Source organism: Trichosurus vulpecula, chromosome 2 (assembly GCF_011100635.1).
Source record: "Trichosurus vulpecula isolate mTriVul1 chromosome 2, mTriVul1.pri, whole genome shotgun sequence".
NCBI classification, from domain to species: Eukaryota; Metazoa; Chordata; class Mammalia; order Diprotodontia; family Phalangeridae; genus Trichosurus; species Trichosurus vulpecula.
Genome location: NC_050574.1, coordinates 454607156 through 454751334, shown reverse-complemented (window position 1 = coordinate 454751334; position 144179 = coordinate 454607156). Strand labels below are relative to the sequence as shown.

Below are 144179 nucleotides of genomic sequence, written 5' to 3'. Positions count from 1 at the left end.
TGTTTAAGTCTCCCTCGTCATTACAAATAAATAGATAGATAGATGGATAGATAGATAGATAGATAGATAGATAGATAGATAGATAGACAAATAAATAGCAAAAAAAAAAACCCTTCACTTAACTTATTAAGCTATTGCCGTATACCTCTCTTCTTTGCAGCTAAACTTCTAGAAAAAGGAAACTATATTCTCCACTTCTGTTTTCTCAGTACTTACTTATTCCTACGACCCTTTCCAATCTGGCTTCTGCATTCAACTACAATAGCTGTATCCAAGGTCATCAATGATCTCTTAATTACTACATTCAGTGGCATTCTCTTGGTCTTCATCCCTACTGACTTTTGTAGCATGTTTGTAGCATTTGACCCTTTTGACATGCTTTCCTCCTATGGCTTACATGAGGCTGCTCTTTCTTGATTCTCTCACTCATTCTTCTCAATCTCTTGATAGTTCTTCTCCCTTTTATTTCCTACCTATCCGCCAATGTGCAGTCCTCAACCTTCTCTTTCTACACTCTCAAATGGAACAGTATATCACACATCTCTATGGCTTCAAATACCACCTCCATGCAAATGTCTCCTCAGACTAAATATTCAATTCCCTTCTCTCCCCTTAGCTTCAGTTCTAAATTTCCACCTACTTGTGGGATGTCCTGACTGACACCTTAAAGTCAATATGCTAAAAATGAAGTTCATCTTCCCAATGAAATCTGCCCCTCTTCCCAATAGATATTCCAAATGATGCATTACAAAATTCCCAAGAACCCAGGCTCAAAACCTGAGGTCCATTTTCACCTCTACTCTTTCTCTCCCCTCTCCCTCTTCCTCACATCCACAGAGGTGCCCGATGCTGTCAACGCTGTACCTATACTCTCTCTTCCATCTTTCCCTCTATCCCCCACACATAACCATCACCACTCCAGTTTAGACTCTCACACTTGGACTAATCTAATGGCCTCCTAACAGGACTCTCCACTCTTTAATCCATCTTTCAAATCATATCCTTATCAAGTTGATATTCCTAATGGAGAGTTCTATGTCATTTCCATTCTTCAGTTACTTCCCACCCGGATAAAATACACTCCACAGTCTGGCTCTGACCTACTTTTTTGTCCTTATTTTATACTATACCCCTTTATACACTGCATATTTCAGACAAACTGTACTAGTTGCACTTTTCCAAACATCCTTCACAGTCTGCCTCTGTGTTTATGCAAGACATCTCCTGTCCTGAAACACATTCCTCTTCTTCCTTCCAGGGCCAGCAAGCACGCTCTCACCTCAGTGAAGCCTTCCTTGACTTCCACAACCGCAAGTGACCTTTCTTTCCTCAGATTTCCTTAAAGCATCTTGTTTAGATCCATATTTAGCAATTACCTCTTTCTCCATGGTATCATATTCATTTGTGAATAACTTCCCTGCTTTTACACCAAAATTCCTTGAGGACAGCAACCAAGTAAATTTCCACTTAACACAGTACGTGTGCATAATAGACACTTTTTTTAAAGCTGAATCGAATCAAATGCATAGATTTCCTTTAAGTGCCTTCACTGATGTCCTGTTGCCTACTAAGTAAACTTCAGTCTCCTGTGAATGAATGAGTGAACAAATGAATGCATGAGTGAAAAAGTACTCGCTAAGCACTTACAGTGCCGAGCACTGGACCTGTCGATGATGGCTCTTCACTGTCTGCTGCTAAATTACTTGTTCAGATTCCTTCATACCCCTCCCCTTATTCTTTGCTCCAGCCAATCTAGGCTACTCTCTGATCATTGCCCATATAGACCCAGCACTTTATTGCCTCCAGACCTTGGCTCTGCTGTTCTTCATATCAGCGACAGTGACCAAGGGATTAAACTGGTTGTGTGGGAGACAGGGAGGTTAGGTGAGGAAGACAGGCCTTGAGTCCAACAATATGAAATTTGATAGTGCATTCTGTGGCTCAGTGGGAATAATAAAGATCGTTCTCCCCTCTCTAACTGTAATGTCAGAAGAATGTGGTCACTTTCTAGTGATCCATGTCTGTTATCCAGGACGACTGTGCACTCACCCTATGAAAGGAGAATTGCTATGCAGTGAAGGAGGAAGAGGCCCCAGAAAAGGTCTAAAGCAAGAAGACTCAAGGTTTGTGAGCAAAGGATAGATGATCACTTTCAGTGGGCGACATCAAGGAAGGCACCAGGGTTGGCCCTTGAAGGAAGAGGAGGATTTCAAAAGGTGAATGTGTGGAGGGAATACATTCCAGGCATAGGACTCGTCCTGAAAAATATATGGAAGCAGGATAGCATAGGCACAGGATGTTTGAAGAACAGCACTTATCAGTGGGTCTTTGATTGGCCATCCCCCAAGATTAGAATACACTCCCTCTTTACTTCCACATTATGAAACCTCTCACTTTCTTCAAGATGCAGCTCAAGCACCACCTTCTGCTGGAAGTCTTTACTCACCTTCTGAATTACTAGGGCCCTCCCTCCCCAACTACCTGATACTTAACTACCTTGTATTTTAATATGTGCATATACGTCTGTGTATAAATTTATGTGTGTACTGTTTATGCATGTGAATATGCGTGTGAATGCTCACATACATGTATACATGCATTGCAACTGTGTGTATATTATATATACATGTATTCATACGCATATGTGTACGTGTGTATAAAAGCAAAATATATTTTAACTCTACATGAAATATGTAAAACTATTTAGATATAAAATATAAAAAGTATATAGACATAATACACATATATATTCACTTGGTAAATACTTGTATATACATGTTCTCTCCCCCAATAGAATGTAAGTCCCTTGGGAATAGAATTGTGTTATGCTTTGTCATTGTATCCCTGATTCTTAGCACAGTGCCTGACCTAGGTGATACAGATCATATACATATAGATTACACATAAATATACAGATAGATGTGCAGATGAATATATACACATACACATACACACACATATACATATACATATACATATACATGGCAGGCTTGTTCATTGATTAATGTGATAAGAGGTAGTATATCAAGAGTATTAGATTTGGGATCAGATATCCTGGCTTCTTATCCTGCCTCTCTCACTTACTACCTATGTGACCTTGAGTAAATTGTTTCTCTGGATTTCAGTTTCTCTATCTCCAAAGTGACAGAATTAGTCTAGATGGCCTCTAAAGGTCTTCCAGCCCTAAGTCTATGATTTTATGATCTATGATGCTATAAGAGGAGATTTCTTTTCAAGATTAGGTTGTTCTAGATGGCCTCCATGGTGCCTCCCAACTCAGAGATTGTCCAAATTTAGTTGTAAAAAATACACAGAAAAAATCAGACTCCAAATGGAGTGGGGTTTGGGACTTTTTATAAAATACATGCAGTCCTATGGTAACCTTAAAGTTCAGTACAAATATGTGGTGGGGGGAGTGCCTCCAATTTGTGGTAAGATTCTGTGGGCAGAAATGAAGTTAGAAAGGCATTATAATAGGTGTAAGGGAATATGCTCAGTCGGTCAACTATCATTTATGAAGCACCCACTATGTGCCTGTAATAGTAATTAAGGTGGGACTTTTTGCTGTTGACCTTTAATGATTCTGGCCTTTGTTTGAATGGGGCAGATAAAGTGGGATGTTTTTGTACTTCTCAGCACTGAGACAATTGGGAGCCATTGATTTGTATCTGATGTGATATTGGGGGTGGGGAACTTTTCCTGGGTGAGCTTGGGGACCTCAGGGTGAAGAGGATATATAAGCTCAGAGGTTGGAATTCTCTCTCGGAGCTCTGCGCCACAGCAGGAGGGGCGCATGACTCTGGGTCAGCCGTTGTAATGAGCTTTCGGCTGAACACTCAGATGTCGATAACTACGAATTGTATTTGGTCTGTAATTCAGGGTGCTGGTTTTTTCCCCTGAACTAAGTAAATGATATTTGTATGCTGGACTAAAGTATGATTGTTAATGCCTTAACATTTCTCTCCTTAGTAAAGCAGATCCAAAGGACCTGGGCTTGCAGCGTTCTGTGAGCTGGTTGTTGTTGGCTTTACGCCCTTACAGCAGCTGCTAGCCGGATTGTTGAAACAGTGTCATGCACTCTGCTAAGTACAGAGTTTACAAAGAGAAGCAAAAGACAATACCTTCCCTCAAGTTGCTGACAGTCTAATGGGAGAAAGCAACAGTGTGCAATAACCATATACAAACCTAGTATAGACGGCAAAAATTGTAGATAACCAACAGAGGGAAGGATTTAGTAGTAAAGGGGATCAGGAAAGGTTTCCTATAAAAGATGAAATTGTGGCTGGGCCTTGAAGAAAGCCAGGAAAGCTAATGGGAGGAGATGAAGATATTCTGTGCTAGGAGGTATGATGGATATGAGAATTAAGAGGAGCATGAGGATATTTATGTGAATTAGTCAGAGTGAATCAGAAAAACAACACACATTTCTATGAGAATGTAAATGGACAGAATGTTTTTCAAATGAAACTGAACATCTTATAATCATAATGACTAAGTCTGGCCGCAAAGAAGAGATGAAAAAATGGATGTGAACTTTGTCTATACTATCAGACTCAGCTGATGTGTTGGTTAATTTTGCTGAATGTTTTTTTTCTTTCTTTTTTTATTCTGTATTAGCAGGAAGAAAAAGGAATGAGTATTTTTATAACGCCCACTATATTCCAGACGCTGTGCTCAGTGCTTTACAAATATTATCTCATTTGCTGCCTGGAAGATGTGAGCAACATGCTGTGTCACAGAGATGATGGCGAACTCCAGTAATAATCCTTAATTGAAGAATCAAGTGAAATATAATGGGTCACGAGAATGTAGGAGAGATGGTACAGCTTTCCCTAAGACAAGGACAATTTTGCACAATTGATCTTAAAATCTGAGCAACTAACTAAAGAGAAGAAACCCCAGAATGTAAGACAAGTCTTGGACAGTCTGTTAGAGAAAAGTCTTCTCATCTGTCCTAATTGTAGGCAAATAGCGCCTAAATAGCGCCCAGAGGAATATTACAAAAGGCATATGGTTACTTTGAGAGACCCTTCCATCCTTGCAAAAGGAGGTCTTCCTTATAACATGAGATTTTTATTAACAAATCTTGGAAGACAAACATAAATTTTAAAAAACTGACTAAGATTAGTCATGCTGGGGTCAAAAACTGGGATTTAATTTTTCTGAAAGGCATCCCTTCCCAGAGTCCTCTCTCAGACAAATGGTTTCTTTGAAGTCATATATTATGGCAGTGCTGGGGAATTCAGATGAATAGTGTCAGTGCCCACAGAGATAGCTTTCACAAACTTTATTGCTACTCATAAGGGGAGGCAGAAGAGGACAACTGTTAGCAAGGACAAATTCAATGTGTGACCTCCATTCCTGCAGTGGGCAGTGCACAGTGCAGTGAAATAGTATAGAATTCTTCAGGATTCAAACTTGGATATCATTTGACATAGAGCCAACATGATAAAAATGAGAGACTGCCCTGTTATCTATAGGACTAGTAAAGTGAAGGCATTTTCTAAATCATCTAATGAGTAGGAAATTAGGAAATTTAACCTCAACTGTGCCAATCCAGTAAGAGAATTAAAAGGGGAAAAGAATGGCTGGAACCATATAAGCCAAATCAGTTTTCACCGGCCAATAATGTTGCTGTTAAGTTGTGTCCAATGCTTTGTGACTCCATTTGGGGTTTTCTTGACAAAGATAATGGAGTGGTTTGCCATTTACTTCTCTGGATCATTTTACAGCTGAGGAAACTGAGGCAAACACGGCTAAGTGACTTGCCCAGAGTCACGCAGATAGTATGTGTCTGAGGCTGGATTTGAACTCACAGAGATGAGTTATCTTGACTCCAGGCCTGGCACTCTATCTATTGAGCCACCTAGCTGCCCCAGCTCACAAAGTCTGTGCTATATCACAGAATCTCAGTGCTGGAGAAGAGCTCAGAATTGCCATCTAGTCCAAACAAGACCTGTGTAGGATCACATATGCAATGTATTCAGCAAAATTATCCAGCCTTGGCTTAAAAATCTCTAGTCAGTGGAAAGTCACCACATATTCATCTCTGCATGTGTATACCCAATATGAAATAGTAAAACTTGGGAAAAAAACTAGAAAAAAAAAGCTTAGGTGTTACTTTAGCAGAGGCAGAATTAAAATTCACTAGGTTGGAAGGATGTTATGGAAGATGCATAGTTATTCAGGCTTGAGTTGATAAACTTATCAAATTATGAGTCAGCATAAATTTCAGTAGAAACACAGAAAGAAATGGTGACGGACTTAAAAGAGAAAAATGTCCATATGCAGATGGACTCCAAGAGAAATTGTGGATAATGCAGCAGAAAACCAAAAAAAGAATCCCACCATAATGAGCTATTATGGTGACAAGGATGCTCTCCAGGGATTACAACCCCAGAGGAAGATAATAACTCCAAAATATCTACAAGCTATGCCTCAGAGGAAAACACAGCTTAGGCACAAATTCAACTAGAATTCCTAGAAGAGATAAAGCAAAACTTTTAAAATATCTTTAAATGTTTTTATAAACAAGAATAAGAGTGCTTGTGGGAAAAGTTGGAAAAGAAATGTGAGCTATGGAAGAAAAAAAATGGAAAGGGAATTAACAGCTTGGTACAAGAGGTAAAAAATTTGCCCAAGAAACAAATTCCCTAAAAATTAGAATGGACCAATAAGGCATATTAGAGGCAGCAACCTAGAACTAAGAACTTTATCATCATTTGGGCAGTTAGAAGCAGTCTACATAGACAGAAGGCACAAGTATGAGTCAATTGAGTTGAGATGATCTCAAAAAAAATTTAGAGGTGAAAAAGAGGGATGGGGGAGAGGTAGAATGGGGGAAATTATCTCATAAAAAAGAGGTGCACAAGGAAGAGTTTTTACAATAGAGAAGAAAATAGGAAGGGAGGAATGGCAGGCAATGCTTGAACCTCTTTTTCATTGGAATTGGTTCAAAGAAGGAAGTCTATACACACACACACACACACACACACACACACGCACGCACACACGCACGCACGCACACACGCACACACGCACACTCAGTTGGGTATAGAAATCTTCTATACCCAACAGGGAAATAGGAAGGGAAGAGAATAAGAGAAAGTAGGGATCATAAAAGGGAGGGCAGGTTAAGGGAGGCAGTGGTGAGAAGCAAAACAGACTTTTGAGGACAAACAGGACAAAAAGAGAGAGGACAAACAGAAGAAAATAGGTTGCAGGGAAAAACACAGTAATCGTTAACTCTGAATGTGAATAGGATAAGCTCACCTATAAAATGGAAGTTGATAGCAAAATGGCTTAGAAAACAGAATCCAACAATGTGATGTTTACAAGGAATACTTGAAATAGAAAGACATACACAGTTTAAAAAAAAAAAGGAGATGGAGTAGAATCTATTATGCCTCAGCCAAAGTAAAAAAGGTAGGGCCAGCAATTATGATCTCAGACAAAGCAAAGGCAAAAATAGACCTAATTAAAAGAGATAATCAGAAAAAACTACATTTTGATAAAAGGTACCATAGATAATGAAGTAATATTTTTAAAAATCACATAAATTTTTCTGATAAAGGCGTCTTTTCCCAAATATGTATAGAACTGAGTTAAATTCATAAAAAATATAAGCTATTCCCCAACTGATAAATTGTCAAGAGACATGAACAGGCACTTTTCAGAAGAAGAAATCAAAGCTATCTATAGTAATATAAAAAATGCTCTAAATCCCTACTGATTAGAGAAAGGCAAATTAAAATAACTCTGAGGTACCACTTCACGCCCATGAGAAATGACAAATGCTGGAAAGGATAAGGAAAAACAGGTACACTAATGAATTATTGGTGGAGTTGTAGACTGGTCCAAACATTCTAGAAAATAACTTGGAACTATCGCCGAAAGGCTAAAAACTGTGCATGCCCTTTGATCCAAACGATACCATCACTAGATCTGTACCGCAAAGAGATCAAAGGGAAAGGACCTTCATGCGCAAAAATATTTATGGCAGCTCTTTTTTGTGGTGGCAAAGAATTGGAAATTGAGGGAATGCCCATCAACTGAGGAATGGCTGAACAAGTTGTGGCACATGATTGTGATAGAATGCTATTGTGCTGTGTGTGTTCTTGTCCTTTGTTCTCGAAGAGGACCATGACATCAGGGAAATGATGACGGGACTTGCAGTTGACTTTGATTTGAGTGAGAGAGGGCTGTGCAAGGTCACCAGCCTCACTTTCTGCTCCAGAGCCGTCTGGGTCCAGTGGCCTGATACTCACCAGGATGACTGGAGATGGCTCAGGATGTATTAGGAGACCCTGGCCCTTTCAGGCTAAGGCCTTTTCAGGTTCTCACTTTGAGTGAGGTAATGCCCATTCAATGAATAGGCCTCTTTAAGAAGTGAATTTGGGAAGAGGCAGCCAGGTGGTGCAGTGAGTAGAGCCCTGGCCCTGGAGTCAGGAGGATCTGAGTTTAAATCTGGCCTCAGACACTTGATATGTACTAGCTGTGTGACCTTGGGCGAGTCTCTTAACCCCAATTGCCCTGCCTTCCCCACTCCAAAAATAAAAAAAGAAGTGAATTTTGGGGAGGCAATCAGGGTTAAGTGACTTGCCCAGGGTCACACAGCTAGTAAGCATCAAGCATCTGAGGCTAGATTTGAACTCAGGTCCTCCTGACTCCAGGGCCAGAGATCTACCCACTGCTCACCTAGCTGCCCCTTACTGTGCTATGAGAAATGATAAAGGGGTGGTTTCGGAAAAACTTGAGAAGGACTAAAGTAAAGTGAGCAGAATTAGGAAACCATTGTACACAGTAACAGCAACATTGCCATGATGCTCCGCTGTGAAAGGCAGCTGCTCTAATCAATACGATGCTCTAAGGCAATCCCAAAGGACTCATGACGGGAAGTGCTCTCCACCTCCACAGAGACAACGGATGAACTCTGGGTGCAGACTGAGGCACAGTTTTCTCACTTTAGTTTTCTTGCTTTTTTTGCCAATATGGAAATATTTTTGCATGACTTCACGTGTATAATTGATATCATGTTGCTTGCATTCTCAGTGAGTGGGAGAAGAGAGAGGAAAGGAGCAAATCTGAAACTCAAAATGAAAAAAAAATAATGTTTAAAGTAAATAAACAAATATTTTTTTAAAAAGATCAAATGGAATACAAGACAACGACTTGCTTAACATAATCTCTCTTAGTCTACCTTCCTCTAATCCCCCCTCCCACCTTCTACTTTTTCCCTCTTCCCTGTTGAGACAATGAAGAGACAATAAAAATGATAAAATCAAGTTAAAATACTGGGGGAAATGGAAGAAAATTTAAAGGTAACTTGGAAAACAAATTGAGGAGAAAATTTAGAAATTGAGGAGAAAAAATTTAAGAATTAAGGAATTACTTGAAAGCCATGAGAATTCTCTCCTCCTCCACCACCACCACCCCCCCCGAAAAAAGCTTAGATTTATTTCAAGAAATCTTAAAAGAAAACTGCCCAGATCTCTTAGAACAAGAGTGGAAATAACAAGAATTTATTGGTCACTTCCTGAAAGGAACTCTAAAATGAAAATTCACAGGAGTATCATAGCCAAAATTCAGAATTCACAGATTAAAAAAAAGCCCAAGACAAAACAAAAGCAGCCAGAAAGAAAGAATTCAAGTAGCGAGGCGCCATGGTCGAGAAGGATCAAATGTGATTTAGCAGCGACTGCTACGAAGGAGTGGGCAATTTGGAAGATGATGTTCCAGAAAGCAAAGAATATGGTCCTGAAACTGAGCATAACGCTACAAGGGCAAAAAATGAACCTTATATGAAATAGAGGACTTCCAAGCATTCCTGATGAAAAGACCAGAGCTAAGTAGTGATTCTGAAGTTCAAACACAGGAGTGAAGAAAAACATTAATGGTTAACAAGAATGAATAATGATAATTGGCTAAATAAAGATAAGCTGCTTAAAGTCTCATATTCAGATATGATACATGTGTCCCCTCTGAGCCCTAGTATCATCAGGGATTCTAGAGGGTTGGATGTCACATTGTCATGCCTTGATGATCTTAAGAGAAGAATGGAAAGAAAGGGGAGGAGGAATACACTGAGGGGGGAAAAGAAGGGGGAAATTATCTCACATAATTAGGGTACAGAAATAGACATACAAACAAGGATGAGGAGTTAGGGGGAACAAGTGACAGTTTAATCTCACTCTCATCTGAACTGGTTAGAGGAAGGAAGAAAGAAGAGAGAGAAAGAGAGACAGATAGACAGACAGACACAGAGAGAGAGACAGACAGACAGACACAGAGAGAGAGACAGAGACAGAGAGAATTGAGTACAGAAATACTTTTCATTCAACAAGGAAGAGGGGAAAAGTAGAAGAGAGGGATTAATCCTAAGCAAAACAAATTCTAAAGACACAAAAACGTTTATAGTTTGTCGTTTTTTGAAGTGGCAAACAATTGGAATCTGAGGAGGTGTCCATAAATTGGGGAATGGGTAAACAAAATTGTGGTATGTAAATGTGATGCAATACCACTGTCACATGAAATGATAAGGAGCATAATTTCAGAGAAACCTAGGATGACTTGCATGAATTGGTACAAAATAAAGGGATTTGAACTAGGAAAACAATTTGTACAAGGACAAAGATTTGGTAAAGGCAGACTCTGAAAGAACTAAGAACTCTGATCAATGGTATCATGACCAACCACAATTCTAGAGAGCTAGTGATGATATGTGCTGTCTGCCTCCCAATGGAGAGGTGAAGGACTCAGAGTGCAGAGTGAGACAAAAAGAAAACATTTTGATGCGGTCAATATGGAAATTTGTTTTGATTGACTATACATGTTCGTAATTGGTTTTGGTTTTCTTTATTTCTCAAGGGGGAAAAGGGAAGGGGGGAAGGCAGATTTTTGCTGATTGAAAAATAAAACTTCTATTGTACATAGAATTCTTTTTTTAAGAAAAAATACTGTCACACATTTTGGGGAATACCTTAGACATGAGGCAGATTAACGTTTCCTTTGGAGATTTCCTCAGAGCTACTCTGAGATTAGGACAATGGGCCAGAAAGATATAGAGAATTCTGACCAACATCCCTTTGGGGTCGGGTCTCCTTAGGATGAAATCAGTTTCTAAAACTCTCATGTGATAGATGAAAGTTGAGCTGAACTTAGAAAGAAACTAGGAATTCCATGACATGGTGGTGTGGAGAAAGCACATTTCAGGTATGGGGTGGGACTTGGAAGAGAGGCAGGAAGGGACCAGTACTATAAAACACAGGCATAGGAGATGGAGTGTTATGTAAAATGAACTGCAAAAAGGCCAGATTTGCCTGTACCACAGAGTGCTTGAAGGGGATTCCTGTCTAATAATCCTAGAAAGGCAGACTGGAGCCAGATTAACAATGAGAGATGATGGAGACAGGTTTTTAGGGGGTTTTTAGAGTTTTGTTTTGTTTGTTGCCCTTCTTTATATCCTGCAGTGCCTGATATACAGTAAGAAGGTCTTTAATAAATTCTTGTTGACTGGACTCGACAACCCAAGTCATACATTTGTATCTTCAAGGTACAGAAAGAAGAGAAAGGCCTCCAGGACTGATGCTCTTAGATGAGTAATGGTACATCATAGTGGCAAACGTTTTTATTGGCCTTACTATATGTCAGGCACTATGTTAAGCACTGTATAATCATCCTCTCAGTTGATCCTTGTAACAACCCTAGGAGGTAGATGCTATTAGCGTCTCTATTTTACAGTTGAGGAAACTGAGACAGAGAAAGGATAAGTGACTTGGCCAAGGTCACACAGCTAGTAAGTATCTTCGGCTACATTTGAACTTGGTTCTTTCTGACTCCAGGCCCAGAGCTCTATCCACCGAGCCACCTCGCTCCAACAACATGGGCTAGAATGGCACATGATGCAAAAGGGAAGAAAGGTGTTGAACAATGATAGGACTGCCCACACTGAGGAAATCATGGCTTTTTTGCAATATCAAAGCAGAAAAAGTATCCTTTGGTCACCTTTTGTGACGAATTCATCCCTCGTAGCTCCTCTACATCCAACTGCCTCCGTTATCATCAGTCAAGAAAGCTGTGTTTCTTTAATGATCTTGGACCCTGGAATCAGGAGGACCTGGGTTCAAGTTCTGATTCTGACACATACTTATTCAGTCATTTCAGTTGTGTCCTACTCTTTGTGACGCCATTTGGGGTGTTCTTGGCAAAGATACTGGAGTGGTTTGCCATTGCCTTCTCCAGCTCATTTTACAGATGAGGGAACTGAGTGACTTTCCCAGGGCCACACAGCTAGTGAGTCTGAAACCGGATTTAAACTCAGGTCTTTCTGACACCAGGTCTAGAGCTCTATCTACTACACCACCTGGCTGCCCTATGACACATAGCATCTGTCCCTTAAACTGTCAGCATTCCAGATAACTAAGACCATTTAAGTTACACATGAGTTGCTGCTCTACATCAGTGGGGGAAGTTTCCACACTTGGAATTACCTACATACACTATGAATAATCCCACTTCCAATTTCCCTAACCTCTTTTCACTCCTTTGCTGTTAGGAACACTTGCGCCCATTTTCATAAGTCAAAAATACCACCCACTTTCAGCCAAGTTCTTTTACAACCACACAAGAAACATTAACAACAGGATGAAGCATTCTCAGTTGTTCCACAAACATAATTGTCACACAGTACAGAGTTCTGATTATTATCAATTTTCCTAAAAGACAGGAAATAAGCAAATGATGCTAGGTTACCTCATTGCAAAATGTGTTTCTTTATTTTTAACTCTAGATTTTCTTTTTACAAGTGAAAACGTTCTTATTGTGACAATCTGTCCAATGGCGAAACATGTGCTCTGTGTTCAGGAGACTCGTCTCTTCTATTGTTGCTAGGAGACCTCACTGTAAACCCCAAAGCTCTAGCTTCTTTTAATAGCCACAGAGGTATTATCTGAGTTCCAAGAATTTATATTAAGCTTTTACAAACTGTATTCTGAACATAACCCACACAAACACTGAAATATAATCCTCGAGCAGCTGTATTATTGCCCAAGTCATAATTTCAGATACCATCTGTTCTTTGAATAAAGCAATGAAATCTTCATCAATGGGGAAAAATATTGAATAAACTAATTTGAGTGGCCCCACGGTATGTTGGAAAGGTTACTGAGAGAGAACTGTGTTCAACTCCTACCTCGGAAACCTTCTAATTGTATGACCGTGGGAAAGTCACAACTGCTCTGAGCCTCAGTGTCATCACCCACAAAAAGAGGATGATGACACCTACCCCATAGGTTTGTGGTAAGGATCAAATTAGATAATGTATGCAAAGAACTTTGCAAACCTTAAAGCGCCATAAAAAGGTCAGCAACAGTGGTGATGGTGATTATGATGAGGGCAACAACTAAGCAAGTACAGGGTGGTGAAGCTGATAGGGGCAGGTGTAGTGAGAATTAATCAGAATTTGTGATTCCAGAACAATTCAAGCCACGTTCAAAAGTCGTAACCAATGACAAATCCACAGCACTTTCATGTTGGGGCCTCAGAAGACATCTAGTCCTACCTATGCCTGATACCCCTTCCTTCACAACCATAGCAATAAATGATCATTCAGTTTCCACTTAAGAAAGAGCTAATCCCTAGTTGTGGGATATTGACAGGAAACACTTCCTTCCCTCCCAAAAGGATATGATAAAAAAAAAGCATGTGATTCAATAGTTCAGTACTTCAAAGACCTATAATTTAGTTAGCATAGGCATTTCTTCCACCAATACAGGTTATCACCCCTTCATGACTTAGACCATCATGATTTTCTGGGGCTGAAGAATGCACAGTCCTGTGGCAAACTTTGTGAATAGCCTCCTTGAATATAATCAAGCTGATCCTCAGATAACTGACATATGAGCCAACAATGGGCCCAAATTTATAACCTCTCTACTTGGCAGAATCCACTGGAGCTTTTAAGCCACTGACTCTGAGAACCCAGGGTCACCTCCACCCCATGATGAGGCATGAGAGTCCTACTATAGCAAACATTCACAGTAAGCTGAGAAGACCAAGAAATGAAGCCTCATAGACAAGGAATGTCAAGTATTAGGATGGACGTGGTGAAGTTGGAATAGGGCATCTGTTCTATCAAGGTGAATGGACTGGTGGGAAAACTCCAAGATGGTTCCTGATGGCATAGGTATCCCAGAGGAGGAGAAGGTCATCATGTTTGAAGATTAGCAGACAAGGATGTCATTGCCAATCATGGCAGCTGGATGTTACAGTGGATAGAACACTGGGCTTAGAATCAGGAAGACTCATCTTCATGAGTTCAAATAGAGCCTCAGACATTTACTGGCTGTGTGAGCCTGGGCAAGTCACTTCATCCTGTTTGCCTCAGTTCTTCATCTGTAAAGTGAGCTGGAGAAGGAAATGGTCAATCTCTTTAGTATCTCTGCCAAGAAAAATCTCACAGAGAGTTGGACACAACTGAAATGACTGAATAGCAATAACCAAAGAACGGCTGAGATTAAGAAGAAGAGATGGAAAAAGTAGGTTTCCCTTGAAGACTACTACCCGACACCTGCCTACACAAAGCGTTCTCATATACTTTCTTTCATCTTACCCTGGAGAGTGAATAATGCAAGACCAATTCCCCTCCACTTTAAAGACAAGGAAACAGAAGTGCAGAAAGAGTAATTCGGCCTAGGAGCTCATCAACATTTTCCTTCTTGGGCCTTGATTTACCCCATTATACAGCAAGAGGCAGAACTCAAACCTAGGCCTTTGTCTCCGACGTTCAAAGAGCTTTTCTCTATATTGCATTGTCTCTTTGCTTTGCCAAGCTATATAAGACCAAAGAAATTCCATTCCAAAGTATTAAGAACAAGAATGCTACCCACTGTAACCGGGGAAAAATAAAAGCTAAAAAGAATGCTAGCCATCTCCTGACAGAGAACACTGAATCCTGAATCCTGAACTCAATATGTAGAGTAATGCATGACTTTCTGGATATGGACAGAATAGGAATTTGTTTGATGACTATGCGTACTTGTTACTGGGAATGTTTTCTCCATCTTTTTCTTGTAAGTGGAGAGAAGTGAGGTAATAGGGAAAGAAAAATGCTTGTTAGTTGGGGGAAAATTTTTAAAAACAAATTGATAAGAACCAGTTCAACCTCAACTTTTCAAATCAGACTTGATTGTCCAGATTCAATGTTTTCTTTCCCTTTGTCTTATTTCTCAATTATACTTTACCCTTTCCCCACCTCTAACCCTCAGAACTGATGTCTTTAGCTTTAAAAATCAGAAGCAATATGCTGAAGATGACAAAGAAGAAATAAAAGGTGAGAGAATCTTACAAGAATAAATACATTTATTGGCTATGAAGGTGATCAAAAGTCAAATAAGAAGGGTGTTTTGAGGCTAAAGGGAAGAGGGAAAAATCCAATTAGATCAGGGGCAGGGAGGGAAGGAGGAATCACAGCTTCTATAATTTCTAGAAAGATTCTAGTCAACTCCGAATATACTTTGAATTCAGACTTCAATCGAAGAGAATTCATCAGTTAGAAGTCTCACTCCATAACAAATTGTTTTCTTAATACCAGCTTTGGGATAGGTTTGTGTTAATTCAGTAAATCTGTGAGATTCTCTATGCTCATCTGTGTGGACATATATAATAACAGCCTTACTCCGGCTGAGCATCAGCTTCTTCCTACACTAGTTCCTTCTTCAGGCAACTCTTTTGAGAACATTGTCTAGCTATACATAGACGATGAAGTGTTCCTATTCTTGATACAAATGCACTTCTCCATTCTAGATAGAGAGCAGATGTTCCCAGCTTGTAAATTGTTCACTTCTGGTTTCCATAGCTGAAGTGTTTCAGAACACAGAGAACAAAACACACATTCTTTCTTATACCACGTTGGAGCGGCACAAAAGAGAGTCACAGCTGAAAAGAAGACTCTGATTAGTTAAGAAATGCAAGTAATAACCAGAATGATCATTGACTACTTTCTAAATCAGGAAATGTAGAATTAGCACTGGCATGACATTCCCATGTGGTCTCAAGCCATATTGAATGATCTTTTTTTTTAACCCCCAAGAAGGAGAACCAATGCTGAGAACTAAAAGATTTCTATATTTGAAGAGATGGTTCACCAAACCATATAAGGTTTTCCAATAAGAATTTCTGTCTGTTTCTTTAAAAATCAACCAAAGGCTTTTTTAAGCAACATATTCTAAACTAAAGGAGTTAGTTTTAGTTCTAAGGGAGGAAAGTATATGCCTGATTGGAGACTCTTAACAATGGTGCTGGAGTCTATTATGTGGAAGAAGTAATTGCTTCGTGTTAAGGAGATTTGTCTCATTCACTACTACTAGGTGACCTCATTGTAATTCACAAAGCTCTGTCTTCTTTTAATAGCCAGATGTGACATTCGGCTACACTGTGTATGCTACCCGGGAAGTTTGTCATAGCATAATAGCATCTCAGAATTAAGAGGGATCTAAGGGGCCATCTATTCCAACCCATATCTGAATAATAACTACCTCAACAGGGTGTGTGATCTTTAAAAAATATATATCTGTTGATCCCTATTTTTTCTTTTTCTTTTATAGTGCATATAAAAATATATTTCTGAGAAGGGATTCATAGTCTTCACCAGGCTGCCAAAGGAGTCCATGAAACACGGAGAGAGGGAGACAGAGAGAGAGAGAGAGAGAGAGAGAGAGAGAGAGAGAGAGAGGAGAGGAGAGAGGGAGAGGGAGAGAGAGAGAGAGAGAGAGAGAAAGAGAGAGAGAGAGGGAGGGAGAGACAGGAGAGAAGAGGGAGAGAGAGGGAGAGGGAGAGAGAGAGGAGAGAGGGAGAAAGAGAGAGAGGAGAGGAGAGAGGGAGAGGGAGAGAGAGAGAGAGAGAGAGAGAGAGAGAGAGAGAGAGAGAGAGAGAGGGAGGGAGGGAGAGACAGGAGAGAAGAGGGAGAGAGAGGGAGAGGGAGAGAGAGAGGAGAGAGGAAGAAAGATAGAGAGGAGAGAGGGAGGGAGAGAGAGAGAGAGAGAGGGAGGGAGAGACAGGAGAGAAGGGAGAGAGAGAGAGAGGGAGAGAGAGAGGGAGAGAGGAGAGAGAGAGACAGGAGAGAGGGAGAGGAGAGAGGGAGAAAAGGAGAGAGGGAGAGAGAGAGAGAGAGAACTCTTGCTCTAAAAACCATTCCACAAGTGGCTAGTCAAACTTCACTAGAAGACTTCAAGAACCTCCCTCTGCTGTCTATTAGCTATGAGACCCCGAGCAAGCTACAACTTCTCTGAAGAGTCCTCATATGTAAAAACAGAATAATAGTACCTGTATCACAGGGTTGTTATAACGACCAAGAGATAGTGAATAGGAAGCACTTTATAAACCTTAAAGAGCTACGTAAATGTCAACAATGCAATGTCGATGATCATGGCAGCAACAGCTATGAATGACCATGGTCGTGATGATCTAAGGGATAGGTGTAATCCACTACCTCCCACGGTATCACCCTCTACTTTCAGAGAGCTCTAATTGTGGGTAAGTTTTTTTCCCCGTGTTTTGTCTAAATGTGCATCTTTACAATTTTTGCCCATTGTTCCAAAATCCACCATCATGGGCCAAGCAAAACAAGTTTCATTCCCTTTCCACGTGGCAGACCTTCAAATGATTATTCCCATGTTCCCATGGTGTAATCTTTTCTCCAGATTGCTGTTGTTGTTCAGTCATTTCACTTGTGTCTGACTTTTCCTGATCCAATTTGGCGTTTTCCTGGCAAAGATACTAGAGTGGTTTGCCATTTGCTTCTCCAGTTCATTTGACAGATGAGGAAACTGAGGCAAACAGGGCTAAATGACCTGCCAAGAGTCACACATCTAGCAAGTGTCTAAGGCCAGATTTGAACTCAGGAAGGTGAGTCTTCCCGCCTCCAGGTCCAGCACTCTATCCCAGGAGTGGGGAACCTGCAGCTTTGAGGCTGCATGTGGCCCTCTAGGTCCTTAAGTGTGGCCCTTTGACTGAATCCAAACTTGTGAAGTTGGGCCACATGTGCCCTTGAGGCCACAGGTCCCCCACTCCTGCATCCACTGTGCCATCTAGCTGCTCCTTCAGATTAACCATCCCTGATTTCTTGAAACCCTTCCTCTCATGGTATGAAGTCAAGGCCCTCTACCATCCCAGTCACCCTCTTCTAGACATTTGCCAACTTTTCAGGCACAGGGAGAACACTTTGCATATAGTAGGTACTTAATAAATGCTTCTTAAATTTATTGGATTGAATTGTATTACAATTAGATACAGAACAAATATTGTACAGAATCCTTTGACATCTAACTGTGATCATTTAAATCCTATAGGCATTTGTGAATGTGATTTTATTCAAGAGTTAGTTTTACATTGTTTTTACATACTTTGTTTTGCTTGAGAAATCTGACATATAAAATCAAAGCAAGTATTCTGCCCAGTTTGCTGGCAAAACGACTGCAAAAGATATGAGAAGTTCAACAATTTGCCCCAAAGGCACTACAGGCTAGCAATTAAGTTTGGATTCCAGGGGCTTTCATCTGGTCCCTCAGTGATCAGATTTCTGAATATGTATTAACTTCTTCCCTTTGTTTTTGAGTTAACTGGGGAAAAGTCCAAGGGCCAGTGAAGCTTATCTCAATGCTTTACATAAATTGACTAATACCACCAAAGCAGACCCTGAATTCCTTGCAGGTGAGAACAGGGGGAACCGTCCTTACCAGGAGGGGAGGCAGTGTCCCTGTTTTATTAATTATTATCTTAAAAGAAAAAGATGAGTCATCTTGATTTTTTTCTTGATTGAGAACCCCATCTAAAACTTACTATCCACATCTCAAGAAAGCTATACCAATGTAGGAGCAAAGTGGCTTCCAATGTCTGTAGATAGCACTTGGAGAAATGCCTATGAGGTCAGAAACTGATGCCTGGCAGCAATCTTTCTTAGTGTGTCTCTGACTTAAAACAGGAGCAACCACAGAATGTGGGACATGCAGCATCAGCCTTCATTACTGAAGATAAGGGCATTCAGAGGGGAGGGAATCAGGAGCTAGTAAATGTCTTAAGTTCACAAAGAGATTTATTAAGTCAGGAAAGCATAGGAAGGAATGGACTTAGATAGCAGAAGAAGAAAAGAAAAACATGGTATGAGTCTAGACAGAAAATAAGGGCACTGTGACTCTGCCTCGCTCTTGCCTGGTGCTAGAAAAGGCCACTTGGATGACTTTTGCACAAAGATTTTTTAAAAAGGCAATTTATACTCCTATTATAGAATAAAGTGAACCCAACCCCAGACCCTTTCTCTGTTTCTTTCCCAAGACAGACTTCCTCTAACTGTTCCATACAAGGAGGATCCACGAGAATTAAAGATAGAGGGACGTAACTGAGAAATATTCCTAAAAATCTAACATTAATATACAGTATACTAGATCCTAGATCCCCTTTCTGATCTCCTCATGGTCCTTGTTTCATCAATTATCCCTTATTGCTTCAAGCTGTCCACTATTAAGCTTTCCCTCTCTGCCCATAGATGTGCCCAGGTCCCTCCAATCCTATAAAAGGATTTCTTGACAATTTGTTTCATGCCATAGGAGTAAGGTAAATTTTAAGGCCAGGTCCCAGCTGCTGGAGGCATAGGAGATGATATAAATAGGGGCCAGGACTTCAGATAAACCCAGTGTTTTAAATATAACTGACAAAGTACTGGACTATAAATGTAAGATTGGCTGCAACTACTATAAAAGAGCAAACCTTGGAAGACAGCATTCCAAAAAATAAAAGGCAAAGGGCTGCAACCAAGAATAACTTATACTCCAAGACTGGGCATAATCCAATGGGAGAGAAAATGCATATTTAATAGAATAGAAGACCTTCAGGTATTCATGATTAAACAACAACAACAGAAAAAAGCAGAGCTTAGCAGAAACTTGGAAACGCAAACATTGGAGTCAAGAGAAACCTGGAAAAGTAAAGATACATAAGCGATTGGAATGGGACTACAGGATGATGATTCTTTTCCAAATCCTACTGTGTCTAAGGATCACAGTGGAAATTAAGTAAAATACAAACATAGGACTGAGTAAGGAAGGATTGGCTCTTACTTTGTTTCTATTTTCTCTGCCAAGGAGAATAACCTTTGAATGAGAAAAGACAGAACAAATACAGCAAATAGGAAAGTAGCCAAGATAGGTAAAAAGTTAGTATTGGAGTACTTAGCTTCCCTTAATGTCTTAGATTTACCAAATCCAGATGAACATTCATCATTCTAGAATACCAAAAGAACTGGCAGACATGATTGCTGAGCCATCATCAATGAGCTGTCACAGATCAGGGAGAACAGGAGAGAAACTGCAGGATCAGAGGTGAGAGAGAGAGAGAGAGAGAGAGAGAGAGAGAGAGAGAGAGAGAGACAGAGACAGAGAGACAGAGAGAGGGAGAGAGAGAATTAAGTGTGCAATAACAGGCCAACGAGCTTGGCTTTGATTCTCATCCAAATGCTAAGGTTTATTATTAAAGGGGATAATAAAAAGAAGCAACGATCACAAAGAGCCAGCACCATTTCAGTAGGAACATGTCATGCCAGATTAACCTTATTTTCATTTCTAAAAGCCAAACAAGTAGATCAAGAGAATGATGTAGACATAGTTTAACCTAGATTTTAGCAAAGCATTTGGTAGTCTCTCATGCTTTTCTTTTGTTAAAAAAAACATAGATGTGACCTAAAAGATAGCACAGTTAGATTATGAAATGGTTGAAGCATTGGACCCAAAGAGTAACCAGAGATGGTTTAATGTCTCAGTCTTCACCTTGACCTTTCTGCTCCATTTCTTACCTGCTGCCTGTTGGACACCTTGAATTGTATGCCCTATAGAAACTCAATATATGCAAACCTGTACTCTATCTTTTATCCTCAAATCGTTTCCTCTTCCAAATTTCCCTACTACTTCTGGAGGCACCATCATCCTCCCAGTCACAACCCAGGCGGCATCCTTAGCTCCTCATTCTCTCTTGTTCCCACAGACAAATCCCCTCAGTTTTACCTTCTCTATACCTCTTGCATACTCCCCCTTCTCTCCTCTGACACTGCTGCCACTCTAAGTGCAGTCCCTTTTCATTTCACACCTGGATTATGGCAATAGCCCTCTGCTGACTCGAGGCTTTCTGCATTCCAGATCCATCTTCTCCTTAGCTGCCAAAGTGATCTTCCCGAAGCACAAGCCTGGTGATGTCACCGCTACTCAATAAACTCCCATGGTTCTCTATTCCCTCCAGATTGAATATAAACTTCCATTTGACTTTTAAAGCCCTTCACAACCTGATACCTACCTACATTTACCGTCTTCTTGTACTTTAGTCCTCACTTCCTACTCTATGATCCAGTGACACTGGGCTCCTTGATAGTCCTCAGACATGGAATTCCATCTCCTCACTGGCTGTCTCCCATGCCTGGAATGTTCTCCTTCCTTGTCTCTGCCTCCTGATGCCTTGGCTTTCTTCAGGTCTTAGCTAAAATCCCACCTTCTATAAGAAGCTTTTGCTTGGTCCCCTTCGATGCTAGTACCTTCCTCCTGAGATTATCTCCAGTTCATCCCATATATATTTTGTGTGTACATGGCTGTTTGCATTTTATCTCCCTCATTAGATTTTGAGCTCCTTAAAGGCAATAACTGTTCTTAGTCTTTCTTCCATCCCCATTGCTTAACACAGTGTGTAGCATTAAAGCAGGGGTGGGGAACCTGCAGCCTCAAGGCCACACGTGATCCTCTAGGTCCTCAAGTGCGGCCCTTTCACTGACTCCAAACTTCACAGAACTTCGCAGAACAAATCCCCAGAATTTATCAACCATCCCTTTCTCCTGCATGTTCTATCTTCTATGTAGTTTCATGATACTAGTCTCTCTTGGTTCTCCTCATCTGACCTCTCCTCAATTTCTTTATTGGTCTGTCATCCACTTCACATCTCCTAACTTTGACTTCAATTATTTCTATGCAGATTCTTCCCAAATCTATATATCTAGCCCTGGTTTCCCTGGAATATAAAGGCACAAAGAAAAGAGATGGCCCTCATCCCTCTCCTGAGCTCTGGTACTTCATCACAACTTAGCATTTTGAGTCGGATGTCCCATAAGCATCTTAAATTCAACATCTCCAAAACAGAACCCCCAATCTTTCACCCTAAATTTTCCCTTCTTCTAAATCTTCCTATTTCCACAGACACGTCATCATCTGTCTAGTCTCCCAGTTTTAAAACCTGAGTGTCCTCTTTGACTCCTCACTCTTTCTCAATCCAAGCACCCAATCGATCACCAGATCTTGTCATTTCTATCTCCGCACTCTCTTTCCTAAGTCTCCTCTCTACTCACAGTGTTGCCACCTTAGTTCAGACTTAATAACCTCTTTCCTAGACAAGGAAGAAGGCAAATGCCTTCTAATTGGACTTCCTGTCTCAAGTCTCTCCCCACATAGCTGCCACAGTGATTTCTCTAAAACTGACCGTGTCATGCCCCAGGCAATAACATACAAAGGCCTTTTCTTATTTCAAGGATCAAATATAAACTCCTGTTTGGCATCTAAAGCTTTGCATAAGATGATCCCTTCTCCTTCCATTCTTCTTTCACCTTGTTCTCCTCCACACACTCTACCATCCAACCATGCTGACCTGCTTCTTGTTCCTCACACACCACCCTCCATCTCCTTCCTCGATGCCTTTCTATTGGTACATTCCCATACCTAGAAAGAACTCCCTCCTCACCTCTTCCTCCTGGAATACCTGGTTTCCTTCAATATTAATTCAATACCTTACCTACCCCACTCCTAGCTGCTAGTGAAATCCCTCCCAAAATTACTTTGTATTCATTTAGTATATATTATGTTGATACTTACTTATTTCCATCCTGTTTTCTGCTAGAATGTAATCTACTTAAGGGCATAAGACATAAAAAGGAGAACATGAATGGAACAACAATGAAGGACTAAACAAGGATAAGCTGCTTATATCCTAATATTGGAAGATGATACAGGGGGCCCTATTGAACTTTTCATCATGAGGGATGATAAAGAGTATAATTAGAAAGAAGGACAGGGAGTGGTTCTGTTGTATCTTAATAATCTTAGAAGAAAGATGGAAAGGGAGAGAAAGAAACATACTCTGGGTGGGGGGAGAGAAAGGAAGATTAGGGAAATTAGCTCACATAATCTAGATGTGCAAATAGGGTTAAGCAGCCAACACTTGAATCTGACTGTCACGTGATCTGGTCAAAGAAGAGAAATACACACACACACACAACTGGGTTCAGAAATAAACTTAACTTAAGGAAATAGGAGAGAAAAAAGAAAGGAGAAAAGGAAATTAGAGAAAAGGTAGATTAAGAGAGGCATTAGTCCCAAGCAAAACAAATTCTAACTAAGGAGGTACAAAAATATTTATAGTTCTTTATGAGGTGGCAAAGATTTGGAATATAAGGAGGTATCCATCAACTGGAGAATGGCTGAACAAGTGATGGTATAAAAATGTGATAGAATGCCATTCTTCAGTAAGAAATGAAGAAGATGGTTTCAAAGAAACCCTTGGAGACTTTTATGAACTGATGCAGAGCATAGAATGAGGAGAACAATCCGTACAGTAACAATATTATATAGACAACTTTGAAAGGACTAAGAACTCTAATCAACATAACCACCAACCGTAATTCCAGAGGACTATTAATGAAACATGTAACCCACTTCTAATGGAGAGATGACAGACCTCAACTATAGAATGAGACACATATACATATGCACATATAAAGAGACATATATACATACATATTTATGTATGTGGTGTATACACATATATAATATTTTTCCTTTTAGACATAGAAAATGCAGAAATTTGTTTTGCTTGACTACATGTGCACGTTTGTAACAGGAGTTTTGTTTTTCTTTCATTATCAATTGGGATGGAGAAAGGGCAGATTGTGGCCCATTGAAAATCAATTTAATTTTTAAAATACCACCTAATAGCTAGCAATCTAAACAATCCATTTTTTGAAGTCTTTTTTTTTTAGTGAATAGTTGGTAAGGTTATATCTCAAACCAAACTACACAGGAGCAGTAGAGCAGCATGGGGCCCTAATTAACTTCATCCAAGTAACCCCAAAGACCTAGGTTGTCTGGTCCAACCTTTTCATCACTTTAATTAGGTGAAAAACCACAGTCATGTTCAACATTTATTCCAGTTGTAGGCTAGCTGTTTAAATGGATGACCGTGATTTTGTCACCGCAGACATGATACAAAAGAATGCCAAAGGGAGAATCAAAGAGCCTGGGTGTGAATGCCAGCTCTACTGCAGTCAACTGCCTGGGTCAAGTCACTCACTTAGCCCCTCCTGGCCTCAGGTTCTTCATCTCAAAGATGAGAATGGGGAGGGTTGTAGTAGATGTTCCCTAAAGTCACTTGCCGCTCTAAATCTATTATCCTTTGTGTGACACTGGCTACCCTGGCCCTCAAAACCCGAAGACCTGGTAAGTTAGATTTTTGCCCCTCCCTCAGGATACTCTGGTATTCTTAAAGTGATTTGGGGGTGTCAAGGCTCTCTGAAAATGGCTGCAGCCCCCACCAATGTTGTTCCCTCAATTGTAGGGGAACCCCAGTCCTGTTAATCACTAACAAACAGATTCTTATGTGATGAGAACAATTTGTTCCAATGGCCTTGAAGGCAGCTGAAACAGGTGTTGTAGGGTGATAAGAGCTTAGTCATACATCAAAAAGCCAAGGTCATCCACTGCACCCCGGGTCATTGCCAGTTGTCCTGACTTTTATCCTACCACTGGACTTCAATGATACAGGAAGAGAGAACAAGGCTGATGATGTTGCCCAGCTCTACCTCACTTACATCCAATTCACATGCAAGTCGAGATATAACCAATGATGTAATTGGTCCTCTTCAAAAAGAAAGGGTGAACAAGAGTGGATTAAGGTTTACACGCAGCTATTTACTTCAAAACATATAACAAATATGCAAACCTACTCTCCCAGCACCTTAATCTCCAAGGAGGGGAAGGGGATTAGGTTAATAGTTTAGTTCAGTTCCCATACAGTGCAGTCCCAGTTTCAAGTCCAAAACTCACCTCTGAATTGAGTCCTAGGCACCCTGGCTTCTCCATCCCACCTATAATCCTGGCTCTAAGGTTCATGGCTTGAACTCCTGGGTCCTGTTGGGATCACTTAGAAACTGAGGACAAAAGACACAAAACAGAAACAAAACCAACCCAAGCCCATTTCTTGGGAAGTAGAAGAAGGAAAGTCCTTCAGCTCTCAAGGGTTCAGTTCATGGTGCCCATGCTAGGGGTGAACTATGATCTTCACCCTCTGAACACAGCGGATAAGTGACCAAACAGAGCAGCATAGAGAGTATCCGGGTCAGTCTTACCAGTTTTAAAGACAAAGGCAACCAATCAAAGAAGGTTTCCCTTATGTATATGGTAGAGGATGCAGAGGCCTCCATGTTAGGTTTACTGGGTATGCTTAGACCAGCCCAGGTTACACTTGTATGCTATGATTTCATGGCACACTGCATATTTATGATTTATCTGCAAGTTGGGTCAAAATATGCATAGATAATAAATAACCGAACTATGAATAATATTACATTATATAACAAAAGATCTATGAATAATAGGCACTTGCAGTGATGGGGGACAATTCAGTTAAACTTTAATTAAAATCTTCAGCATCCTGGCATGACAATTTTAATTGTAATTGAATCTGGAGCACCTTCAAAATGTGTCAAAAAAAACACACTATTCATATTAATTCCAAGATTTTATCTTTGTAAAGAAAAAAATCCTTTCCTTATTGGTCATGTCAGAGTCAAAATAATAAGAAGAATACCAGTAATATTCATGAGTAACGTTGCTATCACACTTTAAGGCTTGTAAAGGGCTTAACATAGACTAGCTTACTCGATCCTCACGATAACTGTGATGTTATAAAGTAAAACAAACTTAATTTACCTCAGCTTTATTTTCAATGTGAAAGAACACGCTGTTTGCTTCTAGAAAAAAAAAATCTTGAATAAAATTGTCAAAGTGAGGTGAACTGAGGGATTTGAAGCCTTATTGTCTAAGCCTAAGAGTCTGTGTAGGATCCTGTGTCTTTGCTGAGAGTTTTGCTTTGTTCTTTCCGGAAAGAAAATGTACTTGAACAATTCTGAAGGACTTATAATGAAAACTGCTCTCCACCTCCAGAGAAAGAACTGATGGAGCCTGAATGAAGATCAAAGCAGACTTTTTAAAAATTTCTTTTTTCTTTTTTGGTCTGTGTTCTCTTTTGCAACATGCCTAATATGGAAATATGTTTTGCATGACTGCACATCTTTATCAAAGTGCTTGTCTTCTCAAGGAATGGGGAGGGGAGAGAAGGAGAGAGGGAATTTGGAACTCAAAAATTATTTTAAAAATGAATGTTAAAAATTGTTTTTATGTGAATTGAGAAAAAATAAAATATAAACATTCCTTTAAAAATTAAAATTTTAACATAATTGGTACATTACTTATTTTTAATAGATTGGTTGATTCTGGAAGGTATGACTCGATAACTCAGAGTAATGGGGAGTGTATATTTTAGGTCTCTAACTGCTTCATAGTGTGGGTGTGTTGTTTTGATTAAGAGGGTACAGAGGAGCTGACTGTTCTTTTTGTGCAATGATTAATAGAGGAAATTTACTCAGTTCTGTTCTCTGGCTGTTCTTTGCCAGCTTTTCCCAGGACATCCTCTCCCCTGAGCTCATTATGACTAATAACTGCTGCTGTATGTACCATCTTCAGCCATAAGGTCAATTATGTTGCTTTGCACAGTTATCTGGGATACTCCCAAGTCTGAATAACAAAAATTTTAAAACTCTATTGTTTTTAAATGGCATTATTCCATTTTGAAGATGAGGAAACAAGAACAGATAGTTGGGAAAGAAGCAGTATCGATGTAACAAGCGTATCTGGGGAACCCACCCACACAGCTTTTGCCACCAATGTCAGAAAGGAAATAAATTTGTGTGGAGACCTTCTTATAAAAAGGAAACAAAAAATAAAAGGAGGACAGAATGAACAAATTGTGCCAAATGGTACAGAAGTGATGGAGAATATAGCTGTGTGGACCTAGGGTGAAGAGGAATGGTGGGCACACCATTCTCAGTGTATGGAGCTGGCTTTGAGCTCTCTCCTCTCCACCACTCTACAGTCAGTGGAGAATAATTAGGCTCCCATACAGCCCAGATGATGAGCCAGTCTCATCAGGAAGCAAAGGGCATCGTTTGAGGTCCCTGCCACCTAGCACCAAAAGAGGAAAAGTGGCTAGAGGAGGAATTGGTGGCTGAGGTCCAGAGTTCCCTCAATTCATTGAGCACCACCGCCCCTCGGGGTCTGGGGACAGATGCCACTTTCTAGTCGGAACTGATAGGGAAATCTAAGCCTAAGCGTTTTAATGGTGTTTGTGGAACTTTAAGTTTTGGGGCATTGCTGGCAGACTGGTGAAAGGCTGCCACGGTATGAGAATAGTCCAGGCAATCGTTGTTTTAATATGTTTGGTGTTATTCTTTTTGTCTCTTTTTTATTGGTAAAGAACTGTACAGAGTTAAGCCATGCTTCTGTGGTTACCTCCACTATGCAATGTTCCATTAGTTGAAATCCATTGAAACTTAGCAAGGAAAGAGGTTGGATCCTCCCAGTGGTTGGCAGCTGAGCCAAGAACTAATTGGATAAAGCCAAACTGGCAATACTCCCACACTAATGAGAAAGTACATCCACTTGCCAAAGGGTGGAGCTAAAGATAAGATTTAGTCAGGTCTCTGAGAACCATAAAGAAAATTGTTATTTATTTCTCAGAGTAACAGGGTACCTAGGTAGCTAGATAGAATGCCAGGGCTGGAGACAGGAAGAATTGAGTTCAAATCTGGCCTCAGATTCTTACTAGCTAGGTGACCCTGGGCAAGTCACTTAGCCCTCTTTGCCTCAGTTTCTTAATCCGTAAAATGAGCTGGAGAAAGAAATGGTAAACTACTTCAGTATCTTTGCCAAGAAAACCCTAAATGGAGTCACCAAGAGTCAGATACAACTGAAAAACTGACTAAACAAAAATAAAATTTCCCAGGAAGCCATCTGGGGGAAACATGGAATTGTCATGGTCAGGTTCTTATTATTCAACAGGATAAGGCAAGTGGCCAGTAGCATCCCCTGGTGGTAAAAATGATGAGCAGATAGATGAGTAAGAAGAGTTAAACTGGAAGAAGAGAGAACAGAGGTGGTACTTAAGTCTACAACTACATGAAAAAAATGCTACATACAAAATGTTGAAGAGAGCTCCCACATTTCACCAAAGACAAAAACAAAAGAAAAGAGATATAAATTGGAGGATGAGAAATTTAGGTCGGATATTTATTTCAGTAGACCTCATTTTGAAGAAAAGATGTGACCCTGAAATGCTGCATACAAAGAGATTTTTTATTTATTTTTATAGGATCAAGCCCTTAATCATCACTATAGTCAGCTTCTTCTCTGCTCCTGCCCCCCCACAAATAAGGTAATGACATGGGATTTTTGAGATGAGCACATTTATGTAAAGGTATTATCCTGAAATAACAGGACAGACTGGACAATGTCTTATTATCTTTTATGGGAATCATCGGTACATATAAGCCTTAGAAGATGACATTCCACATCTTACGTATGTTGGACGGCCATGACAAAGGTACCAAACCTAGAATGGTCAACGGTCTGTCCACAGATTCAATTCAACCCAAATGGCCCTTCTTGATTGAGACTATCCAGAAAGGACTCGAATCAAAGCTGAGGGGATGACTGTGACTTTTCACCCCTCCTTCATGGATCTTCCAAGCTATCTATAGCCCAGTGCCACTTAAAGGTTATAAATGACTCATCTCTGGCTTTAAGCACCCCTATCTTGAATTTGACTGTCAGATCTGGTTACACAGCTGCCTTCATTGGGCACTGTTTCATGCTGTTGTCATGGAAGCATGGTATAAACCTAAGGCCTGAGTGCGGGTGGCAGCATAGATCCGTCCTCACTGACAGATTAGTCTTTCACCTCATCTGCGCTCACATGTTCTGTAGTGGACCAAGATAGTCTCAGCTGGGTCTTTTGAGTCAAGTAGCTAAGAAACAGTCATTATCTGGCACTGAAAGATACCTATTCTTTAGAATTTAGTCAGAAAGTTATACTTGCCACTCAAGAAATTTACTTTAGAATTAACATGTAAACACTTAACAAATGCTTTTTTATTCATATATTCATTTAACAACTGAGATGCTTGTTCAAACCTTTATTTTTATCTCTATATATTATAAATAAATAAGTCATGATAATTCTTTCATCCTAAATCTCTATCTGCTCATTTTTTCCCTGTAAAACAAAATATCCCCATTGCTGAAAACCACTTGGTAGTAGTGATTAGAAGTTGAGCTCTTTGAAGGCCAAGATGGTCTCCTAGCAGTGAGCTTGGCACATGATATTTATTGATCAAATGATTAACAGGGTCGGGGGGGGGGGGCTTTTTTTAATCAAAACTTACTTTTATGTGGTAGGGAGCTAAATTTCACATAAAAATCGTAATCATCTTTAGGGAATGACACCTTGGTTTACCCGAGCATTTCTTTCTGCCTACTGGGGAGAAAACACAGACCAAAGAGCCATGCATAGAATTCAAAAATGTAGTGTTCACTCTTTACATGAATAAAGACAGACTTAAACAGTTGCAAAAATAATGATTACTCATGTTTGGGCATAACAGAATGACGATACTTCTTAAATTACTTTGCTTATTCACTACCATAAAAATCAAACTATTTAAGGTTTACTTTTTAGAGCAAGGGAAAAATAGCAAAATCAGTCTGACAGATCAAAAGGTCGAGAATTTCAAGAGAAATCACGAAAAAAATGGGAAGGAAGAGGACCTAGCAATAACACATCTCAAAGTAGCACACTAAAAACAGTAATCATCAAAACTACTGGAAACATGCCCATGTCTTTCCCTTCCCCCTTGACCAGAGAAAGACTTTGTGAACTCTGGAAGGTCAAAGGATTTAGAAATCTTCTTGGGATCCTAGCAGTGACCCTGTGATGACAGCAGGTGGCTGCAATGTCCTTATCAGGAGCCGAGGACAAACTAGACATATCGAGGAAAGGGGGCATATCTATGAAGAGCTCGGTAGAAAACTACGCCATGCCTAAGGGGAATTTCATGAGGGCCTCACAAATGGAAAAAAAAAATGACTTTGAGCAAATAGACTTTCAGGAGCTGTGAGTCAGCCCCTTTACCAAATAGTCCCTAAATTGGAGCCCACTTTCCCTCAGACTCTGTAAGTAATTGTGAAAAAGTACATCATAGACTTTGGAGGAGGGGGATGGTTTATATCAACTCTTCATACTATGGTCTCTTAGTTTAAACGGGTAATTAACTCTATCCAACTAATTAATATCAGCTGATAATCATTGGGCAAGCACAGCAGATGGAGTTCATAAACTATAATATTAGGAAGCCAGAACCAGATTAAAATGTAATTAGGAAATATTTAACAAAATAAAAATACAATAGAACATAGGTGATGTTGATATGTGATTTTCTAGGTCAATAAGTGTCCCATAAGGATCCTTATGTATGGTTTAATGACCCCATTTCTATTTGAGTTTGACACCACTGACCCAGACTATTATACAAGTTCCAATTGGTCTCCCTGCCTCCAGTGTCTTCCTACTCTAATCCACCCTCTAGACAGCTGTCAAAGTAATTTTCCTAAAACTCAGGTCTGACAGACAAACAGATACACACACACACACACACACACACACACACACTCAACTCTAATGGCTCTTTCGTACCTCCAGCATCACAATAAAAATCTCCTGGCACCTGAAGTCTTTCCCAATGTGGCCTCTTTCTAGTCCTTCTCCAAGTTCATATCATGCCTTCTGCAGGAAGCCTTTACATGAAGCAATGCAGAGCCAGAAGGAGAATTCACACACTGACTACAATTATGGAGTGAAAGACTTGAACAGCAACAAGTCAGTGTTAAAAACACAAAAAATAAAAATGGATCTCAAAGACAAGTATGATGGGGTAAGCTGATATTGCTATTACATCTAAGGTCTTCAAAGGGCTTTACATACACATGCAAATAATGACTCTAGTGAAGTGGTAGCACGCATTCAAATGTGCACTGCTCAAAGCTATAGTTATATAAAACATGACCATCTGTTCATGACCAATGGAAATATGCCATGTGAGTTCAAATAATGCCACCAACCACTTTATGGGATTAATTATTCATGCCTGGCTGTGTCGCATTTACTCCTCACTATAGCCTTTCAGAGTATTCACTATAGATATTATCACTTCCATTTTTGGAAGTAAAGAAACAGAGTCTCAGAGAAATTAGGTGACTTCACAGGATCATAAAACTATAGGATCATAGATTCAGAGGTGGAGAGACCTTAGAGGCTAGGTGGTCCAACCCCCTCACTTTATAGATGAGGATGCTGAGGCCTACAGATATTTAATGACTTCTCCAAGATCACACATCTATTAAATGTCAGGGATAGGACTCAAGGTCAGGTCATCACTGACTCTAAGTTAAGTGCTCTTCCCACTGCACAAGGCCGGGTACTACCATGTTAAAGACAATGCATCCATCTTTGAGATTGCTTAACCACTGGGTACCCACAGGTTCTCCTCTACAAAGGACCTAAGAATTAAAAACCACACTGAAGAAGACATGCACGGATTGAAACAGGTATCATAGTAGAATATAACCACATTCGTAGGTTCACAGTTCTATTAAAGGGCTGATTGTGCTCATTTATTTAGAGCCTTCCGTTTGTCAGTAGAAATTTAAAATTATACGTTAAAAAATGTTTTAAACATTTTCTACAATTTCTCCATGGAACAGACAAATATTATCTGCTTTCACATCCTATTTTTATAGATAAAAGTGACATTTGGGAGATTTTATGACTTCTGCCTGTGTCTCAGGGTAAAGGAATAGCAGAGTCAAGAGATGAACTTTGAAATCATGATTCATCTAATCACTAAAATGATGCTACAAAACTCTCCTTTATTTTTATACTTTGAATAATAGCAAAGGCAGGTTGCTAGGCTGTGCAGAGGGTAGAGTGCCAGACCTGCAGTAAGGAAGACCTCATTGTGAAGCCTGCCTCAGACACTTACTACCTGTGTGACTCTAAGCAAATCACTTCATATCTGCCTCCATTTCCTCATCTGTAAAACAGCGCTAATGTCAGCACCTCCCTCCCAGGGTCATTGTGAGCGCAAGATGAGCTAATATTTATGAAGTGCTTTGCAAGCCTTAAAGTACCGTGTAAATACTAGATATCATTACTGTTATTAAATCAGTTCGGCGAAATTACTGGTTACGTTGGGACGCTGTACTATATTAATTTTCCTTTAGGGCCGCCGGTTTGCCATTTACCTTTCCACATCTTGTCTGACATATTTTGAACAGGTGAAAGAGGCGATACTTAGACAGTTGGGTAAGATTAATATAAAAAAAATCTGAATTCCTCTAACTAGTCTGATGTCAGTACCCAAGAGTGAAAGGGGATTTCCGATACTGGGTAAACTGCCTTGTACTTTCTTGGCGTAGTCTAGCCAGGTAACTTCTCCTATTCTGAGTATCTTAATGATAACAAAAAGACAAGAGAGACATGAACTAGCATATTGCCTAGCTAGAATGCATGGTCCACTAGGAGCAGGGCTTTTATATCCCAACATTGCTCGGCAAAATGCTAATTACATAATAGGTACTTGTTGGATAAATACATTCCAAAGCAGGTCCTTATTCTCTGATACTAATGCAAGGATTTTTTTTTTAACCAGACTTATGATTTGTCTTAAAAAGTTTGCCTGCAGCACTGAATGGATGGTTAAATTACCAATATCAACCAGAGTTAAGACTCCCAGGTCGGGCTCTATAGTCACTGGCCCAGGACCCCTCTATTTAATGAATGGACAGCCCTCAACCAAATTGTTAAATTGATCAAGCTTACTTTTCATGTCCCAGCCTCTATGTAGGGGCAGCTAGGTGGCACACTGCACAGAGGGCCAGGCCTGGAGTCAGGAAGAATCAGCTTCCTCAGTTCAAATCTGGCCTCAGACACTTACTGGCTGTATGACCCTGGGCAAGTCACTTAACCCTGTTTGTCTCAGTTTTCTCATCTGTCAAATGAGCTTCAGAAGGAAATTGCCAACCATTCCAGTATTTCTGCCAATAAAACCCCAAATGGGGTCATGAAGACTCAGAAACAACTCAAAATTTCTGTGTGCTATATCCTTGTATCTTCTCTCTAGTGTTAAAGGGCCAGCGCCCTTAAATTCTTTTATACTCTCCATTTCAATTAGAACTTGAAAATGGCCAAGACAGCCAGGTTCCAGAGTGTAGGACAGGACAGGATCCGATGTCTTCTCTTTCTCTCTCTCTTCCTTACTGATACCTTCCCCCTTCCCCAACTTATACACACACACACACACACACACACCAGTCAACAAGTCCTATAGATTCTTCTTTAGAATATCTCTTACATTTATTCTTTCTTTTTCATTCCAACAACCATCACTCAGATCCAGGCGTTTATCAACTCCTTGTCTCTAGTCTCTGATGTCCAATCCATCCTGTACACTCTTGCAAAATTAATCTTCCTCACAGACGTCCTCAGCTAAAAACGATCTCTTCCTAGGGTCTTAACTAGAGCAAGGTAACTGGGAGTTAAGGAGTGGGAGGACCCTCAACTCTATTTGCCCGGGGACAAAAAGTTAAGCTAAGCCTCTAGTATAGCAGCCTGCTCTTCCTGACCTATACAATTGCCCTGTGCTGGATGCAATGCAAAGATAAGCTCTATCTCATCCTTAGGGGACCAGACTTCCCATTCTCACATTCAATGCCTCATTACCCCCACCAGGGCTACTCAGGGAATGTTGTTCATTTTATTAAATGGGATGGCCCTCTGGGAAGAGGTGGAGAAAGGATACTTGGGATAACTGTGATACCATAAGAAAGTAGATATTAATAAAAATTCATTTTAAAAAAATTAAGTTATGTCGTGAGAGTCTAAGAGATTCCCCAGAAAGAAGGGACATAAAAAATAAAAATACTCAATGCACCATGCAGATTAGACATGAAACAAATAATTTATTCTTAAACCAAAAGCAAGACTAATCAAAATAGAGTCATAGCATGCATTGCAAAATAATTAGAACAGAATTCAGTAACTTACTACTGGAGTAACTAGATGGTTCAGTAGGTAGGGCGCCAGGCTTAGAGTCAAGATCTGAGTTCAGATTTTTCTTAGACACTTTCAAGGTGTGTGACTCTGGGCAAGTCACCTAATCCTGTTTGCCTTAGTTTCCTCATAGGTAAAATGAGCTGGAGAAGGAAATAGCAAACCACTGCAGCATCTTTGCCAAGAAAATCTCAAATGGTGTCAATCACAAAGTGATTGACAAATGGTCTCAAATCACAAAGTGTCCGACGTGACTGGCTAACATGTCAAAACAAGAAAATGATAAATGCTGGAGAGGGTGTGGGAAAATTGGAACACCGTTACATGGTTGGTAGAGTTGCAAACTGATCCAGCCATTCTGGAAAGCAATTTGGAACTATGCCCAAAGGGCTATAAAAATGTGATTACCCTTTGACCCAGCCATACCACTTCCAGGGTTGTATCCCAAAGAGATCATACAAGGGGGAAACGACCCGTATGCGCAAAAAATATTTATAGCAGCCCTTTTTGTGGTGGCAAAGAATTGGAAATCAAAGAGATGCCCATCAACTGGGGAATGGCCAAACAAGTTGTGGTATATGAATGTACTGGAATACTATTGCGCTATAAGAAATGAGGAGCAGATGGACTTCAAAAGAACCTGGAGAGTGTTCTATGATCTGATGATGACTGGAGGGAGCAGAACCAGGAGAACATTGTACACAACCACAGACACTTTGCTTCTTTGATGACTAACTTTGATAGACTTGGCTCTTTTCAACAATGGAAGGTTCTAAGACAACTCCAAAAGACTCATGATGGAAAAAGTTACCCACATCCAGAGAAAGAATCATGGAATCTGAATGCATATTGAAGCAAACTATCTTCTCTCTTTCTTCAAATCTTATTCTTGGTTTTGTTACATCTTTCTCACGGTTCATCTCATTGGTTATAATTCTTCACAATTTGATTATTGGGAAAGAAGTGTAATGTGAAGGTATATGTAAAACCTATATCAGATTATATGCCATCTTGGGTGGGGAGGGGGGAGGAGAGGGAGGGGTAGAAAATTTGAAACTCAAAAACTTGTGGAATGGAGTGTTATAAACTACAAACAAATTGATTAATTAATAAAAAGAAAAGAAAAAAAGTGTGTGACATGACTCAACGACAACACCAACTTCCCACTACTAGTAGTGTCAAGCCTCAGTGGGACATGTAACAACTGTAAGGCTGCTGAACAGCCACTTCATGTGTGCACTGAGCATCATCTAGGCAAACATCCATGCTCCTGATCTTCTTCTTCAAGGAAGGCTCCGTCCTCACTGCAAATCTAATCTTGCTGGTGCTCCTGCACCTTCCGTCGCTCCAGCAGACTTTTTTCTTGCCTCAAACACTCATAGGCCTTCTGGGACTTCTCCCTGCTTGCAGAGTCACTTACTAAAGGGAAGGCTATAAAAAATTAACAGCTGACATTTAGATGCACTTTAAAGTTTGCAAAGCACTTTATGTGTTATCTTATTTGGTTCTCTTGACAACCCTCTGAACACTACCATTAGCCCCATTTTAAAGATAAGGAAACTAAACCTGGCAGAAGCTAAGTGACTTGCTGGACATCACTTAAGAGCCCTCCAGTCTAATCCAATCAACATTTATTAAGTGTCTATGAATGGAGTGACAGACAGAAATAACTTCTTTTATCAGATCTAGCACTTACATTGGGAGGATGGGGGTGCATATGAAAAAGGGAAGACTCAAGAATTACCAAGTCATTCTAAAGCATCAAAAAGTCCATTTGGGTCTGGGCCTCCACATGGCTGGGAGCAGCCAAGAAGTCCTCCAAGCAATAAATGAGTCACTTTGTCCTTGGAGTCCCCAGAAGTTTCCAGGGGGTACCAGGAGACAAGCTCCCTGATAATGGCCTATATGGGTTCATTCAGCCTCAATAATCCTCTATCTCTCCCTCCTCCAGTTTTATTATGGCGCGTTGTCTGGATCTTCCCTTTGTCCCTATCAATTCTATGATGAATCATACATGTTATATATATGTCAACTTCCCTGGTAGATTATAAACTCCCTGGGGCCAGGGACTATGCTCTTTTTCATCTTTGTATCCCCAGAACCTTCAACAGTACCCCAAAGTAGACACTTGATAAATGTTTTAGTTTAATTTCTAAAACACTGTTTTCAGCATTTCACTTCACCTAACTCAAACTTTCAGCAGTTTTCATTACCTTCAGGATAAATATTTTCACCTAGTACTCACGAATAAAACTGAAGATGACCTAGCATGGTACATTGGATTTGGAGTCAAGGCCTGAAGCTCAAATCCAGCCTCTAACACTGACCTCTGTGACCTTAGAGAAGTCATTTAATCTTTTTTGAATCTGATTCCTCATCTATAAAATGAGGGAGTTGGACTGGATGACCTCTAAGGTTATATCCACTTCTAAATCATACAATCTTATGAAGCCTCCCACAGCCTGGCCCCAATCTGTCTTGCTAGCAGCATCTCCTACATGAACAGCCAGAATGCTGTTATTTGCTCACCTGGGCATTTGAGCCTTTGTTCACACTGTTTTCCTTGCCCAGAACACCCTCCTCTCAGGGGTATGATGGAGCCAACTCTATTTTATGAGAGCCAATGGTTAAATTTTCAAGGTGATCCTTTACATCTTGGAAATGCAAATGATACAAATCAGGGCTTGATTTGTTGTTTTATTGATTGTCTAAATTTAAGTAATGGCAAAAATAGCAATATTACAGATTAAACTTAAAAGGGCATCATGTGGACACTTTTTTTTCTTTTAGAAAGTTGGATGTTAAACACTTGCCGGCACACGGATTTCTATCAAGCTCCAAGTTAAATCCTTCCTCCTAGCCTGGATTTGGTGTCTTCCTTAATCTGAATTCCTATAGCACTGTTTTTGTCATTCATTTGACTATTGCCATGTGTTGCTTTCAGTAGACTTTTTCCCATAGTTTCACATATATTTAGATAGACTTGCTTCAAGCACATGTAAATATGCATGAAAAGATATATATTTACCCAAAACATAAGCTCACCTTTTAGACAACATGCTTCTCATGTATGTCTATATAGCGTGAGCTATCACAACTGTGATGAATGAAGTCTGAGAGCCATACTTTCTGGGTAGTTAATAATCAATTTATTAATTATAGCTACCAAATAACTAATAGATTGAGGTCAGTAGCTTTGTCTTATAAACTAAAGAGGAAGCCTGGGTGCCTACTGAATGTTTAAATACCCTTGGAGAACACGTTCCAAACCATTGAATGTTCTCACTAATGGCTTTTCCTAGAAGGAAATCAATGCTGATTGGTTAACAACTAATGAGAGAATGAATATTATAATAAGAGCTGGGCTTATTCTAATGAGTGCCAGGGGCAGGGAATACTCTGATCTGTTCTCTCTTGGACACAGACACTCATCTCCACACCCAGATCCTCCCCCTCCAATCAATCTATACAAAAGGATCTTTCCTCCACCCAGACCACTTGTGGTAGTTGAACAATGGGCTGGAATTCACCTAGATAAGATGGTCTTTAAGTCAGAACTCAGCTTTCCTATTGTGGTGGGGTCCCGCCCAAGATTCAGGAGAATGTTACCCCAATCTCATTATCTGCTCCATCTTTCAGAGGCTGCTTTGACCTAGTCTCTAAATGAGGAAACAGAAAGGGAAAAAACCCAGGGTCTCCCCCAATATATTAGTAATTGGTTATTAGTAATCATTTTTTCTCACAGCCTTCAAAGAATTAAAGCAGAGAGTCACATACAATAGGTAATACAGAAGTGCACATTGTCCATGAGCAAGATCAAACACTGGACAAAGCAAGAATTGTGCAAGAGAAGCAGTCTAAAGGATGTCATCGAAATGGCAGATGGTCAGAAATAGACGGGTCAGTCAGGTAACCAAAGTGAGGAACAGCCAATGGACAGCACGGCATTGTGGGAAGAAAGGTGGCTTTGGGGTCAGGAAGACCCAAGTTCAAGCCTCACCTCTGACAAACTGCCTGAGTTACTCCAGTATGTCACGTCTCCTCTGTGCCCCAAACACTTCTCTATAATTTCAGAGAAGGTACCAATCTAAGTCAAGAGATGCAGTTTCTCACTGGGCCATCCAAAGCAAGCAAACAAAAAACCTTAAGAACAGTCCGTGTGTTCTATTAATATCCACATAATCAACCAATAAATCCACCAGGAATTGAGTGCTTATTTTGTACCAGGCACTGTCCTGGGTGCTGGGGATAAAAAAACAAAGAATTAAACAAATTTTGACCTCACGGTATCCGGAGATTTCGAGGAAGACCTTCCCTCCCCACCTCCAGCTTGTTGGATGTATCCCAACCCATGGAAACTTTAGGAGTTAATAGACAAAGGCAACACTAGGTAGTAATCTGCCATCCTTAGAAGTGGCTAACACAGTGTCTAGAGCATTGGATCTAGAATCTGAAAAATGTGAATTCAAATCCAGCCTCACACACTTACTGTGGGTCCCTGGGCAAAGTCACTTAATCTCGGCCTCAGTTTCCTCTTCTGTAAAATGGGGAATGATAATAATAGCACCTACTTCCCAGGGTTGTTGTGAGAAAAAAATGAGGTGATGTTCGCACAATATGCATTATAATATTTGTACAATATGTGAGGATTATATTCCTTAAATTCAGTCCTAGACTGAGTAATAACTGGACTCAATTCTGAATTACATTCTAGTACTTGGCCAAAATAGAATTTATCCGGTCAGCCAAACATTCTGTTAAATATACCATTTTTTTTGCTTATATTCTGCTTCCAATTTAAGGATTTAGCTCCTAGAAAATATTTGTTTGAAACCAATCCAAATAATTTGAGCTTCACAAGGAAACTCATTTTTCCTAATAAATGACAAAGCCTCTAAATAAAGAATGAGATTTCTTTACATAAGAATCTCTTTTGAGAATTCTGACAACACTAAATTTTTAAATCTGATGAATTACTAATGTGGCACACATTAAGTTGGTAAGAGTTGGATAAGATTTCTCGTCCTAGAAAAGAGAAGACAGGGAGCCCTGTGCTGCCTCTGATGCTGTCTTAGACTAATTTAAAAAAGAAACTGCTAGAACAAGGCCTCAGCTGGCAATTAAATCTTGAAGTAAACAAATTCATATCATGGAACCCAGGATATTTGTGTCTTTTCAATTACATCTTTCCAATAACCCTCAGATGCCTGCTCCTTTGGCCTTTCTACTTTTTATTCACTGGGGACACTGAAATGTTTACCACCTTTCTTAAAGTCTCCTTCCTCCTTCTTGTTGTTCATCTTTCGTTCTTGAAGAGAACCAAGGACATCGTGAGAGGATGTCTTGACTTGCGTGTGGATTGGATTTGAGTGAGGCAGAGCTGTGCAAAGTCGTCAGCCTCACTCTCTCCTCCAGAGTCATCAAAGTCCAGTGGCAAGACAATAGTCAAGATGACTGCTGATTGCCCAGGATGCAGTGGGTGACCTCAGTCTTCCTAAATTAAGGTCTTTCCCAGGTCTCATTTGTCTGAGGCAATGCCCACTCAACAAAGAAGGACTAGGTAAGAACTGAAACAAAAGATGGCCTAATTTACCATCACAAAAATATCAATCTGGGAGGGAAGGGCCCTCAGAGTTTCTGGGCAGAACAGAAAACAATTCCTCTTCCTTTATATTCTAAAATAAAAACACTTTTACTGGTGTTTTCATAAAATATTGTACATACAATATGCGACCATACCACCCTCCCTACCCTGAAACTATCCATGAAGTCACAAAATAAGTTGTTTGCTCTCCTTTGGAAAAATAATTACATGTAATAACTGTATCCTTGAACTCGGAAATGCGTCAGTTAGGGATAATTCCGCAAGTTGTAAAAAAATAACATGGAGGTCAATTCTCTTACAGGCTGTCGTGGCCCACCTTCCAGTAGATGCCTTCATCCATTGTATGCCTATCTGCTAGCAGAGCATAATTGCTATTTAAATTACACATTAAATAAGTGGAACTGTTGTAGCTAATGGAGGAAGTGTCTCTTCAGATATGTAATCCATGGGCTTATTTCAGGGTTGAAGCACACGTTTATGTCACATGGCACTCTAAGTTTACAAATTGCCAAACTGCTTAATATTCATAGATTCACAAGCAAAGTTAGAAGGAAAAGACCTCAGAGATCACATTGTACAGATTCTTTATTTTACAGACGAGGAAACCCAGAGAGACCCAAATAAGCCAAAAGACTTTTGTTCAAAGTCATTCAGCCGGCTAATGACAGAGCTACAACATTATCTTGATTCATCCTAACCACAACCATATAAGGTAACACAAGTATTATTATCCATATTTCAAAGATCCCAAAACCAAAGCCCAGAGAAGTTAGAGGACTTGCCCAAGGTCACTTGACTCATTCAGTAGCAGAATTCTGAATGTACAGTCTTCTGAGTCCAAATTCAGTGTTTGGTTTGTTTGTTTTTTTCCCAAAGATGGCATATTGTCTCTCATTTTTAAGATATCTTCCCACAGTTCAGATTGCAAAGGCTGACAAAGGGGAATTTGGAGCTTATGACATATAAAAAATTGAGAGACATAGTTTCTGGGTAACTAGTCATTTTATGAATCATACTAGCAGATAATTAATAAAAGGGGTCAGTGGCAATCTCAAATGCCAAAGACCCCTCATTAAATCCACTCAACCCTAATATTCCCTTGGAAAAGTGGGTGTGCTTAAGGATGGATATCAACTCTGATTGGTTAACAATTAATAAGAGAATGAATATTATAATGAGAGATGGGCTCATTCTAACTAGGGTCTGAGGGAACATGACTGATGACTCAGTCTTGGTCAAAGAGACTTACATATACCTATATCACCCTATCTAGTATGATCTAGACAAAAAGGGAATCTACTTTTATCTGCACCTCTCTGACTAAAGCACAATGGCCTGGAATACATCAATTCACCTAAACTAAAATTTCTTTTCCTTTTGAGCAGATCTGAATTTTCTCAGTGGGGTGCGTCTGCCTGAGATTTCATCTCTTCATCGGCCCTGCCCTTCAAAGGATGGTTGAATAGCCTACGGGAAATGAGGAAATAGAAAGGGGGAAAACCTTATTCCCAATTCAATAATTGGTTATTAATATAAGAGAGAAATAATCATTCCTCTCAAGCTAAATAAAATAAATTCTACAGGGTGTAGGGTTCTGTTTCCATTAGAATGTAAGCTGTTGGGCAGCTGGCAAGCAGGGACTAGAGTGAGCTCAGTACCGAGTCCCTCCAAAAACCTATAAAAAATGGCTCTGAACCAATTCTAGAACAGCAGAACCCACAGAACAGCAGAGGGAAGCAGGGCTCCAGCCCAGGACAGCCAGTATGGTCTCTGGGTGAGGTCTATTCCACACGGAGCTGGGAGCTGGGAACAGAGTGGAGCAGAGCCCAGCCTGAGCGGTGTGGACCATCCAGACCAGAAGCTGGGCGGAGGGGGCCCTAGCGCCCTGAATATGTGAGCTACGGCAGTTACCAGACCCCTCAACCCACAAACACCAAAGACTGCGGAGAAGGTTCGTGGGAAAAGCTGCAGGAGTGGAAGGAGTTCGAAGTTCGGCTTCCAGCCCCAGGGGCAGCGGAGGTGGGGCAGCTACAGTTGCTGCTGCTTTTGGCCCCAGGCCCACCTGGTGGGAGGAATTAAGTGGCGGATAAGAGCAGGAGTGCAACAGCCTGCTGAAGATCTAAGCCCAGTCTCGGTTGGGGGTTCTTGGGGAAGGAGTAGTGCTGGTGTGACAGAGCTGGCACCTCCCCCCACAAACATGGAACATAGAACTCTTTAGTCTACAAGCAGTCATACCCCACTGAAAAACTCAAGGGTCACGTTAGTTGGTTGGGAATATGGCCAGGCAGTGAAAACGCACCCAGATTCAGTCTCAGACTTTGCATTCTTTCTTTGGTGACAAAAAAGACCAAAAGACACAGACAGAAGAAGTTAACAAAGTCAAAGAGCCTACAACAGAAACCTCCAAGAAAAACATGAACTGGTCCCAGGCCATGGAAGAGCTCAAAAAGGGATTTGGAAGAGCAAGTTAGAGAAACAGGAAAAATTGGGAATAGAAATGAGAAGGATGCGAGAAAACCATGAAAAAACAAGTCAATGACTTGCTAAAGGAGACCCAAAAAATACTGAAAAATACACTGAAGAAAACAACACCTTAAAAAATAGACTAACTCAAATGGCAAAAGAGCTCCAAAAAGCCAATGAGGAGAAGAATGCTTTAAAAGGCACAATTGGCCAAATGCAAGAGGAGGTCCAAAAGACCATAGAAGAAAATACCACCTTAAAAATTAGAATGGAGCAAGTGGAAGCTAATGACTTTATGAGAAATCAGGATATGATAAAACAGAACCAAAGGAATGAAAAAGTGGAAGACAATGTGAAATATCTCCTTGGAAAAACCACTAACCTGGAAAATAGATCCAGGAGAGATAATTTAAAAATTATTGGACTACCTGAAAGCCATGATCAAAAAAAGCGCCTAGATATCATCTTTCAAGAAATTATCAAGGAGAACTGCCCTGATATTCTAGAGCCACAGGGCAAAATAGAAATTGAAAGAATCCATCGATCGCCTCCTCAAATAGATCCCAAAAAGAAATCTCCTAGGAATATTGTCGCCAAATTCCAGAGCTCCCAGATCAAGGAGAAAATACTGCAAGCAGCCAGAAAGAAACAATTTGAGTATTGTGGAAACCCAATCAGAATAACCCAAGATCTGGCAGCTTCTACATTAAGAGATCGAAGGGCTTGGAATGCGATATTCCGGAGGTCAATGGAGCTAGGATTAAAAGCAAGAATCACCTACCCAGCAAAACTGAGTATCATGCTCCAAGGCAAAATATGGACTTTCAATAAAATAGAAGACTTTCAAGCTTTCTCAGTGAAAAGACCAGAACTGAATAGAAAATTTGACTTTCAAACACAAGAATCAAGAGAAGCATGAAAAGGTAATCAAGAAACAGAAATTGCAAGGGACTTACTAAAGTTGAACTGTTTTGTTTACATTCCTACATGGAAAGATGATGTGTATGATTCATGAGACCTCAGTATTAGGGTAGTTGAAGGGAATATGCATATATATATATACATATATACACATATATGTATATATATATACATATATATATGTTTATGTATATATATAAGTGAATGTTTATGTATGTATATATCTATGTGTATATGTATGTATGTGTATATATATGTGTGTGTTTATATGTGTGTGTGTATATATATATATGTAAAAGAGAGAGAGCAGACACAGGGTGAGTTGAAGATGAAGGGAAGATATCTAAAAGAAATAAAATGAAATTAAGGGATGAGAGAGCAACATACTGAGAGAGGGAGATAGGGAGAGATAGAATGGGGTGGATTATCTCGCATAAAGGTGGCAAGAGGAAGCAGTTCTGTGGGAGGAGGGGAGAGGGCAGGTGAGGGGGGAATGAGTGAATCTTGCTCTCATCAGATTTGGCCTGAGGGGGAATACCATACATACTCAGTTGGGTATCTTACTCCACAGGAAAGAAGAGGGAGGAAGATAAAAAAAAAAGGGGGGGGGGATGATGGAGGGGAGGGCACATGGGGGTGGAGGTAATCAAAACAAACACTTTGGAAAGGGGACAGGGTCAAGGGAGAAAATTCAATAAAGCGGAATGGGTTGGGAAGGAGCAAAATGTAGTTAGCCTTTCACAACATGAGTATTGTGGAAGGGTTATACATAATGATACACATGTGGCCTAGGTTGAATTGCTTGACTTCTGAGGCAGGGTGGGTGGGAAGGGAAGAGGGGAGAGAATTTGGAACTCAAAGTTTTAAAAACAGATGTTCAAAAAAAAAAGTTTTTGGCATGCAACTAAAAAATAAGATACACAGGCAATGGGGCGTAGAAATTTATCTTGTCCTACAAGAAAGGAAGGGAAAAGGGGATGAGAGGGGAGGGGGGTGATAGAGGGGAGGGCTGACTGGGGAACAGGGCAACCAGAATATATGCCATCTTGGAGTGGGGGGGGAGGGCAGAAATGGGGAGAAAATTTGTAATTCAAACTGTTGTGAAAATCAATGCTGAAAACCAAATATGTTAAATAAATAAATTTATATTAAAAAAAAAGAATGTAAGCTGTTTGTGAATACAGTTTGGTTCATTTATTTGTATACTCAAAACCTAGCATAGTGTGCAGCACATAGTAGGCACTTAATAAATGCTTGTTGATTAATTGATTGGAAGAAAAATTTGAACCATACGAAAAGCAGAGCAAGTAAAATTTTATCATCCATTTCATGCATATATTTGTATCACAGAATTGAAAATATTAATTTTTTTGAACTAGCCTAGAAAATTAGTTGCCATATTAATTACATGAACCTAAAGCTCATGTTAGTGGTTCCAACCCTTTTTTTTCTCCTTTTAGATCAAAAGCACTTTTCTCTCAGCTAGAGCTGGGCAAATCTCCCTAGGCCAAAGGATCTTATCTTAAGTATAAGTAAATATAAGTATGTAAGTACTTACATAAGTAAATATAAGTAAGGAATTAATGGAGATGGTAATATAACACCTAGCTGTCTTCAGTGAGTTCAACTCATCAGATCCAAAAAAGGATACTCAAAAACCTGCGAGATGTGATCACTGAGTCACTATCAGTGATCTTTGAAAAAATGTAGGGAAAAAGAAAAGTGTTACAAGATTGAGAAGGAAAATTGTAATCCTGGTTTTCAAAAAAGGGGGAAAGGATAGTCTTTAAACTGTAAGAATTGAGTTTGACTTTGCTTCCTGGAAAAAATTCTAGAACAGGGATTCTTGACATGGGAATTATGAACTTGAGTTTCTTTTTAATATATTAATAACTATTTCAGTATAATTGGTTTCCTTTGTAACTCTATTTATTTTCCTTTGTGCATTTAAAAACATTGTTCAGAGAAGGAGTCCATGAGTTCACCAGACTACCTAAGGTGTCCATGACACAAAAACTTGAAGAACTCCTGTTTCAAGAACCTCTACGTTAGAACTAATTAAGTGATGGTTTGATTCCAAACTGGCTAGAATAAAGAGTAATTGTTTATGGTTCAATGTCAACATAGCAAGAGTTCTCTAGTGCAGTAGCCTAGAAACCTGTGCTTGGCCCTGTGCTAGTTAACATATTCATCAATAGGTCATATAATGGGAGCTTGCTTTGCACATGCTCAGATCACCTAACACGGAGACACCTTGCCTCACTGTGCTCCCCCAACGCATGGGTGGAAATAGCCTCCTTTGATCAGCAGCATAGCCCAAACTGGCAGGCTGTGACAGACTTGCTATCTCTTCCATGTGTGTTCTTTCCTACCATGTCCAAAGGGTGGAGACCCTACAGAGAGTTTACCCGCAGCTTCGGTACCATGGACTGAACTGGAAAGGAAGATACCTTCCCTCCTCTCCTTTTACCCAGGAAATGGGCCTCCAAACTTTTTTCTTGAATATTTAGCCCTCTTTGCATAGCTCCGATTATGCCTGGCCAAGTCCCAACCTTAGATCACTCTCAATATTCATCACCTTTTTGCTAGCTTGTGCTGCTGAAAGGTGGTGGAGAAAATCACACAAACATTCTGACTGGGTCCACTTCAAATTCTTGTTACATACCCTCAATTGGTCCCCCACTGTTGCTAGGTAATCCTACTGTACCTCACTATTCAACTCTTCACAAAGGTACTTCCCAACTTTTTTACCCCTCCTTAAGCCTCCCACAGATCTTCCTCCCCAACTGCCTCAGCTGAGATCCTTGTCTCCTATCTTACAGAAGAAACTGAGGCCATTTGCCATGAACTTCATCTTCTCCCCTCTTCCTCACCTCCTATCATTCAGGAACTTTCTGCCACTCTCTCCTCCTTCACCCTTGTGTCACATGAAGAAGTGGCTTTTCTCCTTACCGAGGCTAATCCCTCTGCTTGTTCAAGAGACCCCATTTCATCCACCTCCTCCAACAGAAATCCTCCCTCTCTCACCCCCACGCTTTCACTTATTTTCAATCTCTCTCACTCCTTTCCTACTGCCCACAAACAGGCCCACATCTCCTCTATCCCGGAAAAAAAAAACTCAGTCCTTCCATCCTTACTACCATCCTGTCCTCTTCTGCCCCTTTGTAGCTACATTCTTCAAAAAGTCCCTCCACAACAAATGCCTCCACTTTCTCTTCTCTCCTGGCTTAACTCCTTACAGTCTGGCTTCTGACCTCATCATTCCACCAAAACCGCTCTCTCCAAAGTTCCTAGTGATCTCTTAGTTGTCCAATCCAATGGCCTTTTCTCAATCCTCTTGACCTTTCTGCAGTCCTTGACACCATGGATCACCCCCCCCTTGGCATTCTCTTCTCTCTGTTTTCAAGACAGCGCTCTCTTCTGGTTTTGTCTCCTTTGCTGGATCTTCCTCGGGATGATACCCTCTTTCCATAGATGGCCCTCAGAGTTCTGTCCTGGGCCCTTCTCCTCCTCTCCCTCTACACTACCTTACTTGGTGATCTCATCAGCTCCCATGGAGCATGTCTACGTTGAGGATTCTCAAATTTGCCTTTCCTGCCCCAGTCTCTCCACTGACCTCTAATCCCACATCTCCAGCTACCTTTCAGACATCTTGAACTGGATATTCAGGTGGGGGGAGGGGGGACAGTAAATGGAAGTCTTCCAGTTGGGAACAGAAAAATGAACTTCACCAATAAAAAGGGGTCAGGCTTGCGTTGATAACAGATGACCTGAAAAAGAAAGAAGTGTGATTGCTGGTTCCTTGGCACAGCAGGATGGGGCAGCAGGGGTTCACCGGATCTTGGGCTGCTTCCTACCATAGCTTCCAGGAGAGTCAGAGGCTCCAGGAACACAGAAGCGATGGTCCACTGGCCTCTGCCCTTGTCAGATCTCCTCTGGGGCAGGGTGCCCAGTCTCTGAAAGCCACGGTTTTAAAAGGATACGGATACCCTAGGGAATGACACCGTATGAGGAGAGGTTGAGGGACTGGTGGAGAAGAAAGGTCTCGGGAAGGATATAATGCCAATAACACCACCATAACCGTGGTCACCCAGGCAGGCTTACCACGTGGTGGCACCGCCTCCTTCCTCTGCCTCGCCACCCGATCTCGTCCCAGCTTCACCACCTCTCCACTTACACAGACACCAGCTGAACTCAGGTCCTCTAATGATCGCCACAGCCTTTAAGCTGGTCTCCCCGTCTCCGGTCTCTCCACCTCCACGTTCCCTCTGCTGACAGTGACAAAGGGGGCTGACCCCCGCGCCCCATGAGCACCAACGGCTCCCTGTCGCCTCCAGAATCAAATATAAACTTCTTTTTGGCATTTAAACCTCATTATAACGTGGTCCCTTCCTATCTCATCGATGGTTCCCCGGGTCGTGGAGGTCCAGGCTCTCCCCGTGCGGCTGCAGCATCTTTCTCTAAAGGACAGGGAGCCGGGGGATCTCATCCTGGAGCTTCACCTTCGGCGCTGTCCGGGCGTGACTCCGCGGAACGAAGAAAGGCTAAAAAGTGATCGATCGGTCCTAGGCACGCTGGCAGGGCGGCCTGGTAATATCACCTTTGAGGAAGAGGAGCCAGCAGCCACGCCCCCCGCCCCACCCCCCTACAAATAGCTTTGAGGGACGTCAAAAGCTCAGCAGAAATAAACGAACTCGGCCGCAGATGCCCGGAGACACTTTGGAGAAAAGATGCTGCAGCCTCACGGGGAATCCATCGAGGAGCATTTATTAAGCACCTACTGAGTGCCGGGCGTCGTACTGAGAGCTGAGGGATACGGACAAAGGACGGCCCTCGCCCTGACACACGCACACATACAGGATCGATGGGAGCGCCCTAGACAGGGAGGGAAGGGGGAGCGCTTCCGCCCAAGACCGGCCGCCGGAGGGCTGAGGAGGTTCGCCATTTCCGGGATAACTCACACTTGTTTCTCCCTAAGTCTGCGGCTCTTGGTACATGCCGGGTCTGACGCTGCGCATGGAGTGGGCGCGGCGCCTGCGCGGAAGGCTCCAAATGGGCGGATAAAGAGACGGCTGCTCCTGTGAAGGAAGCTCGTTTAACCGGGCTCGGTCGAGCCGCGGGGTTCCTTCAAGGGGTCACAGTAACTGAGGAAGGAAAGATCTCCGATTTTATCCCAAACTCAAGAAAATCCACGATTCATGTGCTGTCTAAGAGATTGTGCAAAACTGGAAAGTGTGGAAAGTGTATACTCCACCCACGGGCGCGGGCCGCGGACGCAAATCAATACGGGCCATTCAATGGGTGGGGGAGGGGAAGCTGTCACGTGGGAGGAAGGCCTCCAGCCGCGCTAAGGTTAAATTCCCGGGTCAGGAGGAGTGACGTCAGACGCAAGCGCGCCGGCGCATGACGCCGAAAGGAGGAAGTGCTTAGCGCGCTCCGGGCTCAGCTCCAAGTTCTCTAGCCGGAAGTATCCGGTAGGAAAATGTAGCTGCCGAAGACAAAGAGACCGGGGATACTTTGGTTCCGGCCCAGATGGCCTGTCAGTAGGAACTCCGCCGTTAGGAAGAAGGGTCGGTGGACGCCGGAGGGGAGGTTTGTCCTTCCTTCTTGGCCGCCGCTGCCATGATCCCGATTCCTCTCGTGGTGCTGGTGATGGGGGGTTGGTGCGCTATTTACCTGGCCGACACCTTGCTGAAGGTGAGGGCCCGGGCCCCTCCCCCTCCCGACTCTCCGCTCTTGAATGCTGGAGCTCAGACTGAGAGCGGGAAAACTGACAAGGGTGTGGGGGGGCGGGGGCGGGGCGGGGGTCTTGCCCCCTTCCTTCTCTATCTGAGTCCCCTTCCCCAGCCTCCTCCCCTTCCCTAACAGTCCTCCCTCTTCTCTCCCAGTTCTGCCCCCCCCTTCTCTCTCCAGTCCAGCCCCCTTCTTCCTCAGCTTCCTCCCTTTCCCTCCTCCCCCTCTTCCTGGGCAGTCAGTCCTCCCACCTCCTTCCTAGTCCTGTCCCCACCTGCTTTCTCTCTCCCAATCCTTCCCTCTCCCTCCTCCCAGCCCTGCCCACTTGTTCCTCCCTCTGAGTCTTCCCTTCTCCATCCTCCTCCTCTTCCCCAACCATACTCCCTTTCCCTCCTCCTCCTTCTCCTCTTCCTGGGCAGTCAGTACTCCCAACTCCTTCCTAGTCCTGTCCCCACCTGCTTTCTCTCTCCCAATCCTTCCCTCCCCCTCCTCCCAGCCCTGCCCCTCCCCCCCTCTGGATCCTCCTGTGCAGTGCTCCTTCTCCCCCCTCCCTCCTCCCAGCCTGTGGGCTCACTTCTTACCCCTGGCTGGGAATTCTCGTAACCTTGCCCCACTGGGGGAGGAGAGAGGGGCCACCCCGCAGGCTGTGGGTCGAGGTCCATGGTTCGGTTTGGTTTATGTGTCCCCCTGAGTTTTCTAAGAAATGTTACTGCCAATTCTGCCTCTTGGCTACGTAATGATTTGGACCATCCCCTGGGGGACACAGTGGATAGAGGCGATCGGACTTGGAGTCAGCGAGATCTCAATTCAAATCCTACCTCTAGACACTTCAAGAGCTGCGCGGACCCTGGACAGAAGCAGCTGCACACCTCTCAGCCTCAGTTTCTCCATCTGTAAAATGGAGACAGTAGCTGACATTTCTGTAGCGCGTAGCGCTGTGCTAAGAGGTTTATGATTATCTCATTTAACCCTCACAACCTCCCTGGGGTCATCCGCATCTTGCAGAGGAGGAAACTGAACCCAACAGGAGTTCAATGACTTGCCCAGGCCCACACAGCTGGCAGCTGCTTTGTGTGAATAAATGTGTCAAGTGCTTTGCAAATTTCAAAACACTTCTATAAATCCTAGCTTTTATTATTATTTTATTTTATGCATTTAAAAACCTTCTGAGAAAGGATCCACAGGCTTCGCCAAACTGTCAGAGGGGGTCCTTGGAACAAAAAAAAGTTAACTCCTATTCTGGTCCAACACCCTCATTATATGGAAGCAGAAGCTGAGGCTCAGAGGTGGCCGTGCCACATGGCTAGTTAGTGGCAGAGCCAAAAGCTAAGTTTCTTGGCTTCCAATCTGGTTTGGTTTTTTTTTTTTTTCCTGCCATATCAAACCCCTTCCTCAGGAAGAGAATCAGATCCCAACTTACAAAATTCCATAAATAAATACCATGATCATAGATTTAGAGATGGAAAAGACCCCACAGGACCACTAGACCTCTTCTGAGAGTTCCAACAATATGCCCAAGTTCACACAGGTAGTATCACTGGTGGGGTTTGAACCAGGGGACAGAGTCAGTACTCTTTACACTATCAGTTTTGAAATGGAATATGATAGTTTGTTATTTGGCTACATTAATAATAATGAAATGGACGACTGGTACAGTAGAAAGAGCCCTCGCTTTAGAGCAAAAGGGCCTGCGTTTAGATCCTGTCTCTTTCCATTTTACTGCCTGTGTCACCTGGGGGAACTGTCCTCACTCCTCTGGCTCTCAGTTTCTCATCTGTGGCCTCTTAGCACTCTTAACTATGAACAGCAACCAACACCTTCACTGTCACTACAGATTTTTTTTTAAAATGCCGCATCTTTCCTCCCAATGCCATAAAATGGTCAGTACACAGGACTTAAGGTTACAAGCTCTGGGTTCAAGTGCTGGTACTTCCTGATTGAACATAGACAATGCGATAAAGCTTTGTGTGGCTTAGTTTCTTTTATCTCTGAAACAGGTATGATAGCATTTATATTCCCTGCATCACAGAGTCACTGTGACAACAATCTGAATCTTAAAGTGTTCAGGTAGGTTATTATCGAGTGCTTCTCAAGCTTCACAGAGCCGAATGCAATCATCATTTGAGCCACTTTTGCCTTGGAGTATGTCAGTCCAGTGCAGTGCATTGAAAAGAATGCTGGGTCAGAGTTAGAGGACTTCTATGTTCAGTTTCCTCACCTTTTAAAATGAGAGGATTGGGCTATGTCAGGGGTGGGGAACCTGCGGCCTTGAGGCCACAGGTCCTCAAATGTGGCCTTTTGACTGAGTCCAAACTTCACAGAACAAATCCGTATATGAATTCTCTTAATAAATAAATAATAACTATATAATAAATAAAAATAATGATCTTTTTATTAGTCCTCTAAATGAATAAATAACTATATAATAAATTAAAATAATCTTTTTATTCGTCCTCTAAATAAATAATAACTATATCACAAATAAATAAAATATAAATCCTCTTAACAAAAGGATTTGTTCTGTGAAATCTGGACTCAGTCAACAGGCTGCATTTGAGGACCTGGAGGCCACGAATTCCCCACCCCTGTAATAGCTAAGGCTCCTTCTCTCCCCAAATCTGTTATCCTGATCTTGATAATCCATAGGAGACACTCTATTTAGCTTTCATAAATATCTTTAAAAGTTGGCCTTCACAGTCACACACTGCCTTCATCTTTCTCCTAGGCCTCAGATTCTTTGAAGACTTCTTATGAAGAATGGCTGACATCTTACGGATTGAGCATCTCACCTTTTCACATACGATGGCAAACCCCTGTCTTCAATCGTCTGTTTTATGATTGGGGACGTTGGAAACCCAGGCTGCTTTACCAGTGGTATTCTTTGTGTGGTGTTTTTGGCTTTAATCGATGATAGGGACAATTACATTAATTTAATTTTGTACTTACTGCAGTATAGAAACATGATGATTTAAAAGCAAAATACCCAATCAGCAAATGTAGTGCAAGGTTATACACACAACAGTGCTAAACTCTTGGACACTCATTACATCCAGGTAATATATGTACACATGCATCAAATGTACACATTGTTCACTAAAACAAGTGAGATATGTATAAATAAATCCAAGAATTACAAGAATAGGGAGAATATATTGTCTGGATTAAGTGTCAGGCACCATTCGAATTGCTCTTTCTGCTTAAATTATAAGAGTTAGATAAATGTAGTTTGTTTTTCAACAAAACCTAATTTGGGGGGCATTTTATTTAGCAGACTGATCAGTTTCTCCCACCTCAGGTTGATGCAATAGCGACGTGGCTACATGTCCTTTACTTGGCATTATTTTAAGTTAGTAAACAAAATATATCAGCGATCATTGGACCTAATGATGTTTGAGGTATAAGTACTCTGTACAAATCTGAATTTCATCTTGACAGGTTCAATTTGGGAATGGTCTTTGGAATAATCGCCATGTTCAGTTCTATTCTCCTCCTTGGAAAAACCCTGATACAAACTTTGTCACAAATGTTGACTGAAGCCCCTTCAGCTCAGAATGATCAGATGCTACAAGTTGTGGTCAGTGGCTTTTCTTTTCCTTTCTCTCCTTATTTTCTTGAAATGTGTAAATAAAATGTTTCCCACAGCTGCTTTTTGCTACTAATCCTCCAAAGATAGATGTGAAAATAGATTAGAAGTCTCATGAGTATTCCAGATCCTGTGACTTGGCCTAAATACATATAGATCTCATTTCGAAAGTGAGAGAAATTAATGTGAGAATTTATGGATTGAATAGAAATAATTAGTGGCTAATAGTCAGTCTGTAATAGTAATGATTTTAGGTTAATACGGATTAGAATGTTAAAAAGATTACACACTTACATTTTTGCGCAAGATTGCTACAAATGGTAGAAGTTTTCTTTTACTCTTCAAACCCACCAAGAAGTTGAGTTAATACTTTGGGGAAAATACATTTCATTCATGTTGCTGCTTAAAGATTATTTTTGAGCATAGTACAGTGGAGGCACAGCAGGGCTAGCTTCAGATCTCTCCATGGGAAGGTTACAATTTCCTTGTTTCAATTTTACACCTCCCCAGTTCTTAGAGTACACTCACGTCCTGTGAATTCATGCCCTTTTTATTCATGGTCAAATGCTTTTCTGAGTAAGCATTGTCGGCTCTGTGTTTGGGTCTCTCAGTGACATCTACTCACGCTTCCCTGAGACTTGAAGGTTTGTCAGACGCTTTCCTCGAAGCAGCCTTTTGAAAGTAGGTATTGCAGATGAGGTGTTGCAAGTTTTATCTTCTTGTTTTACAGATGAGGGGCTGAGGCATAGAGAGTCAGGTGACTCTTAAGTATCCAGGCTGTGGCTTGAATTCTGGCTTCTGAGACCAAGACCATTACCCTTTCCACTGAGCTCTTTCTAAGGTCACATTATTTCTCTTTATAGATTGTGTAAATAGTAGCAATGACGCAGCTTTACATTTCTCCTGAGTAAGTAGCCTCTTCCCTGTTGACTCTGCTGGTGTCGATTGATTTTTATTAGAAATGTCGACCTTTGTCATCTCAATTTCGGTTATGGACGTTGTCTTACTGATGAGATCCACATTAACTGGAAAATGTCTTTAATTTTTAGTGGCAGGCCTTTTATTTTTAACCCAGAAACTTGACCCTCATCGTAACTTGTTACTTACGGTCACTTGCTATTTATGGTCACTGGTAGCAGTGAGGATGGGCTTAGAAAGTGAAGTGAACAGAACTAATGAATCGGTGGACCCAGTAATAGCAATATGATGATCAACTGTGAAAGATGTAGCCACTCTGATGGATCCAGTGACCCGAGACAATCCCCGAGGACTCGTGATGGGAAATGCCATACCCTCCAGAGAACCTGCTGATGATCTCTGTGTGCAGATTGAAGGACAGTTTCCTACTTTGTTTCTCTTGCTTTTTATTTTTTCTGATATGGATAATATGGAAATATGTTTTGCATGATTTCACATGTATGATTCCTACATTGCTTGTCTTCTCAGTTTTGAGGGGCAGGGCAGAGAAAGATTTAGAACTCAAATTTTTTTAAAAGAATGTTAAAAATAAATAACAATTAAAAAAAAATTTTTAAAAGAAATTAGTTGCAGAAAACTCCAGAGAATTAGTCATATAATAGTAGTGTCTAGTCAGTGGCTTGTCTGGATTGGGGGCCCAGGAAAGGTATTTGATCTTCTGTCCTTATCTTCCTGACTAGAGTGGCCAAATGTCATCCTGTAGAGAATAAGTTATTTCCAAGGTTGGCCTCTGCCTTCATTGAGCTTGCTAAAGCATTTCGTTGTATTGGTCGAGCTGTGTTTGGGCAACTCTAGGCTGCCCTGAGATTCCCATGTATTTTTATTTTTTATGTGTCATAAGCATCATATCTGCAGAATTAGATCGAACTTCTGAAGCTGCAGAAACATGTTTTCTACTTACTCTCTAATGCCCTGTGGAATTAATCTAGAATTGTTACCGAACAAGAATTTGGGACTCTGAGTTGTTTAGAGATCAGTACTCTAGTACAGCTAATTCCTAGTGTGCTCACGGCATGGACAGAAGATAGGGAGGGTCAGAGCAGGTGCTGGTCATCTCGATATTATGACCCGCCAGCTGTTGTTTTTAATATTGTCACAAGTATATGTTTATCTCTCAGTAAAAGAAAATATGGCCTAGTTGGTCATCTATTGATTTATTTCATGTAACAGGATAAGGTTGGCTAATTTGTGATATAGAGAGAAAGTTTGAGAACAAACATGCATCTTCCTGCCTTACTTTATGATTCTTTCCCCCATGTCTTAGTACCCCCGTCCCCATGTACCCAAAGTCCTGATGCTTCTGTAGCATCCTGCCCAGGCTTCCCTTAGCCCTCTGTGCTCTGAAATGATCTTCTTTTCCATCTTGCCAATCAAAACTCCCATTCTTTAGGCATATTTGATGTTAGCCTGGTGTTAGAATTAAAGAAATTTAATTGAACTAATTTACAGTGATAAGTGAATGATTGAAAGAGCCCTTTAATCCCCCCATGGGTATTAACATGTCTAAAAAAGGATGCCACAGAATCAGGAAAACAACACACAGGGACACGGGTTCTTACAGTGTCAGTGGAAAGAAAGAGTGCCATAGCAAAGGTATTGGATTTGGGGCGGGAGGATGTAGGATCAGAGCTTGGCTGCACTCTTCAGTAGCTGTGTGACCTTGGACAAGTAATCCATCTTGTGGAGCTCTAATTCCCCACCATTTAATCAAAAGACTGGATTAAATGCCCTCTGTTGTCCTTTTTAGCTCTGATGCTGTGATCCTGAATATAATGACCAAGCTTGGCCCAAAGAGGGCATAAGAAGGGGGATTATGGGTGTAGGATATTACATAAACTGGCAGACTAGGTTGACGTGTGGATAAGTTTTTCCGAACTGACTTTTTTCCTTTTTTTCCCCTAATTCTTTGTTTCAGGAAATGAATTAGTAGGTAGCAAGTAGGGGAAAGATGTGCAGGGCATCCCAAAAATCTTAGTGCGATTTTAAGATCTTAAAGCTTTTTATAAATCACCTTTACCTGTCACCTTTTATGTTGGGCTGTTTGTGGTTTTTTTTTTTATCACTTTAATTTCCAAATATTTTAAACTTTAGTAGCTTAAAACTGCACCAGGACTTTTGGGACAGCTTGCATTTGGAAATGGAGATGTTATAAAAAAAAGATATATCATTATAATTCTTTTAAAATTATTTATAAAAAGAATCTCCTAGAAAGAAGGGGAGGTATCACCTTCATTTTTGCTCTGAATCACTCTCAGCTCATGAGGTAGCCCAAGTATTAGATAACCTAACACATATGACATGACTCCTTTTACCGCTCTCCCTTCTGACTGGCCAGATAAAGAAAAAGGATTACCAGTTATACATATTGCAGAAAAACGACCTTAGTTCATACAATTTAGTAGCCATTTTTATTTTTTTAAAAAATATGTATTAGCTGCTTTATTTGTAACAGCAAAAACCTGGAAATAACCTATATGTCTAACAACTAAAGAATGAATGAGTGAATTACGGAATATTCATAGAATACTAAAATACAGAGCTATGAATGACTGATGAGAATATGAAGTTTCCAAGAAGACAGGAAATGATGTATATGAAGTGAGATCAGAACTTCATACACATTAAATTCCCTCTCCCCCACTACACACACATGTTGTGTCCTTCAGTTAGAGAAGTTCCTTGCGTACTGGTGCTGTTTTGTTTTTGTCATTATAACCATGGTCTCTGGCACATAGTAGGCACCTCAAAAGTGCCTTGAGGCCTAGGACTATTTTTTGTTTATCTTTATGTCCCCAGGGCTTGGCACTGCCTAACATGTAGTTCGCTATCAATAAATGTTTGTTGATTGATTTCGGGTTTATTTGTTTCTATTTAGCCTACAACACATTTTTTTAAATAAAATAAAATTTATGGTAGATATGAAAAACTGGGCCATTTGCTTTCTTCCCTATTTTCGCTGTATGGAACGTTCAGAAGAGCCATGACAATGTCCCAATAACAGCAGCAACAGTAATAATAACATAATAAGAAACCAAAGTAGGAACAACTTAAAGTGATACTTTGTTTGTTTGTTAAGTCGCTCCATGCACTGGCATGTGTTTTGTTGTTTGCTTGAACAGGTTCCTGGTGTAAATTTACCTGTCAGCCAGCTGACCTATTTCTTTACTGCAATCCTTCTCAGCGGCGTCATACATGAGATTGGCCATGGGGTGGCAGCTATCAGGTAATGGAAGCAGACTTCTTATACTCTTGTATTGTGTGTTACCGGAGCTTTTAAAGGAAATATTGTTTCAAAGTTAACTTCTTAGATTGACAATCTAACAACAGTTTTTACATGGAAAATGCAGTTTACAATCCTTTGTTGCATTTTAAACTTTCCCTTTTACAGAGTGGTATCTTACCTAAAGTAGCTAGATCTAAGGCCGCTCCAAAATTTGCCCGTCCATTCTAGTTTGTCTGTCATGGAGATTGTCTTCAGTTTTTGTACTAACGGCAAGAACAAAAAGTGAGAACTTTTTAAGTAAAAGGGACTTTTTAGCAACAGTTTAAATTGGTGTGTAAAAGCTTAGTGTTCTATTCATTCTTGATTTGTGAATTGAAGCAATATTACTAAATTCTTATTCTTTTTTCTGTTTCTTAGAGAACAAGTTCGATTTAATGGATTTGGAATTTTTATCTTCATTGTTTATCCTGGGGCATTTGTTGATCTGTTTACTACCCACTTACAACTTATATCTCCAGTTCAGCAGCTAAGAATATTCTGTGCAGGTGAGTGGTTTGCAATTGTTCCTTTAAATATCAGTTTTATGAGTTCAGTTTGTTTCTGTCTGCTACAGAATCACAAATGAGGAAATCATGTCTTTGTCAGAATTTGTCTCTTAGCGATTGTCTGTATCATATAGCAGGCACTGCTGCTGTTACTGGGAAAGGCTATTAAGAAGACTAAAGATTAGTTGAATCTAAAAAAATAAACTATTAATTTGTGCCAGTATTTGGTTAGGCTGCCTTTGGTGAATTGATTTTCATGGTGCACTGAAATGCCCTTATATAATTCAGAAAAGTATTCTATGTCGCAACATATGCTTGTTTGCTAAGGTTACATTCTGTAACTTGTCAGTCTGGTTGTATAAATTAGAAATCTGGAGACTTAAATGGATACTTCTGGATTGTAAAGTATGGTAGCCGTTCACATCTGTCTCGCCTCTCAGCAGTTTTCATATCATCACGCTAACTTTGGTTTTTAGTTTATTATTAATAATATTGGTGATACTGGATTGTGAGTCCCTTGAAGGCAGGGACTTTCTTTTGCCTCTTTTTGCATCCCTAGCGCTTAGCACAGTGCCTGATAGCGGCCCTGTGTCTTGGCATAGTAGGCGCTTAATAAATGGTTATTGATTGAGTGAACGAAAGATAGAATGACAATGACGGTGATGCTAGCATTTCAGTAGCGCTTTAAGGTTTGCAAAGTGCACTGCAAGGTAGGTGCTATCGTTCGTGCTTTACACATGAGGAGACTGTGGCAGACAAGTTAAGTCACTTGCCCAAAATCTTATGGCTAGTAAATGTTTGAGGCTGGAATTGAACTCGGGGCTTGCTGACTCCTGGTCCGGCCAGCTGCCTCGAGTGTGTTAATTTATACTAAAAGCAATTCACTTTACAGTAAAGTAACTGAAATGTAAGTGCTTCAACATTTAGATACTATGGAAAGTGTGCTTTCATTGGCTTGATCTGAATATTACTTCTGTCCCTCCCAGGTCTGCGCGCGCACGTGTGTGTGTGTGTGTGTGTGTGTGTGTGTGTGTGTGTGTGTGTTTAAATGTGAAAAATATCATAGTATAATAGAGTGCTGACCTTGGTGGAAGCAAGGCCTGGGGTCCAATCCTACCTCTAGCTTTGTCACCATAGAGAAGTCGCTTAACCTCACCATGCCCCTGGCGATTGTGGAAGACTATAATTATGTAAATTAAAGTTGCTGATCCGTGTGAGCAGAATGAGTTTCCATACTGGGAATTACAGGTCTGGATGATCTAAATCAATCTAAATCGGTTGTTAATTTCGAAATTACCTTAAGGTTTAATAACTTAGGAGTTTCTAAAATTTGCTCCAGGGTTGAAGGGATGCGTGTTATCAGTTGTTGCAGTTATCAGTATGTATCAGCCTCCTAGTTGGACCCCCCGTGTCAGGTTTCTCTCCACTCCAGGCCATCTCACAGGCTGCTACTAAAGTAATTTTCCTTAAGCACAGATTCAAACATGTGACACCATATTTAGCCAATTCTATTAGATTCCTATTGCTTCTAGAATGAAATAAAAACTCCTGTTTTTAACTTTTAAAGCCCTGCTCAACCTGGCCCCAGCCTCAATGGACTTTATTAACTGCCCCCCCCCCCCCCCCACTCTGTAATCCAGCCAAACTGGCCTTCTTTCTGTATCCCCATGACATTCTCCTTCCCTCCATGCCTGGAATACATTCCCTCCTTGCCTCTTCCTCCTAGAGTCCCTGGCTTCCTTTAAGATGCAGTTCAGACACCGCTTTCTGTATGAAGCTTTTCCTGATTGCCCTTTTGCTAGTGCCCTCCCTCCTTATATTTACTCCCAAACCAAATTGTATTCAATTTTGCCTATATAGATATCAACATCTATGTGCGCAGAATAGTAATGTATATACATTTTATGTTTATGTGTGTACATATATATTATATATGTATATACGTATGTACTTACGTACGTGTGTGTGTGTTTGTCTGTTCCATTAAAATATAAGCCCATTGCAAGGAGCAACTGTTCTTGTATTTGTATCCCCAGCACCTGGCATAGTGCCTGGCATGTGTTTAATAATTATTTGTTGATCGATCAATTCTTCTCTCTTGAGAAGTTAGGGAGGGCTGTTGAGTACAAGAAAAGAAATTTGAAGAGATATTGGGGGACCTTGGGAAGGTAGGAGATATACTGTATAAAGAAAGACCGCCTAACTTTATTTGTCTCATAATAAGTTAGACACTTCTACATTGCTACATCATCTTCCTTCTGTAAGATTTGGAAATCACGTCTCCAGGGTAGGCCGTCACTGCACTAGAAATTCTTCTAGTGGGAATACTTAGAGGAAGATTATGCATCCGCATAATTTTGAGCAAGGAAAGGGTAGCCTTGATTCACCAGTGCTTCAGCACCAACGTTGCTTCTCAAAGGAATGTCTTTTAAAAGTTCTTTTGTACATATCAGCTGTAGTATAGTTCATCCTAGGTATGGCACGTAATTGGACTTTATAAAAAGCAACATGTTCTGTTATCTGACTCAGATTTATGTAAAACTTTTAAAAATCTCTATAGACATTCCTACAAATTATGCAGAATTGATTAGAAGAAGTTATATGCTAGTTTTGTTTGATATTTTAGATATGATTTGCTACTATTTTTATGTATACACATGTGTATATGCATACACACATATATTATATATGAGTTTCTGTGTTTTAGGTATGACTGGCACTGGGGAAAAATGAAAACTATCAGTGAAATCAGTTCTAATCACTAAGCTTTTTTCATTCAAATATTTGGAAGCGTTATTTAGATGAGTCTAACAGAGGGCATTCTTTCCTTGTGAAACTGATGCTAATCTGAATCTCTTTTGCTGTAATTTAAATATACTTTAGTTTAAATGTCCTTAACTTTAATTAATGGGCTGGATCCCATTTCCTTTCTCCTTCCCCCTCCCCTGCCTCTGCCCACTCCCCATAAGCAGAAAGCAATGGACTCCCTACTCAGAATAAACTAAAATACATTGGGTGACAAAGGAAATTCAATTATATTGAAATAGAGTTATCAGAATATATATATTTTTTAAAGTTCACAGACTGTGGGTTAAGAACCCCTGTTAGAGCAATATATTCTTTTGTTGTTGAGTCATTTCAATCATGTCCAACTCTCCATGACCCCATGTTGAGGGTTTTCTTGTTAAAGATAACCGAGTGGTTTGCCGCTTCTTTCTCCAGCTCATTTTACAGGTGAGGAACAGAGGCTAGCAGGGTTAAATGACTTACCGAAAGTCACATAGCTAGTAAGTTTCTGAGGCTGGATTTGAATTCAGGTCCTGCCGACTCCAGGCCTGGCACTCTATCCACTGTGCGACCTAGCTACCCCAATGTGTTCTTATAAATATATTTTAAAAATAAAATTTTGCTATAGTATTATTATATAGTATTATATATAGTATAATATATAGTATTATTCCTAGTTCTTAGGATACTGATGTGCTTACATGCTTCTTTAGGAACATGTTTCCTGTAGCAGTTAGTTAGGTGGTGCAGTGGGTAGAGCGCTGGGCCCGGAGAGCAGATCCAGCCTCAGGCGTGTACTCCCTGGGGCACCCTGAGCAAGTCACTTAACCTTGGTTTGCCTCAGTTTCCTCACCTGTAAAACAGGTATCATCCTAACACGCACCTCTCAGAATTGTTGTGAAGATTAAATGAGATATTCATAAAGCATCTTCCCTGTTCAAGAACTTTCTCTGGTTCCCCCTTGGCTGTAGAATAGAATATAAAATATTAAACACATCAGTCTGATATTGAAGGCTCTCCATACTACAATCCCTCTCTTAGCTATTTAATGTTATCTACCAGTACTCCCTAATATGACCCCTCTGTTCCAGACAGACTCTTCTATGGCAAAGCTAAAGTAACAAACTGTGGCCCAGCCCAAGCCAAGGGCATCACCCAAGCACCTAAAGGCTCCCCTCAGCAGAACCCCTTCTGTATCACTAGGGCTTGGGCAGCTTTTCAGTGGTTCAACCCAAGAAGCCATTCTCTGTCAGACTCTGCTTCTGAAGGGTAAGGCCTTGCCCCTTACTCCAGTCTTGTCCACTTTAGTCTAGCATATGTGTTTAAGTCAAATATATAGCTAACGTATTTACAGTTTGAAAGAATTTAGGAAATATTGACTATGTATTTGAAGGACATCAAAAGTCTCTGTGTTCCTAGGAAATTTATGGTTGGTTTGGTTTTTTGAGAGGAGGAGGTAGTTTTTTGATAGCTTTTATTTTATATCATCTATATTTCCCAATATATTCCTCTCCCTACCTATCCCAGGGAGCTGTCCTTTATAATAAGGAAGAAAGAAACGCAGCAAAACTAAGCAACACCTCAACCAAATCTTATTTTATATGCGGTGTTGCATAATCAGTGTTCTATCTCTGCAAGAAAGGGAGGGAGATACATTCCCACATCTTTTTTTGAGAGTCAGTCTTGCTCATTATAATTTCATAGAATTCTTTTTTTTAAGTTTTATTAATAACTTTTGTTTTTACATTGCCTAAATTTCTCCAGGACTTTGTTTTTAATATTCTTGTCTTTTTTTTTTCTTTTGGCAAGGCAGTCAGGGTTAAGTGACTTGCCTAGGGTTACACAGCTAGTAAGTGTTGAGTGTCTGAGGCCAGATTTGAACTCAGGTCCTCCTAACTCCAGGGCCAATGCTCTATCCACTGCACCACCTGGCCGCCCCTTGTCTCTTATTTCTTGCCATTATTTTCATGTCTTTCTGGTGTCTTTCATTAGGCTTTTCATGTCTTTTAAGACATTTCATGTCTTTCATTAGGCTTTTTATGTTGAATCCTTCATCCTACGTCCTCTATCGATGTCTCTCACTGTTTATTTTTTTCTCTAGATTTTTCAAAATTCTTCTTCTGGCTCATTATATTGTCTTTTCTCAAACAAGTCATTGACATCTATAGTTTCCACTTCCTCACTATTCCTTAATCCCTTCCAATCTGCCTCCATTGCTTTATAAGAATCGCCCCCAAAGAAGGTCATCTACAACTTTCTAATGTCTTTATTGATTAGATTTTTCTCAGTCTCCATCTTCCTCAACTACTCTAACATCTGATACGTTTGGCCATGGAAATGTTATTTAAAAGTTTTGATTTGGACCAGCGATTATTTTCTTTGATAGTTCCTTTAGTTAGTTAAATTTCCTTTTCTGAGAATGAGTTAACATCTCTCTTTGATGTTCTGTTAATTTCAATGTTGTATGTTTTTGTACATAATCGATACATGCTCAGTTTTCTTAGCAAGTAACGGTATGGTAGGTTCTAATCATTGTCTTTCTTTTCTTCGAGATTTGTTGTGATTTCACCCTGTTACTTTTATTTTCCTTCCTCTATTTAATCTAGATTGACTAAAGATTTATCAACTTTGTTACTCTTTTCAAATAACCAACATCAACTTTTAGCAGTTCTATAATTCCTATGGTTGCTTCTCTTATAATTTCAAGATATTCTCTTTTATGGTCATTTTCAGTTTGTTAGCTTAATATATACTTTTAAAAATAGACTAAGTTGTAAGTAATAGATACACACTTCCTCATACAGTTCTCTTTTTCAGTTTTTTCTTTGTATATGGAAGGATTCACATTTGATGATATGTGTCATGTTCATAATAAAATTTTTTTTAAAACTTTTGCTTTAAAAAGAAAACATTGTCTGTCTTTACATTTACTGTTACTCCCACATGAGGAGCTTCTTCCCTTGATTTTTAAGAGTTAAAATTCTGATTATCCTTAGAGGGCCGACTTATTTGCCATCTCCATGAAATCAAGTAGCTAAGTAGTGCAGTGGCTAGAGTGCCAGGCCTGGAATCAGGAAGACCTGAATTCAAATGTGATGTCAAACACTTACTAGCTGTGTGGACCTCCCCCCCACCCAACACACACACACACCTCAGCAAGTCGCTTTACCCTGTTGACTTCAGTTTTATCATCTGTCAAATGAGCTAGAAGAGGAAATAGCAAACTACTCCAGTGTCTTTTCCAAGAAAACCCCAAAGGGGGTCACACAGAGCCAGACATGACTGAAAACAATTCAAAGTCAACAACCATGAAGTCTTTGATCCCAGCGACCAATAATTCCCTCATCTTTTAATGAACCATCGGAGGACTTTATACCTCCTATGATTTCTTACATTGTTCTCTGCACTGTTACTTGTGTATCTGTTTTATCCTCTTTTTTTTGAGGGAATTCTGTAATTATATAAGCTTTATTCAGAATAAATTTTTTTTAAATTTATTTTTAGTTTTCAGCATTCATTTCCACAAGATTTTGAGTTACAAATTTCCTCTCCATCTCCACCCTCCTCACCCCAAGATGGCACGTATTCTGATTGCCCCGTTCCTCAGTTAGCCCTCCCTTCTATCACCACACTTCCCTGCCCCATCCCCTTTCCCCTTACTTTCTCGTAGGGCAAGATAGATTTCTATACCCCATTGCAGGTATATCTTACTTCCCAGTTGCCTGTAAAAACAACTTTTTTTTAACATTTATTTTTGGAACTTTGAGTTCCAAATTCTGTCCCTCCTTCCCTCCACATCCACCCTCCTTGAGAAGGCAGGCAAATTCAATATAGGTTATACATGTATTGTTATGCAAATCACTTCCATAATAGTCATGTTGTGAAAGACTAACTATATTTCTCTCCATCCTATTCAATTTTCTCCTTTGACCCTGTCCTTTTTCAAAAATGTTTGTTCCTCCACCAATCTGCCCTCCCTTCTGTCATTCCCCCTCCCTTATCTTCTTCCCCCCTACTTTCCTGTAAGGTAAGGTACCCAATTGAGTGTGTATGTTATTCCTTCCTTAAGCCAAGTCTGATGAGAGCAAGATTCACTCATTCCCTTTCACCTACCACTTCTTCTCTTCCATTACAACAACTTTTTCTTGACACTTTTATGTGAGATAACTTACCCCATTCTATCTCTCCCCTTCTCCTTCTCCCAGTATATTTCTCTCTCACCCCTTAATTTTTTTTTAGATATCATCCCTTCATATTCAACTCACCCTGTGCCCTCTGTCTATATACATGTATATTCCCTTCAACTACCCTAGCACTGAGAAACATGTCATGAGTTACAAATATCATCTTTCTATGTAGGAATGTAAACAAAACATTTCACTTTAGTAAGTCCCTTATGTTTTCTCTTTCCTGTTTACCTTTTCATTCTTCTCTTGATTCTTGTATTTGAACATCAAATTTTCTATTCAGCTCTCGTTTTTTCATCAAGAATGCTTGGAAGTCCTCTGTTTCATTGAAAATCTATATTTTGGCCTGAAGTATTATACGCAGTTTTGCTGGGCAGGTCAAAGCCAATGAAAAAGATTCACTCATTGCCCCTCACCTGCCCCCTCTTCCCTTCCTACAGAACTGCTTTTTCTTGCCACTTTTATGCAAGATAATTTACCCCATTCTATCTCTCCCTTTCTCCCTCTCTCAATATATTCCTCTCTCATCCCGTAATTTGATTTTATTTTTTTAGATATCATCCCTTCATATTCAACATCATCTTTCCATGTAGGAATGTAAACAAAACAGTTCAACTTTAATAAGTCCCTTATGATTTCTCTTTCTTGTTTATCTTCTCATGCTTCTCTTGATTCTTGTACTTGAAAGTCAGATTTTCTATTCAGCTCTGGTCTTTTCATTGAGAAAGCTTGAAAGTCCTCTATTTTATTGAAGATCCATATTTTGCCTTAGAGCATGATATTCAGTTTTTCTGGGTAGGTGATTCTTGGTTTTAATCCTAGCTCCATTGACCTCTGGAATATCATATTCCAAGCCCTTTGATCCCTTAATGTAGAAGCTGCTGAATCTTGTATTAGCCTGATTGTGTTTCCACAATACTCAAATTGTTTCTTTCTGGCTGCTTGCAGTATTTTCTCCTTGATCTGGGAGCTCTGGAATTTGGCAACAGTATTCCGAGGAGTTTTCTTTTTGGGATCTTTTTGAGGAGGCCATCGGTGGATTCTTTCATTTTCTATTTTATCCTTTGGCTCTAGAATATCAGGGCAGTTCTCCTTGATAATTTCTTGAAAGGTGACTTCTAAGCTCTTTTTTTGATTATGGCTTTCAAGTAGTCCAATAATTTTTAAATTATCTCTCCTGGATCTATTTTCCAGGTCTGTGGGTTTTCCAATGAGATATTTCACATTGTCTTCCATTTTTTCATTCCTTTGGTTCTGTTTTATGATGTCTTGATTTCTCATAAAGTCATTAGCTTCCACTTGCTCCATTCTAATTTTTAAGGTGGTATTTTCTTCTATGGTCTTTTGGACCTCCTCTTCCATTTGGCCAATTGTGCCTTTTAAAGCATTCTCCTTATTGGCTTTTTGTAGCTCTTTTGACATTTCGGTTAGTGTATTTTTTAAGATGTTATTTTTTTCTTCATTTTTTGGTGTCTCCTTTAGCAAGATGTTGACTCATTTTTCATGAATTTCTTGTATTACTCTCATTTCTCTTCCCAGTTTTTCCTCTAATTTCCAAATCATTTTTGAGCTCTTCCCTGGCCTGAGACCAATTCATATTTTTCTTGGAAGCTTTTGATGTGGGATCTTTGACTTTGTCAACTTCTCCTGGCTGTGTGTTTCGATCTTCTTTGTCACCAAAGAAAGATTCTATAGTCTGAGTCCTTTTATGATGCCTGCTCATTTTCCCAACCAATTGCTTGACTTTTGAGCTCTTTGTCAGGGTATAACTGCTTCCAGAGTGGAGAGTGCTTTGTCCCAAGTTTCAAGGGTTTTGCACTGCTGTATTCAGAGCTACTTCTGTTCTGAGGTGGTATGATGCTCCTCTCATGGGTTGCACTCTGGTCTGTGAGTGCAGGCACTCTTTTCCACTGTGTAGCTATGAGGAGGATTCCCTCTTCACATCCACCACAAGCTCTGCCACACCAGTGCTCCTCTTCCCCCAAGGACCTCCAGCCAGGATCACGACCCGGATCCAAGCAGGGCAAAGCAAGAGAACCCTGCCTCAGTGCCAGCAAAGAGATTCCTGCACTCCAGCTCTGATCAGTCACCTGATTGCCTCTACCACGTGGGCCTGGAGCTCTTCAGAAGCAGCCACCTCTGCTGCTGCAGCCACTTCCACTGCTGTAGGGCTGGGGCCTGACCACACACTTCTCTCATCCAGGTCCAGCAGTTTTCCCACTGACTAGCTAAGTTGTCTTTGGCATTTGTGGGTTGAAAAGTCTAGAAACTGCCACAGCTCAGTGATTCAGTGCCCTGAGGCCTGTTCTGTCTAGTCTACTCAGGCCTGGTCTGTCCTGGTACAGCCCCTGCTAGGCTGTGTTCCACTCCCAGCACAGTGTGATAGACCCTTCCCAGCAACTATCTGGGCCATCTTAGGATGGAGACTTGTTTCATTCCGGCATTTCATGGGTTCTGTAGCTCTAGAATTTGTTTAGAGTCATTTTTTACAGGTTTTTGGAGGGATTTGGGGGAGAGCTCAAGCAAGTCCCTGTTTTCATGCTGCCATCTTAGCTCCGCCCCCTATCCTTTCTCTAATATTGTAAGATTCTTAGGGATGGGGGCTTGTTGTTCCACCATGGTGACTTTCACAAGGGCTCTTATTAGCTATGGCCCAGTGGAAACCCCTTGGGCCAGTTTCTGATTTGCCCCGCCTACCCTTCATACTCCACTGCCCTTTTCAGTACTAGCAGATGTTAGGGAAATGCATTTCAGGGAGCATTTGTTTCCAGAGGAGCAGTGTTGTAGCTGAACTTTTGTTTAATGTTCCTTCAAATTTTACCTATCCTTACATTTTAATATAAAATGACCCTCAACTGAAACTAAGGAAATCTCTGCACAGTATTGAGTAAGAGTGTCATGTGGCTAAATTGGTAGACTTTTAAAGAGTTATAATCTAGCTGAAGTACAGACATACAGGATTTTATGTCTTCAGGTGAACAATAAAAGAATAAAAAGTTTCAGTTTGTGGGATGACTAGCAGATTTACCAAATGTAGAGGGGAGAGTAAAAGATCCTCAGGACCCTTTTGCCACCACATCCTTTAATCCTGTCAAATAAAATTGCAAAAATAAATTGTTGTGGTATTTTTTTGATTGGTACTTTGGGAACATAGTGAACAGAGATCTTAACTTAGGGTCAGGAAGACCTAAGCTTGAATCTTGTCTCTGTTACTTACTAGCTGTAACTCCCTGGAGAAGTAACTCAGCCTTCTCTCAGCCTCAATGAGGATAGCCCCCCTCTCAGAACCAAGTTTTGAGGATCAAATGAAATAATGTATGTGAAGTGCTTTACAAACTTTAAAGCACCATTTACATGTTAATTGTTTTTAAATACATATATAATGTGTCTAAGTAAACAAGCAAATTGATGGGTTTAGCAGATTCTGTTGCTTGATGTATTTTCCTAATTTGGGCATAAAATATTGCTATGTAGTTTATGATTTTCAAACATCTTCATTGGACATATATGTTGTTGTTCAGTCATTTCAGTCATTTCTGATTCTTTGTAACTCCATTTGGGGTTTTCTTGGCAAAATGTGGTTTTGGCATTTCCTTCTCCAGCTCATTTTAGAGATGAGGAAACTGAGGCAAACATGGTCAAATGACTTGCCCAGGGTTATACAGATAGTAAATGGCCGGATTTGAACTCAGGTCTTCCTGACTACAGGCCTGGCTCTCTATCCACTGTGCCGCTTACATATTCTGTTTTTCCCACAAGTTTTAAATTTCTGTCCAGAGTACATTGGTTAAAGATGAATTCACTATCCAGATTCTTTTGGACTTAGATCCATTTCAGAGGGTAAGATGAAGGTGACATTTCATTAAGATGTTAATAGGAGGTGATAAGTGGATATTCTTCTATTTAAATAGCTTTTGTGAATGTGTCAGGGAGTTCATTTCAGTTGTCACAAGTATGCCTAAATTAATGATGTGTAATATTTATGTTTATCCAATTCATAATAGTAAAAAGGAAATTTTAGAAAATTGATAAATTTTTTGAAAAATTAATTTTCAGTTGAATCATTTAATTGAAAAAATTATGAAGTCTATTTTAGTTAAAATTATGGCATGTTTTCCTGGATAGAAATTAACATCTTGGTTATTTTCATATTTTGGCACCTTAGTTTGAAAGAAGCAGAGAATCTTGGATGATGTCAGGTTAAGAGATTGAGAGGTTATTCAGCTTCTTGATATTGTTTCACTTGTAAGAACTTGTATGAAGTAAGTAAGCTGTCTCTTGAGATCATCTCCATTCTGCTGTTGTCTCTACTCATTCATAGATATGTCCTCCTTTCAGGTGTCTGGCACAACTTTGTCCTTGGAGTTTTGAGTCTTGTGGCTCTCCTTCTGCTACCTGTAATTCTTTTCCCACTTTACTACGCTGGAGTTGGCGCTCTTGTTCTTGACATCGCTGAGGTAAGACAAGTCAAGTGATTGTTTGTTTAGCAGCAGCAGCAGCCGCAAAAACTCTCTCAGCTTTTATATGGTACAGTATTCTTGTCCATGTGTCCTTACATGCATAAGACTCAGTTTTGTTCAAGAGAAATCACTCCATGCCTCATAGCTGTAGCAAATTATGCTGTGAAGAACACCGGATTCAAAAACTACATATACATATATGCATGAATAGATATACACATCACTTCTAAAATGATAGAATCCGTCAGAGGTAGAGTGTAACGCATCGTGTTTATCAATAAACAGATGGTTTCTCTTTGCTGAACTTTTCAAATGTGGTGATTCTTAGGGAATAAAGAAATTAAACTGAAGTTTGTTTTGTAGTAGCGTTAGTGGGAGGGCAAGTTAACTGCCTAAGTTCAAAAAACACTATGAGTGCTATATAGAGTTTGTGTTTAGATTCTGGATGAAAGAAAACAATAATTTCCAGGCAGAGATAATGACCAGTGGATTATGGAAAGTTTTAGTTAGAAGGAAAAATCTTGAAATTTATGTCCATTGAGAAATGGTAAATTGAGAGTTTGAAAACACTTGTCCTTTCATAAAAGGTTCTAATGCCCATGCTCATTGTTGCAGAATGTCTACGAGATATAGTTAGACAAAGCTTTTCAGCTTACTACTATGCCATACTAAATGTGTTTGATGTTCTGAAAGCTTCTTATATCAATTTAAATAAAAGTGTTGTTCTTTGATTCAAATAAGCCCTCAAATTTTCTGTAGCGAGGAAATTGACTCACCTTTTTTTTTAAAGTACTATATATTTAGGGTAATTGTAAATTGGCTTCATGTGATATATACATAGTTACGTAGATATAGATATAGATATAGATATAGACATAGACGGAGTAAAGTGAAGATACTTTAGGGATTGTTTCCAACCAGTTTTTCTCTCCTTCCCTCCTCCCCATTCTTATTCTTAAGGACTCACCTGCTAATGGACCCAGAGGCCTCTTTGTAGGAGACCTAGTCACCCAGCTCCAGGACTGTTCAGTTCACAAAGTAGAAGATTGGAATTCCTGTCTAGGGCTCATCTCACAGGAGCCACAGATTGGTTACTGTCTAAGTTCAGCAGCTTTGCAACAGTTAACTTTCCCAGCCAGAGGTATGTGTGTGTGCTGAGTAGAATAAAGCCTGTGACATTGAGCGGTCACTGCTGCATAGAACGTGTGGTTTCCTTATGGTTTCTTTGTTTAAAGATAGGTTTCTTAAAGCTCAATGGCAATGTACTAGAAAATCCTAGTGGTCATTCTTCCTCCTAAATTAGATGCTGCCATCCAGGTTTCCTTTTTCATAAATCCATTTGAACCTTCTGCCCAGTTTTCCTTCTTAATTCTTAAATCTTAGGATTACTAAAGTTACTTCTCTGTACTTTCAAAACTATGTATATACAGTCAGCAGTGATAAGAAAGCTCAGGACTGAAATAAAAAAGTTGAATTTCATTATTACCTTTGTCAGAAATGTATCACAACTTACATCATTATTGTCTTAAGGCCTAACAGTATTAAAGGTGGCTCTGCAGAAAGTAGCAATCAGCTGTTTCTATAGTTCTTCACAACTTAGGAAAGCCTTTTATAAGCATTGTGGTACTGAAAGTTCTCAACAGCTTCATGACCTTGGCGAGGTGGATATCTTACCCCCACTTCACAGGCTCACATGACTGAGATGCGTTCTCATGTAGCTAGTAAGTGCCAAAGGAGGGAACCAAGTCCTGGTCTTCTGACTGCCAGGCTTTATCCACTCTGTCGCTCTTTCCACTGCTCATGGGAGCAGCACACGTCCCAGGCAGCCATTTGGGCAGTAGGCTCAGCTGTACCTGGAAATATATTGCTCTGGTCCTTTTGGTTTTGGTAAGGCAGCCAGGGTTAAGTGACTTGTCCAGGGTCACACAGTGAGCAAGGGTCAAGTGTCTGAGGCTGGATTTGACCTCGGGTCCTCCTGACTCCAGTACTGGTGCTCTATCTACTGCGCCACCTAGCTGCCTCCATTGCTCTGATTCTTAGAATAGCATGGTTATTTTGGGACTCTGCTACCCTTAGGGTGCAAGTACAGGCAGAGTCCTTGATGCACACGCAAGGCTGGTTTTGAGCTCCATCTGCCCTACAAATTCACCAGCATTAAACACTTCCCTCTTGTGCTTTAAAAGCTGAAGGAACCCATCTTCCTTGAGGTCTAAGACTATAGGACTTTAGAACCCAGGGTGTATCTTGGTTTCTAGAAAGAAGTATCCTGGCTTGATGTTTATGTCCCTCTTAAGGCGAAAGCAATTTGGAGTGGAACATCTTTGTTTATTTATTTTTATTTTTTTAGTTTACAACACTCAGTTCCACAAGTTTTTGAGTTCCAAATTTTCTCTCCCTCCCTCACCTTCCCCCTAGCCCCTCCCCATACGGAGTGTAATCTGATATAGGTTCTACATCTGCCTTCTCATTGAACTTATTTACATGATAATCCTTGGAGTGGAGTATCAGTAAAGGTTGGTGATTTGGGTGTTGTAGTTAAAAGTGCAGGGGCTGCCCCTGCTGTAACTAGCTGTGTGACTGTGGATGAGTCTCTTAACTTCTCGGAGCCTAGTATTCACATCTTTAAAGTGGTGTAATGCCTTTCTTGTTAACCTAGAAGTTTTTGCAAGAATCAGATCAGAAAGGGGATAATTAAAAGCACTTTGTAAAACTTAGAGTATTATAGACAAGAGATTAGGTGATAATACCATATTGTAGCTTGTGCAAGGCAAGATAAAATGGTGAATACTTAGTTTAAAAAAGATCCTTAACTACATAGATACCTTATAATAAGGATATTCTTCCTTATACCTAATAGAGTTCTTCAGGGTTGATATTTGTACATTTTTCTTAATCTAGAGTAGTCTCAAGGGTGATCAAAAAGGGACTCCATATTCCTTAAGAATTCAGATACCTGGGGGCGGAGCCAAGATGGCAGCTGGAAAGCAGGGACTTGCTTAAGCTCTCCCCCAGATCCCTCCAGACACCTATAAAAATGGCTCTGAAGCACAACCCACAAAATAGCAGAGGGAAACAGGTCTCCAGCCCAGGAGAGCCTGGATGATTGCTGGGAAGGGTCTATTGCTTGGTGCTGGGAGCGGAGCACACCCCAGCATGGGTCATGCCAGGACAGACCAGACCGGGACTCAGCTGGCCAGAACAGGCCTTCGGGCCATGAATCATGGAGCTGTGTCAGTTACCAGACTTCTCAACCCACAAACGCCAAAGAGCAGGTTAGTGGGAAACTGCGGGATAGAGGTGAGAGCGGTCCAGCCACCAGCCCTGGGGGTGGCGGAGGTAGTGCAGCAGTGCCGGTGGCAGCAGCAGGAAGCTCCTGAGGCTGCTTCCAGAGCTCCAGTGTCAGGTGCTTCCTGATTCCCTGGCTCACACGATGGGAGGAATCTAGCAGCGGATCAGAGTGGGAGTGCAAGTAGTGCTTTGTGGGCACAGAGGTAGGTTCTCTTGCTGTGCCCTGCTTGGATCTGTATTTCGGTCCTGGTTGGCAGTTCTTGGGGGAGGAGGAGCGCTGCTGTGACAGAGCCTGGGGTGATGGTGGAGTAGAATTAGCTCTGAAAACAGCAGTGCTTGGACCCTAAAGCTTGGGACAAAGTACTCTCTACTCTACAAGAAGTCATATCCTGACAAAAAGCTCAAGGGTCACGTAGTTGGCTGGGAACATGGCCAGGCAGAGAAAATGAACTCAGACTCAAACTCCAACTTGAACTCAAATGCTAGATTCCTTTTCTGGTGACAAAGAGATCAAAACATACAGCCAGAAGAAGTCAATAAAGTCAAAGAGCCTACATCAGAAGCCTCCAAGAAAAATATGAACTGGTCTCAGGCCATGGAAGAGCTCAAAAAGGAGTTGGAAAAGCAAGTAAGAGAAGTAGAGGAAAAATTGGGAAGAGAAATGAGAGTAATGCAAGAAAACCATGAGAAACAAGTCAATGACTTGCTAAAGGAGACCCAAAAAAATACTGAAGAAAATAACACCTCAAAAAATAGACCTCAAATGGCAAAAGACCTCCAAAAAGCCAATGAGGAGAAGAATGCCTTGAAAGGCAGAGTTAGCCAAATGGAAAAGGAGGTCCAACGGACCGCTGAAGAAAATACTACCTTAAAAATTAGATTGGAGCAAGTGGAAGCTAGTGACTTTATGAGAAATCAAGATACTATAAAACAGAACCAAAGGAATGAAAAAATGGAAGACAATGTGAAATATCTCATTGGAAAACCCACTGACCTGGAAAATAGATCCAGGAGAGATAATTTAAAAATTATTGGACTACCTGAAAGCCATAATCAAAAAAAAGAGCCTAGACGTCATCTTTCAAGAAATTATCAAGGAAAACTGTCCTGATATTGTAGAGCCAGAGGGTAAAATAGAAAAGGAAAGAATCCACCGATCACCTCTTGAAAAAGATTCCAAAAAGAAAACTCCTAGGAACATTATTGCCAAATTCCAGAGCTCCCAGATCAAGGAGAAAATACTGCAAGCAGCCAGAAAGAAACAATTTGAGTATTGTGGAAACACAATCAGGCTAGCAGCAGATCTAGCAGCTTCTACTTTAAGGGATCGAAGGCCTTGGAATATGATATTCCAGAGGTGAAAGGAGCTAGGATTAAAACCAAGAATCACCTACCCAGCAAAAATGAGTATAATGCTCCAAGGCAAAATAAGAGTTTTCAATGAAATAGAGGACTTTCCAGCTTTCTCAATGAAAAGACCAGAGCTGAATAGAAAATTTGACTTTCAAACACAAGAATCAAGAGAAGCATGAAAAGGTAAACAAGAAGGAGAATTCATTAGGGACTTATGAACGTTGAACTGCTTTGTTTACATTCCTACATGGAAAGATGATGTGTATAATTCATGAGCCCTTTCTCAGTACTAGGGTAGTTGAAGGGAATATACATATATATAGATAGAGGGCACAGGGTGAGTTGAATATGAAAGGATGATATCTAAAAAAATAAAATTAAGGGATGAGAGAGGAATATATTGAGAGAGGGAGAGATAGAATAGGGTAAATTATCGCACATAAAAGTGGCAAAAAAAAACAGTTCTGTTGGAAGGGAATGAGTGAAGGGGGAATGAGTGAAGCTTGCTCTCATTGGATTTGACTTGAGGGAATAACATACACACTCAATTGGGTGTCTTACCCCACATGAAAGTAAGGGGAAGGGGATAAAAAAGGGGGGACGATAGAAGGGAGGGCAGATAGGGGGAGGAGGTAATCAAAAGCAAACACTTTTGAAAAGGGACAGCGTCAAGGGAGAAAATTGAATAAAGGGGGACAGGATAGGATGGAGGGAAATATAGTTGGTCTTTTACAACATGACTATTGGGAGTGTTTTGCATAATGATACACATGTAGCCTATGTTGAATTGCTTGCCTTCTTAGGGAGGGTGGGTGGGAAGGGAAGAGGGGAGAAAATTTGGAACTGTTTTAAGAGCAGATGCTCAAAAGCAAAAAGTTGTTTTTGCATGCAACTGGTAAATAACATATGTAGGGAATGGGGCATAGAAATCTATCCTGCCCTATAGGAAAGTAAGGAGAAAGAGGATGGGGTGGGGGGGGGGGCCAGTAGGGTGACAGAAGGGAGGGCTGACTGGGGAATGAGGCAATCAGAATACATGCCATCTTGGAATGGGGGGCAGGGTGGAAATGGGGAGAAAATTTGTAACTCAAAATCTTGTGAAATCAATGTTGAAAACTAATATATTAAATAAAAATGATAAAATTAAAAAAAAACAATTCAAATAACTGAGGCACGTAGGTGGAGTAGCGAGTAGAGCACCAGCCCTGGAGTCAGGAGGACTTGAGTTCAAATTTGGCCTCAGACACTTGACACACTCAGTAGCTAGTCACTTAACCCCAATCGCCTTGCCTTCCACCCTCAAAAAAAGAAATAAAAAAAAAGAATTCAAATAGCTTAAGACTATTAAGCTGTCCTTTTGCCTGATGCTTATATAACTAGGTAAATAACTCTAGTTAGGTTAAGCTTTGCTCAGAAGTTTTGTTTTCAATCCTTTGTCATTTTCTTTGCTTTCCTGTCATTCATCTCCATCTTAAACTGTGAAATCTCAAGTGACTTATTAATCTAATAATAAACTGAACCAATTCTGAATTTAATGAAAAGTTTTATAAGGGTGCCTGCATTACCAAATGCAGTAAAGCTCTTATCGGATAGAATTCAGGTAAGAATTTTCTCAGAAATCTTTCAAAATTTTTCCTTATTTCTTTCATGGTTCAAATGCTTTTTGGTTGTTATTTTAAACAGTCAGAAATGATTAACTGATCTTGCCACAGAATCTAAAATAAAATATATGTCTGTAGCCTTCATTTCAGCTACTTATACAGTATTCATATTTAATTTGGCATAATGGCCTGAACACTAGACTAAAACTTGGAAAAATTGGAGTTTTAATACCAGCTCCATCCCTGTGTTATGTGGTACGTGATAAACCTTTGTCTCAATTTAACCATCTATTTTTTTAAATGGGGATAATTAGTTCATTTATAGAAATACGGTCCATTCATTTAAAAGCTATAAATGGCTTTAAAGTTATATTCTAAAATAAAGCTATTTGTGTGCCAAATGGGTAGGCACTAAGGTAACAAACAAGCCTCATCTAAGCATTGTACCTACATTTGGTTAAAAGTGAATTTTCTGCCCTTTTCAGTAAAATAAATTATAGTCATTTCTTTTTTTTTTTTTGTATTTTATTTCTTTTTTTTTTGCAGGGGGGAAGGCAGGGCAATTGGGGTTAAGTGACTTGCCCAAGGTCACACAGCTAGTAAGTATGTCAAGTGTCTGAAGCTGGATTTGAACTCAGGTCCTCCTGACTCCAGGGCTGATGCTCTACTCACTGCACCACCTAGCTGCCCCGATAGTCATTTCTTAATGTGAGTAGAAGGGAAAAAAATAAATGCCCAGGTAATCTAAAAGCCATTTATGTTAAATTAGAGTAAGCTTTTTTATTTTCATTTTAATATTGGCATATAGAATTGAGAGGAGCATATGTCACAATTTTTCTACTCATTAGCTACTGTGGGAATAATTTCCTCAGTTTGCCTACCTCACTTGATGCTTCTTCTTGACTCTTTCTTCCCCACCCCCACCCCCATTTCTTTGTGTTGGTGTATTGGGGAATGGATTGTGTCCTTTCTTAGTGTGGTACAAACCACTAGTCTAAACTCTGGCGTTCCCTAGGTAGGTAAAGAAAGTAATTAGCTGGGCCACAGGTTGCTTAAGACCGGTTCAAATAGACAATAAGAGATCTATATTGAACAACCAGAGAGTCCTTGGTTAAACTAGAAGGTATTTTTAGTGAGAACTTGCCAGTGAAATTTCTGATAGATAATCTGAGACATAAATAATCTGCCTAACTCACTTCTTAATCTAGGTTAAAGGTCACATCATTCTTAACTATTGCCATCCCTTACCCGTTAAAGAACAGTCTAATTCTTAACAACCCTTGGAGTTGGGGTCAAGATAACACTGGGTTTGGGAGGATCCTCATTGGTCTTGAATTTGTCCATTTCAGAGTAAACTTTGGGAAAATTGAGTTTCTAGAAGGGCAACTCAAAGTGTTAAGTCTATAACCGTTGTCTGTTCTTGGGTTTTTTGTAATCCAGACCTGTGATTTCATTGACGTATGGAAATCCCAGTGAGGAAATTCAACTCATACCAACGAAAATCCACAGCTCTGCAATTTAACCTCAGAGATTTGTTTGGGCACTGGGAGTTAAGTGATTTGCCCAGGGTCATAGTGCCATTCTATGCCTGTATATGCCACTCTGCAGCCAGTTCTCTATCTACTTCTCTCACACTGCCTCTCAGCAATTGTATATAATAGGCCCAAGTGTAAACTAAAATTCCCAATGTGGTTCTGGAACTAAAAATTCCTCAGAGGGACTTTTCTGTAGCTATTATGAGTCAGAGCAGACAGGGGCAAACTCTTCACCCAGACTCAGCATCCAGATCCAGATTTCTGGATCTTCTGGTCAGTTGGCGAGACCCTTCTTGGCATTGTCTTGCTCGTATACTCATCTCCCACTTGGTGTTTTGAATAGAAATGAAAGTTAATGCTATTCTGGTTCGTAGTTGATTGGTTTGTTTGGTTTTTTACCTTGAAGGTAGTTCACATTCTCCCCTCTTTTTCATTGTTTGAAAGACATTGCATTTAATATATTCATGGAGCTTAAATTCCTTTTTCTTCTTTGAAAGCATTGTGTTGGCTAAGAGGCAACATATTCAGCAAATCCAGCCTTTGATGAACCTGCTATATTAAGGAGAATGGGATTGAATACTAAAGGAGAAAATTGAGATTCCCTAAGTGAAGCTATGAGTCAAATGTCACATATCCCACTTGGACAACCTTAATCCCCATCTGAAGGAGGTGAGGGCACCCTTCGCATATGCCCTTAGTGGAGTGGGATAGGACTATTATATTGTCCAGCTTAGTCTTTACCAAATGAAGTAATATAACAAGAACCAGCCTAATTTAACTTCAGAGACTAATAAAACTAAAACTCCTTCCCCCTTGTATCCCCACCTCATGTGAGTACTGTTATTCCTGTACCCACATTTTCTCTATTATATGGAATCTAGAGAGTATCTTGGTGAATAATAAAATTAAAGTCATTTGGGGGTAGGAAAGTTTCAATGATATATATCCCAGATTGCGAGATACTTGATTTAATTTGTATAAGACTTTGTAGTATAATTGCTCTTTCTTAAAAGTTTTTGAATTTGGGGATCTCCAATGACTTGTCCAGTAAGCAGTACTCTAGCGTGAATTTGAGCACACTTCAGCCAACATTGGCTCGCTTTCACATCCCCTTTCATCTGCATTTCTTTGGTACTCTACACAAATGCACACTTTTTGTTCCTTGGAAATACTGTTACATGTGCCCTTGGTAAAATAAGGCAACAGCAGTGGTATTCAGTTCCTGGTATTTAAAAGAGTGGTCTTGTGCTATAGATTGGCATTTATTTTCTTCAGTCCACTCTGGACCAAATCATCTCTGAAGAATCAGTCACAAGCAGCTTCAGGAGCTCTTTGGTGACTGAGTCAAAGTAGACCCAAGGCTGCATTTGAGGAAAGAATACTGATATTTACTGTAGAGTAGAATGCTGGGCCTGATTAGTTTTATATTTTTCAGGGAAGACGGCCCAGATTAAATTATGACTTTCCAGAATCAAACTAGATGGAAAAAGGTCTCTAAGGCTCGTCTCAATCCCATTCCAGTTTTTACTTCCTGGGCCAGAATTAGACTCACCTTTCCATCCATTTCCTTAAATGTAAGTGCTCATTGAGCACCTGCCGTGTGCAAGGAGCCATGCTATGGGCTTGGAGTGCAGGGACAGGAATGAAGCGGCCCTGCCCTGCAGCAGCTTACAGCCTTTGGACGTTCGTAGCAATGAAGTGAGAGACTAGCTGGAATATACAGGGGACACATGTCTGGTGCCCCTATCTGAGGGGCCTAAAATTAGGCACCGTAACTTCAGCTAGGTCTTTGTGCTGCCCGCCAGAAGATCCAGAAGTGGTAAAATCAGCCGTGTTCATGATTCCCAGTCCAGCACTTGATGCTTAGTAGCAGTACTTTTACTTTTTACAAGTATTTTACTTTGGGGATATTTATATATATAGAGAGAGAGAGAGAGACAGACAAACAGACAGAGAATATACAGAGGCCACATAGTCATATTCAGTATTTTTAGCAGTGTAATTTTTTTAAAGAAATACTTCAGTGAAAAATACCAGATGACTCCAGTTACAATTGCTATTCATTATTAAAAACTGGAGGGGCAGCTGGGTGGTACAGTGAGTAGAGCACTGGTCCTGGAGTCAGGAGAACCTGAGTCCAAATTTGGCATCAGACATTTGACACACTTACTAGCTGTGTGACCTTGGGCAAGTCACTGAACCCCAATTGCCCTGCCTTCCCCCCTCCAAAAAAAAAAACCTAGAAAATGTATTTAGGTCTTAAGCACAGGTCTGATAATACTTAATAACTCCAATGGATCCTTATTGCCTCTAGGAATAATGATAAGCCCCTTTGGCTTTTAAAGTGCCTCACAATCTGTCCCCAGCTTACCTTTCTAGCCTCGTTATGTATTACTTCCTTTCCTACACCCTCCAGTCTAGCCAAACTGACTTTGCTATCTCTCACACACAGAACTCTTGCCTACTCTCTCAGTGCATTTGCATTGGTCATTCCCGGTGCCTAGACTGATTTCCCTCCTCTCCCTCACCTTATAGGCATCCTTATTTCCTTCCAGACTCATCTCAAGCATTACCTTGTACATGATCAGCCCACTACAAACTCCCTTTTGAAGTAAAAATTGTTGAAGTAAAGCATTTGTTAATGATACTAAAGAAATTCTTGAATTATATAATATTTTAGACTGATATTAAAGCTGTACCATGACCCAAGAATTACACATATAAAAGATACAACTTTCTTCTTGAAATATAGTCTTACCTGTCTGAGTATATTAATTTTTAGTTAAATCAGAAATTCTAATTTGTCCTTTATGTCTAATACATTTGAAATTTTAAACATTTAAAGTCAGTGAAGAAGACCAGGAATGATGAAGTGACATCAGCCTTTTTCAAACCATGTGGACCAGCAAGCTAGCTTCTTTATCCCTCTCCAAATGGAAATGATACCTACTTGTATTTTACCAAAGAACGTTTGAAAAAAATCCCTGGAGATAAACAGTCTCCCCATCAGCATTGCATTCTAAAATGACGACTGAGGCCTTCTGCATAAATAGCAGCAGGCAGTCTACTTTGATCGCAGTAGGTCCCTTTGAAAGTTCCTAAGGTGAGTGGATTTATAGTGGCCAACTTCACAGGATCCAAGAATTGAAAGAGTCTTAGAAGTCGTTTACTCCAAACTGTAGCTGAATAAGAAAGAATCCTCTCTCCAGCAGATCTGACAACTAGTCATCCAGCCTTTGCGTGGAGACCTCTGGTTAGGAGGCCCCACTGCTTCCTAGGGTAGCTTTTTCTACTCTTGGTCTGTACCATTAGAAGTTTTTCCTGACATCAAGCCTCAATCTGCCTCTTTGCAGCTTCTACCTTTTGTCCCTAGTTCACTTTAAGACCAAGCATAAGAAGTCTAATATCCCTCCTGAGGCTTGTAATAATGTCTGTAGTGCTAAATGGGCTCTAGACGTTGTCTTCTACCATGTCTGAATTTAGCAGCAGTGTGGGCCTTCCAGGAGAAAACTTGGAGGAATAAAGTCCAAGGCACTTTGGACCTGCTGTGTACTGGGCACATAAGTATTCAATAAAGATTTGTTAATTAATTCATTGGGAATGGTTTGGCAAAATATGCCGAGACTTTAGAGTATAATTAAATTCTATAAGTAAACCAAACCCTAGGTATCAGTCTATTTACCAATTAGGAAAATGGACATATACCTCATAATATTAATGAACTATTCAAGTCAGACTGTAAAAAAATAATTAATCTAAAATATAAATTATGACATAGCAACCCTAGAAAGCAGTCTTTTTTTCACTTACAAACCATTTCACTTTTCTACTATTGAAGACAAATAGCTTTATTATAAATGTATTTTTCATGTAACTAATTATATCTCTCTCCAGTGTACAAAAGACTGGATGGGACAGTTGAATGTTGTAGCAACAACAGCCTCACAGATATCTGCTTTTCCTACAGTAATAATGTGAACACTCATTTGGTAAGTAGCCCCTGGAGCGGACTGATAAATATCTATAAAAAGCAGAACTAGAAAGAACAAAACCTGAACGAATTGTTAGAAAAGGCCTAAAATAATGACTGTGACAGTGGAAAAACCAATGAAAGGACTAAGTATTAAAAAATGTATCACCTTCAAGAAAATAATACTGTAATGCCTTGTTGGAGGATGCAGGGGACCCTAGCTCCTTGCAGATTTGTCATTGGAGCTCAAACTTCAGCCACTAGGCTCAAAAAGAATGCAAGTTCAGGCCTGATGGTAGAATATCCAAGGACCAGCCTGCCTAAATTTAGGGAGGTTCCTCACTAGAAGGCTGCCTGACTACCAGTAAAGTTGTTGGGTTTTGTTTTTTTGTTTTGTTTTTTTTTTTGGCCACAGCATCTCATGAAACCATCTACTGAGGAGGGGTTGTGATCTGCATTGATGGAGGAAATATCCACCCAGACGACATCATGGATTTTTGGGAGTGTTTGAAGGATAAAATAAACACAGGGAATTAAAATAGAATTTTTATTCCTCTTACTTCCATTTTTGTCACCTAATATTTAGTCAAAAATCCAGCACTCTTTCCACTATCCCACATTTTCACAACAAATCCCAATATTTCATGTTTGGGGGTTTTTTTGGTGTGAGAGAGATAATGAATCTTCACAAGCATCATGAAATCGCAGAATCTTAGAGCTGTGAGAGATATCAGAGGTCATCTAGTCCATCTCCTGTGAAATATGAATCCCTTTGAAATACAGAAATAGTTGTCGGGCAGTTTCAGCAGTCGAAAGTACTCTACTAGGGGAGCTCACTCCCTCAGCATGCAAAGGTTCAGATCAATGTAGAATTTGGCAAAATAGGTTAGACTCACTATCCTCATTGTATTCACTTAACTTGTGTTGCTTAAAAGAAATTTTTTTTCCCCTTAAAATCACTGTTGATAACTTACAGTCCTCATTCATTGCTTTTAATCAGATGTTAATTTTGAGGTTCAGGCACCAGAAACGTTTTTGTGCTGTGTAGTTTTACACAACCGCTGATGGGTTGCACAAATGTCTTTGGCCATCTGAGGCTTTAATGTTAACAGATCCTAGGGCCTCAGAGCAGAGGTGTCCTGAGGAGCAACACCCTCAAGTGGGCTGGAACCAGATTAAGATGCGATTATTTAACAGAATATAGTAAAATAAAGTAAAACATAGATAGTTAAATTGTGGTTTTCTAAGTTAATGCACAGCCCAGATGGGTCCTTATGTACAGTTTAGTGACCCATTTCTATTTGAGTTTGACACTACTGCCTCAGGAGGCCTGAATAAATAAGCCATCTAGGTTTGGAGCTAGAGTATGGTCCTGGGGACTCTGGATAACCAGTGTACCAAAAGACAGCAAGGTGACTGGTGGTGGTCAGAAATGAGCAAGTTCTTCCAGTTCCCTGGCCCCATATTTGTAAACATATATTCCTGTGTAAAATTTACTATGTTGTATAAGATAAGATTAGAAAGGTAAGGAATGACAAGGGTCATTCCTTCCATCACCTCCATTGATGCAAAATACAGCTTGATTTAGTACCTCCTCTTTCTGAATTGTTGTGGCTGAAAACTTTGATCACCTTCTGGTGATAAATCTGAACTTAATTAAGCTGGTGCTCCTTTGACAGACACAGCGTTCTCTGCTAAGTCCATAATCAAAGTCTCTCCAGCTTGGTAAGGCTTCACTTGGGCTTCCTGGTACATCCCCTTTGTTTACCCAAGGTCACCATCACACCGTTGTAAGGCATCAGAAGAGGATTTTAGTGGAAAAAAGGAACCAAATATTTAGGGACTTAGTTTCCTGCATTCCTGTAACTTCTTTTATACCTCTCAGTGTCATTGATTCAGTAGTGATTAGAGGAAGACACACCTGCATTAAGTACCCACTTATTTGCTCGAATGATTTCTATTAAGGCCAAACTTCTTAACCATCTCCAGTCAGAACTTTGCATCCCCTTTGTTTAATTCTCTCATTTGACAAGTACTTGCTCATGGTGGTGCGCTCTTAAATGAGGGGAATCCCCATAGTTAGATGAATAATGGCAGCATTGTATTTATATGAAATATGTTTTCCATACAGCATCTGAAGCATTTAGGTTAAAACAGTTATGGTTTAAAAGGTATTATCAAACGTACAAATATCACCACCAAAACAAAGCGAATTGGTCAGATGTGAAGAATGCAAGATAGTAGATAGCTCAAGTGATACAGCAGTGTCTTCAGTGTACTAAAAGAACCTGAGGAAGGCTTCCCGTGGGTTGGGCAGTACCTCTGTGAAAAACAGAATAAAAAAACATGAAAAAGTGCCCAGACCTATGAAATCACAGATCCTTAAAAGCAGGAGTTCTTAACCTGGGGGTCCATAGACCCCTGTCCCCCAAGGAGTCCATAGATAGATATCAGGTGGTCTGTGAACTTCGATGGGAAAAAAAAATTACATCTTTATTTTCATTAACCTTTTATTGAAATGTAGTATTCCTTCAATTGTGAATTGTTTTAAGTTATTCTAAGAAAAGGGTTCATGGCTTTACCAGAGTTACAAAGGGGTCCATGACACAAAAAAGCTTAAAAGTATCAAAATAAGAGATGTGCTATATCATCTTGTATGAGAGAATGTAACTTGCTGTATTTTTCCTGAAAATAAATCACTTTTGTTTTTATAAGGAGGCATAATTGGCATGGTTATGACTCATACCTGTGATCTAATGCTTTTGATTTTATGACTAATTAAAAATTTATTTCTAGTATGCCTGTCTGCCAGCCCGGAAAACAATTGAAGCCAATCAAGTGTGTAGAAGTAATGCGGACTGTCAAAAGGACTTTATTTCAAGTTTATGTGTGATACCATCTTTGGAAAATCAAACTCGATTAATAAGAGTGAAGCACTCACCTCAGATTGATATGCTCTTTGTAGGACATCCACTGCACCTCCAGCACACAGGTTAGTAATTTTGTTAGAATCCCTGAAATACCAAATACACTGGGAAAATCTTTTGCACTGATTCTATGCTAAAGTGAATGGTTTTTTTCAGAGGCTGCTCTGAGAATGTGCTCAAAGCAAGCCAAATTAAATCTAGATGAGCAAACCAAAAGTGTTCTGAGAATGCTTACCCAGCCTTTCTTCTCTGGATCCTTGGATGATACATAATGGTGAAGAGGTGGGGGGTAAGATCTTCCTTTTCTCACCGGCTGTAGCTCTCCTATATGTCCATTTCAAATATAGAGTCTTTTTGTTAACTGGCAGTGTGGGACAGCCACTGACTTATCTAGTTCCCCCAGTCCCTTTCAGAGCCACTTAAGAAACTAGTACGTGGACCAGGGTGCACTGGTCAGTAGACAAAAATTAAACAGTCCCTATTCGTGGAGCTTGCATGCTGTTGGGGGGAGACAACACATCTCTTATTGTAAGATATGAAACAGTATGTCTCAGAAGAAATCTATACAAAATTAATACTAGGGAATTTAGGAGGGGAGGCACTGGCAGTGGTGCATTCAGGATAGGCCTCATAGTGTTTGATTTTAAGATGCAGAGGTGTGGCAGGATCGCGTTACTAGCATAGAGGAGAGTTTTTGCAAAGTCATGGAGGTAGAAGCTAGGGCATCAGTAACTGAGGAAAGAAAACTTTTTAAGAATAAAATTGTGATGACAAAAAGGAAAACCATGCTGAGGTGGAGGAAAAGGGAGAGCTGTCCAAAGAAACCCATGTGTATATCCAGGGAACTTAGCAAACAATTCGGATTTAAAGATGTACAGTTAGACTCATCTCCATTTCCTTACTTCTGTCACCTAGCAGCACACAGGGTCTTCATAGCTTTAGAACTGGAAGGGTCTTAGAAGTTGTCTAGTCCCCCAACATATTTTACAGACAAGGAAAATGAACTCAAAGAGTTAAGTGACATCAAGGTCACACTGGAAATGACAGAGCCAGGATTTGAACCCAAGTCTTCTGATTCTGAATCTATGTATTTTTCTACTGTAGGGCTCTAAGAAAATTCTCTGGTAACTACCAGCTTTAAATACTCTTAGAAGAGCCCCAAGGAGTCCCCGCTTTTTCTTGCATCCATCCCTCTAATGCATCATGATCAGAGCTGTAGTTTGTTGATCTAATGAGTATGTTCTATCAGTGTCATTTGTCCCTACCTCACAGTAGTTTCTAAAATAAAAATCTCTCCCCTATCCAGATCCACCCCTCCCTTAACCCATAGAAAAATCAACAAAGAAACCAGTTGTAGTGACTCCATTTGTGTATAGCATTCCGACTTGGTGACTCCTGCCTGTCTGCCATGAGGAAAAGCATGTTTCATTTCCTCTTCTCTGTTACTGCTTTTCCCATTACTTAGACCTGCTTTTTGATAGCGACCTTTTCATTTACATTATTGTAATCCTTGTATATATTGTTCTTTGGATTCTTTTTTCACTCTGCACCATTTCCTCTATTTTCCCATATTTCTTCAAATTTCTCTTATTCATCACTTTACTACATAATCGTATTCAATAACATTCAGATACCATGGTTTTGAGGGGATTTTTTTTAGCCTTTCCCCAATCAGAGATCATCTACCTTGTTTCCTTGGTTCCAGTTCTTTAGAACCCAAAAGAGTGGCATATATCAGACCTTTGACTTGCTTGGGGAAGCCCAAGTGGCATTGCTGGATCAGAAGTTATGGATGGTTTCAGAGCTTTGTTTTAAGAATATTAATTTGGTAGTAGGGTTCCTAACTCCTTTCAGTCTGCATTCTGACCCCACCGCTCAATAAAAATCCTCTCCAAGATTGCCAGTGATTTCTTGACTGCTGAATCCAGGGTGTCTTCTTCTAAGACTTCATTCCACTCAGCTTCTCTGCAGCTTTTGGACACTCTCCTCCTCTTGGGCATGCTCTCCTCCCTTATATTCTACGATACTGCCATTTCTGGATTCTGTTGTTTGCTGAGTACAACTTCTCAGTCTCCTTTGCTGGCTTATTATCTGTCTGTTATCCATCAAGCATGGGGAACCCCACAGCTCCTTCCTGAACTCATTTCTCATGGCTTTCTACATTTTTGGTGATGTCACCAGTTCCCATCAGCTGAATTATTAGTTCTATGCACATGATTTCCAAGTTATATGCCTAACTCTGATCTCTCTTCTGCATCCCCAGTTGTTCATTGGATATTCTCACCCAAATGTCCCTTTGAAAGCATCTTAAACCCAGCATGTCCAAAATGGAACTCAAAATGGCCCAAAGGCTGAGGGATAGCTAGCACAGTGAGACAATATCCAAAAAGATTCATGACAGGCCTAGAACATTAGGATGAATCAAGTAAGGTATAATTCAGTGGAGATCTTACTAAATTTTATATTTGGCTTAAAAAAATCAACTTCCTAAGTGTAAGTCAGGGGAGGCATTATTTGATAGCAGTTTGAATAATATTTATTTAGTGGGCTACAAGTTCAGCCTGAGGCAGTCAGCATTGTGTTGGGATAGCCAAGAAAACTAATGAAGTTTGGGGCTGTATTAAGAGAGTTAGAGCTTCAGAGACAAGGTGATAATCCCTCCATGCTCTGTCCATGTCAAACCTCATCTGGAGTACTGTTTTCTCTTTGGGACACCAGAGTGTAAGAAAGACATTATTAAGCTAAAGTGTTCAGAGGAGGCCAACCAGGATGGTGTTGGGTCTTGAGTTCATAAAATAAGTATTAGTTGAAGGAACTAGGGAAATTTGGCCTGGAGAAGAGATGACATTGATGAGATATGATAGCTATCTTGAAGCATTTGGGGGGCTGCTGTGTGGACAAATGGTTAGACTTATTCCGTGTGACTCCACTGGTAGAATCAGGAATAATACATGGAAGTTACAAAGGTACATATAGGCTTGGTTTGAGGAAAAACGCTTCCCAACAATTTGAGTTGCCTTGAAGTGGAAGGACTTCTTTATTAGCAGGTTCCCTGTCTTTGGAAGTCTTAAAGCAAAGGTTGGATGACCAGATTATTATAGAGAGGATTCCTTTTCAAATATAAGTTGATCTAGATGGTCATTGAAGCCTGTTCCAACTCTGACATTTGCTTTTGTGATTCACCATATTTCCCTGAAACCCATCCTCCCTCCAGTTTTCTCTATTTCTGTAGAATACTGGTCTCCATGGTTGGGCTCATAAGCTGACACCATGGAGTGTATTATCAGCCAATCAGAATAAAAGGAGGTGTCTCATCCCACTCTTCTCAAGATAGGCGATCATGGGACCTGTCACTAACACAACCAATTCCTTTCTCAACTATTTTTTTTTCTTTTTTTTGAGGGAGGAAGGCAGGGTAATTGGGGTTAAGTGACTTGCCCAAGGTCACATAGCTAGTAAGTGTGTCAAGTGACTGAGGCTGGATTTGAATTCAGGTCCTCCTGACTCCAGGGTTGGTGCTCTACTCACTTTCTCAACTATTCAAGCTCCCAACTCCTCACACCATGCTGGGCATTGGCCCTTTAGGGCAAGTATAACCTATTACTCAGGAAGCCATAGACACAGCAGCAGCTATATAAACACCATTGAGAAAATTCCACATGCACAAACCCCAAAGCATGCCCGCCCCACCTCTGCCCCCTGGATCACCTGTGACTATCTTAAATAAGACCCTCAGGGCAAAGACTAATGCAGAAGAAAGAGTCCCAGCCTCTCCCTCTTCTGTGGAATAGAGTGAGTCACTCAGAATGAGCCAGACTCAGACCAGTGGTAATCTGTATCATCCATCTCATGACATTATCTTTATTCCCAAATCCACCCCTCTATCAGATTTTCCTATTACTCTTCAGGGCAGTGCTGTTTTTCCATTCCTCAGGTTCACAACAACCTCAGTGTCATTTGAACTTCTCATTCTCCCATAGCCCAGAGAGTCAATCACTTAGCAAATTGGTCATCTGTATAACACCTTGTGTTTATATATCCCCTTCTCAATACTCATATATCCACCACCCTAGTTCAGGCTCTCAGTGCCTCACTGGACTATCTCACCTGGACTATACTGTAGCCTTTTAAAAAAAAAAATTTATTTCATTAAATATTTCCCAATTACATGTAGAAAACTTTTTTACATTTGTTTTTTAAAATTGAGTTCCTAATTCTCCCCCTCTCTTGCCCTTCCTTGAGAAGGCAAGCAATTTGATATCAGTTATGTATGTAAAATCACGTAAAACGTTTCCATATTAGCCACATTACAAAAGAAAAGAGACCCAGAAAAACCAAGAACACAAAAATAAAATAAAAAAGCATGCTTCAGTATGCATTCAGAGTTCATCAGTTCTTTCTCTGGAGGTGGATAATGTTTTTCATCATGGGCCCTTTGGAATTGTCTTGGGTCATTGACTTGATCAGAGTAGGTAAGTCTTTCACAGTTGGTCCTCCTCACAACATTGCTGGTATTACGTGCGGTGTTCTCCTAGTTCTACGCTATAGCCTTTTAATGGCTCTCCCTACTTATATTCCTTCCCCTCTCCCCTCCACCTTTCATATTGCACCCAGATAAATAACTCTAAGAGACTTGTCTGACCACATCAGTCCCCTTCTTGGGATCTTCAGTGGCTGTTTATTGTATATAGGCTAATGTACAAACTCCTCAGCCTCGCCTTTAAAGCTGGTTCCAGCCTTTAGACTTTTCCTGTTATTCCCCTTCACTCACTCTATGCAACTGTCAACACGTCATCTCCCATCTCTGTTCCCACACTCTTGCAATGGATTTCCCTCTCATCACTTCCTCTTAGAAACCCCACCTTTCTTCAGGCTTAACTCTTTAATCAACTTCACTGAGGCTTTCTACCCAGGAAGGCAAGCTGGATGGCGCAGTGGGTAGAGTGCCAGGTCTGGTCAGGAAGACTCTTCTCCCCAAGTTCCAGTCTGGCCTCAGACATTTATTAGCTTTGTAACCCTGGGCAAGTCACTTAACCCTGTTTGCCTCATATGTGAAATGAGCTAGAGAAAGAACTAGCAAAGCATTGCAGTATCTTTACCAAGAAAACCCCAAATGAGGTCATGAAGTGCTGGACATGACTAAAACAACTAAACATCTGCCCAAAGCCATATCCCTCCTGAAATTATTTTGTATTAGCTTGTCTACATAAGTGTTGTATCTCCCTCCCAGTATGATATAAACTCCTTGAGAGCAGAGATTTTTAATTTTGTCTTTGTGTCTCTGGCACCCAACACAACACTTTGCACATGCTTAATAAATATTTGTTGAATTGGGTTAACATTTTTTTAAAGATGTGTACAGAAAATGGAAGCCAGAGCAGGTAAGGGAGGATGAATATATGAGAATATCCTGGTCCTTTAAGAATGTGTTGAGTGCTAAGTCTCAGAATGATCTGGGCCTGTTGAGGAAAGCTAAGGACAAGATGTGGTGTTTTAAAGAGGATAACACTCATTTTTGGTGTCTGGTTTCTGGTATTTTTTTTTTAAGCACATCCAGGATACACTCAGCTTTACCTCATTTCCCACCTTAAATAGGAGTGCATGTTGGGAGTTACACCCTGTGTTCTACATATTGGCCCAAAGCAGCATCCCAAGAAACAGTAGGATTCCCTTTTTCCTATTTTTCTTGAAGCTTCTAACCTTCCTAGGTAAATTTGAGGACGAACTTCTTTTAGCGTTGTATTTTTGCTCAGTCTCTGATTGGGAGGTTGAAGAGTCCTAATCAGCTTTGGATAAATGCATATATCATTAAATATGTGCTGTCTGTTGACTCATTAATAATATTTGTTCTCACCACTTTCCTTTTAGTGAGCCTCAGCAGTTTCATCCCACGATTCAACTTTCTAAGCATTGATGTACCTGTGGTAATAGAGACATTTCTCAAGTATCCTTTCAAGTGTACAAGTTACTCTATACAAAAGGTTTGTATGAAAAGTGTATTGCTTAGAGTCTGAACACAGAGTAGGTAGGCAGCAAGGCATGGGTCCAGTAACCCTCTTTGGATTTGAGTCCCAATTGTATCACTTACAATGTGTGTCATAAGGCAAGTCACGTAACTTTTATGAACCTGTTTTCTCTATGTAAAGTGGGTAGAATGATACTTGCCTTCCTCACAAGGATCAGCTGAGATCATGTATATTTAAATGCTACATAAATATAAGTTTTTATCCTTAAAATAAAGACCTGACAGGACTCTCTATGCCGAAGGAAATCACTTTAAAACTGGAGAGACATTAAAAGTGTCAGCTTGAATATAAGACAGGGAACAAGAGCGCTAGAGAGAAAAATAAAAGATAAGATATTCTGGAGAATATATAGAAGCCACATTAGAGTCAGATGGGTGAATTGGAAACCTTTCCATTTTTGGCTCATGGCTGGTTACCTCAGATGGGTAAAGCATCTGTGTTGTTAATGAGGGCAGAGATATGCTTTCTGCCCCCATTTGGGCCAGTTAATTTGGTTGACATTTTGTCATGGCTACAGACTGCCTGCAGACGCAGTTAGCTCTTTGTCTAATCTGTTCCATTAAGGGGGAGTGGGCTTCTACAGAGGAGCATTTGAGAAAATAAGCAGAACGGTGTTGATCTGTTGCCACTGCACTCCCTGAAAAATAAATCCAATAACATGGTATATCAGTAGTATCTTCTTTATATGTGAAGGGCAGGGGGAAAAGACACATTTGTTTGTATTGGTTTTCTACTTCCTTGTATTTCTGATTTTAAAGGTTTAACAGAGAAAGAAAAGGGAAAAATGCTGTATGAACAGTTAATTCAAAAGGTACCAAAAAGACTATGCCATATATCCTGTAATCTGTATTTGTATAACTGTCGTTGCCTTAGGAGAGAATTATCCCTCTGCCCCCTGCCTCTACATAGTTACGTTGAATAATCTTCAAGGAACAAAAACTTTCATTTGTCCTATCATAACGTACACAAGGTCAAAAACTAATTATTTTCCACTTCCTCTCCCTCCCAGACTATTCTCTTTTTTGTATCTTTATAGCCAGAATTATACAGGCTAATGATAAAGGTAGAGATATAAGTTGTCTTCTTTCATTAACTATGTCTTTATGCTAATAAGACTTAAAAATATATTCATTTGATTATCAGAAAGACATAGCCTCTTCCGTGTCGCAAAAGCTTAGAGAAAGAGTGATTTCACTTTTAAGTGGGAAAGACGATTGGAGCCTTACATTCAGTGTGTTGAAAATTTTCCCTGAATTGTTCAAGTATGGTTTTCAATGGTTAACACATTGTTGGTACCTTCGTTGTTTATTCTGTTTAACTACTTATGACCAGATACCTGATTTCACTCTCAGGAGCACTGGCTGTCATCAATGCTGTACCCTGCTTTGCTTTAGATGGACAGTGGATGTTAAACTCTTTTCTTGAAGCCACCCTTAGCTCACTGATCATAGACAAGCAAAATAGAGATTTGTTAGGATTTTTAATCTTGCTTGCTGGTAGTACACTTTTGGCTGCCAATGTGGCCCTGGGACTCTGGATGGTGACAGCTCGATAATATGAGTGTGTGTGTGTGTGTGTGTATATGTGTGTGTGTGTATATACATATATATGTGTACACACACGCATGCGCGCGTACACACATATATACAGATATATAAACTCATTTGACAAAATCTGTGAGTTGTTATAATGTGCCAAAAAAAAAACCCAACCCCATAACATTTGTTGCTGATTAAAAAAAAAACTTTAATTGGTTTGAAATATTAAAAAACTTCCTTAAAACCATCTTAATCAGCACCACTTGAGATTCTACTAAATCTAGAGGTCTGTGCTAGGTAGTCTCCACAGTACCTTTTGTTACCCCACTAACAGAAGAAATAAGAAGGACCTGATCTCCGACCTCAAAAGATTTCAACCTGGTTGTGACAACATTTGTACGTTAATTTGGACTTTATAAGTTCATCTGTAAAAATTATTTGTTGTTTCATATCTAAGTGGTGTGTTACCTTGGGGTAAGGGAATAAATAGAGGTGAAGAGGTGCACTTATATTAGGTTTTGAAGGAAGCAAGTGATGTTCTGTGGCCACATTGAAAAGGTGGTCACAACTAAATCAAAACCTCTTTGGTGTGCAGTGTTTTTAATTTAGTGCTGGATTATATGTCACAAGAGGAAACTTGGATGATAGAGAGAGGTCTAGCCTCTGAGAAGACCTGAGTGCAAGTCCTCAATCTGCCACGCAACTGGCTTTGTGACCCTAGACAAGACAGCGTCTTGGTGCCCTATCCAGCGTGCTGACCATAAGTTGCAGAATTGTTACTGGGAGTTTTCCTCACTGTCAGTTCCCTCTGCCTACAGATCCAGACCAAAAATTTTGTTTCTTTAAAGCGGCTGTGATTAAACATTATTCTCTTGATAAAATTTTGTTTACATAGATACAGTGTTCAGAAATTTCCCTGAATTGTTCAGGGACACGTGTGTGTGTATGTGTGTGTGTGTATGTATGTATGTATGAATAAATTAATGATATATCATCAGTCAAGAAATAAAAATCCAGATGTTATTTTTCAAGCCCTGTCTGTCTCCAAATATTCTTGGAGAGTAAAAAAAAAAGCAGAAGCTGGGACCTGCCACAACATGAGGTTTGTTTTTTAACACTTTGTAGCAACAGTTGATTCCTGAGTGAGGTATCACCTTATCTTTAAAAAGCAGCCTTAATGGTGAGTTTAGTTGTGAGCTGCAGGCAAGGGTCCTGACCTTGTATAACATTCTATAACAAATCACAGTACAGGTAAGGTTGGTTTATAGGCGCCATGCTCCTTCAGGGCCCTTACTCTCCTGTGCCTGCCAAGTTGGGCTGAAGTCAGACTTTCCTCTAGAATAAAGGTATTTGCGGTTGCTTCAATTAGTCCTAGCCCTGATGTCAAAGTTAGATAATAGGAGCCACTTCTCAGTGGAGGCAGTGAAGGGGGAAGGTAGAAATAGAGGAATGGAATCCCATTCCAGCCCAAACAGATTCTTGAGTTTGTTGTCAAAGACAAATCAAAGACTACATGAGATTGGGTCTTAGGACTTTATTATGGCTAAAAATCAGTATGGCTCAGCCGAGCCATTCTGGAAATAAGTGGTCTCACAGCCACTGGGCCTTAGGAGGGGATTATCTATTCTCCCAGAAAGAGGGAAGGTTGGTTAGCCACTTGGGAAGAATTCTTTGAATCCACTCCTCCCCTAACACTAGCAGTGTGACTGTTTGTCACAATACATGTATAGAATGAATCTCCCTGAGTATTCTTTTGCCCACATTATTACAAAGTTCCTGAGGGTAATGGTTCTAGTTGTTCAAGACAACTTGCTATTTATGGTTTCTCTTATCTCCTTGGTTCTTTCTTTGGCCTGTTCAGCTTATGTGAAGCCCTTGACAACTGCGGGCTCTTCTCTTAGTTCCCAATTCTCCCCTTGAGTATAATTTCATCCCTGTTTTAGGCTGCTGCTCTTATCCTTCACGGGGTCACAGTCTGCCCTGTGTCTCCTGCCATATTTACTTTCTTCCTTTTGGATCTCACATATCTGAGGAGGTAGCCAAAGAAGGGATGGACTCCATGATTGGACCAATGTTTTTGATCTGTCACAAGCATGACAAACTAGGTGCCCTTTGTTTACAGTGATTTAGACACTTCTAGGAACATGCTGAAACCATCTCCAGGTTAGATCTTCAGCGCTGGTTTCTTTTCTGGGATTCCCTAGATGGACTCTGACTCAGAATTAACCAACCTGACTTAGACTATACAGAACTGGCCAACCACCTGGGTAATCTGAGAATAGCCTTTTTAGCAAACCAAGGTAAACATTTTTTGCCTGGAAACAACTAAAGAATGCTGTTAAGGAGGTTAATGCAAATTCAAAACCACACATAAGTGTTATGTGACCAATGGTCAGCCTCTTGGGATCCTCATAGAGTCCCATAGGAATAGAAGTTTTCAGCTAAAGTGGGTATTACATGTAAGTGCAATCTTTTATGGAGTCCTAGAAGTCTATCTTTGAGTGAAACAACCACACTGGTTCTATTATTTCAATAGGGAATAATTAGGAAAAGTTTTCCAAGACACCATAAAATGCAAGGAAAGGAATTATGTGTCAAAGAACCCTGGATAAACCAGAGGACTAGAGAAATAAGGTTTTTTATTTCAGATAAATGCAAAGATGATGTCTCCTCACCTTTATTGAGAATGAAATCATAGAAGACAATGATGTGCAGTCCCAGAAAAACAGCCCTTGATGCCACTTTGAGAAACAGAAAACTAGAAAGAGATCATTGCTTTGGCAATCTAGTGTGAAATCTGTTTTCTATGAGTTCACTAGCAAATTGTGTAGATAGAAATGTGTGTAAGATGATCATGATTGAAAAGGGATTTATGGAGTAAGAAAACATGCTTCTGTGTTTTAAATGGCACAATGTACCATTGAATAGTCACTGCGCCAAAGTGGTGTAAGTTGTAGTTTTCATATCACTTGTCTTCCTGTATGGGATATTATCCATTTTTAATTGCTTGGTGTGACTAGGAAATTGGATTCACATAGTGATCAAGAAAATTGTGCTGCCATTTAATTTAGGCAGGGAAACCTTGTTTTCCAACTCTATAGTGTTCATATTTATATTTTTCCTTTTTTCCTTAGAGATGTTATACAAGGAATTTGTTTTTTGTAAAGCATCTCAGTTTGCAAAAACAATTTGCAAAAATCTGTAGATTTTTACTTTTCTGGTTATATTTCTAGAGAGATCATTACCTTATTCCAAACTCAAGTATGTGAATATATTTCTTGTCAACTTGTCAGACTCAATAACAATCATCAGATTGCATGTATTAAATGTCCACATGTAAGTAATGCATAAGTATTTTTTTCTAAAATGCCTTTTGACCATACTGTGTATTAGATGTACAGTGAATCCTTTTCTTTAAAAAAAAAAAAAAAAAAAAAAAAAGATATGTCCAGGCATGGTGAGGCATGCCTGTATTCCCTGATGCTGGGAAAGGCAATTCTGAGCTGTAACAGGGGCAAAGATGATCAGGTGTCTGCACTAAATACAGTACCAACATGGCTAGCCCCTGGGAGAAGGGGACTGGTAGGCTGCCTAAGCAGAGTCTGACCGGCTCAGTCAGAAACAGAGCAGGTCCAAGTTTCCATACTGATCAGTAGTGAGATTAACCCATCAGTGGCTGCTGAACTTCCAGCCTGGGCAAAGTAAGGCGTTTCAGGCTCACCCCAAAAAGTTATACTTCACCTTGAAGACAACCCAATTGCTGGTAAATGATGTTAATAAATAACAACGTGGAACCATATTTTGTACTTTATACTGACTTGATTCCATTTCTTTCTGACCATATATATAAAATCATTCTCTCCTGATTGAATAATATCTTAATTGCCTATAATCCTTTCATATTTTTGTCTAAAATGAAACTATTCCTGCTGAAAACAGTCACTGGTTCTCTGTGTTAATCTCAGATGTTTCCATTACTGGTGCAAACTCTGAGGCCTGTTCTAGATTCTCTTCCTTTGTAGTAAGTACTTTTATGTCTATGGTTATGTATTTTTAACTTTTGGATATATCAGAGTACTTTGCACATAAAAATAATTTAAAAAATTTTTAATTACATTAAATAATTTTTTAATTTTTCAGATTTTTAGGGGTTCTGAGGAAAGAAATTTTGACTGTTAGTTTTATGTCGTATCGAGTTCTTAAACCCTCACATCTTATATTTCTTTCAAAAACTTTTGCACCCAAGCTCTGGCAGTATTTCATAAAGCCGGGTTAGCCGCAGTTCTCAAAACAAATTAAGAGCAGCTGTACTTTTACTTTGTGCAAATGGGACCACTGGCTAGGGGACTTGTCTTGCCTGAATTGTTTTACCTTACGATAAATGATCCTATTCTCTCTGCTGTTGGCAGACTCTTTTATATTCCTGAGCCCTTTTCAAGTGTGAGTTCTATGTTTATGATGGACAGTAGAAGGAATAGGACTTTTCTAGTAAATGAAAGTTAGTCTGGAAGGAAAATCAAAACACAATTTCTGGTACTCAAGTTTGTATTTCATCTTGCTTGGGTCAAGTAGAAAGTGTGTTTCATTCCTGGACTATCGGTCTGCTGCTGAATTGAATAAATTCGTCATTTCAAAAGAATGGGGAAAATTAAATAGACTATATGGTCACTTTTTATTTAAGAGACAATAAACCTATTTTAATCTATGTATGTAAAATGTTTATTTTGCTTCTGAGGCTTCACTCATTCGAATGATCCATTGTATATTTTATCAGAGCGTGGTAAATGAATTCAATGAAGGGAAAGCCTCTATTTCTGACCTTATTAAGGTACAATAGGTTGTACTTCTTGGGGTGGAGATAGAGAAAAATGGATCCAGGAAGCTGCAACTCTGATTACCCGGTTCACCATTGTGTGTTGGAGGGGGGAAACGCCTGTATTTCATGACTGAGTTTCAGGAGACGACGAACGTTCTGTAAATTTCATGTTCTGTTAAGCTCGTTTGGTTCGATAGAATAAATCGCAAAATATTTGCAAGCATTACCTTGCCTTAGACATAATTCTGGCCAGCCACTTCACGTGGGGTAGCTAGAGTACACCATTTTTCTTTTTAAAAAGTTATATTGATACTTTCTGGTTTTACATCACATTCATTTCCTTTAAAAAAACAGTTCAACTTCATTTTTGTTCCTGTCCCATTCATTTTCAAATATATGCTTCCTTCCCTTCTACAGATAGAATATTCTAAAGCACCATAAATAACTAATTTGAGTGGAAGAAGGACATAGGCCCTCACTGAGCCTCTGCTGTGTGCTGATCAGCACCTTACAGATGTTTCATCTCCTCCTCCTGACCTCTCTCCTGAGGGGTAGGCGCTGTTATCTTTATTTCACAGCTGATGAAACTGAGGCAGACAAAGTCTAAGTGACTTAGTTGTATAGGGTCACATAGCTCGTCGGTGTCTTTTTGACTCCAGGCCTGGTGCTCCATCCATTGTGCCACCTAGCTGCCTCATCACCGTAATCAATGAAGACTTGATTTTGGTTTTTATTAAAATTCTTATTTGTCTGTAGCCTGATTTATTTTGACTCCAGCATTTTTTAAGGCTCTGAGCCAATACTTGCCTATATTACATGTGGATGCCTGTTGTACAACAAACACTAATTTACTGATATTATTATTAATATGATATGTAATATTGTATTATTATGTACATTAGAGATACCAAGATAAAAAAAATCCCTACCACACAGAGCTTACAACCTGCTCTGTGGTTAAGTTACACAATACGTTCAGAAAGACAATTCAAGGTAGAATGTGATAGGGACAAAGAAGAGAGCCAAACAAGGGATTCTGGGAATGTTGGAGAAGGAAATGATTGCTTTAAGATGGAAAGATCAGAGAAAGCTTCTTGGACAAGATAAGGCTTAAACTCTTTCCGGACTTGGGTTCTAAAACCAATTGTTCCTCATGAACAGACTGTGACATGATCCAAATGCAGAAGCACGTAGCCTGTGGAATATTATAACTGAAAGTTTGTTGGTAGAGCAGTACTCCTTGTCTAGGCAGAGTATGGCTTACCAAAATGCTGTTCTAAAGAACTAAGTCATTATAAAGGGATTGGAAATATGGTGGTGGTTTTTCTGCTTTATCTACAGGAGACCTAAATTGAAACAAGAAAAGTGAAATTGAACTCTGTATATTTTTAGTTTTATGGGAATTCTCAAAAGAAGAGAGAGATTTTCTTATAACAGAAGTAAAAACACCAAAACTGCAACCAGCCATTGGGAGAAAAGGGCCATAAACTTGAAAAGTAAAGAAATGGAAGCAGATTTCTTATTGGCAAACCAAAAAATACATACTATGGTTAAAAATTAACAGGTATCTTTGAAAAAAAGTCAAAAGGAATAAATGCCAGAAGTCAGCGATCAGGGTGCTGATGCAGTAGTTTCTAACATGTTACAACTTTCTCAGGATGGTTAAGCATTGCTGGAGGAGTAGGAACTTGGCCCAGGGTAAAATAACGAGAAAGGCTCGGCCTAGTAAGTACTTTAGATGTTGCGTTTGAACCAGAGGAGGCAAGCAAAGGAGAATCTCAGCACAAGAATTTATGGACCACATGTCCCTAGAGTTAAAGTTTGACTTTCTCGTCCAAAGTTGTTCCCTTTAGCCCACTCTTTTTTTTTTTCAATCTGTCAACAAGCATTTATTAAGAGGTTACTATGTGCAGGCACTGTGCTAAGGGCTTGGAAAGCAAGGAAAGGCAAAAACCCTCTGATTTTAAAGATCATGTATTCTAACGAGGGAGAGAACATGTAAAAACATAAATAAAAACTAGGTGCATACAGGATCAAAGGAGGCGAATCTGAGAAGTCGTGGCCCTAGCAACTGTGGGGACAGGGAAAAGGCCTCTTGCAAAATGTGGGACTTGAGCTGAGTCTTGAAGGAATCTAGGGAAAAGAAGATTCCAAGGTGAAGAGGCAGAGCCTTCCAGGCGTGGAGGACAACCAGTGCAGAAGCGCAGTCAAACAACGGAGTCATCCTTTTTTCTTTTTGACCTGTGCCTTCTTTGCTCTTGGAGTTAGCTTCAGAGGAAGCTAATTAGATCAATTCCTTTCTTTAAGGAATGTGTTAGTGAATGATGCTGAGTTAATTTGGCACTGAGTATTTGCATTTCCTCCTATTTTCTCCCATTGGCATAACTTTTCCTGTCTCCATAGTCCTTCCTTCTCCCCTCTCCCCTCTCCCCTCTCCCCCCGACCCCATTCACTCTGGTTCAGTCTCTTCCAGGCCCTACTTGAAAGCTCTTATTTTCTAGGGGATATTTTGTATGTGTTTAACTTAAGTGTCAAGTCTAAGTGTTAATATCTAACAAAAACAACAGTATATTCACAGCTTATAGCTTAGGAAATGAAAAATATTCTTTATCTTGTTGTAAAGAAACTTCATTTGGAAAATTTACCTCTTAACAGATCTAACAATTCTTGTGTAAAAAAGAAAAATTCTAGTTTTGAGGTTTTTCTGTGCAATTAATTCATTTTTCTCAGTGTTGTACCTAGGAATACATGGATTCTTCCCATCATGCTTGGCAACGAAGTTTAAGTCTTTTAACATATGTATGTTAACATTATTGTTGGCTCAGTAATAACTTTCCCCCCTAAAGAAACCTTAAATACTGTAACATGCATATAGAAGAATATAATGTCTGGTATTTTGAAATACGTAAGACACTTGAACAATTTTCTTTTTAGCCACATTTCATTACAGTACACTAGATGTCATTTCCAAAAATGTTGGATGTTTTATCTTCAATTATATATATATGTATATATATATATATCATTAAATATGTATATAATTTCAGTGGTTTTAAGTGAAAAATCCACTTGCTGCTAATGCTTTGTGACTTTAATACCTTTCTCCCTTTATTGTTTGCCATTCATCTTAAATGTGTAAAATCCATGACTAGATGGTTCTCCAAGTTTTAAAATAAGTGTGTAATCTTTATCTTCATCTATTTGTGTCTACTAAATGAATAATTCTGGAATGCTGCATTTCTGGATTAGCCATCCCATACATGTATTATTTGTAAGTTTCAGAAAGTCTTGCTTTCTGACAATGTTAAAACTGGGAAATTTGAATATATGTGTTTGAATTGTATTTGTTGTGATTCATCTTCATGTTTTTTCTACTTATAATAAATTTTCAATCTAAAGTGCATTTGGATTTTTATTTCCATTTAACATCTTTGAGACGAATGTTTCTTATTTTAGAATATTTTAAACTCACCCAATTCTAATTTTCCCCCCAAGAATTAGTGTGTTTATTTTATTGCTTGTACTACTTATCACTATGAAAATTTGAAGCCTTAGAGTATGAACTGCCTCAAGTCCTTTCCCCATCTTTTTCAGAAGCTTCACAGCTTCGTCACTGCTTCTGTCCCACATCTCTAACTACCTGCTGCCTGTCTCTATGGAGACATCCCAGAGGCTTCTCAAACTACGTCCAAAACAAAACTGATTATCCCCTAAGCCCATCCCTCCTCTCAGCGTCCCTATTTCTGTGAAGGGCGCTACCATTATTCCAGTTACAACTTTGCAAACTAGGATTGTCCCTTTATTCTTCATTTTTACTTCCCGTATCCAAACAGTTGTGGAGTCTCGTCGATTATACCCAATCCATTCAAGGCATCTTGTGTCTTCGCACCTCTGTCTACTTAGCACAACCGCCCTGTTCAGGCCCTCATCACTTCTAACCTGGACTATTGCAATCTGTCTCCTTGCATGTGGTCTCCCCCCTCTTCAATCCATCTTCCACTCTGCTGCCCAAGTGAGGTTCCTAAGGCAAAGTCTAAGAGTCACTCCCTGCTCATGAAGCTTTGGTCAGATCCCTCTTGACTCCCAGAGGTTCCCAAACTTATTTGGCTTACTGCCTTCTTTACAAAAAAAAAAAAAAAATTACTCAGCTTCCTCCCCACTGCCCCAGAAATCTACTTTCTTTAATGATTTTTTTAAAAAGGTGCATCATTAAGAAAATTAGAAATTTTTTTTAAAAAAGAAGCATCTTAAAGTTAATAATTTATTGTAAATTTGTGGGGGTTTTCCTGCATTGAAATTTTGATGACACAATACTGCATCGTGTAACCTATAGTACTGTATTGTAAACAAGTCATTACACTCACATGTTCCTGCCAGTGCATGCTGGGGCTTCCCAACAATGCTCAACACACTTGCTTCTTAAGACCCATAGGTGTACTCCACCAATGATTGGTTATAACTTGCATTTTGTGTGTCTATTTGGACAATAATCACTACAACAGATGAAACATGTAGGAACGGTTTTTCAAAATTCTCTTCTTTCCTTATGCCTCCACCACCCCCTTGTTTTTATTCAATGCTCTCCCTTGTATTCAAGGCTACTGCCACCCCTTGGATTGCTCTGGGCCCGCCGGAAGGACAGCATTGCCCGCTTTGGGAACCTAAGGCCTAGGTTACAATACAAGTTCCTAGTTGGGGTGTGGCTTCAGCCCATCTTTCCAGGCTGATTAGCAATTACTCCGCATATTAAAGTTCCAACCAAACTGGTCTACTTGGTTTTCCATCTCCTATCTCCATAACTTTGCTCAGGCTGTCCTCGATGCCTGGAATGTTCTCACTCCTCACCTCCACCTCCCTTTAAGGTTCAGGTCCCACCTTCAAGAGGTACTTTCTGATTTCCCCACTTAGTGCTGCATACCCCCACCCCACCCCATCACCAAAAAAGTACCTTATTGTATACATCCCCTGCATTTATTTATCTATAAATATTCTCTACACCCCAGCAGAACACAAGCTCCTTGAGGGCAAAAACAATCTCACTTTTGTGTCTAGCCCTTAGCATGGTGCATAGCATGTAGGAGCCTGGCATGTAGGACGTGGTATGTGGTGAACAGCTCATTGAGTCCAGAAGACCCTAGTTGAAAGCCCACCTCTGGCACTTACTAGCTGTGTGACCCTAGGTGAGTCATTTCTATTTGCCTCAGTTTCCTCACCTGTAAAATGAGGATATTAATAGCACCTACCTTATAGGGTTGTGAGAAAACGTGTAAAGCACTCTCCAAAGTGTATATTGGCCTAGGCCCCTTTTTCAAAAAGAAATAACTCAGGTTCCCCCCTGGAAATCTACTGTCTTTAACCTTTAACAATTTTTAAAAACTTGCATCATTTCAAAACAATTGAAATTTTTTTTAAAGAGGCATCTTAAATTTAATAACATTGTAAATCTGTGGGGTTTTTCCTGCATTGAAACTTTGATGACACAATATTGTGTCATGTGACCTATAGTATCATGTTGTAAACAAGTCTTATATCCACTTAAAGTGTATGTAAATGCTGTCATTATTATAATTACTGGTTGGTCGATTGTTAATCTCACTAATGCACTCGTCACTGTCTATTATAGTTCTCTGTGTTTGGGATACCTCATCCCCCTGGTAGACTCGGCACTTACTGAAGCCAAGGACCGTGTACCTAAATTTAGTATCTCCCTCAGCCACATACAGGATATGCGCTTCATTATATCTGAGCTAAATTTTAAATTTGGTTGAAAACACCAGTTTCGTGTGAGGGAAATGTGCCCTCCTGCTTGGTTACCATCACATCCATTCTTCACTGCTCATGGGAGCTGAAGAAGCACATTGTGAAGGGGGTGAAAAAACCAGCACTGTTTTCTTTAAACTAAAACTTACTGAAATGTTCTTAAGTTATGGAAAAGTAAATGCTGTTTTTATGACGATTTTGTAGCTGATAAAGGAGATTCAATGACTAAAGTAAATTTAAATATACTTTTCAAAGTTCATTAAATATGCTTTTCAGTACAACATTTCCAAAGCACAAACAAAGAAAGTTCTTCCAATTTTATGTTACAGAAATGTTAAGTACTGTGTAAGCAGACATAATAAGGGTATGGATAGGTCATAAACAAATAATAAATATAAATTTGCCTTCCTTTATTAAATCTCCCCGTGCATACATATACACAGTGATACATAAAACATCCATCTTTGCACTGTGTGTGTATATTTATCTTAATGAGACTGGGAGAGATTCCATTTTCTCATTGTCTGCAGTCTTCGAATGGAATGTGCATGCCATTACCCCAGATCACTTCACCCATTTAAAAATGGAAATCAGCGAGGATGAACTAGGCATCTATAAATGGAGATTCACTTCACAGGCAACGTTTGAACATAGACATTACATATGTTATTAGACACCTCCACCCCAAAAAATACTATTATTAGATTATCATTTTAGCAAACTTCTTGCAATTATATTCACTGAGCTCTAAATCTGTGATTCAGGGGAGAGCCAGATCTCGAGGGGGGTGGTAAGGCTTCTGCCATTTACTGCCTGTACAACCTTGGATATTCCTTGTTCCTTAGTTTCCTCATATGCTAAATGAGGGAGTTAAAATAGATGCCCTCTGAAGTCTAGATCTAAATCTACGATTCTATAATTGTAATGGAATTTGCCCTACCTTTAGGAAAAGTATAAATAAATAGGGAAGGAGTTGGGTAAGTTTGGATCACTGTCTCTAGTGAATCCATTCTGTGTTTACAAAATATCAGGCTGCTGTTCCAGTCCTAATTTTCTTGACGGCTTTTCTTTATCATTGTTAGACTTTAATGATGAATGGTAGTCCCAGCACATTTTTCGTAATGCTGCTCTGGCCACAGCGTTCCCTGATCTACCAGTTGATTACATCGTCCGGAAAGGAAATAAGATTAGTCTGGTATAAGCGCTTCTTGACAAAACCACAACTAAATTACCTTTTCCCTTCTGGATGTCTATTAACTATCTCTTTAATGATGCGTTGTGGAATGGAGATTCCAGTCAAGCCTGCGGGTGATATTTCGCCATCCTGCCTGGAAGCGCAGACTTTCCCTTTTTGGAAACTTGGAATTTTTACCCTTTTCCAGGCCTGAGGCACTTCTCCCATTCTGTTTGTCGCTGTCGTTTTGTCATTTTTCAGTCGTGTCCAATTCTTCACGACCCCTTTGGGGGTTTCCTTGGCAAAAATACTGGAGCGGTTGGCCTTTTCTTTATCCTGCGCATTTTACAGATGAGGAAACTGAGGCAAACAGGGTTAAATGACTTGCCCAGGGTAAGTGTCTGAGGCTGAATTCGAACTCAGCTCTTCCTGACTCCAGGCCTGGTGCCTCTATCCATTGTGCCAGCTAGCTGCCCCTTCCCATTTGCTCCAGTTTTTCAAATATCTCAAGGGAGACACGGTGATAAAATCTCCCAGCTCTTTCAGTGACTGAGGATGCGCTTAATTTTACTATCTTCTTACTTGTCTTGTCTATCAGCTCCCTATTACTATTTTGTTTCGTCATCTTCAGCGAAAGGTTTTATGGTATAGTGGGTAGCATTGAGGACTAGAAGACCTGAGTTCAAATCCAGCCTCAGACACTGTGATGGCAAGCAGGGTGGGACTTTTTGTTGTCTTTTGTTTGCGTGCTTCTCAGCACTAAGACCATCGAGTGCCTTTGACTGAGTCTTGCCTTTGCTTCCATCAAACGTCTTTGATTGAATCGGGAGTCTCTGATGACCTGCTTAAGTCACAAGAAAGCCTAGGTCACATGGGTTTGAGTTGAATGGTTGCGACACCCTCTGACCCTGAAGAAGCACATATATGTACTCGGAGGTTAGATTTTGCTTGGGACTCACTGGAAGAATGTTGTGTGATTTGACCAGACAAGACTCCCGGTAGCCGTTGTTAAGTAGCCCCCCGGCTTTGAAAATCCAGGTGTTGATGCTTCTCTCTCTGGTAACTGTATGTATTGCTATATTTAGACAGTTAGAAGCCTGTCTACGGGGGCAGCTAAGTGGCACAGTGAGTAGAGCACCGGCCCTGAAGTTAGGAAGACCTGAGTTCAAATCCAGACACTTGACACACTTAGTACCTGTGTGACCTTGGGCAAGTCACTTGACCCCAATTGCCCTGCCTTCCCCCCTGCAAAAAAAAAGAAGCCCGTCTACTGGTTTGTGTTTATTTGTTCTGTTTATATAATGTATGCTTAGAGTTTCTGTTAGTATACTCTCTGAAGTTCAGGGTGCTGGCTCTTACCCCTGAACTAAGTGAATGATATTTGTATGTTTGGTTCAAGTGAGATTGTCAACCCATCAATGTTGCTTTCCATTAGAAAAGCAGATCCAAGAAGCTGTGCTGGCAGCCCTCCTGTGTGCTGGTGCTATTGGTCTTACACCCACACAGCAACTGCAAGCAGCATCGTTGTTGCAGACACTTAGTATCCTGTGATCCTGGGCAAACCATTTAACCTCTGTCCGCCTCGGTTTACATGGCAGGATTATTGTGAAGATTATTGTGAAGCGAGGTAATATTTATAAATGTCTTTGCAAAGTACTACATAAATGCGAATGGCTGTCATTGTCATCATCATTATTGTATCAACAAGTATGATATTTGTAAACCTCTTATTCCAGTGCTGGCACACAACTGGCATTCTCTAGATACTCATTTTCTTCCCTTCCCCCTTCCCATTATTGTTACTGATTCTGTGCCAAAAATAAAGTATCCAAACATGCCCGTAAGGATTGAATTTAAGGCTCCATGAAATAAAGCAAAAGCAGAGAAGAGGTGGGCTTTGTTAGAGATGGGGGCTGGAGACCTGGCTCTGATTAAGCCGATCCACTACAATCCACAGCCCCTAAATAGTAATTCAGTGCCACTCAAGAGTCAAGACAAATTCAAGATCATGGTTGTCTGCTCCCTCAGAACCACTGAGAGCTTGGCACTCCTCTTCAATGGAGTCAACACATGTAATAACCAGAATGAGCACGGAATGTCAACACCAGATACTCCTTGTGCAGTGGGATCAAGAGAATGGCTAGCAATGCCACCTACTGGTTAAACAGTATTCTACATTTTTTCAAAATGCCCCAACAAAGAAGCTATTGTACATTTTCAAGGTACAGTGATTGATAATTATTTATAAAACTTTTTTTTTCCTCTTGAAGAAGTAGTAGAGACTAGACTAGGTTTTTTAGTATAACTTGTTGACCCTGGACAAATCACTTAACCCCTGCCCCAGTTTCCTCAACTATAAAATGGAGATGTATTATAAACAGTAAAATGTAACTCCCAGGATTGTTGTGAAGATCCAATGAGATGATATTTGTAAAGCGCTTAGCTCAATGCCTGGAACATAATAGGCTTATAAACATAATAAATGCTTATTCCTTGTCTTCAAATACCTTTTCTCATGCTGCAAGAGCCAGGGAGACATGCTTGTAAATGTTTAACAACTGGCTTTGACAAGAAGTTGGGGTAGGTGTAGACACAACATACTTTTTTTAAGTTTAATCTGCATTAATAACATTTTCTCCATCACTTTCTTAAGTTTAAACAATAAATCAATCAATCAAGCCCTGATTTGTAGCATTTGCTCATTTCCCAAGGCATAAATGCTCACACTGAAAAGTTAATAATAGGCTTGTGAGCTCCTTAGAGCCAATTCCGGCAGCCCCTACCAGAGCCATTTACACGGTTTGAACTTGTGGAAGAAGGTACCTGGGTGGAACAAAAGACCACTACTCAATCAAGACAAAGGCTCAGATACCCTGAAAGCAGAGAGCAGTTTAGCACTTTCTCAGAGAAAGGGTACAGCCCTTGTCGCTCAGGGTAGCACCAGGGAGTACAACTTTTGGGAGCCGTGCCCCTGCCTTATGTTCCTAACACAACATTTCCCCTCCCTAACCCCCGTCTCCTTGTGCCATGGGCTGGGCCTGGAGCTCACAGTGTGTTCACGGGAATCTAACAAAAGGCAGTGGAAAATTACAGGGTCTTGCCCAGAGACAAAGGACAAAAAAAGGTTTTCTGCCACGTGTCCAAGAACAGGGTCTGGTGCTGCTGCAAAGCATGTTTTCCGCAGGTCAGTTAGCTACGGGTGCTGCTCTGTGAGGGAGTACGCTCCAACAAGCCCAGGGCCCATTTTCCCAAGGCCACTGAGGGGCTTCACAAGTTTGATTCCCATACATACCCTCTTCCCACTCTTACCGTGTTTTTTCTAGTACCCCAACACCGTTGTCTCATACCACTTCCTCAGTGAGGCAAGTGAAGAGAATGGGAATATCTGGTGCCTAAAAGGGAGTCATTTGTAACTGCTGAAAAGTAGCTACTGGACAGAGCTGGCTAACTGAGGCTGGGTCAAGGGGCCAGGTGCCCTTGGGATTCGCTAGTGCTGGTAGAGGGCAATAGAGGCCTCCCTCAGAAGCAGGTAATGCACTGGTCCGACTCAGCTGTGATGGAAAATTGAAAGGATAGAATGTCTAAGGTTCTGCCAAGGTTTAAGAAGCAGGCTAGTGCCAGTCCCATGGAGCAGGTAAAAGTTGGACAGGAGAGAGGAGAGAAAGTTAAAGGCATGAGGAAAAGAGAGGTATGAACAGGGACAGGTTGCTGACCAGAGTACGAAGTGCTGAAAGTCAATGGGCACTAGACTGAAAACTAGTCTGAGGGATATCAGAAGGTCAGAGCCAAGGCATGCAGATACCTGAAGGTGGCAAGATAACTGGTCAAAGGTGGATTGAGCACCTGCAGGAATGAGAGCCTTTTGATGCAGTGACTAGGGTTTTTGATAGTCTTTCTTTCCTGGTTCTTAAATGGAGATCCCACCTCTGCTTCGCCTTTTTTTTAAATTATTTTTAGTTTTCAACGTTCATTTCCACAAGATTTTGAGTTACAAATTTCCTCTCCATCCCCTCCTCACCCCAAGATGGCACGTATTCTGATTGCCCCTTTCCCCAGTCTGCCCTCCTTTCTATCACCCCACTCCACCACGCCCTCCCCATCCCTTTTCCCCTCACTTTCTTGTAGGGTAAGATAGATTTCTATACCCCATTGCCTGTATATCTTATTTCCCAATTGCATGTAAAAACAATTTTTTTAACATTTGTTTTTAGAACTTTGAGTTCCAAATTCTCTCCCTTCTTCCACATCCCCCACCCACCCACCCACCCTCCTTGAGAAGGCACCTGCTTCACTTTTATCTTGTTTATGTGACAGGACTATCTTCAGTCCTCCTAATCCATATCTCACCACTGGACCCAGATGGCTCCAGAGGAGACAATGAGGCCGGTGACTTTGCACAGCCCTCCATCACTTAAATCCAATTCACTTGCATGTCATGGCATCATCTTCCTGATGTTAGGAAACCATATGTTGAGGTCAGGGACTTGGGGGACCCCAAAATACCAGTGCACCGAGTCTTGCTGAATAAGTTCGACTCAAGCCTTCTCAGCCAAAGAAAAATAAAGTTTATTAAAGATCCGCCACATTGGCCAGACTCTTAAGAAATCTCATCATTGGCTAGACTCTTAAGGAATCTGAGAATTTGTGACACTAATGCCAGGGGGACAGACTGAATCTAAATTGAACTAGGTTGAATCTGAGCACCTTCACGAAGGCAAGATGAGACTTATATACAGAAAGATTTGGGAGGGATCTAGGGGTGGTCAAGTAGCCTGGGGTGATGGGAGGAGGGGTCCAGGGAGGATGCTGAGGAGGATCTTGATGGGACTGGGATGACTAGAGGTCAGACTCCTGGAACCAAGAATGGGATTTTGATGGGATTAAGGGTGGGAAGCAGCCAGAGGCAATGTGGAGGTAACAGACAAAGCAGGGCTTGGCTAGTTTAGGGGTAACAGAGATTTGGGCCTAGCGATATAGCATCAGGAGGAGGCCTGACCAAGTGGGAAAATTCAAGGAGAGTTCAAGGGGGCTCCCACAGCCTGTACCCCATCATTGAGAAAAAAGGACAAATAAAAACAACCACCCCTGGGACAGAAGTGTCAAACCACCAGCCTGTGACTTAGAATGTTGAAACTGAAGTTAGGAAGACCTGAGTTCAAATCCTACCTAACACACACACACACACACACACACACACACACACACACACATTTAGCTGTGTGAGCTTGGGCAAGTCACCTATCCTCTTCTGCTTCAATTTCCTCGTCTGTAAAATGGGGATAATAATAGAACCTACTTCACAGGATTGTGAAATTTTGTGAATCACTTAGCACAGGGCCTGGCATATAGCTGGCCTTATATGAATGCTAGCTATTATGACGGTGTGGGTTACAAAACTCCTGCCACATCTGGTGGCTGAACTAGGTTAAAATGGAATTGGAAAATATTTAACAAAATAAATAAAAATACAGTAAAACAGTGTCCATATGCGTTTCTTCCTAAGTCAGAATGAGGCTACAGGAATCCTTATGCATGATTTAGTGCCTGGCCCCCCGTGTTTGGTTTTCATACCACTGCCCTGGGGAATGCTATGAGATGCAGCAGCAGCGTCCAGATATATCCAGTGCATTTTTCTCTTTTAGAGTTAGAAGGGGCCTTAGAGATCATCTACCTAGTCCCAGGTTCATAACCTTGCTTCGCAGATGAGGAAATTAATACTCAAGAGAGGTTAAATACCCAAGGTTATACAGCTAGTAAGTTGTTCAGTCGTGTCAGGCTCTTCAAGACCCCAAATGGGGTCATGGCTGGAGTGGTTTGCCATTTCCTTCTCCAGCTCATTTTAAACATGAGGAAGCTGAGGTAAACAGGGTTAAGTGACTTGCCCAGGGTCACACAGCTGGTAAGTATCTGAAGTGGGACTTGAGCTCAGTTCTTCCCAACTCCAGGCTTAGTTTTCTATCCACTGTGCCACCTAGCTGCCCCACAGCTAATAATGATGGGACATAGGATCTGGGAGCCCCCTCGAATTCTCCTTGAATCTTCCCACTAGATGAGGCTTTTGCCTGAGGCCATAAACCTTTAATTATTGCTAGGTCCAAATCTCTAGGCTGGGTTACCCTTAAAGAAGCCTAGCCCTCCATTGTCCAGCTACTTCCCACCCTTAATCGCTTCTCTTGGTTCCTGGGGTCTGACTTCACCCCAGTCCCATGAAGCTCCTCCTCAAAACCCTCCCTAAACCCCTCCTCCCGTCACCCCAGGACCACTCTAGATCCCTCCCACAATCTTTGTGTATATAAGTTTCATCTTGCCTCCATGAAGGGGCTCAGATTCAATCTAGATTGGATCTGACCGTCTGGAGCGTCAGAAATGATGAGATTTCTTAAGACAACCCAATATGGTGAATCTGTAATAGACTTTGTTTTTCTTTGGCTGAGAAGACTTGAGTTGAATTCATTTGAGCAGGACCTGAAATGTTGATATTTTGGGGTCATGAGCACCCCTAAAAACATATGGTTCCCTGACCTCATCAGTGGCAAAGGTTAGATTTAGAACTCAGGTTCTGTGACTCCAAATCCCACATGCTTTGTTACCAACACTTTTCTTTTTGTGGAGGGGAGAGGGGAGCAGTAGCATGTCTTGCTTTATTTTTTAATTATCTAAAGCAAAGGCTTTTTGACTTCTTGTAGCATAACAAAGTGTTTTCTTGTATTCTGAAATCATGATAAGTATTTTTTATAACAGTGATTCACACCACCAAGAACCTAAGTCACTGCCAACTATTCGAATATTACATGTAAAATACTTGTGCTTTTGTAAGCACCTGTTGTTAAAGTAAGTCCATGGAGAGAAAGTACTAAATACTTCATCTAATTGGTCACTTATCTACCAGAGGAATATACTACCAGCACTCTTCTACTCCATCCTTATTCTACTCAAGCATACCTTCACTATGGAGAAGTCAAGAAAAAGGAACACAACTGGAGAATCTTTTTACGTAAAACTTATTGGCATATATTTGGGAATGTAGCCCAAAATGCTACATTTTGTTGGTAGAAACAAAGAAAGGAATTGGCTTTGACCATGCATACGAAGCTTAAACAGTTGGGGGTTTTCTTGAGGATGGGAACTTAAATGTGTTTTCTATTCAATTTGTAAAAAAAAAGTTTTAAATTGCCCTGATTTGGAGGTGGGGAATAAATATCAGATTTCTTAGATCCAACTATCCAATTTTAGAACATAAAATTCATGAACAAAGTAACTTTGAAGTTCTTTCTTTAACTTCTTAAAATTCCCAGATGTCTGACCTTGTATCTTATTTAATGAAACAGCCTGGTCACTCACTGATAAAATATTACTGTTCTCTTGTACTTACACAAGGGGGCCATTGTTTCTTCCCTGAGCTTTGCTAGGGAATTGTATTCATTTTGCTTTTATGTTGCTATAATGTATACAGAATACTTATATCAAAATTTTCAGAACATTTTTTGTTTAAATCCATTAAGAAACTGTCTCCATTTTACTTTTCTTCCTAATATAGGTGTTCACAGTAATTCTCAAAAGGTGTCAGCTCAAGATTAAAACACTCCCATTCATGTGCAAACATTAAAGAGTGGCACTTCGAGCTACAAATCTATTTCCATCTGTTATTTCTATTCAAGTGATTGGTGATTCCTCAAGGAAAGGACTCAGGAGGATAAAATATAGTACATGTGTGTGTATATATATATATGTACATATATATACATACATACATACATATATACACATACATATACATATATATGTATATATTTGATTCCCTTCAGAGGGAAACAGTTGTTAAGAAGGCTGTCTCACTGCATTTCAAATATAGCTTCTTAGGAGAACAATCGATGCCTTGTAAGCTACAAATCATTAGAATGAAGCATGTGGGATTCTTCATAAAACATATTAGATGATAGCAGAGCATATATTAACTAGTGTGTCTATCAGGAATCCGACACCAGGGTACTGCTTTTTAGTTTTTACCAAAACACTGGAAAATAATTTTTTAAAGTGGTTACCATTTCTTTTGCTCTTAGTTAATCAGCCAATAAACATTTATTAAGCACTTACTATATGCTAGGCAATTTGCTATGCACTGTGGATACAAAGAAAGGTAAAAGATAGCCTCTGCCCTTATGTAATTTAATAAGGGAGACACATGCAAATGGCTACTCTATGTACAAACCAGCTCTGTACCAGATAAATTGTATGTGAGGGGGGTGAATCAACAAAGGAAAAGCACTACAATTAAAAGGGATTGGGGAGGGCTTCCTTCCTGTAGAAGGTAAGGTTTATTGGCTACTCTTCTTTCTTAAAGACCATGCCTTAAACTCAATTCACTCTGGCTCTTATTGATTGGCCAACAATAGGTTCCAGCCCAAACACCACTTAAAATGGTTATTTTGGGGGTGGGGGTAGGGGAAGGGGTCCTGATGGCTCAGAGTGAATGTAAGTAGTAACTAGTTCTCTTTTGGCCGGAAACTCTGAGGGTGTCTCCCTCCCAGCTTGATTTTTTTTTTAATTAAAGGAGACTTCCTTGGCTCACCTCTTAAACAGCCTTAGTCACTGAATGGGCATTGTTTCAGTCCAAGTGAGAACTCAGAAAGACTTCAGTTTAAAAAGGACAAGGTCTCCCACTGCATCCTGGGACATCTCCAGTCATCCTGATCTATATCTGGCCACTGAACCCAGATGGCTCTGAAGGAGAAAGTGAGACTGTTGACTGTGCCCAGCCCTGCCTCACTTAAATCCAATTAATTTGCAAATCATCTTCCTGATATCATGGTCCTCTTTTAGAACAAAAGACAAATCACACAAGGGATTTTACCTGAGACTTGAAGAAAGCCAGGAATTAGAGATGAGGGAAAGAGCATTCCAAGCATGGGTGACAGCCAGTGAAAATGCCCAGAGTTGAGAGATGGAGTGTGTTGTTCAAGGAACAGCAAGGAGGTTGTTGCAATTGGATTACGGGAATGCAAAGTGTAAGAAGACCGGAACGGTGGAGGCAGGTGCAAAGGTATGTTTATAAAGGGAAGTGATAGGGAGTCACTGGAGTGTATTGCTTAGGTCAGTCACATGGTCAGACCTGTGCTTTAGGAAGATCACTGACCACTGAGCGGAGGATTGACCTGAGTAGGGAGACCCTTGTGGCAGGCAGAGCAACAATCCAGGTGTAAGGCGATGAGTGTTTCTACCACAGTGGTGGCAGTCAGAGGAGAGAAGGAACATATTGGAGAGATGATACAAAGGTAAAAGTGATAGACCTTGGCAACAGATTAGATTGGAGGGCTATGAGGAGTCAAGGATATCTAGGTTGCAAGTCTGGATGATTGGGGAGATGGTGGTGTCATCAACAGCAGGGAAGTTTGGAAGTGGGGAGTGTTTGGTAAAAATATAATGAGTTCAGTTTGGATATACTGAGTTTAATACGTATGCAGGACGTCCAGGTCAACATGTACAATAAGCAATTGAAGATGTGAGACTGGTGGTAAACCAGAGAGATCAGGGCTGGATAAGTAGATTTGAGGATCATCAGTACAGGGACGATAATTCAATCTGAGGGAGCAGATGATCATCAGGTGAAATGACAGAAGAGAAAAAGGGCGCAGAACAGAGCCCCAGGGGAGGCCCATTCATGGCAGGTGTGACCTGGATTAAGAGCCAGCAAAAAGACTGACAAAGAAACAGCCAAGACGTAGTTAGAGAACCAGGAGACAGTAGTGTCATGAAAGCCTAGAAAGAAGAGGGTGATCACCAGAGAGACAAAGAAGGAGGAAGATAAAAGGCTATTACAGCTGGCAATTAAGAAATCATTGGTAACTTAGAGAAATGGTTCAATGGTGTCACGTGGGAAGCCAGCCTCTAGAGTTAAGAAGAGGGCGAGAGGTATCTCTATGGAAGAAATGGCCTTCTCAAAGAAAAAGCTGGAGGGTTAAAGGTACTTTGGAATCTGTTAGCCCCTTTTATCTTCACTGGTATCTCTAAGGTAGGTGGGGGCAAGAGCACTGGAAGCCAATCTAGTTCTAAAAAACAAGTGGAAGGTAGGAGTAGAGTTAGAATGTTGAGTCTGAGCAGTAGAATGACCCTTGTGGCTACCCTCTGGCGCAGAAAGAAGGATCGTTGGTGATGGCACTGTTGCATTAATGTTAATTTAACCACGAGTATAGTCACAACTAGTGCCCTTAGCAAAGATAACCCTTGTCATTTAAGTGTGGCTTGGAAAGCTTGGTAGTGCTCACCTATTACAGAGTGACCAAGTAAAGAGAATGCTTTTAAACAAAACAACACAAAAGATTGTATGGAGTTAAGTGTGCCCAGGGTCAGGTCCGAGCACTAGGATAAACTGAAAAAGCCATTGTCTATGAAGTGTTTGCACCTAGGTGTCTCAGTGGACAGAACACTGAGGCTGGAGTCAGGAATACCTCACTTCAAATCTAGCCTCAGACACTTACTAGCTGTGTGACCTTGGGCAAATGGCTTAGCCTGTTTGCCTTAATTCACTGAAGAAGAAAATGGCAAAGCACTCCGGTTTGTTTGCCAAGAAACTCCCATGGATGGTATGGTCCAAGGGGTCATGAAGACTCGGACACAACTGAATGATTCGACAACAACAAATGAAGAGCTGATCAAAAGACAAACCCAGAAAAGTCTGGGATAAGTTGCTGAGTCTTTTCAGTCGTGTCTGACTTCATGACCTCATCTGGGGTTTTCTTGGCAGAGATACTGGAGAGGTTTGCCATTTCCTTCCCCAGCTCATTTTCCAGATGAGGAAACTGAGGTAAACAAGGTTAAGTGACTCTCCCAGAGTCACACAGCTAGTAAGTGTCTGAGACTGGATTTGAACTCAGGTCCTCTTGACTTGAGCCTGGGTGCTTTATTCATTTTACTACTTAGCTGGGATAAGATAGAGCCAGTTTTAACTGGGGAATAATACCGATATTTTGTAATTCTGAACAACACATATAGATACGTTCCCCTTTGTATTTTAGCAAATTATCAATATTAAACCATATGTTCTTACAAAGCTTAGATGCCACCTCCTAAATATAGCCTTCCTTGTGCCCCCAGATGAAAGTGTTCTCTTTCTAAAACATTCTGCCTGGATCTCTCCTTTGCCCCTACAACTCCCTGACTTTGTATAATTACATTTATTATTGTACATGTGATATTCTTCTCCAGTGGAATATAAACTTTTAAATACCAGGATGAAAAGCTTCTTCAGGGTTGGAACTGGTTTTCATTTTTTGTCTTTATATCCCCAGTCATAGTGCCTGCAACAAGTCATCACCTAATAAACGTGTTAAATCAGATTTAATAAAACCCTAACATAACTTTCTGTAGAATGTAATGGAGTGGAGACTGTAGGTGCGACAGATTGGGACAGGAATTAGAAAATCCCACATCTGAAATGCTTTCCCCTCTCCTCTCTATTTTGTGGTTTTCCTGGATTCCTTCAAGTCCCAGCTAAAATGTCACCTTCTACCAAAAACCTTTCCTTAACCTCCCTTAATTCTAGTGCCTTCTTTGGGTGATTATCTCCAACTTATCCAGTATTTATCATCTTTTTATACATAGTCATTTTCATGTTGTCTCCCCTGTTAGACTGAGTTTCTTGAGGATAGAGACAACCTTTTAACTTTTTTTGCAGAATTAGTCTGAGCTATCAACCAACCAATAAACGTGGCAATGGGAATACAAAAAGAGGCAAAAAACAGTCCCATGCCCTCAAGAAATTTAGTATCTAATTGGAGAGATAACATGCTAATAAATATATGCAAAGCAAGCTATATATGGGATAAATAGGAAAAGAGAAGGCTCTAGAATAAAGAAGGATTGGGGAAGGCTTATAGTAAAAAATGGAATATTAGCTGGGACTTAAAGGAATCTAAGGAGGTCAGTGGACAGAGCACAGGAGGGTAAGTGTTCTAGGGATGGAGGCCAGAGAGAGTGATAGGAGCTGATCCTGGAACAGTCAGAAGACAGTGTTATTGGATTGAAGAGGACATGTTGGGGAGTAAGGTGTAAGAAGACTGGCAAGGTAGGAGAGTGCTAGGTTATGACTATCTCTAAATGCCAAACAGAGCATTTCGTACATGATCCTGGAGGCAATAGGGACTTGCTGGAGTTTATTGAGTATGGGGGAAGGGAGAGGATGTGGAGGCTGAGGAGTGACTGGATCAGACCTGCACTTTAGAAGAATCGCTTTAGTGGCTAACGGGAGAGTGGATTGGAGCTGGGAGAGCCATGAGGCAGGCAGAGCCACCAGCAAGTTATTGTGATAATCTAGGTTTGAGGTGATGAGCACTTGTGCTAGAGTGGTGGCGGTGTCAGGGGAGAAAATGTGCAGATTGAAGAGATGGTGAAAGGGCAAAATTGAAAGACCTTGACAACAGTTTGAATATGGGGGGTGAGAGATGCCAAGGATTCCAGGATAACTCTTAGGTTGAGAGTTTGAGGGACTGGGAGAATAGTGCTGCCCTCTATAGTAAAGAGGAAAGGTAGAAGGTAGAGAGGATTTAGGAGGCAAGATAATGAGTTCTGTTTTAGACATATTGAGTTTAAGATGTCTACTGGACATCCAGTTCAAAATGTCTGAAAGCCAGTCGGAGGTGTGAGGTTGGAGGTCAACCAAGAGATTGGGGCAGGCAAGGTAGATTTGAAAATCATTAGCAAAGAGACAGTAATTAAATCCATAGGAACTAATGAGATCACCTGATAAAGTAATAGAAAGGGAGAAGAGAAGTGGACCTAAGACAGAACCCAAAGGGATAAACACAATCTGGAGGATCCTGCAAAAGAGAGAGAACAGGAATGGCCAGATAGGTAAGAGGAGAACCAGGAGAGAGCAGTGTCCAGAACGAGGAGAGAGAAGAAAGTATCGAGGAGGAGAGAGTAAGCAACAGTGTCAAAGGCTGCAGAGAGGTTAAGGAGAATGAGGATTGAGAAAGGGCCATTAGATTTAACAGCTAAGAGATCATTAGCAGCTTTGGAGAACAGTTGCAGTGGAATGAGAAGGTCAGAAGCCAGATTATAAGGGGTTAAGAAGGGAGTGAGAGGAGAGAGGGAGGCATCTATTGCAGAGGGACTTTTTTGTGGCATTTGGCTATAAGGGGCAGAAGAGACATAAGATGATGGTGGGGATAGAAGGGTCAAGTGAGGGTTTTTTTTCAGGATAGGGGAGACATAGACGTGTTTGTGTGCAGTAGGAAATGAGCCAGTAGAGATGGAAAGATTGCAAATAAGTGAAAGAGTAAGGATAACTGTTGGCGGACACAGGAAGGGGTCGGGTTGCTCAAACAAGTAGAAGAGTTAGCCTTAGTAAGGAAACCTTGGTTAGTCATCTAAGACAGTTAAAAGAGAAGAATGTGGCAAATGGCAACTGAGTGATAGGAGATGAAGAAGAGGAGAAAAAAAGAAGTTCATGGCAAATAGCCTCAATTTAGTCTATAAATAGAAGGCAAGGTTCTCAGCTGAGAGGGAGAGTAGAGGGGAAAGGGAACAACGGGAGGTTTGAGGAGGCATGAAAGTGTTTGGAAGGGGTGCTATGGAGAATGGTGGGATAGTGAGTTGAAAAGGGAGGTACAGTAGGACTGCCTATAGGAGCACTGGGGACCCAAGTGAGGCAATGAAACATAAATTTGTAGCAGATCCAGTCAGAACAGTTGTGTGATTTTTCTCTGTCTCAGTAGCACGTGTATAGGCATAAAGATGATGGGATGGTGGGAGTGATCCAGGGCTGAGGCTTGGCCCCAACATGAGTAAGGGGCTAGGAATTCAGGAGAGCACAGTGTAGAGTGGAATTGATTCTCCAAGGAGAGAAGATGGAGAGAAAAGGAGATAGTGGTTAGCACAAAGGAGATAGCCTAGAAGAGGATTCAGGGGTCCAGGGACTGGAGGTCATGGTGTGGAGGAAGAGTAGGGTTACGTAAAGGAAGGCAAAAGAAGAGGTAAAAGGCCAGGAAATGATGGCCAATTAAGGGAATTTTAGAAATCTTGAACATGGAGGGAGTACATTTGTGGATAGCAAGATCAGGTATATGACCATCTTTGTGTATGGCTGGGGTGAGGTGGAGGAGCAGCTCATGGGAGGTAAATAGGTTGAGAAAGAAAGTGGTTGGGGTATCGAGGAAGAATCACTATGTGTATTGACATCCCTTAGTATGAGGGCAAGAGTTGGAGAGAAGAAAACAATTGTAAACCATGTATTAAACCCATTGAGGAAGAAAAGATAATGACCTGAGGTAGGTGCCCAGCCTAGCCCTTAATGGCCTTCCCTTAGGGAACAAGTGGTGCCCAACAGGAGAGAGAAGGCCTAGGGTGCTAGGGAGGGGCTTCAGTGCAAGAAGGGCCTGGAAAGTAAAAGCACCCATACCAATCAAACTACCAAAGAATTACTTTTAGATCGAGTTGAGGAGGAATAACATAATTCATCTGCAAGTTCAAAAGGTCAAAAATCTCAAGGAAAATAATGAAAAAAAAAGAGGGAAAAAAATAGCCTGCTAGTACCAGAGCCCCGACTTATGCCACAAAGTAGTAATCATCAAAACTGGAATTGGTGAAAAAACAGAATAGTACATAAAAAATAAAGTAGAAGACTATTCAATCAGCCCAAGGACTCCAACTCCTTGAGGTAAGGACTATTTGACAAAAACTACCAGGAGAGCTGGAAAAGTCAGGAGGAGTTAGGTTTAGAGAAGCAACATCTCAAACTTTATACATTAGCTCCAAATGGATGTACACCTAGGTATAAAAGATCACACTATTAGAAGAGAAATGAAAGGAACAGGGAAGGTGATACTTTTCACATCTATGGATATGAGAAGAATTCACTATTAAATAAGGGATAAAGAAGATCATAAAATATAAAGTGAACAACTCCAGTTACATAAAATTAAATAGTTTTTCTTTCCACAAACAATGCAATTAGAATTGGTAGGGTAACAGTTAACTGGGGGTGGGGAGGGAAATATTAGTAGAAAATTTCTCTGAAAAGGGTATGATTCCAAAATGTATAGGGGTTTGATACTGTAAGAAATGGGAGGAGGAGTTTTGTTTCCACAGAACTAAATGTGTACTTTCCCCCTCCCCCCCAGCTTTAGCAGAAATCAGGCCTCAAGGTTGGTCAGGTGAGTGGTCAGAGGCTTGTACGCATGTGCATGCTTTTTGAGAAGGCAGGGGAATTAGAGAGGCCAAACCACTTGAATCAGTTCAAGCTTATCTAAGGTCTGGTCTTGGTCAAGAGTCCAGGCCTACTGATTTGCATAATGTGCATATGTTAAAGAGGGAAAGTAGGGGGAGTAAAAGAATATAATTTAATCCTAAACTAAGACAAGGAAAATCTAATTAACTTCACTTTTGCTTCTGTATCCTTATTATCCTACCTACATAAACTGTATAACCTAGGAAAACTATGTAAAAAATATTGTAAACTAACCATAACTCTAGCAGGAACGGAGGAAATGGTTACCCCTGCTCCTGCAGCTGTATCAGTGTGAGTGTGTGAGCACTATACCTGCTCTCAGATTCCCTGGGGGAACCCTGTGGTCCCCACAGCCTTCGAAGTCCAGTGATCCCCAAAACCACATTTCTTACAGATACAAATATAAGAGCCATTCCCCAACAGATAAAAGGTCAAAGGATAGGAAAAAAACCAGTTCTCAAAACTAGAAAGGCAAGCTACCAACAACCACATAAAAAATTAAAATTGCTAATAATTATTTAATTAGATTAGATTAATTACTAAATTGTAAGCTCCTTGAGGGCAAGGACTGTCTTTAGCTTCTTTTTCTATCCCCAATATGTGGATATAGTAGAAGCTTGATAAATGCTGATGGATTGAATTAGAGAAAAGAAAATTAAAACAACTCGGAGATTTCCCCTCATAACTTTCCTACTGACAAAAATGGAAAAAAAAAAAAGGAAGGGAGAATGACAATTGTTAGAGGGACTGTAGAAAAACAGATATACTAATGTGAAGTGAAGCATTCTAGAATGAGGTTTGGAGCTCTATCATCCCAAATTTGGCACAGAACTGTGCCTACCTTTTGACCAAGCAATATCACTTCTGGGCATAGTCCCCAAAAAGATCAAAGAAAGAGGGGAAAGACATATAAGCAGAAAAATATTTATAGCATTGTTTTCTTTTGTAGCAAAGAATTGAAAACAAAGTGGATGGCCACTCAGTGGCCATAATGATAGAACAAACAATGGAATATTATTGCACTGTTAAAAACGACAAAAGGGATGGATCCAGAGAAACCTTCGATGACTGTATCAAGTGATACAGAAAGCGGTGAATGGAACTAGCACAATTTATGTAATAACAAACAGTAATGCTGTAAAGAAAAACAGCTATGAAAGACTTAAGAATTGTGATCAATGGAATAGCCAATCAGAAGTCCACAGGAGTAATGATGAATCTTGCTTTAGATGCGCAGAATGACGCATGCATTTTCAGACACATTCAATATAGGATTTATTTTGTTTGCCTGTACTTCTTACAAAAGAAGGCTCCTGCAGGAGCTCTTATAGGGAAGAGTGATAAGTGATTTCCCTTCCCCACCTGCCTCCTCCACAAAAAAAAAAAAAAAAGGAAATAGCAATAAAATATTTTTTAAATACTCAGAGGGGAGGTGGAGGAAGTTCAGTTTCCAAATGTGAGGGAGCCACATCCAAATCCACATATAGCCCATCCAGGAAAGGCATTTTTTTTTTAATAAAAAGGTATTAAAACTGTTCTCCAGTAATTGGTTTAAGGCACTAAGGCTTGGGCCCTTACATAGCTTCCTAGTCAGCTGAATACAAAATCAGCCAGGATTAAAGGGCCTGGAGCTCTTCTTTCAGGCTTCTGATCCCAAGCATTTTAACTAAAAGAATGAATAGCACAATCCCCTGAGATGCACTTTGGTCTGTTGTCGTTCAGATGTGTAAGACTCTATGTGACCCCAGAGACTTTGTCATGGAGTTTTCTTGGCAAAAATGCTTGAGTGGTTTGCAATTTCCTTCTCCAGTGTATCCCCATTTTAGAGATGAACTGAGGCAAAAAGGGGTTAAGCGACTTGCCCAGGGTCACACAGCTAGTAAGTGTCTGAGTGTCCCTAATAGGAACTGAACTTGTGATTTCACTGACATACAGCGCTCCCAAGTGGGGAAATTCTCTTGAGGAATACACGTTGCACCCTCTCTGCCTTCCTTACTTAAGATTATAGGATCATAGAGCCAGAGTTGGAAGGGACCATAATAGACATCAAGTTCAACCTCCCCATTTTATAGTAAATATGAGTAAATGAGACAGAGAGGTTAAGTGACTTGTTCGAAGTCACACAGCTAATAAGTGTCTGAGGAAGGATTTGAACTTGTGCATCTCTGACTCCAAGCCCGCTGCTCTATTATGCCACCTAGCTTCCTTACCACGTCAGGTATCATAAAGTGGCATTATGTATATCACTTTGCCAATTTCCTGCATCCTCAGCCTTCCAGGACCCTTTCTAAACAAAGGTCTTGTGTTCTACCAATAATGGGTAGATGGTATGGACATTGGAGGATGGGCAGAATTTTAAAGTTTCCTAATGTGCCATTGCTTTGGATTGAAGAGAGGTGAGAAGAGGTAGTCAGAAAATAATTTAACACAACTGTTATATAGAGGTGCTAGACAAAGTCAATTGCAGGCCTGGAGGGTACCGTAGCTAGCTTCTTGCCAGGACTGACTGTGGGTTTACCCACCTAGCTGGCTTCATGAGAAATGAGCTAGCCGCAGCTAGAGGAAGATGGAGGTCTCAGCTAGCGACAGCACTGCTCAAACTAAGAAAAGCTCATGAATCTCCAGATTCTCTCCAGATCTTGAGTCCATTCCATGTTCTTTGAGTTCTGGGTCCAGAGATCCTAAGTCTAAAGGTCCTGTATCTCCTTCAGATGACTAGCCCTCTTGAATGCCTGAATCAAACTTCCTGTGGTTCATTCTCTTTTGCTTCTCAAGGGAGGATTCCAACTTGTTTTCTTTTCAGATTGATCCTATGTCTGGAAACTTTTCTGGAATCTAGGAGAGTGGTGATCTCGTTGTCTTTTAGCTGCTGTTTTATTAGGCCTTGTTCTCTTGTTATTATGGACCATTTGCTTATGATTTTAGGTCAGTAGTCAATAAACACTCATTAAGTGCATGCTACATACCAGGCCCACTACTAAGTGCTGGTATTTTAATACGAAAAAAGAAATATGGTCCCTTCCCTCAAGAAGCTTACAATCTAATGGGGCAAGACACACAAAAGAGCTGGAAAGTGTCTGACACAGAAGCATTGTGGGAAAGTCAGAGAAACACCAAAGTAGTACAGCCAAGTGGGAAATGAGGGGATATCTGTGCTGAGCCCCCTCCTTAAATGAAGATTTTGGAGTTCATGGTTCTACCTTCCGGTGAAAGGGGCAGGTGGTAGTGACGAGGTGACAGGACCAAGGCTGATTCAGTCTTGCTGGATGGTGGTTTTGACGGGGTGCTCGTGCTCAAACCCCAGCCCTAAGACCATATCTCTCCCCAGCCCAAAGACACTATCTCTAGCAGTGACCCATAATTGGGCCCCAGTGAAGTAAACTATCTCTCTCTGTTACCAGAACAAGCTGACCTCCATAGAACAGGACTATCTTGTACTCACTCCTAAGATATCTTGTACCAACAGGGCTATCTCATACTGACTTCCTGAATCACTCTATACCTTCCAGATGTCATCCACTGCCGTGGCTATCTTGTCTAACAGGACGTTGACTACCAATGCCTAACCACTCCCTCATCCTGCCCCAGAACACTAATTAGCATACTTGGCACTCCATTCACTAAACTTCTATATAAGCTTTAGCAGCATCCCTGTTAGATCACAGGTTCCCTAAGAACTTTGCCCGCTCTCACAGCGTTACAATAAACCTTTACCTCTTGACTTAAAGATTGCCTGAGTCCACGAATTCATTCCAGGTGACTCTGCCCTTTACCTCAATATTTTGGGCTCCCTGCACCCCTAAAACTGCATCAGTTTTCCCAATGATAAACTTCCTAGGACAAGTGGAAAAGTCAGAAATGTAGAACTGTAAAATTCAATTCTATTTTTAAGACTTAGTCAAACTTGCAGAGGTTTTAATAGGCTCCCACCCCTTAAGTCGAAACTCCTACATTCAAACTTCACCCTCCACCGAAGTTCTGAGGAAACTTGCCTAAAGGCCTAGCTTTTGTCTTGTAATTACCTCCACTCTTGTGAATTGAATCTCTACCATAGTCTGGCCTACCTTTATAACACCCAAGTGTTATAAATATATATATATATATATTTTTATATATTTTTTATATAAATAAATATATATATATATATAGTATTCACTTTCCTTGGTAACCTTACCCACCACTCATCTAACCCAAATTCAAGTTGATTCAATCAAAACCACTATGGACTACTCCCACTACGGACTACCGCAGCATAATCCTATTGGTTGAGGTTAATTCCCAATTTCTGAAGAAGGAAAAGTTGTGGTGACTCTCATCCCACTTCCTTATCAAAATGTCTACTAATCAGGATTATCTTATTGGGGGTGGGGGTGGGGTTCAAGGGAATCTAAATGATTTACTGTCCGAACAATCAGAGGAAGGTGAAAAAGACTCCTCCACCCTTACTCAGGGTCTTTGGTCATGGAGAGAAGCCAAGGACTGAATTTGTTGGTTACTGCTAGCCCAACTAATAAATTGGTCATGCACAGACCACCGTCTCTCAATTTACCTTAATTTTGTTTTTTTAATAGTATTTTATTTTTTCCAATTATATGTAAAGACAATTTTTAACATCCATTTTTGAAAGATTTTGAGATCTAAATTGTTCTCCCTCCCTCCCTTTCCTCTCCACTCCCTAAAACAGTAAGCAATTTGATACAGGTTTATTTCCATATTAGTCATGTTGTGAAAAAGAAACAAAACAAAAGGAAAAAACTACAAAAAAAGAAAGTGAAAATAGTATACTTCGATCTGCATCCAGATTCCATAATTCTTTCTTTGGAAGTAGATAGCACCTTCCCTCATGAGTCTTTTGGAATTGCCTTGGATCATTGTACTGCTGAGAAGAGCAAAGTCAATCATTGTTGGTCATCACACACTGTGGCTGTTACTGTGTACAATGTTCTCCTGGTCCTGCTCCCCTCATTCAGCATCAGTTCATATAAGTCCTTGCAGGTTTTTCTAAAATCCACCTGCCCATCATTTCTTATAGCACAATAGTATTCCATTACATTCATATGCCACAACTTCTTTAGCCATCCCCCAAAGGATGGGTACCCTCTCAATTTCCAATATTTTGCTACCACAAAAAGGGCTGCTATAAATATTTTTGTAGGTCATTTTCCCTTTTTTATGTCTCTTTGGGAGATCACCTAATAGTGATGATGGGGTATGGGACCTGAAGCCCTAAAAAAGAGAAAGACCCTCTGTGTTGGTAAGCAAAATGGCCTTTGTTTTCTTTGAGTAACTCAGTGTATTTCATTAAGCCTTACTAGGTGCTAAGCCCCAGGCCCAAAGCCCTATTAGGTGTGGAACCTATGTGGGTGTGGATTGATGACTGGGGTGGGGCCCAAGGTGGGGCTGGCTACGGGGAGGTGTTAACTCCAGAGCCATGCCCTATTAGGTGTTAACCTAATCTATGTGGATGTGAACCTCCCAGGGCCCTAAGGGGAGGGGCCAACTCAAGAACCAATCAGATGACGCTTGATGATGTCAAAAACTCCATAAGAGGAGAGAAGACAGCTTGAAGATTTGATTTTTCTGTTGGAGCCAGAGACAGCTACAGCCGAAGCTGAAGATAGCGTGTGGACCAAGGAGTGCTGAGAAAGGAGTTGAGGCCAGTGGGTAATCTTCTTACCGGAGAGGGGAAGCTTGTATGTGATTTTGTTTAATACCATCCTGCTTCTCTGTGGCCTCCTGGTTACTCTTGTGAGGCAGACTTATTGGGCCTGGAAGCTTTTGATCGCAATATCAAAATGGGGATGCTGGTTTGTGGGTCTGTTACTTTAGAGCTTGAATAAATGCTTTAATTCTTCCGCCTTCTGCTTAGAGAATTCCTTATATCCCGCAGTTCTGAACCGTTCAGACATATATATGATTCTCTTTGAAATCATAAATTCTGCCTTCATAATACACCCTCAGTCCTTGAACTTTCTCACATATTCCAGCCCTGCATTTCCCTGAGGCATCCAACCTATCCAAGTTCATTGTGGACCTCCTACCCAGACCAGCCTTTCATTGTCTGCCCCTACCCTGCCCCAGGCTACTTACCACTCCTTAATCTCGTCCAGACCATTCCTCTGTTACCTCTGAACCACCCCAGGCTACTTGCCTCTCTTTGATCCCATCCAGATTTTCGACTGTCTTTTTTGGCGTAAAAGTACCAATCTTATCCCCATTAAATTGCACAGGTTCTTAGAATCTCACCCACCCAACTGGTGCTATAATAAAACCTCACAACTCTGACTGAAAGGCTTGAGTGGTCAAATTCTGCAGAGGCAGACCTGCCCTGTACCATTGTATTTTGAGATTCCTAGCACCATAGACCTCATCAGCGGTATTGCTGGATCAAGGTGTTTGCCTTAATTTTCAAAGGTAACAGGGACATACCTAAGTAACATTGCCAGGTAGGAAATGAAGAAATGTCTACTGAGCTGTCACCAGTGTGATATGACTATGGATCACTGAAGAAAAAAAAAAAAGAAGGACTTAGGATTTCACCAGTGGATAGGAGCTTGAGAGCTGCTTTCTGATTGGGGGATCTACAAATCCACACCTGCCCTGCTCCCACAATGAGTGGCTAGAACCCAAAATTGAGGTGGTGTTCAGTGACAGAAAGTTGAGAACCCTTTGAAAACCATAGAGAGTTTAGCATTTAGTCTTTCCACCTATTGGAACTTGAGACTCCTCAAAACCTAGACACCTAAAAAAAAAAACAAGATAAGATGAACAGATGTGTAATCAAACCACCAACTAGAGCTGTCCAAAAATGCAATGAGCCTCCTTAATGCATAGTGAGTTCCCATTTTCTTCTTTTTCGGGAGCAATCAGATTAAGTGACTCACCCAGGGTCACATAGCTAGTATCTGTTGTCAAATTCGAACTCAGGTCCTCCTGACTCCAGGGGCAGTGTTCTATTCACTTTGCCACCTAGCTGTCCTGAGTTCCCATTTTCTGAAAGTCTTCAAGCAGAGGATAGAATATGAGCTGTCGGAGGAGATTCATGAGACAGGTATGGGTGGAACAAAAATGACTTTTGAGGTCGTTTTGGGAGGGGCAGCTAGGGTACAGTAGATAGAGTACCAGGCCTAGAGTCAGGAATTCTCATCTTTCTGAGTTCAAATGTGGCCTTAGATACTTACTAGCTGTGTGGCCTTGGGCAAGTCACTTAACCCTGTTTGCCTCAGGTCCTCATCTGTAAAATGAGCTGGAGAAGGAAATGGCAAACCACTCCGGTATTTTTGCCAAGAAAATCCCAAATGGAGTCACGAAGAGTCAGGCCAGGACTGAACAAAACAAAACAAACAAAAAAAACCCAATGCTTAGGACATAGTAAACTCTTAAAGAATGCCTTTAAAAATGTATTCATTCATTCCAGTTCTTAAGATACTAGAGACAGTGTGATGGGATGAAAATATGCTCAACTTGGAGTTGAGACCTGTGGTGTTAATGAGATTAAAGGTCTTCCACCCTACCCCCACCCCCGCACCCCTCTCCACCCTGACCATTTAATAGGCCTCAGGTGGAGCTAGTTAAGGGAAGCTTGATTAAGAGAGGCTCCTCTGTAGGCAGGCCCACACCCTTTTGCTGATTAGGTTTGGGCCTTCAGGCCTTAAACAGGATATATATATGGAGCCATTAAGCAGAGGAGAGAGAATTGTGAGGGAGAGAGAAAGAACTGGAAGGGCTTTCAGAACTTCGGGAAGAGGGAATGCAGACAAGCAGACAGGATTCATGAGTGAGTGTTTACAGGAAGGCCCAAGCAGAAGGGAAAGTTACAGGATGGCTTGGCTCCTTGCTGTGATGTTGTGTTTTAATTTCCTTGCTGTTACGTTGAAGTGGACTTACTGGTTTTGAGATAGAATTGTTGCTATGTCGAATTGGAATTATTGGTTTTGGGATTTGATCCTTTGGTGTCTGAATAAATGGTTTTTTTTTTTCTGCCTTCTATATGGAGAGTCTCTTATATTTTGCAATTCCGAACTATACAGGCGTATTTACAGTCACCATCAGTATGGTGAATCTTGCCTTACTGATACAAGACCTTGGTTTATATTCGGGCTCTCACACAAATCTAATTGTGACCATGGACAGTTTACTTAACTTCTCTGAGACTCAGTTTCCTCATCTGTAAAATGGAGATAATACTTCCACTACACAATTCTATCTCTTACCATTGTCTCTAACAGATTGTGTTTTTCTCTCTCTCTCTCTCATCTTTAATCTATTTCCACCTTCCAGCTTCTTTCCTGCTATCTACAAAAAAGCCTCTATCACCCATGCCCATAAAAAGACTCTCACTTCATCCAACCCTGCTACCTATTATTCTGTGTCTCTCTTCTCCTTCCTGTCTAGAGTCCTTGAGTAAGTCATATATACCAGGTGCCTTCACTTCCTCTCCTCTCACTCACCTCTGAGTCCTAGGTAAGCTGACTTCTGACTGCATCATTCACCTGAAACTTTCTCCAAAGTCACCTGTCACCACTTGATTGCCACATTTGACGGCCTTTTCTCAACCCTCATCTTTCCTGAACTCTCTGCAGACTTTGGCGTCAAGGCTCACTTTGTCTTCCTGAATGTGCTCTCCTCTCTTGGTGTTCATGGTTCCTAACCCTATCCTGGTTCTTTTCCTACTTGCCTGTCTATGCCTCAGGGTCCTTTGCTGGGTCTCCATGCCCACTAGCCTTGGGTGCGCTTCAAAGCTTCATCTTCTACTCTTTCTTTTTGTCCTCTATACTATCTTTCTTAGTGATCTCATCAGTTCCCGTAGGTTCAGTTATCATCTCTATGCAGGTGATTCAGGGTCTATATATCCAGCCCTAATTTCTCTCCTGATCTCCAGGACTAAATTACCAGCTGCCTTTGAATTTCTCAAGGTGGATGTCCTGTAGGCATCTGTAACGGGAATGGCCTTTGTTTTCTTTGAGTGACTCAGCTTACCTCATTGAGCCTCTGGACGCTGTGGCTTGCTCTTCCAGGGCAGGAAGTCCAGCAACCATACCAGGAATCAGAACTTCCTGTGCGATGAGTCATGGGGCTGGCTGAGGGGAGGTGTTAGCTCCAGAACCTGGTCTATGCTAGAGAGAGGGGCCAAGTCAAGAACCAATCGGCCCTGGTCATTCAGGCGGCACTTGATGATGTCAAAAACTCTATAAGAGGGGAGAGGACAGCTTAAAGCTCTTTCTTTTCCTTTTCCGGTTGGTGTGGGAGCAACGAGGAGCGTGACTCTGGGCCAGCCCTTGCTCTCGGGCCGAGCACAGATGTTGGTAACTATGAATTGTATTGGGTCTGTCTGTTGATATTTGTAACTTGTTTGTATTTGGGTTTTGAGGTTCGGGATGCTGGTTTGTTTTCCCCCGAACTAAATGAATGTTTTGAACCTCAGGGTGCTGGTTTTTAATCCCTGAAGTAAGTCAATGAATCTGTATTTGGTCTGTCTCTTGATGCTTGTCTGTATGCTGCCCTGAACTAACTGAATGCTGGCGTTTTTTCCCCTGAACTAAATGAATGTTGTCTGTATGCTAACTGAATGCTGGATTAAAGTAAACTGGTCAACCCCTTCACCGTGCTTTCCTTGTTTAAGCAGATAAAAAGAACCTGTGCTTTCCTGGCATCCCAGCAGCCTCCTGGGTCCCAGCAGCCCCCTGGGTCCCGGCAGCCCCCTGGGTGCTGGCTGTGGGGGAGGGATCTTATGCCCCCACCGAAGCTGCTAGCTGGGTTGTTAAAATAGCATCTCAAATGCAAATGCAACATGTCCAAAACAGAACTCCTTATCTTTCTTCCAGAATTCTGGCCTCTTCCCAGTTTTTTTTTTATTGTTATTATTAAGGGAAGCACAATCCTCCCAATCACTCAGATTCATGATCTTAGTGTCATCCTTGACTTCTCACTCTCTTTCTCATGTCACACATTGAATCTGCTGTCAAATCTTATCATTTTTATCTTCAAATATTTCATATACTTTCCCTTCTCCCTACTCCTACTCCCACCACGCTTGTGCTAGCTATCAGAGGCAGCAAGGTGTACAACAGAGAGAGCGTCAGACTTTGAATCAAGAGGACTTTAGGTCAGTTCCTGGCTCAGACTGTTAATAGCTATGAGACCCTGGGTAAGTCACTTAAATCTTCTTAGTCTCTGGTTTCTTCATCTGTAAAATGAGGATAGCACAGCGAGGTAGTGGCACAATGGATAGAGGGCCAGGCCTGGAGACAAGAAGATTCATCTTTCTGAGTTCAAATCTGGCCTCAGACACTCACTAGCTGTGTGACCCTGGACAAGTCACTTAACCCTGTTTGCCTCAGTTTCCTCATCTGCAAGGTGAGCTGGAGAAGGAAATGGCAAACCACTGCTGTACCTTTGCCAAGAAAACCCCAAATGGGGTCATGAGAGTTGGACGTGACTGAAACAACAACAGCGAAAATGGTACAGTTGTATCCCATCTGTGTAATTGTTTGCATGGTGTCCTCCCCATTAGAATGTGAAGTTCTTGAGGGCATGGACTTAGTTTTTGCCTTACTTCACATTCCTAGGGCTTAGTGCAGTGCCTGGCATGTAGTAAGTGCTTAATAAATGTCTGTGGAATGACTGCTTGATTGACTGACTGACTGACTACCCTACCAGGTTTGGGGGGAGAACCTGTTTTGTAAATCTTAAATCCTTATAGAAACGTGTTACTCTTATGATTCTATGTTCTCGTCGCCATTTTGCGATTCAGTCGTGTCCAACTCTTCTTGACCTCATTTGGGGTTTTCTCAGCAAAGATGCTAGAGTGGTTTGCCATCTCCTTCTCCACTCTGTCATTTTCTCCCTAGAATTCATGTTGGGAGCAACAATTCTGAATCTGGTTTGAGGACGTTTAGCCAAAACCTTTTCAGGTTTACTCTAAGCTTCTCTCAAGAATTCCATCGTGACCAGAAATCTGCACATTTTAGGACGGGCAAGTAAGGAGGAAAGCTAAGGCCTCTGTCGTTCTTGACAGGCGTATTTCAACTTAATCTTTAGTGTGTTATTCATTTTCTGTTTCATCTCAATGGTTCCTTTAAGCTAAGAGTGGAATTGTGAAATATTCCATTGGGACTGCAGAGCCAGTCAGTGACATATTCAGTGACAGAATCTACCACAAACTTTACTGTGTCATTTTTTTTAAGTTTTATTGATACTCTTTTCTTATTTACAACACTGTTATTTCCCAATAACCCATTCGCCCCTCTCCCCACCCACCCAGGCCTTACTTATAGCAAATAAGTAAACTTATGCTAAACAAATCAACATATTGTCTATGTCTATGCCCAGTAGATACTAGGCCAAAGTTAGTCCCAAACCTAGCTGACCAGCACCCATTGCTGGCTGAGGGATCATTTCCCCAATATCCTGCCTCCTCCATCAGCCTCCAAGTAAAGGAGAAGCCACAGACCAGGCCTGGCTGTCTCTAAAACACCCCTTGGTGACTGAATTTCTCCATCTGCCACCCACTCTTAGCCCTGTGGCTTCTTCTGTTTCTCGCCCTATGTAATAATTTATTACCCACTATTTAGGAGAAAGCTGTCCCCTGCCTCTTCCTCATGTTGTCTCATCCCAATCTTCAGCAACCCAACCTCATCCATGTACCAGTCTAACTCTGCCCAACCCATCCACTGTGGCCTCTGGAACTCCCATTCTATGGTGAAAAAACTTCCCTTCATCCTATACCATTTTCTCTCACATTCTTTCCGTCTATTAGCCCATTCTAAGACTTGGCTCTCCCCCACAACACTGTATCCCTATCTAAAAATCCCCAGCCCTAACTGCACCTTCTCTCACCTATCCCCCCAAATACCTACACAACAGTCACATGGAGTAGTTAGAACCAGGTGGGGAACCTGAGGCCTTGAGGCGACATGTGGCCTTCTAGGTCCTTGGGTACGGCCTTTTGACTGAGTCCAAGTTTTACAAAACAAATCCTTTTATTAAGGAGATTTGCTCTATAAAGTTTGGATTCAGTCAGAGGGCTGCGCTTGAGGATCTAGAGGGCCTTGAGGCTGCAACTTCCCCACCTCTGAAGAATATTCCATGTTCCTAGTGGTCATTTTTAGATCCTCTGTTTACTTCTATCACTGAAGGCCACTCAATCAAAATTAGGGTAGCTATAGTACTGTAATTCCTGGATTCTTCTCTCTCTTTTCTCAAGGAATTCAGCACTTGGTTCACCAAATTCCTTTCCTCTCCAACTCCTGCCCACATACTAGAGATCTTTAATATCCTATTCAAATGTTCCCTAAAACTACCTAATCTACCATCTCCTCAACCTTCTTAACTCTCAGGACCTATTCATTCATTCCTCCTCAGATATAGGGATGGTTACACGTTAGATCTTGCCCTTATTCAAAGCATTCTACTTCCCTAATTAGAAACTCAAGCTCTCCTGTCTCACTGTAACCTCCTGTCATTCTGCCTCTCTCTATGCTTCACCCCTACTACATCTAGTCTCCCTTTCAAGACCCCAGTTACCCTGGGTATAGCTTCACTCTCCTCCCTCTTCAACGCAATAGTCAGCCATCACAACTCTACTATACTATCATTCTTGAACCCCTTGTCCCCCTGTGCTTTTGCCACACTTCTCTTGGCAAACCTCAGTCTTGAATTACTCCAACCATCCATCTCCACTAATTCTCATCACAGCCTCCGGAAAAAGTTGGAGAGAGTCTCCCAACCTTCCTACCTAGGCACGTTATGATTTCATTTTACAGAATCTCAATGGCAGCAAAGCCATTCTTTTATTCCTCCCTGACTTCTTCCCTATCTTACTCCCCACAGAAGCTTTTCCAGAACTTTCCTTACTTCCTCAATCCCCATACCTCCTCCTTTCAGCTGAGGACTTTGAATCTTACTTTACTGAAAAATTTGACATTTGACATGAGCTCCCTTTATCCCCCTTCTCTTCATCTTTAAACCTCTTCATCTCTTCTCTCTCCTCTTCTCCCAGTCTCTGATAAAGAAATGCTTCTTCTCCTCTCCAAGGCCAACCCTTTCATATATACACCTGATGCCATTCCTACCCATCTTCTCAGACAGATTTTGTTCTCAATCCACTCCCCTTTCACATCTTCAGCCTCTCCTATCAAATAGCTCCTTCTATACTGTCTTCAACAAGGCCAAGTTACTCCCATCCTTAAGAAACCTTCCTCTGGGGGATGGAGCCAAGATGGTGGCTGGAAAGCAGGGACTTGTGTGAGCTCCCCACCACGTCCCTCCAAAAACCTATAAAAAATGGCTCTGAACAAATTCTAGAACTCCAGAACTCACAAAATAGCAGAGGGAAGCAGGGATCCAGCCCAGGACAGCCTGGATGGTCACTGGATGAGGTCTATCATACACGGAGCGGAGGGGAGCAGAGCTCAGCATGGGAGGCAGCAGGACCAACCAGACCAGCAGCTGGGCAGGACAGGCCCTAGCACCCTGAATCAGTGAGCTGTGGCAGTTACCAGACTTCTCAACTCACAAACACCAAACACAACAAAGAAGGTTAGTGGGAAAAGCTGCGGGGGACAGAGTTCATGGTTTGGCCACCACTCCAGGGGCGGTGGGGGAGGTGCAGCTACAGAACTACAGCTGCAGTTACTTCCAGCCCCAGGCCCACGTGGTGGAAAGAATTAAGTGGCGGGTCAGAGCACGAGTGCAGAGCCTGCTGAAGATTTGTGTCACGTCTGGGTTGGTGGTTCTTGAGGAAGGAGGAGTGCTGGGGTGGCAGAGCTGGCTGTATAGAAATAGCTCTGAAATCAACGGTGCATCCCCTTAAGCTTAGAACAAAGTACTCTTTGCTCTACAAGCAGTCATACCCCGATGAAAAACTCAAGCATCAAGTAAGTTGACTGAGAACATGGCCAGGCAGTGAAAACACACCCAGATTCAGTCTCAGACTTTGGGATCTTTCTTTGGTGACAAAGAAGATCAAAATATATACCCTGAAGACGTCAACAAAGTGCAAGAGCCTACACCAAAAGCCTCCAAGAAAAACATGAACTGGTCTCAGGCCATGGAAGAGCTCAAAAAGGAGTTGGAAAAGCAAGTTAGAGAAGTAGAGGAAAAATTGGGAAGAGAAATGAGAAGGATGCAAGAAAACCATGAAAAACAAGTCAATGACTTGCTAAAGAAGACCCAAAAAAATACTGAAAAAAATATTGAAGAAAACAACACTTTAAAAAATAGACTAACTCAAATGGCAAAAGAGCTCCAAAAAGCCAATGAGGAGAAGAATGCCTTGAAGGGCAGAATTAGCCAAATGGAAAAGGAGGTCCAAAAGACCACTGAAGAAAATACTACCTTAAAAAATGAGACTGGAGCAAGTGGAAGCTAGTGACTTTATGAGAAATCAAGATATTATAAAACAGAACCAAAGGAATAAAAAAATGGGAGACAATGTCAAACATCTCATTTGAAAAACCACTGACCTGGAAAATAGATCCAGGAGAGATAATTTAAAAATTATTGGACTACCTGAAAGCCATGATCAAAAAAAGAGCCTAGATATCATCTTTCAAGAAATTATCAAGGAGAATTGCCCTCATATTCTAGAGCCAGAGGGTAAAATAGAAGTTGAAAGAATCCACAGATCGCCTCCTCAAATAGATCCCAAAAAGAAAACTCCTAGGAACATTGTCACCAAATTCCAGAGCTCCCAGGTCAAGGAGAAAATACTGGAAGCAGCCAGAAAGAAACAATTTGAATATTGTGGAAAAAAGATCAGGATAACACAGGATCTGGCAGCTTCCACATTAAGGGACTGAAGGGCTTAGAATACGATATTCCGCAGGTCAGTGGAGCTGGATTAAAACCAAGAATCACCTACCCAACAAAACTGAGTATCATGCTCCAAGGCAAAATATGGATTTTCAATAAAATAGAGGACTTTCAAGCTTTCTCAGTGAAAAGACCAGAACTGAATAGAAAATTTGACTTTCAAACACAAGAATCAAGAGAAGCATGAAAAGGTAAACAAGAAAGAGAAATCATAAGGGACTTACTAAAGTTGAACTGTTTTGTTTACATTCCTACATGGAAAGATGATGTGTATGATTCATGAGACCTCAATATCATAGTAGCTGAAAGGAATATGCATATATATATATGTGTATATATACATATACATACGTGTGTGACTATGTAGGTATATATATATGTATATATATAGGTATATATATATATGTATATGTATATATATATATACACACACAAAGGGTGCAGGGTGAGTTGAACATGAAGGGATGATATCTAAAAACATAAAATCAATTTAAGGGATGAGAGAGAAATATATTGAGAGAGGGAGAAAGGGAGAGATAGAATGGGGTAAATTATCTCCCATAAAAGTGGCAAGAAAAAGTGGTTCTGTAGGAAGGGAAGAGGGGGCAGGTGAGGGGGAATGATTAAATCTTGCTCTCATCGGATTTGACCTGAGGAGGGAATACCATACATGCTCAACTGGGTATCTTACCCCACAGGAAAGAAGGAGGAAGAAGATAAAAAAGGGGGGATGATAGAAGGGAGGGCAGATGGGGGGAGGAGGTAATCAAAAACAAACACTTTCAAAAAGGGATAGGGTCAAGGGAGAAAATTCAATAAAGGGGGATAGGTTAGGAAGGAGCAAAACACAGTTAATCTTTCACAACATGAGTATTGTGGAAAGGTTTTACATAATGATACGTATGTGGCCTATGTTGAATTGCTTGCCTTCTTAGGGAGGGTGGGTGGGGAGGGAAGAGGGGAGAGAATTTGGAACTCAAAGTTTTAAAAACACACATTCAAAAAACAACAACAACAAAAAAAAGTTTTTGCATGCAACCAGGAAATAAGATACACAGGCAATGGGGCATAGAAATTTATCTTGCCCTACAAGAGAAGAAAGGAAAGGGGGATGGGAAGGGAGTGGGGTGACAGATGGAAGGGCTGACTGGGGAACGGGGCAACCAGAATATATGCCATCTTGGAGTGTGGGGAGGGTAGAAACGGGGAAAAAATTTGTAATTCAAACTTTTGTGAAAATCAATGCTGAAAACTAAATATATTAAATAAATTTTAAAAAAAAGAAAAAAAAAAGAAACCTTCCTCAGACCTTACCATGCCTCCAAAACTGGTTTTCCATATCCCTTTCCCAGCCAAACTCCTGAAAAATTTGTTTATATTTATTTCTTCCATTTTCCATCCTCTTATTCCTCGACATTTTGGCTGCCTTCACAACATTCCCTGTCTATGTCCACTTTCCTCTTTAGACACAGTCTCCACCCTCCTGAAGGCCAACCTCATCTCATATTTAGACTATTGCAAAAGCCTTCTGCAGTGGTGGTGCCAAGATGAAGAAGAAAAGGCAGGGATTCATCTGAGCTCACCCAAATTCCTCTCCAAACAACTTTAAATTGTTCCTCAAAACAAATTCTACAGTGGCAGAACCCACAAAAGGATGGGACAAAAAATTTTCCAGTTCAAGATAACTGAGAAGGTCAGCAGGAAAGATCTGTCACACTGTGATAAGACAGGACTACAGTCCAGTGCAAGCAGCAGTATCAGGCTGCACCCCAGCAAACCAGCAGCAGGCCTTGGGGGCAACCAAGTCAGTAGCAGAAGCAACGGGAAGGGGGTCAGACAACCAGTCAAAAAGCTAGTAAAGAAGTCCCTTTGCTGGCACTGGGTGCAGGACTCCATTACATTAACCATACTTGGATCTGAATTGCAGTCCTGGGTTGTAGTCCCAGGGTGAAGAGGAACACTAGCATACCAGAGCTTGTGGTTGCAGGGAGTGGTCCCCCATCACAGTTTTAGGACAGAAAAGAATGGTTGTGGTTGCTCACAGACCAGATCACAGTACAGAAGAGTAGAAGATATGCCTCTCCTTAGATCATACCAACTTGGAAAAACTGAAAACTTACAGACCCCCAGAACCAGCTCTGAAAACAACTACACAAAAAACCTGAAGCTTGAGCCAGTGCTCCCTCAACACAAAGAACAGAACCCAGCTTTAACATAAAATTAAGTTGAGAAATAGGCTGGAAAAAGGAGCAAACAACAACAACAACAGAAGCCCTAACCAGAAAAAGTTACTATAGTGATGGGAAAGATCAAAATCCAAGCTCAGAAAAAGACAATAAAGTTAAAACTGCTATATCCAAAGCCTCAAAGAAAAATGCAAATAGGTCTCAGGCCCAAAAAGAATTCCTTCAAGAGCTCAAAAATTGTTTTAAAACTTATATAAGAGAGATGGAGGAAAAATTGGGAAAAGAAATTACAGTAATGCAAGAAAATCATGTAAAAAGAGTCAACAGCTTGGGAAAGAAGGCACAAAAAGACAAAAACTGAAGAAAATAACACCTTAAAAAAGCAGAATTGGGGGCAGCTAGGTGGCGTAGTGAGTAGAGTACCGGCCCTGGAGTCAGGAAGGCCTGAGTTCAAATCTGGCCTCAGACATTTGACACACTTACTAGTTGTGTGACCTTGGGCAAGTCACTTAACCCCAATTGCCCTGTCTTCCCCCCATAAAAAAAAAAGCAGAATAGTCCAAATGGTAAGAGGTACAACATCTACTGAAGAGAAAAACTCCTTAAAAAGCAGAGTTGGCCACATGGGAAAAGATGTACAAAAATTCATTGAAGAATTCCTGGCCAGGTTTTGAGAAAGGATTCTGGCAAACTCAATACATAATATCACAACATGGAGCCTCACTATCCCAAAACCTCTCCTACCCCCTGCTGGGGTCTCCCCAACAACAAACTCCCAGTACAGTTAAGTCAGCTAGTTCAGTTCTAACAATCATGAGGGCAGCCATTAGCAGCCATGACTGCTCTCTCTCCCTCTCTCTCTCTCTCTCTCTCTCTCTCTCTCTCTCTCAGCATTTCCTGTGACATAACTTCTTTTTCCTGTCAGGAAGCTCCTCCCACCACATGTGACTTAGGCTTCCCATGATGTAAGCAGGTCACATGGCCTACTAATGGGGGGGAAAGATCTTCAAATCTAAATTGCTATTACACCTAATGACTGTAAGCACTCCTAGGAGAACAGAGTCCCTGGTGTTGGTTCTAGGACAGAGAAGAAAGCTGAAGCTTACAGCTGCAAAAGAGAACACAAAGCTTAAGAGTAACTGTGGTGACAACATTGCTGGGGGTCCTGGTCATGGCTCAGACCCCCAGATAGAGCTCAGAAAATAATGGCACAAAAAACCTGAAGCCTGAGACATTATCCCTCACATCTTGAGACTAGAGCCCAACTCTAACGCAAAAATAACAGACAAGAAATAAGCCAATAAAAAGATGAGCAAGCAAATGAGAAAGAACCCAACCATAGATAGCTACTGTGGGGATGGAGAAGATCTACATTCAAACTCAGAAAAAGATAACGAAGTTAATACAGCTATTTCTACTCCAAAGAAACAAGCAAAATAGTCACAAGTTCATTTGGTTCTGGTCTTTTCTTCACAAATGCCTGAAAGTCCTTTAACTCATTAACCCATTTTTTTTTTGCACTCAGCTTTATTCTGGCTTGCAAACCCAGCTCCTTTGCTCTTTAGAATATAATATTGCATGCCCTTTGGACTTTTAACGTAGAAGCTGCTAAAGCTTGTGTTAACTTGACTATAGCTCTACAGTATTTAATTATTTTTTCTCCTCCCCCCAAAAAATGTTTTAGAAAAGCTTTAAAAAGACTTTAAAAATCAAATAAGAGAGGTTGAGGAAAAATTAGGGGAAAAAAATAAGAGTAAGGCAAGAAAATTACACAAAGAAAGTCAACCAATTGGAAAAAGAGATCCAAAACCTTATGGAAGAAAATAACACCTTAAAAATTAGAATTGGACAATGAGAAGCTGATGACTTCATAAGATACTAAGAAATAATAAAATCAAATGAATGAAAAATGTGAAACATCTCACTGGAAAAACCACTGACCTGGGGAACAGATCAAGGAGAAACAATATAAGAATTGTTCAACTACCTGAAAGTTATTATCAAAAAAAGAGTCTAAACATTATACTTCAAGAAATTACTAAGGAAAATTGCCCTGAAGTTTTAGAACTAGAGGTTAAAATGGACATTGAAAAAATCTACCAATCACCCCCTGAAAGAGAGCCCCAGATGAAAATTTACAGAAACATCATAGCTAAATTTTGAAGCTCCCAGGTCAAAGAAAAATACTACAGGCAACTAGAAAAAATAATTAAATACTGTAGAGCTTTAGTCAAGATAACACAAGATTCAGCAGCTTCTACATTAAAAGTCCAAAGGGCATGCAACATTATATTCTAAAGAGCAAAGGAGCTGGGTTTGCAAGCCACAATAAAGCTGAGTGCAAAAAAAAATGGGTTAATGAGTTAAAGGACTTTCAGGCATTTGTGAAGAAAAGACCAGAACCAAATGAAAATTTGACCTACTAGATTCAGGAGAAACATAGGAATGTAAACATTAAAGACCAATTTTGAGGTATTTAATAGGGTCAAAATGTTTACTTCTCTACATGGGAAAAAGTTATCCATAAATCTTCAGAATGCTATCATTACTTGGATAGTTTGAAAGCGCATACATAGAAATTATAAGAGCTTGGCGTTTGAGTTGAGTTAGGATGATCCTAAAAAATAAAATTGGGTAGGGAAACATAAAATGGAGCAATTATCTCATAGAAATGATGCATGAATGGAAGAATTATTACAGTGGAGGCAGGACAGAGTGTAGGGCTGCTAGTGCTAGAAAATTATTCTCATCAGAACTGGATTAGAGAGGGAATAACATATACATCTAGAATGGTATAAAAGTTTTCTTAACTTACAAAGAAATAGGAGGGTAAGGGGATAGGATATGGGAGACTCTTAGAAGGGTGGGTAAATTAAGGAACAGGAAAGTAAGGAGAGAAGATAAAGTATTCTTAGAAGGAGCAAGCCTTAGGGAGGTAGAGGTTAGAAGTAAATTAGATGTTTGAGGAGGAATAAGGTAAAAAGAGCGGGAGAGAAAGATAAACAGTGAGGGAAAACAGGATGGAGGGAAATGTTCAACTAGTGATTATAATTTTGAATGTGAATGGGATGAACCCACCCATAAAATGGAAATGGATAGCAGAATGGGTTAAAAATCAAAATCCAACAATATGTTGCTTACAAGAAACACCTTTAAAAATGAGAGATACACATATAGTAAAAATAAAGAGCTGGAGTAGAATTTATTAAGTTGGGGGAAAAAAAGCAGGAGTAGTAATCATGATCTCAGACAAAGTTAAAGCTGTGATATAAAAATGTACCATAGATAATGGAGCAATAGCAATAGTAAATCTATACGCACCAAATTTTTAAGAGGAACGCTAAATAAATTACATCTGGAAATAGCAAAACTATAATAGTGGGGGACTTCAACCTTCCCTTCTCAGAATTAAATAAATCTAACCAAAAACTAAATAAGAAAGAAGTCATAAAGATGAATAGAATCTTAGGTAAGCTAGATATGATAGATATCTGGAGAGAACTGAATGGAAATAGAAAAGAATGTACCTTTTTCTCAGTGGTACATGAGTCCTTTACAAAAACTGACCATAGATAAGGGAATAAAAACTTTATATTTAAAAGCAGAAAATCAGAAGTATTAAATGCATCATTTTCAGATACTGATGCAATAAAAATGATATTTAATAAGGGACCATGGAAATTAAGTGGAGACTAAATAACTTAATCTTAATGAATGGGTTAAAGAACAAGACATAGAAACAATAAATAATTTTATTAAAGAGAATGATAATAACGAGACAACATACCAAAACTTATGGGATGCAGCAAAAGCACCAATCAGAAGAAAATGTATATTTCTAAATGTTTATGTCAATAAAAGAAAGAGCAGACCAATGAATTGGGTATGCAAGTTTAAAAAACTAGAAAAAGAAAAATTAAAAATCCCCAATTAAACACGAAATTGCAAGTCCAAAAAATTAAAAGTGAGATTAATAAAATTGTAAGAAAACCATTGAACTAATACATAAAACTAAAAGTTTGTTTTATGAAAAAACAATAAAACAGATAAACCATTGGTTAATATGATTTTTTTAAAAAAGAAAACAAAATTACTATCAAAATTGAAAGGGGTAAATATACCACTAATGAAGATGAAATCAAAGACATTATTAGAAGTAATTTTGCCTAATTATATATGAATAAATTTAAAAGTTTAAGTGAAGTGGAAGAATATTTACAAAAATATGAACTGCCTAGATTAACAAAGAGGAACTAATATGTCTGGATAAACCTATTTTTGGAAAAGAAATTGAACAAGCCATAAATGAGCTTCCTAAGAAAAAAAACATCAGGACCAGATGAATTTATAAGTGATTTTCACCAAACATTTAAAGATCAACAAATTCTAATAATAAATATATTATTTGGATTAATAGGCAAAAAAGAGTCCTATCGAATTCCTTTTATAAAATCAATATGGTGCTGATATCTAAACTAGGAAGAGAAAAAAAAAACAGAAAGAAAATTATAGACCAATTTTATTAATAAATATAGATGTAAAAATCCTAAATAAAATACTGACTAGGAGACTACAACAATACATCACAAAGATTGTACGTGGTCACCAAGTGCATTTTATACCAGGAATGCAGAGATAGATGGTTTAATAAAAGGAAAATTATTAACATAATTGATTATATCAATAACAAAAGTCACAAAAATCATGATTATATCAATATATGCAGAAAAACCTTTTGACAAAATACAACACTATTCCTGTTAAAAAAAATACTTGAAAGTATTTGTGTAAATGGATTTTCCTTAAAATGATAAGAAACATCTACCTAAAACCATCAGCAAGCATTATTTGTAATGTGGATAAACTAGAAGTCTTCCCCACAAAATCAGGAGGGAAAGGATGCTCATCATCATCAATAGTATTAATATTGTATTAGAAATGTTGCCAGTATTAATAAGAAAAGAAAAAGAAATTGAAGGAATCAGAATGGGTGATGAGGTACTAAAACTGTTTCTTTGCAAATAATGTGATGATATACTTGGAAAATCTTAGAAATTCAACTAAAAAGTTGATTGAAACAATGAATAATTTTTAGCAAAATAGCAGCATAAACCCACATAAATCATCAGCATTTTTATATATCACCAACAAAACCCTGCAAGAAGAGACAGCAAGAGATACCTCAGTCAAAGTAAAGAGATACCCCATTTAAAATAACCATCAATAGTATAAAATGCTTGGGAGGATACCTGCCAAGACAAACCCAAGTACTACAAGGCCATAATTATAAAAAACTTTTAATACAAGTAAAATCAGATTTAAATAATTGGAGAAATATTAATTGTTCATGTATAGACAGAGCCAATATAATAAAAATGACAATTCTACCTAAATTAATCTACTTATTCAATACCATCACAATTAAATTATCAAAAAATTATTTTATTTAGCTAAAAAAATAACAAAATTCATTTGGAAGAACAAAAGGTCAAGAATATCAAAGGAATTAATAAATGTGTGTGTATGTATATATATATATATATATATATATATATATATATATATACATATACATAAAAGAAGGAAGCTTAGCAGTACCAGATCTTAAACTATATTATAAGGCAATAATTATCAAAACTATCTGGTACTGGCAAAGAAATAGAAAGGTAGATGAGTAGAAAGGAATAACCATACACTATACAGTAATAAATGATCATGGTAACCTTGTGTTTGACAAATGTAAAGATTTAGCCTTTTGGGATAAGAACACACTATTTGGTTAAAAAAATTGTTGGGAAAACTGAAAAGCAGTCTGGCAGAAATTGGGCATAGACCAATATTTTATACCGTTTATCAAGATAAGGTCAGAATGGATACATGACCTACATATAAAAGGAGTTAACATAAGACAATTAGAAGAACATGGAATACATTACCTATCAGACTTATGTATAGGAGAATATATGAATAAACAAGAGAGAACATTATGAGATATAAAATGGATAATTTTGATTATATTAAATTTAAAATATTTTGTACAAATAAAACCAATGTAGTCAATATTAGAAGGAAAGCAGAAAAACAGGGGGAAATTTTTATAGACAGTTCCTCAGATAAATGTCTCATATCTCAAATGTATAAAGAACTTTTTCAGTTTTTATGAGTACAAGCCACTCTCCAATTGATGGTCAAAATATATGAACAGGCATTTTTTTAATGAAGAAATGCAAATTATATCTAGTCATATAAAAATGTTTTAAATAATTACTAATCAGAGAAATACAAATTCAAACAACTTTGAGATATCATCTCACACCTATCAGGTTGGCTAAAATGATAGCAGGGGAAAATGACAAATGTTAGAGGGGATGTTGGTGGAACTGTGAACTGATCCAACCATTTTGGAGAGCAAATTATGGAATTATACCCTTTGACCCAGGAATACAACTATTAGGTCTGTTTTTAAAGGTGATGAGGGAGAAAGGAAAAGAATCTTTATCTTCTAAAAATATTTATGGAAGTTGTCTTTGTGGTGGCAAAGAAACTGGAAATTGGAGAGATGCCCATCAGTTGGAGAATGGCTAAACAAGTTGTAGTATATGATTGTGATGGAATATTAATGTGCTGTAAAAAAAAAATGAGGAACTGGTTGATTTCAGAAAAACATAGAAAGACTTCCATGAGATGATGAAAAGTGAAATGAGCGGATCCACGAAAACATTGTAAACAGTAACAGCAGTATTTTTCAAAAAACAACTCTAAGCAACCAAGTTACTCTGAGTATTATAAATACTCAAATAAACTACAAAGGACCTATGAAGGAAGATGCTGTCTACCTCCAGAGAAAGAACTGATAAATATAAGTATGCATAGTATGGTTTTTATACATTTATAAATCTGTGTCAAATGGTGGCCTTCTCTAATGCAGGGTAGAGAGGGAGGGAGAAAGATGGTTTGGGACTTATAATGTAACAAAAAAAAATAGAAATAATTTTTTCAAAAGAAAAGAACTCCTTAAAAAGTCAAAATTGCCAAGTGGAAAAGGAGATAGAAAAGCTCACTGAAGAAAATAATTCCTTAAAAATTAGAATCAAGCAGGTAGAAGCTAATGACTCCATGGGACATCAAGAAACAATAAAACAAAATGAAAGGAATGAAAAAAAACAGATGAAAATGTGAAGTATCTCAATGGGAAAGCAACTGACCTGTAAAATAGATTGAGCAGAGATAATTTAAGAATCATTGGAGTACTTGACAGCCATGATCAAAAAAAGAACCTAGACATCATCTTTCCAGAAATTATCAAGGAAAATTACCCTGATATCCTAGAACTAGAAGGTAAAATAGAAATTGAAAAAATCCACCATTCATCCCCTGAAAGAAATCCCAAAATGAAAACTCACAAGAGTATTATAGCTAAATTACAGAGCTCCTGAGTCAAGGAGAAAACACTTCAAGCAGCCAGAAAGAAACAATTCAAATATTTTGGAGACAGTCAGGATAACACAACACTTAGCAGCTTCTACATTAAAGGATCAGCAGAATATAACGCTAAGATTATAACCAAGAATCACCTACCCAGCAAAACTGAGTTTAATCCTACAGGGGGAAAATGGATATTCAATGAAATAAAGGATTTTCAAGCATTCCTGATGAAAAGACCAGAGCTGAATATAAAATTTGACTTTCAAATACAAGACTTAAGAAAGGTATAAAAAGGTAAACAGGAAAGAGAAATCATAATGAATTCAATAAGGTTAAACTGTTTGCATTCTTATGTGGGATAATGATGCTTTTAACTCCTAAGTACTTTCTCATTATTAAGGCAGTTAGAAGGAGCATACATAGAGTACACGGTGTGAGTTGAATACAATGGAATATCTAAAAAAAATAATATTAAAGAGCAAGAAGGAGGAATATACTAGGAGAAGGAAAAAGGGAGAGGTGGAATGGAGTAAATCATACACAAAAGAGGCACAAAAGAGATTTTACATTGGAAGGGAAGATGGAGGATTTGGTGGGGAGCACTTGAACCTTCTCATCAGAATTGGCTCAAAGAGGAAATAACATACACCCTTAGTTGGGTATAGAAATCTATCTTACCCTACAAGAAAGTAGGAGAAAAAGGGGATAAAAGAAGGGGGAGGGGCTGATGCAAGGGAGGGGGTGGGGGAGATGGTAGTCAGAAGCAAAACACTTATGAGGATGGACAGGGTAAAGGGAGAGAGAGTAAGATAAACGGGGGGGGGGGGGGCGGGGAGGTGGGGCAAAGAATAAGATAGAAGAGTAATCATAACAGTAAAAAAAAAATACAGCAAGTTTCTCTGATAAAGGCCTCATTCCCAAATATATAGAGAACTGAATCAAACCTGTAAAAGATAGAAGCCATTTTCCAGTTGATAAATGGTCAAAGGTTATGAACAGGCAGTTTTCAGACAAAGTTATCAAAGCTATCTATAGATATGGAAAAATGCTCTAAATGACTGTTGATCAGAGAATGCGAATTAAAACAACTGTGAGGTACCACCCCACACTGTCACATTGTCTAATATGACAGAAAAGGAAAATGACAAACGCTCAAGGGGAGGTGGGAAAATTGAGACCCTATTATACTCTTGGTGGAGTTATGAGCTGATTCAACTCTTCTGGAGAACAATTTGGAACTGTGCCCAAAGGGCTAACACCGTGCATACCCCTTTGACCCAGCACTACTACTACTAGGTCTGTATCCCAAAGACATAAAAAAGCAAAAAAGACCTATTTGTACAAAAATATTGATAACAGCTCTTTTAGTGGTGACAAAGAATTGGAAATTGATGGGACATCCATCAATTGGGGAATGGTTGAACAAGTTGTGGCATATGATTGTGATGGAATACTACTGTGCTATAAGAAATGATGAGCAAGATATTCTCTGAAAAATTTAGGAAGATGTATAGGAGCTGATGCAAAGTGAAAAAAGCAGAACCAGGAGAACACGGTAACAGAAATACTATACGATGATCAATGTGAATGACTTAGTTATACTATAACCCAAGATAATTCTGAGGGACTTATGATGAAAAATGCTATCTACTTCCAGAGAAAGAGCTGATGGAATCTGAATCAAGATTGAAGCGCAGTGTCTGGCACGTAGCAGGTTCTTAGTAACAACAATAATAGCCAGCATTCACATAGTCCTTTAAGGTTTTCA

The 144179-nt window shown here is 40.3% G+C and overlaps 1 protein-coding gene across 3 annotated transcripts; it reads left to right on the top strand.

Moving 5' to 3' along the window:
* The first annotated feature begins 48771 nt into the window (after positions 1–48771).
* Positions 48772–96150, top strand: MBTPS2 (membrane bound transcription factor peptidase, site 2). Of its 3 annotated transcripts, none has more exons than XM_036745078.1 (11): positions 48772–48976; positions 51738–51886; positions 52448–52586; positions 56693–56796; positions 57214–57341; positions 68654–68772; positions 69736–69916; positions 80447–80541; positions 83319–83514; positions 89318–89393; positions 90808–96150. In XM_036745078.1, the coding sequence occupies exons 1-11, from the start codon at positions 48902–48904 to the stop codon at positions 91028–91030; spliced, it is 1485 nt and encodes a 494-aa protein (XP_036600973.1). In that variant the 5' UTR covers positions 48772–48901; the 3' UTR covers positions 91031–96150. The 3 variants fall into 3 exon arrangements, with proteins under 3 accessions (XP_036600973.1, XP_036600975.1, XP_036600974.1); XM_036745080.1 differs by lacking the exon at positions 90808–96150 and adding an exon at positions 89700–90471; XM_036745079.1 differs by lacking the exon at positions 90808–96150 and adding an exon at positions 89691–90471.
* The last annotated feature ends 48029 nt before the right edge of the window (positions 96151–144179 follow it).

Excerpts from the sequence above, each read along its gene's own strand:
- MBTPS2 (XM_036745078.1), top strand. The coding sequence starts at position 48,902 with ATGATCCCGATTCCTCTCGTGGTGCTGGTGATGGGGGGTTGGTGCGCT. Across the intron at positions 69,917-80,446 it reads GTTAACTTTCCCAGCCAGAG|TGTACAAAAGACTGGATGGG; the intron begins GTATGTGTGTGT and ends ATCTCTCTCCAG. Across the intron at positions 83,515-89,317 it reads ACTGCACCTCCAGCACACAG|TGAGCCTCAGCAGTTTCATC; the intron begins GTTAGTAATTTT and ends CTTTCCTTTTAG.